The sequence below is a fragment of the Pecten maximus genome, chromosome 10 (genome assembly GCF_902652985.1).
Source record: "Pecten maximus chromosome 10, xPecMax1.1, whole genome shotgun sequence".
Taxonomy (NCBI): domain Eukaryota; kingdom Metazoa; phylum Mollusca; class Bivalvia; order Pectinida; family Pectinidae; genus Pecten; species Pecten maximus.
Genome location: NC_047024.1, coordinates 27326831 through 27451870, shown reverse-complemented (window position 1 = coordinate 27451870; position 125040 = coordinate 27326831). Strand labels below are relative to the sequence as shown.

At 36.7% G+C, this 125040-nt stretch overlaps 4 protein-coding genes and 2 long non-coding RNA genes across 7 annotated transcripts in view; 2 read left to right on the top strand and 4 right to left on the bottom strand.

Annotated features, from left to right (window-relative positions):
* Positions 1-10268: 10268 nt before the first annotated feature.
* On the bottom strand, positions 10269-16369 carry LOC117336765. The gene is made up of 4 exons (XR_004534648.1): positions 16172-16369; positions 15724-15770; positions 12406-12516; positions 10269-10467 (listed from the first exon to the last, which is right to left on the bottom strand). It is a non-coding gene; the product is annotated as an uncharacterized LOC117336765 (long non-coding RNA).
* Positions 16370-31592: 15223 nt separating this feature from the next.
* LOC117335786 lies at positions 31593-70557 on the top strand. Its single transcript, XM_033895974.1, has 6 exons — positions 31593-31765; positions 59080-59995; positions 65358-65440; positions 66122-66256; positions 66736-66961; positions 67473-70557. The coding sequence occupies exons 1-6, from the start codon at positions 31715-31717 to the stop codon at positions 67820-67822; spliced, it is 1761 nt and encodes a 586-aa protein (XP_033751865.1). The 5' UTR covers positions 31593-31714; the 3' UTR covers positions 67823-70557.
* A 10568-nt stretch (positions 70558-81125) lies between these two features.
* On the bottom strand, positions 81126-89804 carry LOC117336264 (peroxisomal membrane protein PEX16-like). The gene is made up of 10 exons (XM_033896743.1): positions 89678-89804; positions 88610-88722; positions 87800-87933; positions 87376-87496; positions 86734-86839; positions 85948-86106; positions 85348-85420; positions 84544-84663; positions 84108-84172; positions 81126-83874 (listed from the first exon to the last, which is right to left on the bottom strand). The coding sequence occupies exons 1-10, from the start codon at positions 89790-89792 to the stop codon at positions 83813-83815; spliced, it is 1068 nt and encodes a 355-aa protein (XP_033752634.1). The 5' UTR covers positions 89793-89804; the 3' UTR covers positions 81126-83812.
* A 294-nt stretch (positions 89805-90098) lies between these two features.
* On the top strand, positions 90099-103730 carry LOC117336261 (BET1-like protein). Its single transcript, XM_033896742.1, has 4 exons — positions 90099-90176; positions 102547-102632; positions 103110-103166; positions 103538-103730. Exons 1-4 carry the CDS (start codon positions 90149-90151, stop codon positions 103706-103708), a joined length of 342 nt encoding a protein of 113 aa, XP_033752633.1. The 5' UTR covers positions 90099-90148; the 3' UTR covers positions 103709-103730.
* LOC117336263 lies at positions 95554-98891 on the bottom strand. The gene is made up of 2 exons (XR_004534566.1): positions 97946-98891; positions 95554-97394 (listed from the first exon to the last, which is right to left on the bottom strand). It is a non-coding gene; the product is annotated as an uncharacterized LOC117336263 (long non-coding RNA).
* Positions 103731-115927: 12197 nt separating the features above from the next.
* The window catches only part of LOC117336260 (zinc transporter 1-like), a 20849-nt gene continuing 11736 nt past the window's right edge, over positions 115928-125040 (bottom strand). For both annotated transcript variants that reach the window (XM_033896741.1, XM_033896740.1), the window contains exons 5-9: positions 120579-120726; positions 120093-120136; positions 119547-119626; positions 118971-119159; positions 115928-116831 (exon numbers count right to left, since the gene is read on the bottom strand). In XM_033896741.1, coding sequence (XP_033752632.1) covers positions 116640-116831; positions 118971-119159; positions 119547-119626; positions 120093-120136; positions 120579-120726 — 653 coding nt within the window. In that variant the 3' untranslated portion in view covers positions 115928-116639. The remainder of the gene's footprint in view (positions 116832-118970; positions 119160-119546; positions 119627-120092; positions 120137-120578; positions 120727-125040) is intronic.

The following is a 125040-nucleotide window of genomic DNA, read 5'->3' as shown; positions in this document are numbered from 1 at the left end:
ATTTTAGTGGGCTGCACTCCATCCTTAATCTTGCATGGTGAATCTGACCCAGTCTATTACCGCTAAGGAAGTAATGTGGAACTTTGTGGCGTGGTTTATTCAAATGACTTTTCAATTTAGTTATGGACGGATCACTTTTGATTGCATCTGGCAAGGAATTCCACAAAGGGATGACAGATGGCAGGAAGGATTTCATGTAAAGACTTGTGCGACAAGGAGGAGGGCGAAAGTTATTTCCAACACGAGTATTGTGATTATGGATGCTATTATTACGTCGAGGAAGAATTTCTTGTAGATATTGAGGAAGGAGGCCGTGAACCATTTTATGGAAATGAATTATTTTGTGGTGTTTACGTCTTTGCTCTAAGGGAAGCCAGCCTGTTTCAAGATAAAGTTTTACTCTACTTGTGAGTTTAGTTCCGCTTAAAAGTGTGCTTCGCCGGCTTCGTTACGTTAAAAGTACCGTAAGTAGGACAATGATATCTGACAGGTTGGTCAAGAAAACTTTCTCCAACTATGCATTTATTAATAACATTGATATCACTGGCACAAACTATATCTAACAGTGAAGACGAAGCTTCAGTATAAAATGTTGCGGATTCTACTAGTTGTGACAAGTTAAACAAAATAAGCATATCACGTAAGTGAGAAGACTGGTTTTCAACTAGTAAGTTAGCATTAAAATCGCCCGTAATTACAATATTAGATAAACCAGTGTTAAAAGCATATTCAATAGACTGAGAGATATAGGTCCAAGTGATAACAGGAGAATTTGGAGGTCTGTAGAAAGTGCCATATAAAAATTTCTCTGAACCAAGAACTATTTCTATCCATATACATTCTATAGTTCGCAGCTCTAGGTCATGCCTTCTTTTCGCAGATATATAATCTTTTTTTTCTTTTTTTTTTGCTCAGACTGTTGGGCTCATCATTTCAATTTTGCTGGATTTTTTCCCTTACATTCTCATTTCTAACTATTGCACACTCCATACTCCAATATATACTATGCGCATCATCCTGCACCTTATGCCAAATTATACACGCACTCACATACGCCCACATAGGATTACGCACACACACACGGTATCATGCACACGCACAACACATTCACCTATACAGTCCACACCTGCTCAATCAACAATCTCAGTCACACACAGAGAACGTGCACGCATACAAAATATATTCACACAATATGCATTTTACATACTAACCCGAACCAACAATCTCAGCCACACACAGAGGACGCGCACGCATATAAAACATATTCACACAATATGCACTTTACATATTAACCCGCTTCCAAAAATAACCACACGTACAATACACATACAAACAAATACACAAAAGCACATGCTACATACTCAATTGCATTCACATATATTGTTCACATGCATTTTGTAATTTACCATAATGTTATTTATTATAGGTGCGTAGCACCAAGAGCCTCCAGGGTTATCATCATAGCACTTTTTTCTTTATCTTATTTTTTTAATTACTTTAATTTTTTAATGATAATTTATACATTTATTTTTGTATTACTTGCATTCATTCATTCATTCATTCATTCATTCTATAGTTCAATTGTTGTTTCTATAATAAAGCATTTAAAACATTCTGAACATAGTTTATCGTCACTATTTTCTTTTTCTTCGATTTAATGTACATTTCTAAATTACTTACTAATAATGCTTTTACCTTTTCAAAGATGGAAGCGTCAGTCAATATATTTCTATTGTATTTTATATCGTTTCGACATTTCCAAATAGTCCATTTGTATGCAATTAAAGCAGTATTAAGGAGTATAGACAGATTATTATTCTCTTCGTATCCCAAAATTACAATTTCTACCGTTAACATTTCTTCTCTAAATTCTGGGATATGTTTTAATATTTGTGATGAACACATGTTCAAAATATTTTTTACAGTGTTACATTCATAAAAAAGGTGTACAATATCTTCGATATGTGTTTTACAGAAATGGCATTTGCCATTTGAAGGACTAAACATGCTAATTTTTGATTCAGTGTAAAGTACATTGTGGACACATTTCCATTGAAACTCTTTCATTTGCATCGTAATAATAGTATTTGTGATATTTTGTCATAATAACTCCCAATTAAATTGTTTTTCAAATTCAAATTCCCATTTATCTTTACATCTTGGAATTTCGTCGGCTTTTATTTTACTTGTAATCATTTTTGGTTTAAGGTTTTTACATGCTATTGGCTTCCCATCTTTTCCAATTATATCTAGATTAGTGTCTATTATAGGATATACACATTCTATCACTCTAGTATCATTTCTTTTCAATATATATAATCTTTAACATATACAGATATATCACCACCAATACGATCGGGCCTACAATAACAGAATGGGTCAGAATAACCAGGCATGCTAAGTTCCGGGGAAATATCATTTTCATTTAACCAAGTCTCGGTGAAGGATAATATAGTAAATTTGCTTAGTTCAGTATACAGTACATCAAGCTTTTGTTTGAGACTTTGAACATTAAGATGGACAAATGAATAGTTACTGTCAGAAACAGACAGATCACTAATATTTGAAATCAAGGATGAATCTGATGAACTAATGGAAGAAGGACCAGGATTTGATTCAATGTCACCAGATAATGAAAAGAGCCAGTGAATCAGAACAAAATATATAGAAATAACACTCAGAACGTCTACTGAAAAATAGAAAATGTGATAAGATGATTTATAATTGCAACATTTATAAAGTGAAGATGTGCAAAGACTGACATAAGATAATAACAGGTAAATAAATAGTAGCAATAGCCTTACACATAGTATGTCAAGGACGGTCACAAAAATCGCATAGTTTGCAGACTGTACACAGTTGTTAAAGACACCAGTTCGAGCACGATATATCGCTAAACTAATAGGCATTATGTTATGCCAAAACAAACAATGAATAAATAAGGACACATGTGCAGGAACTGGTACATCAGCACGAGGTAAAGTCAATGGCATAGTAAACAACAGAGTAGAGAGCTGGGAAAAGAAAAAGAACAGAAAATAAAACAGAAACAATGATTGAAAGAAGAACATCAGAGTGATATGCAATCAGAGTAGACCATAATATGTTATAGCATTGAAGAAAATTAGATTGATGCACAATTATTATATTAGTTAGATTCGTACAAAAATATATCTCGATACAAGTGTAGCACATGCACGCACGCAAACACATACACACACACATAAATATATAGTGACATATAGTTAACATATTTAGTATTAACTTATTTGCGGAAGCCTTACTAAAATTGGTTAATATCCAAGCAAACGATGAAAATGTCAAGTAAGATAAATCAGTCAAAAAATATGCTCAGGGGACCATGACTTCTCCAAAAGAACATTTGAACAAAGACGAGTATGGGGTTCATAGAGGGGATGAAGACACGGAAGAACTAAACACGGAGATATGACTTTACGAGAATATTAATATCAACCATGATTACAAACCATATGTACAACCAACACACATCAATCAGTAAAGGATGGAATATGTCATGAATTAATTGATCAGGGTACATGTAAGAGAGGTCATATCGTTTTGTCCAGTCAGGTAGATCATACATTGTTATTTCAGCATTTTCAGCATTTGTTAACGCGAAGAAGAAAAAATAATAATCTAAAAATGAGAGAGGAAAAATAGAAAAGAAATGTTAGATAAGATGATTAGTTCATTGATGGATTTAATAGGTCCTACTAGATTTTAGATCAGATAAATATTTAGATTACTGAATTTACTACTATTTACAGATCAATCTTTGATGGATCAAAATGCTATATGTTATTAGAGCATCAATAGATAAGTTGTATTACACATTGATGAATCACATGTAACATACATTATTGAACCGTATGCTTCAGTTCATTTCACATGAAAAATTGTACATAGTCAGAACGGATGGTTCAAACATACTTACATGTAGGTCAGATAAATATTCAAAAAGCTCGTACATTTCGATAAGATAATATATTTCTAATAAAATTAAATCAACTATATCAGATACTTATTGATCAATTGGACCAACATAACTTATGTTATGATAAATAAATATATCATACTATATAGGATCAAAATGGATCATTCAATAATAGATCATTGTCAGTATCGTTAGCCGGATATATATAGGTGAATCATACATTCATTGAGAGATCAAATGTACCACACATTGGTGGATTAAGATAATAAAACATTATGAATCACTGGTAAGTAGTTGAGCATTATTAAACCAAGATAGCTACTACAAAAAAAAGTTGAATAAAATAGTTCATCCATTGTTTGATAAATAAAGCACATTACATACAATACATTTTAAGATCATATCATATCTCACATTGTTTGTATACATTATTCAATCAAGTGTTTAACACGTTTTGAATCAGATATATAAGCCAATGTTGGCGTCAACATGAACTATTACATGTAATATCAACTTGATCATACATTGGTGAATATAAATAGACATACATTGTTTGATCAAAGAGATCAAGTATATCATACATTTTTTATCAAAATATCTCTCACTTTGATTGGTCAGATAAAACATGAAATAGATCATGTTATCTTAGAGTGAAATATAAATTTAAATAGTTATTAAAAGAAGTCATACCTAATGAAACATTGATATCATCATATTAATCAATCAAAAAGTTGTTCTATCGAACAGAGTGCTTAATGTTAGATCAAAATTTGGAATAGATTTCTTTTATCGGGACATGTCATACATTTTGAAACAATAGTAAGACATTATTGGATGTTATATAATGAATCCTACATTGTAAGATCAAGTATAACATACAGTGTTATATCAATCAATTCGTACGCTATAAATCAAAAAGATCATACATTGATGTACCAAATAGAGCACACATTGTGGATTGGACGTATTTATAAGTGGGATAACTGAAAAATGTAAAAGAAACAAAAGGCGGTGACAAATGAGGGGGTAACAGTCCGTAAATACCCCGTTGTCATTCATACCACCGGTGTCATTACACAAATGACGACATGGATAATTATGGATGGAGGTCATTGGGTACGTCCATTACATGACCAAATGGAACTAGATCGCCTTCTGCCCTTATTTGATATATTTTGGACGATTTGTCCTTGACCATAACTTTACCGTTGGTTGTCCATGTTTGCAAAATAAGTTTGTTTTTCGCTAGTTTCCTCGCGAAGAACGCCAATTCGTTGCGATATTTAGTGAGATCTTCGTTCACAGATATGTTCGGTACGTAGGGTTGTTCCGAAATTCGCGGCTGGATTTTAAAAGTTTAAATTTAGTATCAACAGATTTCAGCCTCATGATTATTTGGCGCGGTTTACCTTTACCAGGTTTACCAACTCGGTGTGAACGTTCAAAATCATCAGAGGTCAGATCTATGCCACATGCTGTAACAGCATCAAGGACTAGGTTGGTTGTGTTTTCATTTTCATTTTCAGGGAGACCGGAAAATCTTACCAAAGATCTCCGACCATACTGTTCAATGTCGTCAAGTTTAAGTCGTAACTCAGTATTTTCGGCCTCCAGTGTAGTAAGACGATTCACAATGGGGTTAATATGTTTATCTACAATAGTATTTATATCGTCCAACAGAAGATTTCTAACAGCACTAGCTATGCGTTGCACATCATGATCTGAGATACCAGTACTAGTGTGGCCATACCCTGGAGTAGGCTGCAGGGGATTAAAGTTCTGAAACATTGGAACCATCTGAGGATTGCCTTGGGAAAGAATCTGGGAATAGGACTGTTGAGGGACCCCCGAGGGTGGGGCAGTCAGGGCGTTGTGAGATGGTACGTTGGACTCGGTAGAACTTACATCAGCCATAGGTGTGGATGTTGATATATCGGGAATGGAATCACTTTGTAGTCTGCCTTTTTTAGCAGATCTCAATATTGGAGAAGGCCGTTTCACTGTGTACACTATTAACAATTAAAACCTGCCCCGAACACACATTAACCCAGGTTTTATTCCCAACGAAGCCTCTCATTATCCAAATGTAACAGAACAGCAAGTAGTCTACCTCTACCGGGATGGAACCTGCGACCCCCTGTTTAACTAGTCAGCCGGTTCAGACAGAACTAAAGGGCTAGAAGGCAACCGTATCCCTATATAAACTACATGTATTTACAATTAAAACTTGCGACGTGTATGTGTATTATCTTTTGTTTTATGCATGTTTTTCGGCATAGCCGTCTAATTTTGTTTTGGCCCCGGATATGACGCGACAGGTGGCGTTACTGGTCAAGATGAAGTATGTGATCGGTCAATGTAGCGGTCAATGCAAAATGCAGATATGCAGTTAAAAACGAAACAAAGTTAAGATTGAATGCAAGCTAAATAAGTGGATGTATCTTTTCAAAAGACACATTAATAAAATCATATTCCTGATTCAAATGCAATCTTATTATTACCAAAAATGATTCAAACTGATCTAATTTTGTTATCCGTGCTGAAACGCATTGGTTCGTTGATTTATTTCACCAGCAGTATTACATTATAACCACCAGCATTAAAACTATGCCGTTTATCTTTTTTAAAGATATTTCTTGTTGGTTTCAATCTAATTAAAATCTAGATGGTCATTCTCACTACGTTACATGAACATCTAACAACATCCAATATGGGAAATATTGAAAACAAAGAAATCCGGCAGTATTTTGTGTCATCAGGAAAACTTTCAAACGTGCCTGGCATTGAAGCCTTCTTATCAAATTTTTTAAAATGGCATATGTGGAAAGTTATTATCCTGCCACAGATTTAATATTCTTGCCAGAACACAGAGAGTAAATAAACAATTGTGGTTCTAATTGAGCATTTATCAACGCCGGAGTACCCCAAGGCTCTATCATTCGGCCTTTGCAATTCTTGGTGTCCATTTGAAATATGCAGACTACTTCCGTTCCACAGTCAGCCGCAACGGCGGTTATCAAGATAACTTTTGATCCAGTTTTTCATCTTTAAATCATTGAATAACATGCTTGATATTTAAGGATTCTAAACTAAGGCATTTCACTGAATTAATATTTTTTTCTATAAATACTGACCAGAAGCAGACGCTTGGGACTTAATCATAGTATGACAATTCCAGTTATAATGTTAACGTAACAACAGCCTTTTCAAATCAATCAAATTCCTGAAAATGGCATGATCAGCATTGGTAAGATATCACGGAATACAACATTTCTTTAAAAAAAAAAAAAAACTTAACTTTGTTCTTGTTTCCTGCCATTTTATGTTTATTTCGATCTCTCATGCACAACACACATGCGTAACAATTTGCTTCAATCTGATTTGCAGTATTGGTATTTGTGACTACAACTTAGACTTATTTATTTGACAGGCACCAAAAAAAATTTGCGAATAATTCTTATTCACATTCAGGTTTTAATTTAGCATGGGTTCCTCAAGGTTTCATTCTTTGTCCACTTTTGTTTTTAATTTACATTAATGGCGTTGCTGATGTCCTTGACTCATCTGTTCGTCATTTTGTTGATGATACGTCTCTAACAATGTCATCATCATGGCCTTGAAATTCAAACATGAATAAGGATCTTCAATCTACAAACGTGTGGTTTAAAATGTGATTGGTGACTTTTAACTGGGACAAAACTGAGGCAATTTTTATTTCAAATTCTCTTGATATAGATGAAGAATTAGAGCTGATATTCAATGGTTTATGGGTTAATATAAATGCCATATACAGGTCTGTTATGAATTAAGAAGATTGAAATTTTTGCTAAATCGAAAGTCTTTAAAAAAATCACAAATCATTTATCTCCAGTTTTAGAGTATGCGTTTGAAGTATGGGATGGGTTTTTGAAGCTGAAGTGTTAGAGAAAGCTCAAAGGGAAGCAACCCGTATCATAAGAGGCCTTCTTTCGTATGCGCGTATAGAAAGTTTTTTTCTACTTTATATTTATGTCTACCTTAATGTTTTCATGCAATGTAGTATGATGGGAGAGAGCGTCAATAAGCTCGCTATGAATGTTTAAAGTAAGACTGATAAACAGACACTTACATACTTTCATTCGGCAACTTCTAAAAAATGTATATCTGATAATATTTTAATCATAAAGACATATTAACAAGAACGAGAGAGAGAGAGGGTCGGTGGAGAGTGTTAAAAGGTTATTTTACGTTCATGTTTGCGATAAAGATAAATTCTTAATCGTTTTTTTGTTGTTATTTTTTGGAAAACTTAATATGGACATGTAGATGATAACAGATATCATATATTCAAAGCAAGAACTTACAATTTTGAATTCATTAGAAACAGGAGATAAAAATGTGACGGATTTTACCTTAATCGAAATTTTCTGAAGGTCAAAAATACAACTTCCTATTAGAGTTTTGTGCAAGTAATTAAATTGATTGAACATATTGCTATATGATTTAAAAAAGTGAACGGAAAGAAAATATTTATGCTTGGTTTCATCAGTGCACAGGGACTGACATCTACACTTATATATTGGGGGGGTGGGGGGGCCTCTGGGATATGCAATCCAGGCACCATATAGTCCAAAGGGGGGTATTCCAAAATATGGAACCCCCAGGGCTGATCCACTCACGGGTACAGGAGGGATCCACTTCATTAGCGATACCGCTAGTGGGTGTTGTCCACCTTGGGGACCCAGGGGACAGGTAGAAATTTGGAAAATTGGGGGCAGGGGCTTGGATTGCACCCACTATGTATACACGGAGGGGATATATGCCATCTCTGATACCAGGGAGGCACTGGCGGGCCATTAAGTGTTTATCACAGGCGGTCAGGAGATATTGGAAAGAAATTGAGAACCCTCTCAAGATCTAGTCATAATTGGGTTGAAGCTGTGGCCATATTGTTCCATCATAGGGGAACTATTGTGTACAAGGGAGATTAAAGTTTATATGAATAAAATGGTATGTGAAATTTGAATCCGTCTCTTTGTACTGCTTTAATAATCCTTGATGGGATTAATGGTGTCGGAACTGTCATGCTGGATCGAAACAATGTACTTTACACCCCTCTTATGCCTGGAATGGATCTGACACCGTAGCATCAAAACAGCCATTGTTTGAATCGTCCGTGATATGACTCCACTTCTCATCTCGATTTAGTTATAGATCTATCAAGGTTAGCTTGCAGATCGTCATGTTCATTCTGCCCATCTTTTAGATAAGATTGCATCTTTGTTGTCAAACTACGTGATTCTAGATCAATGTGAAAGAATTTCTTGAAATTGTGTTCTAGTCCAACCTGTCAAGGTTTTACAATCTACATCATGCAGAGTAAAGGGAGACTTTGATAGCAAATGTGATAACTCTAAACGATCATTGGTGAGTTCCTTTGATCACGAAGGTAGCTGGTGAGGCGTCAACATTTCTCTTTATTCAGTGTGAATTTCAACGTCAGTGTTAAGATCGTTCCCAAGGAGATGATGTGAACGAATACATGAGGACCAAGGACACAGCAACTTGTTATGAAAGATGAGTTGTTGTTTTGCGAGCTTGGGCAAAATGGCCGTGTTTTGGTTGAAACTTCATGCATAGTGTGTATTTGGCGTACAATAGAACCTCTAATAATGGGACGTTTGCGTTAATTTGGTAAGAGCATTATCGATAAATTCGGTAATTATATAGCCAAGGGGACCAACTTTGATGACACAAACCAATGCATCGGTGAGTGGTTTCTTAGTATGAAAAATTATTTTGGCCGACCCTTATGGAAATTAACACTGCTGGAAACCCCACCTTTCACATTTAGTTCCCCTTGTCCCTAGTTGTGCCCTGCTATGTTAGTCATATTTACGAATGTTGTGTACAAGTGTATTACGTCACTTCTTTTGGGGCACGCAGTAAACAGCACATGGCACGCAGTGATGAGTTGTGTTTCTGTATCCAGACCTAGAACTCCTAACATACAACGTAACATTTAATTTTAAGTCTGATCGGAAACGCAATGGTAAAGTTGGATTTTGTCAATTTGTGTTTGTTTTCTCCGTTTCTCTTAATCTTAATTAATGATTGAGAGGATATGAGGAAAGAAGAGGAACGTAGAAAATGGTCTTTAATAGGATCAATAAAGATCAATCAATTGTGGGCGCCAAGATCCCTCTGGGATCTCCTATTGTCAGAATCAAGGTTAATAAGTGTCCAGCTATCATATATAACAAGCACCTGTACCAATAGTAGATCTTGGATGAAGATGGTACTTCATCAAGAAAGTAATGATTAAAAAAAGTTATTTATTGAAGTACAATATTTATTATTTCAGAAGAGATTACAAACGAAGATATCTTCTCAATATGTTAATAAGATGCATGTAGATTCGAGTTCCATTGTCCGGCGATAGGGTTTTGTTTTTCTTACACGTCTTACTGAATTGGATCTCCCTTCTCTACTTCCTCCACAATCCACTTAGTTTGACCTCCCTCGGAAAATCTCTGTGTTAATAAGAAATGAAATGCATTTATTGATAGTAAGTCACCATCAAACAAGAAAATGATGAGGATACAAGATAGCTGCTAGTCTGAACACAGTTCAGATAGGCTTTTTATTCCCCAGGATATGCAAAATGATGATATATATATATATATACATATATATATATATACATTAATATAATATAAGGTACTGGTAATCGACCGATGTTCTATTGCACGAGGCAGAAAGGACTATTGCACAGACACCCATGATATACTTGTTTTATTACATGATCACAAAACCACTCTTAGAATCAATGACATCTCGACTTTCCTGTAGACCTAGGAGTCACCATGACTGCCGTCTGGAAGTGTTGACATTTGAGTGACTTAAGACGTTTGAAAGGGTAGGACTAAATTCCGAAACGTTAGAGGTGTTCAATAATTAACAGGTGACCGTTCAATAGTCATTTTAGCTGGACAATAGTTCGAAATATAGCTTATGCGTATAGTTAAGGAAGATCAAACGCATTATGCAATAAATATACATATACCATCTTCGCTTATAATATGGTAATGTTGTTTTGTGTGCTTTAATTGTCCGTTTGAACCACTTATAAGAAAGTATTTAATTTATCAGCTTATCATTTCGTTGCTGACTGAAATTATACGAAACTATTATTGTACATATAACATGTATGTTTTTACTGAACCTGATGCTTAAGTAGGGGCAGCATTCAAGTTAACCCTGTGTACAAAGTATGTTTTATAAAAGCTATGACAAATCAAAATTAAACTGCGGTTGTTTTTTTTGTTTTGTTTTGTTTTTGTTTTGTTTTGTTTTTTGTTTTATTATTTTTTCTTTAAATTCTGACGGTATTTCTCTTTACGCTTCTTTGAACAAATCAACAATCGTCATTACAATAGCCGACTCCAGTTTAGTGAGGAAAACTGTCAACTACAGGATGTAAACAAAGTATAATTCAAAGGTTATGTAGGCCATCTTTTGTTCCATTTCCGTAAGAAAGTTAAAAAAAAAAATACATTTCAATTTACATATTTTTTTAATTTTCTTCGTGGTTTTCTTAATCTAAGAGAGAAAAAAAATATCATAAAATGTGACAATTGAGTAAAAAAAATAGATAAAAAAAAATGGTTGAGAGACATAGCCGCATCAGATACCTGAAATGTGCTGGTATCCGTTAATGGTTTCACCATAAGGATTTCAACACATCTCAAGATGAGATGAGGATAGACATTGTCAAAGTCACTTTAAATGGAGTTGTGATTTCACTTCATATAATGCCATTCCATAACTAGTTTAATTATGATTGAATTAAGTAGACCACATATCGGAACAATTTGCGTGTACGTCATCGTGTTATCCGGATGCTTGCGATTGAATCACCCTGATCAAGTCGCCCCTGGTATTATTTGTCTATATTTTGACTGTTTTGTTATGTATAAATACTTTGATCTTGCTTGTAACAAGCATTTACATTGGCATAAAATATGTTGTCAGCCCATAGCATTAAAAAATGACGTCGCCTTTCGTAACATCGTTTCTTATTTGTCCAAAAAATGACGTCGCCTTTCGTAACATCGTTTCTTATTTGTCCAAAAAATGACGTCGCCTTTCGTAACATCGTTTCTGATTTGCCAAAAAATGACGTCGCCTTTCGTAACATCGTTTCTGATTTGTCAAAAAAAATGGAATGTACTCTCATCATATAGCCTGCTTCGCAGCTTAACTAGATCACATTTTATTTCATTATTATTACATAGACCACAAACAAAAATATTGACAATCAATTGTGTGTTGCTGTTTATTTTGCCCTTTCTTTGGAGAGACCTTAATGATTCCCATAAGGCTTCCATAATAAAGGCCAATTAATTATTTGTAATAGGCTTATCTCTTAATACATGCAATTTCTTTTTTAATAAATAAATCAAGCTTACCGCAAGTTTTACGATATTATAGAATCCTTGATTCCATCTGTTGTCCTCCCTATCTGCCTGTGCGACACTGGCAAATATTTGTTTGAAAGTTGCAGATTTGATCCGCTTTGGCTGGGAAAAAAGAAGTGAATTATTTCGTTATTATTTTATTATTACCATGGTGCCAACTTTAAGAGAATGGAGAGGGATGCGATTTTGCTAATCTTCTGCCTTCTTTCTCTTTGTGTCTTTTGCGATTTTTGTGTTTTTTTTCTATGTATGCTAACACTATTTTATTGTAGATCGGTATCCCAAAATAAATACAGTAAAACAGTTCTTATCAACTGCAATAAAACTGGCGAATTCCTTTCGGTTATGAATACTAACAGGGAATATTTCGAAGTTTCAGTATCTTTGACCGATCACAAAAGAGACTTGTCGAACAAAATAGCAGACGGAAAGTTTTGGATGTATGTTCGATAATCACCAGAAGACATTAGTAAAGATATTCCAGGATTTTTTGCATGAAAGGGTAGTGGCATTAAATACTGAAATCCAAATGCCGTTGCTTAACTACCGCGTGAACAGTAGTCATTTGACCACTAACGGAAAATGGAAAACTTCTCTTTTTAATTTAATGCTAATACATATAACTCTGCTTTATTTGAGTTGTTTTTGGTTTATTTGACGTTGTTGGTTTAAAATAAATATCAGATCTTAAAAAAATATAGGAATCGTTTGATATGACAAAGGAATATCACTTTTTTCAGGTAAACAATTCCATATGTTAACCTAACGTGTTACCATGTATACAAACATCTGTTACCATGTATACCAAACATCTGTTACCATGTATACCAAACATGTTACCATGTATACCAAACATCTCTGTTACCTTGTATACCAAACATGTGTTACCATGTATACCAAACATGTTACCATGTATACAAACATCTGTTACCATGTATACCAAACATCTGTTACCATGTATACCAAACATCTGTTACCATGTATACCAAACATCTGTTACCATGTATACCAAACATCTGTTACCATGTATACCAAACATCTGTTACCATGTATACCAAACATCTGTTACCTTGTATACCAAACATCTGTTACCATGTATACCAAACATCTGTTACCATGTATACCAAACATCTGTTACCTTGTATACCAAACATCTGTTACCATGTATACCAAACATCTGTTACCATGTATACCAAACATCTCTGTTACCATGTATACCAAACATCTGTTACCATGTATACCAAACATCTGTTACCATGTATACCAAACATCTGTTACCATGTATACCAAACATCTGTTACCATGTATACCAAACATGTTACCATGTATACCAAACATCTGTTACCATGTATACCAAACATCTGTTACCATGTATACCAAACATCTGTTACCATGTATACCAAACATCTGTTACCATGTATACCAAACATCTGTTACCATGTATACCAAACATCTGTTACCATGTATACCAACATCTGTTACCATGTATACCAAACATCTGTTACCATGTATACCAAACATCTGTTACCATGTATACCAAACATCTGTTACCATGTATACCAAACATCTGTTACCATGTATACCAAACATCTGTTACCTTGTATACAAACATCTGTTACCATGTATACCAAACATCTGTTACCATGTATACCAAACATCTGTTACCATGTATACCAACATCTGTTACCATGTATACCAAACATCTGTTACCATTGTATACCAAACATCTGTTACCATTGTATACCAAACATCTGTTACCATGTATACCAAACATCTGTTACCATGTATACCAAACATCTGTTACCATGTATACCAAACATCTGTTACCATGTATACCAACATCTGTTACCATGTATACAAACATCTGTTACCATGTATACCAAACATCTGTTACCATGTATACAAACATCTGTTACCATGTATACCAAACATCTGTTACCATGTATACCAAACATCTGTTACCATGTATACAAACATCTGTTACCATGTATACCAAACATCTGTTACCATGTATACAAACATGTAACCATGTATACCAAACATCTGTTACCATGTATACCAAACATCTGTTACCATGTATACCAAACATCTGTTACCATGTATACCAAACATCTGTTACCATGTATACCAAACATATGTTACCATGTATACCAAACATCTGTTACCATGTATACCAAACATCTGTTACCATGTATACCAAACATCTGTTACCATGTATACCAAACATCTGTTACCATGTATACCAAACATATGTTACCATGTATACAAACATCTGTTACCTTGTATACCAAACATCTGTTACCATGTATACCAAACATCTGTTACCATGTATACCAAACATCTGTTACCATGTATACCAAACATCTGTTACCATGTATACCAAACATCTGTTACCATGTATACCAAACATCTGTTACCATGTATACCAAACATCTGTTACCATGTATACCAAACATCTGTTACCATGTATACCAAACATACCATGTAATATCATGTATACCAAACATCTGTTACCTTGTATACCAAACATCTGTTACCATGTATACCATACATCTGTTACCATGTATACCAAACATCTGTTACCTTGTATACCAAACATCTGTTACCATGTATACCAAACATGTTACCATGTATACCAAACATCTGTTACCATGTATACCATACATCTGTTACCATGTATACCAAACATCTGTTACCTTGTATACCAAACATCTGTTACCATGTATACAAACATCTGTTACCATGTATACCAAACATCTGTTACCATGTATACCATACATCTGTTACCATGTATACAAACATCTGTTACCATGTATACCATACATCTGTTACCATTGTATACCAAACATCTGTTACCATGTATACCAAACATATGTTACCATGTATACCATACATCTGTTATAGTTCGATCAAAATGACATGTCGTGTTGAACTTTGATTAGCATATTTGTTACAGACGAGTCTATTGTCATTTAGGGGAAAATATGTGCTTTGTATATACAAAATATGCAAAAATGTATCTGTTAGTTGTTTTTAATGTATCAAACCTTATACTGGTCTAGATTTAGCGACAAAACTGTTAACACGTGAATAATTTATCATAGTGACTTGAATATGTGTGAACTATGCAACAAAAATATTTTTATACATTTCCTGTGTTGTCAATATAAAATTGTAACAAAAATAGTCCAAAACAGCACCCTGCTGGAAACAGTAGTCACACCTGTGAACAAATGGAACTACCCACTTTGAATATTTCACTAAAAGGTCAACACGACATGTCATTCTGTTTGACTATCCCATACTTACGACCCCTGTTCGAGCCGGGACCGTTTGGCCACGTACATACACCGGTACTGGAAGTAAACAATTTCATTATATTAGTATGTTGGCATGGATCTGCCATCACATAACGAGATAATTTTGTCAACATAGCGAGATAAATATACCATATAGCGAGATAATAAAACGACATAGCGAGATAATTTAATGAGATAATTATCTCGTTATGTGATGGCAGATCCATGCCATCATATATTAGTGTTATCTCTCCAGTCATTACAAGTCTTTAACTATCACCGAACCGGCTACACTCATCATCTATTACTGGATTATACCAGGCTACTGGATTATAGTACTAATACTGAATACTGCACCAGGACTAGTATTAGAAAGTGTATGCACATCTCGGTTACCAGAATGGAAAAAGTATAAGAAAATTATCAAAAATATGATTAAGGAATAGAGAACTACTTACATATTCGACTCACTCATGGTGATAGATTTCTGTCCGCTGTTACGAGCTATTCAGTAAATGTAGTTAAAAGCTGTTTGAGAAAGTCGAGAAAACGCCATGTTATATAGTAAGAACGACGGAAGCTGCCGGAACTGTCCGGAATGGTAAGGATGTTCGAATCCGGAGTTTACAATGACCGGAATATCGTGTAGTTTCCTCATCCTTCTCCTGTTTGTTGATCTGACAAGCCAAGTTGTCATTTATTTACAGAGCAATGTTGATCCAGTTCTAAACCAAATTATGAAAAATAGTTACCTTATTTATTATATAATAAAATGCCAAGCCAAGTTATCATTTATTCATTGAGCAATGTTGATCAAGTAATCAACCAACTTATATGAGAGTTCTTTTCTGACATATCTAATATACTGTATGATATATTTTATAAATGTTATAATACATGTATATCATATAAAATATATAAGGATATCATATATCATATGTAAAAGTACTCTTTCATACAAACCTGTGTCTATGTAAAATAATATATATATATCTACTTCATGTTTCTGCCAATGATGCTATCTCAATGATTTTATGTAATATATTTGTAGGTTGGGAGAGGGCGTTCATAAGTTGAACAAAACTTGTACCTAATACTTTGTCACAATTAAATTGGCAATAAAATATGCTTAAAGTCAAGTCAATAAACGAGATACCTTATATACTTATCTTATAAACTTGTCTTGGTATGATGTCCTATATTTTACATTTTATATAATACTTAAGATAATGCATAAAGAAAATTAATTGAAATAGTCTCTAATGTTTATATATTACATATGTAATATATCTTATTTGATTAAAAAAACATAAAGAAAAAAAAAAGCGAGACATCTTACGTATTTTATAAGATATCTCATAAACTTTACATAAAATATTTTATAAACAAATCTTACAAGCATTTATATATTAGTAAACTCTGACTGTGTTAAATAAGCGTAAATCAGGGGGAAAGGGCTCGGTGGATTAATAAGCACGGGAATCGGTAAGATAATCTTGACGTCGTCTCTTTGTGACGTTACCGGAACGGACCTAGATTTAGCGTTTTCTCTTGTTACCCGATGACTTCTGTAAAAAAAGCTAATGTCAAGTTAGTGTTTTATCAAAAGCTAAACTGAAAATTGTGGAAATGAGTGAATATTTAACTTTTCCATGAGGTAAGCTAACAACAAATGGCTGAAGTGTACAGTTCCTATAGAACAACCGACCACGTCACTACTATATATCTGTGTCAATACCCGCTGTGCTTGACAACCATAGTTAATGCGAGACGGAAATTATGGATTGTGAATATATATATATATATAAATGAATTAAAAACGTAAAATGTATTAAACACAATGTTGTGTTGTTTCTTTTAATTTTGCAGATAATACTGGTGTTTTTGCGTAGATTCACTGGAACCATATTATCTTAGCAACCACGACTGCCGTAGTTACCAACGTCGCAACACATGACGACTTTTCTTTTCTTCGTACGGTATTTCAACGAATTGTTTGATGTAAACATACGCATTGAACGGTGTTTTTATTGCGTTTACGGTGGTATGAACGCGATGGGATACAGACATATTCTAAATAGCGCTATTTAGAATATGTCTGTATCCTATCGCGTTTATACCACCGTAAACCCAATAAAACACCGTTCAATCCCTATTAACATCCCTCCCTTCTTCAGCTTAGTAAACTCTGACTGCGTTAAAATTAGCGTAAAGCAAAGTGAGAAAAGGCCCAGCGGGTTGATAAGCGCAGGAATCGGTAACATAATCATGACGTCGTCTCTTTTATTTTGACGTTACCGGAACGTCAACTAGACGGCGTAATTTTCAAAGGACTGATCTAGGCAATTTTAGCTAACGGGCTATATAGAACATGTCTGTATCCCATTGCGTTCATACCACCGCAAACAAAATGAAAACACCGTTCAATCTCTAGATATACTTCTGACATTGTATTTCAGGGTTCCAAGGTCAAGGCACAAGTCACTGATGTTAGATGCATAGGAAGGGGGCCTTATAATAATGGTTTAACTCATATCATTACAGTTATTTCAACTGACTGCTATCTCAATAACAGTTGTTTTTGCATGTATATCTAGATACATAAGAATCACCTATATACGTTAAATGGTGACCCCTCCATACATGATACTGTATCTATATGTTATAGAGATGGTGACTCCTCCATACATGATACTGTCTCTATATGTTATAGAGATGGTGACCCCTCCATACACGATACTGTCTCTATATGTTATAGAGATGGTGACTCCTCCATACATGATACTGTCTCTATACGTTATAGAGATGGTGACCCCTCCAGACATGATACTGTCTCTATATGTTATAGAGATGGTGACTCCTCCATACATGATACTGTCTCTATATGTTATAGAGATGGTGACTCTTCCATACACGATACTGTCTCTATATGTTATAGAGATGGTGACTTCTCCATACATGATACTGTCTCTATATGTTATAGAGATGGTGACTCCTCCAGACATGATACTGTCTCTACATGTTATAGAGATGGTGACTCCTCCATACATGATACTGTCTCTATATGTTATAGAGATGGTGACTCCTCCATACATGATACTGTCTCTATATGTTATAGAGATGGTGACTCCTCCATACACGATACTGTCTCTATATGTTATAGAGATGGTGACCCCTCCATACATGATACTGTCTCTATACGTTATAGAGATGGTGACACCCCCCCCCCCCCCCCCCCCATACATGATACTGTCTCTATATGTTATGGAGATGGTGACTCCTCCATACATGATACTGTCTCTATATGTTATAGAGATGGTGACTCCTCCATACACGATACTGTCTCTATATGTTATGGAGATAGTGACTCCTCCATACATGATACTGTCTCTATATGTTATAGAGATGGTGACTCCTCCATACACGATACTGTCTCTATATGTTATGGAGATAGTGACTCCTCCATACATGATACTGTCTCTATATGTTATAGAGATGGTGACCCCTCCATACACGATACTGTCTCTATATGTTATATAGATGGTGACCCCTCCATACATGATACTGTATCTATATGTTATAGAGATGGTGATCCCTCCATACATGATACTGTATCTATATGTTATAGAGATGGTGATCCCTCCATACATGATACTGTCTCTATATGTTATAGAGATGGTGACCCCTCCATACACGATACTGTCTCTATATGTTATAGAGATGGTGACTCCTCCAGACATGATACTGTCTCTATATGTTATAGAGATGGTGACTCCTCCATACATGATACTGTATCTATATGTTATAGAGATGGTGATTCCTCCATACATGATACTGTCTCTATATGTTATAGAGATGGTGACCCCCCCCCCCCCCCCCCCCCCCCCCCCCCCCCCCCCCCCCCCCATACACGATACTGTCTCTATATGTTATAGAGATGGTGACCCCTCCATACATGATACTGTCTCTATACGTTATAGAGATGGTGACCCCCCCCCCCCCCCCCCCCCCCCCCCCCCCCATACATGATACTGTCTCTATATGTTATGGAGATGGTGACTCCTCCATACATGATACTGTCTCTATATGTTATAGAGATGGTGACCCCTCCATACACGATACTGTCTCTATATGTTATGGAGATAGTGACTCCTCCATACATGATACTGTCTCTATATGTTATAGAGATGGTGACCCCTCCATACACGATACTGTCTCTATATGTTATATAGATGGTGACCCCTCCATACATGATACTGTATCTATATGTTATAGAGATGGTGATCCCTCCATACATGATACTGTATCTATATGTTATAGAGATGGTGATCCCTCCATACATGATACTGTCTCTATATGTTATAGAGATGGTGACCCCTCCATACACGATACTGTCTCTATATGTTATAGAGATGGTGACTCCTCCAGACATGATACTGTCTCTATATGTTATAGAGATGGTGACTCCTCCATACATGATACTGTCTCTATATGTTATAGAGATGGTGACTCCTCCAGACATGATACTGTCTCTATATGTTATAGAGATGGTGACTCCTCCATACACGATACTGTCTCTATATGTTATAGAGATGGTGACTCCTCCAGACATGATACTGTCTCAATATGTTATAGAGATGGTGATCCCTCCATACACGATACTGCTTCAATATTCGTAACGATTTGCTTTGGATCAGAAATAAGACCCTCTTTTTTTTGTCTACGATTTTTTTTTTCTACCTGGGTTTTCTTTTATTCCAGAGTTTCAAATGCTTCACTATTTGGTTCATTATTACATTACGTTTCATTAATACATGTTTCTACCTGATCAATATACTCCCGATCATCCGATAATTTTTAATTGTGTTCCTAATACCTCTACCTCTATGAGGGTCGTTGAAATTTATTTTACCAGTAACACAAGTGTGATCCGATTTATACCCAGGTATCACAGGGGTTTTTCCAAATGACGATTAATACATATATGTATTATAGTGTCAAACACTATACTACATACATTGAAAATCGTGCCATGCCCCTGTGTTTGGTACGATAGTTGTAGCCTTTATTCTAACCTTTATATCCTCAGACACTGGAAAGTAATCCAGTCGACTCCGTCTTTTAGGTACAGTTAAGTTGATTAATCATCATGATATAATTCAAGTTGGCTTTCTGTATCTTGGCATTTAAGTTTTACGATCGAATTACTAAAAGTTGTTGAATGACAATAAGTTAACAATTAGTCGTCGTCAAATCGACAAAAGTTATGTCGAAAAAAGTGATATTCATTTAAGTATATTCACGTATCCGTATTTAACCAAAGCATGTCCGATTGAATCTGATTTGGTTGTTAATTAAATACCGGGTGGTGAGCAGAAAACGAAGGGACATCACACAGGTGAAAAAAATAACACATGACCTAGTCACGCGTTTAAGAATCAGTTAACACACAAATTAGACTGATTTGATTTTGTCTTAAATATCACAATTCTTTGTTCTCAAAAAAGTGGGGAACTGAGCGAAACACGATGGTTGAATGACCTTATGATAGCATCTATTCATGTGTTGGAACCAATATACATGTATAATAAAGTATTGAATTCACCAACAACAGGAAGTCCTTAACATATTCTTCTACGAATACGGAAACAAGTAGGCAGCACATGTCCGCGGCCACTCACGATCTTTTTCCTGTTTCCCCCGTTATTTTTTCCTGTGTAATTAAAATCACATATTAGTCATTTGAGATTTTATATGGTACTTTTTGGACTTAAGCCATACTATTAACGCTGTCGTATTCTCTTCCACAGTACATTGTTTAGAGAAACGTAATAACAATATAATCCAGTATTATAGTGTTCGTAGTCGGTAACACATGGTACCGTTTCATAGTACACGCACATTTGTATCAATTAGCACGATAAAAGTACAAAGCTCTTTTTTATCATTAGATAAATATGAATATATGAATAGGAGTAGTCATTAATTTATAAACCCAATTACGTCTGGCTTCAATCTAGTTCAGAGTCGATGTAGAATTTAACTCCGTTCGTATGAATATCCTAGACCAGAACGCATGGTATCTGAATCGGAGTGGTTAATTTCATGTGATTTTATTGTTTAGACACAATTAGATTTGGCACAATATTTTAACAACTTATAAAAACCCTCTCCACAAATATATATTATAAAGAATGTGATAGCGACACAGTATACTTATAATGGTTATAATGAAGAGCAGCAAAGAAGAATGACGAGGAGAAAGACAGATCTAGAGATCTAAGAGTAAGATGAACGTTGCTACAATAGGATAAAGTACCAGTTAGGGTTCATAAACTATGTACACAATGTATCTTTAAATACACTTGATTAAAACTAATTACAAACTAACGAATTACACATTCTAGCTACACATCCAATACACGTCACTCATCCATTGTCCACAAAAACACACTCATTAAATCCTTCATCGGGTCACTCCCGAACTTTATAGGTTTCTTATTTATATGCCTTGCATTAGAGGTTTATCATAAATTTTAGATGATATACGTAATATATGAACCAATCACAACATTAATATCAACAAATTGTAGACTTTAAGAGTGGCATAGGTAGGATAGGAAAAATATATAGATGTACTTGTTTTGCTTAGAAACGGTCACTTAGTCGAATAAAAGTTTGAACTGTTTTAAAAATAAACTCATTGTCAACTTTAGATAATTCATCATTTCACGTGGTAACCACATGTTGTCCACAATCATGTCGAAGTTTTGTTAATAAAATGTTAAGGTGACGAGGACCGTAACTAAAGACATTCGGAGGATTACTATGACATGGGGTTACAATCGCAACATCTCGGGGAAATTTCCGGCAACACTCGGAAATCTACTAGATTTCCGAGTGTTGCCGGAAATTTCCCCGAGATGTTGCGATTGATGGGGTTGTTATTGCACGTTTGAAACTTTGAACTGTGGTCTGATTTCGGATAGTTTCAGGAAGTTTATTCCAGATTACTATGGTAACTGATCTAAACGATAATCTAGTATTAGTAACATTATAGCTACGTATGGTATAGTTATTATTATATCTTAGAGGATGTGGAGTTCTGCCACCTACTAAACCTGGAAGTAATGGTTTTGGTTTGTTTTTGTTTAACGTCCTATTAACAGCCAGGAAGTTATGTAAACAGATATGAGTAAGTTAGTTTATTATGCATTTTATAAAATAATGTTATTTTTCTTCGCTGTCGTCTTGTACTTAGAGTTTCCCATCCAGATTCAGAATACAGTGATTGCTTAATTGCATATACTGGCAAGCCCGTTACTACTCTGGCGGCTTCCAATTGAAGTTTTTTTTCTAATGATTCAATGTGACTTTTTGATAAACCACTCCAAAGTTCACATGCGTGTTACATTATAGGTAGGATAAAATATGTATAAATTTTACTTAAAATCTCCCTGTTTACAAAAATGTTATTTGTCTTAAGGCGTTTATTATTATGTAGCATTTTTGTAAATATTTTAGACACGTTCACCCCATTTAGCATCAGCACTGAATGTGATTCCTGTGTGTTTATGATTGTTTGAAAAAATAGAGTGCTATCACCAAATATTAATTGCAAATTATGATTATTTTTTTTAAATATTTGAAATAAATAATACGTCTGTTTTGTTTGAATTAAAAGTAACTAACGATTTCTTGGACCATGCAAATATACATTCAAGATCATGGTTAATTACTCGTTTAATTTCATGACATGAGCAAGAGCCAAAAATTAAAGAAGTATCATCGGCAAAAGCCTTGATACACTGATCAAATTTTCAGATATCTCATTTATGTAATTAAAAAAATAAAAATGGACCTAACACCGAACCTTGTGGTACACCTGCTCTTATAAAATGACTATTAGAAAATGATTCACCGATAAAAACTTTTTGTTGTCAGGCCTGGGGATAGTTATCCATTTCAAAAATTGTCCTGTTACACCATAAAATTTCAATTTTTCGATCATACCTTTATGCCAAACTCTATCAAATCCCTCAGAAATATCACAAAAAATAACGCAAGTGTGTTTCTTTCCCTCTAGATTTAAACAAATATTATGATAAATTTCAATAAGTTGGTGCACAGTTGAATGGTCAGACATAAATCCTGATTGTCTTGAACAGAACAATGTTATCCAAAAAATAATTGTGGATATACTTAACAATGACTCGTTCAAAAAAAATTCCTACGGTTGAGAGTAAGCAGATAGGTCTGTAGTTCACAGGCTAATGCGTGTCTTCTTTTTTATACTAAGGCATAACTATAGCTTGTTTTCATAGGGACGGGTATATACATTTTGACAAGGACATATTAAATAATAATTCAAGGGGTTCACATTATTTTTTTTTGCAGTGTATCTTAACATATGGTGGCTAATACCATCAGTACCAGGAGCTTTACCTAACTTTAACACTTCCAAAACATCTTTTATTTCCGAATGGTTAACTTGGGTAAATGACAAAGAAAACTTTGTTCTAGAATCTAAGGATGGAACTATAGTGTAACTGTAATCTAGGTCGGTGATAGATGAAACATATTTATTCACGACCTCAGCTTTTTCAAAGTAATCGTATACAATATTATCATTTAAAGGATAAACTAGTGGTTTAAAGATCCTGTTTTAACCATATTGGTTTGGTAAAGACCACATATATTTATCTATATAACTAGAGGAGGATGCGCACGCCAACAAGTAATGGACTTCTTCACCAATTTGCTGACTATTAAAGTGTGGACATTTTTTTTCATTATAATGTATCCGAGTTTCTTCTGGCCCTGACACCATATCTGCCAGACATGTTGTCAGGGTCAGAGGAAACTCGGGCTCCATTATATGGCATCGGGCACTTATTGTTAAATTACAAGTATATGGTTTTACTGGCAAATTTCTGAAGTGGCTTGAAAATTATCTTTATAATCGTAAGCAGAAAGTCTTTATAAAAAACTCATTCTCAGCTCTAGGTACGATTGAAGCAGGGGGCCTCAAGGCTCGATTCTTGGACCTCTTCTATGTCTTATCTATATAAACGACATATTCTTGAATCAGTTTCTCGCCTGTTTGCTGATGATACTTCTCTTTTAGTTTCTTCCTTTTCCTGTCAAGAGATAGAACAAGTAGTTAACAGAGATCTCGAAGCATTAAACTCCTGGGCTAAAACATGGTTAGTTACTTTTAATCCAAACAAGACTGAAATGATCTTTATATCCAGTTGAGTTGAAACCGAAGCAGACCTTGATATCATTTTTGATAGAAATTTTCTAGATTTTACGGATAGTCACAGACATCTGGGGGTAATTTTTAGTTCAACTGCTAAATGGGGGGATCATATTAATTCTATATATCAGTCAGTTATGAAAAAGATCACTATGCTAAGGAAATTAAAATTCATATTAAAACGAGATGCTCAACTTAGAATTTATAAAACTTTCATTTTACCTATCTTAGAATATGCATGTGGACTTTGGGTTGGGTGTTCAATATCTGACTCTATGAAATTAGAATTAGCCCAACGTGAGGCAGCTCGCATCATAACTGGTTTACCATCTTATGTAAATATTTCAGCTCTATATTCAGAAACGAGCCTTGAGACACTTTCTGAGAGACGAAAACGTAGAAAATTATGTCTTTTTTATAAAATGGATAGGAACTTAACACCAAATTATCTCCATTGTCTTCTTCCTCTAAAAGTAGGCGATACTAACAACTACACCCTACGAACTAACAATAATTATAGAATTCCGCACTACAGACTCTCTCTTAATTCCTCCTCCTTTATACCTTCCTCTCGTCAGATGTGGAATGACCTGGACCGTAACTACTAGATCATATCCTTCATTGGCAACTTTTAAGAAAACTATATCCAGATCTTCTGAAGATAAATATCCAGCTTTTTTAATTTTGGTGACAGAAAGACTAATATTATATATACTTAATCACGACAGAGATGTAGTCAATTGAATTATGATTTGTTCCGTGCAAATCTCATAAACAGTCTCGATAGTAGCTGTGGAAATCATTGTGAGAGTGTCTATCATTTTTTATTTGAATGTGATAATTTTGTAAATTGCCGGGATGTTTTATTTGATAATTTAAGAAACTTGAATATTAATATAACTTGGAATGTTTTACTGTTTGGCAATAAACTGTATGCCGAAAATATAAACTTAAGTATGTTTAGGCATGTGCTTCATTATATCAAGTCCAGCAGAAGATTTTAAGATATACATATTTACATATTTATAAATATATATAAAATGTGTTATGTAAATGTATTAGTATTATCTAGGCCATTGAATGTTGTATTGTTTACTTGTATATTGGGAGAGGGCTTTTATAAGTTGTAAAAACTTGTGCCTATCCTTTTGTTCAAATGACAATAAAATAAGTTTAAATTAACATAATTTATGGTAATTTGGCTTTTTCTAGCTCACGATCAAATACTTTTTGATTGCATCCGGAAAAGATTCTGCAGTGTTCCGTGGTCTTTCGCCCGTTGTAAACAGTCCTTGTCGCTATTTATTGAGAAGTACTGGACGGCTACATCTCAAACTTCACAAGTAGGTTTCCCTTGGTCTTTATAGCTGAGTCCATTTAATATTGAGTCTGACCTGGAAAACAAAATGGCCGATAGGCGGCTATCTTGGACCTTGACGTTTTAAGTTTGTTGTCGCTATTTCTCAGAAAGTTCTTTTTGTATCTTTCTTAGATTTCCTATGTAGTTTCCTTGTTATCAAGTCATTAAACTAGTGAAAAACACTTACAATGGCCCTAATAATTCCTTACATTGGTGTCTTCTAAATAGGGTGTTGGTGTTGCTATTTTTTTATTTTTTTTTTGATTTGTTGTGTTAATTAGATACATTTCTATACAGTGTTGCCATTTTAAGCAGTCACACAGTACAATATGTACAAAGGGGGATAACTCATATAAAAATAAAAGTCAGTGGGTTACAATATATCACTTGCTACATACTCTGGACATTTCCCTTAAACAGTCATACCTAACCTTATCGTGTTAACAGGACACGCAACACAGCCACAAGTCTTTCTCTAAATACGTAAGCACCTGTCGACTGGAATAAATATTGAAATCCGATGTGAAACACTTGTTTCAGTTCCATATTCTATAATATTACATTGATACAACTAAATATAAAGCCCAAATAGATTATTGAAATTCGTCTAGGAAAGCTTCAAAATTGTGCCTTTATCATTTTAAACTATCAATTCAAGATTATTTGAATTGTTTAATGTGATTTTAAAATATACAGGATCACTGATGCGACGATTAAAACGATTTCACTTGAACAAATCGTCGTACTTAAACGTGAATTGACTTCTGCACCACATGAATGCACAAAAAAAGGCGGCTAGTAGGGGATCTTCAGGTGAATTGGTAACTTTCTGACTGGTAGGATAATCCTCAGGTGAAAAGGTAGCTTTCTGGTAGGTAGGATAATCCTCAGGTGAGTTGGTAACTTTCTGACTGGTAGGATAATCCTCAGGTGAGTTGTAACTTTCTGACTGGTAGGATAATCCTCAGGTGAAATGGTAACTTTCTGGTAGGTAGGATAATCCTCAGGTGAAATGGTAACTTTCTGGTAGGTAGGATAATCCTCAGGTGAAATGGTAACTTTCTGGTAGGTAGGATAATCCTCAGGTGAGTTGGTAACTTTCTGGTAGGTCCTCAGGTGAGTTGTAACTTTCTGATTGGTAGGATAATCCTCAGGTGAGTTGGTAACTTTCTGACTGGTAGGATAATCCTCAGGTGAGTTGTAACTTTCTGACTGGTAGGCGATCCTGAACTGTTGTTTCAATATTACTATATTTTCATTTTTATTCATATATATATAATCATGTATCGTATTGTTGAAGAAGGGGAAGTAACTCCAACTGCATTGTCACTATACATGTATCTGAGATTAATTTCAGACTGAATCCACCGAAATATCCAGATAGAATTGTATTTGGACCGACATATTTATTGACCGCGGACCTCTGTATCTAAGCCCGAGTTTCCTCTGGTCCTGACATCATGTCTAGTGTATGGCCAGGGTGCACTACTATATGAAAAAAAGAGAGAATTCTCCCTGTTTGGTGTGGCTAAGATTTTGGTGTATCTATGTATGGACTTTAGTCTATATGGACCGCTGTATCTATGGACCGCTGTATCTATGGACTGCCATATATATGGGCCACTGTATCTATGGACTGCCATATTTATGAACCGCTGTATCTATGGACTGTCATATATATGAACCGCTGTATCTATGGACTGCCATATATATGGACCGCTGTATCTATGGACTGCCATATATATGGCCCGCTGTATTTATGGACTGTCATGTATATGGACCGCTGTATCTATGGACTGCCATATATATGGACCGTTGTTTCTATGGACTGCCATATATATGGACCACTGTATCTATGGACTGCCATATATATGGACAGCTGTATCTATGGACTGTCATATATATGGACCGTTGTTTCTATGGACTACCATATATATGGACAGCTGTATCTATGGACTACCATATATATGGACAGCTGTATCTATGGACTGTCATGTATATGGACCGCTGTATCTATGGACTGTCATATATATGGATCACTGTATCTATGGACTGCCATATATATGGACCGCTGTATCTATGGACTGCCATATATATGGACCACTGTATCTATGGACTGCCATATATATGGACCGTTGTTTCTATGGACTGCCATATATATGGACCACTGTATCTATGGACTGCCATATATATGGACCGCTGTATCTATGGACTGTCATATATATGGACCGCTGTATCTATGGACTGCCATATATATGGACCGCTGTATCTATGGACTGCCATATATATGGACCGTTGTTTCTATGGACTGCCATATATATGGACCACTGTATCTATGGACTGCCATATATATGGACCGTTGTTTCTATGGACTGCCATATATATGGACCACTGTATCTATGGACTGCCATATATATGGACCGCTGTATCTATGGACTGTCATATATATGGACCACTGTATTTATTGGCTGCCATATCTATGAACCGCTGTATCTATGGACTGTCATATATATGGACCACTGTATTTATGGACTGCCATATCTATGAACCGCTGTATCTATGGACTGCCATATATATGAACCGCTGTATTTATGGACTGCCATATCTATGAACCGCTGTATCTATGGACTGCCATATATATAAACCGCTGTATTTATGGACTGCCATATATATGGACCGCTGTATTTATGGACTGTCATATATATGGACCACTGTATTTATGGACTGCCATATCTATGAAACGCTGTATCTATGGACTGCCATATATATGGACCGTTGTTTCTATGGACTGCCATATATATGGACCACTGTATTTATGGACTGCCATATATATGGACCGTTGTTTCTATGGACTGCCATGAATATGAACCGCGGTATTTATGGACTGCCATATATATGGACCACTGTATTTATGGACTGCCATATATATGGACCGTTGTTTCTATGGACTGCCATGTATATGAACCGCGGTATTTATGGACTGTCATATATATGGACCACTGTATTTATGGACTGCCATATATATGGACCGTTGTTTCTATGGACTGCCATATATATGGACCGTTGTATATATGGACTGCCATATATATGGACCGCTGTATCTATGGACTGCCATATATATGGACCGCTGTATCTATGGACTGCAATATATATGGACCACTGTATTTATGGACTGCCATGTATATGGACCGCTGTATCTATGGACTATCATATATATGGACCACTGTATATGTGGACTGCCATATATGGACAGCTGTATCTATGGACTGCCATATATATGGACCGCTGTATCTATGGACTACCATATATATGGACCGCTGTATCTATGGACTATCATATATATGGACCACTGTATATGTGGACTGCCATATATGGACAGCTGTATCTATGGACTGCCATATATATGGACCGCTGTATCTATGGACTACCATATATATGGACCGCTGTATCTATGGACTGCCATATATATGGACCGCTGTATTTATGGACTGTCATATATATGAACCGCTGTTTATATGGACTGCCATATATATGGACCGCTGTATCTATGGACTGCCATATATATGGACCGTTGTATATATTGACTGCCATATATATGGACCGCTGTATCTATGGACTGCCATATATATGGACCGCTGTATCTATGGACTGTCATATATATGGACCGTTGTTTCTATGGACTGCCGTATATATGGACAGCTGTATTTATGGACTGCCATATTCATGGACTGCCATATCTATGAAACGCTGTATATATGGACCGCTGTATCTATGGACTGCCATATATATGGACCGCTGTATCTATGGACTGCCATATATATGGACCACTGTATCTATGGACTGCCATATATATGGACCACTGTATCTATGGACTGCTGTATCTATGGACTACCATATCTATAGACCGTTGTTTCTATGGTCCCCTTATCTAGGGACTGCTATCACATTCCTTACCCCCAATTACCCGTGTCTTCCATATGTGGACTGTCATATCTAGGAGCCGTCATTTCTCCCATCGTTCACAGATTTGTCTCCCATTTTGCTTGTTCAAGATTTCTCCGTCAATCCCTAATGTATGACAGATCGCACGTTCTTGCAACAATACAATGCCATAGCGACAATATAATGACGTCACTGCAACAATTTCAGTGACGTCACGGTGATAATCATAAAGTTTATCTCCCCCGGCACTGTTTCAATGGCCTTCATGGGAATCTATTTTTATCGATATTGAGTTGAGAATTACTGTTTCGTTATTATGTCGATATTCGCTGTTTCTTTTTTTTCTATTATATAATCCTGTTCTGAAATAAGCATATATCAATATATAATTTGATTTTGAAAGTATAAAAATGTTTCTAACTTCATAACACTCTTTAATCATCATATCTTAAAACAACAATAACATTGATCTTAAAAAAAAGCAGGAATTCAAACCGAATACCTTTTTTATAATAAGATAGTACATTTAAGTATATATTGCAGTAGTTTCAGTTTCTTTGTAAAGAATAACTACGAGTTTTCACTGTGTGTTATTGTTATAATTACCGATAGCATAGCCAGGGGCTTGCCACGAAAGTCAACACGCGATCCATGTATAATTATTTGTATACATACATACAATGACAGTGGGTTGGAAAAATCGACTCCAGTCCCTGTGACCTGCTCTTCTTCAATTTCAAATGATACCAATGTATAATTGTTTACGTAAAATGACGGAGTTAAATTGTAATGTTTCAAATAAAATATGATTAAATTATGAAGAGTTAAAACATATACAAACTAATTTCTGAACGTCTAAAACAGTAGGTCGGGTCGTCTAGCGGCGTGACCTAGTCTTAATATTCTTTACAAGTGTAGCGTGGCAAAGTGCAATCAACCGTGGGTATCAGACGATATATTCTTTAGTACTCTTACTTAGATTATTTCTATCAATGATCAGATAAAATTCTAAGTTAGATAAGTATCCTTTATTTAAATAGATAAAACAAGTTAAATGCCGGTGAATGAATTAAATATCTCATTTTAATCTTAGCAGTCTTTCAATGATGTCTTACATTTTTTGGCGGATCTAGTAGACCCATCCATCCGTATCCGCCCCCTCCTACTCTCTCATTCCTGTGTACACCCGCTCCTTTCTGGATACAAAAGGGTATTTAAATTTTAAAATCGGACGACATTTGGGTTTTTGTGACGTTTACCGGAAGTGAACTTTGAGTTGAACTTTTATGTGTATATTGTAGTCTGAGCCTTTATCAGCACAGTCTGTGATCGGCCGTTAATAGTAGTACAACAGTTCGGCAGAGACGTCGTCTGCACCTCACGGTTTGAACTTACCTGTGTGTGTGTTTTTTTCCGTGTGGAAGTCTTTATTTTATTCTAATGGAATACATCAGAACAATATTCTTCTTTCTCTGCCTGTCTTTGGTAACGGTAAGTCTGTACAACAAACTAATATCAAAATGAGCCAAGTTACACAAGACATATCAATATTTTCCTCGATCAAATTCGAGTGTAAAACAAGATATTTCAAGTTTGAATTACTCATTTATTACCCAATATTTTACTGATAATATTTATTTCTAACAGCTTCCTCGAAATTACGAAATATGATTCACTCAGAAAAAAATATTATCAAGAAATCTTTTTATGTACCTAATATTCAGAATTTTAATATTCGATATTCATTTTTATCATTGTTCAAAATTGTTTTTGTACGACACTCTTCTTAACTACGAACATTGTGTATGACATAATTAATTATGTATGACATTGTTCATAACTACGAACATTGTGTATGACATAATTAATTATGTATGACATTGTTCCTAACTACAAACATTGTGTATGACGTAAATGTATCTATTCCACGTGTGACATATAATTAAGATTTATGTAAGATGTATTGTCCCGGAAGAACAACAACAATACTTTGACAATTACCGTAGACAGACAAATATATTTTATAAAAGTTCCGAAATTAATTTCATTGGTTAAACAAACAATGACAGAATTATTTTGAACCTGAAACTGAAAAAAAAACTAAAACGGGAATTTCTGGGAAATCAGCACGTGTTTTTATTGGACAATTGGTTTTGAAATGATACTTCATTCATGGGGTTTACACGGATGTAAATAAATTCGGTTGATATGAGGTGGATGGAAAACCTGTTCAAATCAGAATGTTTTATTTGATCCCAATAACATCCCTAAATCTGGAGTTAGATTCTGCTCATAAGATTCCATAGTATGAATATCATGGAAATTTCCTTGTCGGAAGGTTTAAAAAAAATCAAAAACTTCCTACATCATCCGGAAGTTTGTTTATGCAGTTCTTAAAATGGTCCAACCATAGCCATTATAAAGGTCATACATCCATCCCCGTTACGGGTATTATGTCGTAAATGAAGCTCTAATGCTCAAGTTATCCGGCCCCTGTGCACGCCCACCCTAGAAGGATATATGACGTCAGTAGTCGGTGACACACCACCCCAGATGGTCTGCCATTATTTAACCATGAATGGTGTCGATCGTAGCTGACAAGCCGATTCTGTATTATTCGGATTTTATCAATGGACATGTTTGATTGTACGCACAGTTTAAATTTATTGCCACTGGTACTTGTACACACACCGGAAGTATTGGTAGTTAATTTATTAATTATCCAAGTTAGTATAAAGATAAGTGTAAATATGCTAAACGGAAAGAAAGAAAGAAAGACAGAAAGAAAGAAAGAAAGAAAGAAAGAAAGAAAGAAAGAAATTTTATAAAACGTGTATGGATATATTTTGTTCATAAAGTGTAACATATTTCGGTTATCTCTGCTTGGACAGTCTGATAACGTCATGCAGTGTTCATGTGTAGTTTAGCAGGTAACACATATCTTTGTCTGTCCCATATAGGGGTGACCTGAGTACATGTACACGGGTACATTGTTAAAACACTATGTTGGTTATCGGTGCATTCTGTTAACAAAAGTACGCAATATGTGACTTAAATTTCAGTTAGTAACAAAAGAAGGGAGGGGGGGGGGGGGGGGGGGGGGGGGGGGGTATACAACCCAACAATGGATAATTGTCATAGACTAGTGTAGGCTTTATTTTGTATGGAAGTTTGTAAGAAGGGATGGATTTTACTAGGGACGGCTGTATGAAGGGACGGCCGTATGAAGGGACGGCTGTATGAAGGCCTGTTTGTATGAAGGGACGGCTGTATGAAAGCCTGGTTGTAGCAAGGATGGTTGTGACAATACAAAGTTACAAGTCCCTCCGAAATCCAATGATAACTAAATTAGTTACCTCCGCTTCATAGATCGTAGGTGGACTTACTATCCGGTATTTTGAGGATGAGCTTACGGGTGGGGAAACCCAACGTAATGGATAAAACTCCTGGATTGTGTGACAGAGTCAGGGATAAAATTCCTGGAATGAGACAGAAATCTTATTTAAATAATAATAAAAAGAAATTTATGCAAATTAGATTGTTAAGCTATCAATACAATTTGAAATGTTATAAACGGTGAGCTCGTAGATTAGATGTTTAAATAACGAAATGACAAAGACTAACGGGGGGATCTAAATATAGCAACACTGTTTTTGGATGTCGTCAGAAAAGAATTCTTTTGTCATTATTTCGACACTAATTGTTCACAAGGAATGTTAAATTAGTTTTTAGAAATAATGTGATAGTTTATAAAAAAAACGTGTAAAAATAAACTGAAAGGAACAATAGTGATATACATGGTGTAGTTGACAATGCTTCAAATAGCAGACATCGTAAGGTTTAAAATTATGAATCGACATGTCTGTAGTCGTCAATATTGCATGTGATATTCTTATTTTACTAGCGTCCGTGATCTAATTTACGACCTCAAACACCGACAAACCGATTTACTGGTTGTATTTTATTAACTTGGCAAACAACGCTCTTAAAAGGACCTATGTTATTGTGAGGAGACCCGCCGAACACGTGCCGTTGTTTTAAATAATCTTTAACCGAAAAAATCTGCCTGTTTCCAATTTAACAATCGGCAAGGTCGTGTGTGTGTTTTCACTACCCCTACTACTTAGGATACTATATATACAATATGCTGAATTTAACGTCTATTCACTTCGTAAAACTCTAATTTGACCGGCACGTGTTCAGTTAGCATCGCCTACGTGTTTGATCTAATCGCCTGGCCAGTCCAACTCACAATTGACCTAATGTTGATTCAATTTAAATTTTCAAAATGCTTTATTTATCTAAATTCTCGACAGTAGAAGGGATGTGGTTGAGACGACTTGCGTGTTTAGAGATCTCCAACCTTATAGAATGGACATATTTATTGGGTGGTCTGTACAATGGTAAAAGTGTCACCCCCGGGCCAGTCACTCGGGTTCTAATGAGACTATTACCGTGGTCAAACGTGTCAAGTCCAAACAACTCGGTCTACCCGTATAACTAGAGCCTCTGACAGGTGCTACTTATTAGCTTCCGTTCGACATCACTTGTCCGGCCTGTAATAAGCTTTACCTCAGGATTTTTGTAATCTTCGTAAATACCGGATATTTTTATTATTGAGTCCAAAGGTCGTTTATGACATACGTTAAACACAACTTAAGCTATTCAATTCTTGCTTATTGGATTCATAAATTTGTCATACATGTTTTATACCTGACCTGAGCCTTTATACAAGACCTGAGCGGTGGCTTGCCACAATTACTATATGATATGATTTTGACACATTTGCTTTCAGTAAGTTCAGTGCTATTTTTGTTTATTAGAGTCAAAGTGAATTACAAATGTCCTGAGCCTTCGACTAATTCCGTGACTTTATCGAAGGATACCGGGATTAGCCGAGGTTGTATATTAGTCGATCGTAATTTAAATATACGAATGTTGATTAAAACTGCTCTCTTCGAACCTTTGTTTAATTTTTGAGATGGATGCGGTGATTCTAATCTTTGTCGTCATTAAAACTGCTACACGCTGCTTGCAGTACAACAAAATTATCGATTTTTGACCGGAAGTACTTCTTACCAACAATATAATTTTCGAATACGATTACCAAAAACGGGAAATAACGTGACTGGTGTGAGTAACATTAAGGAATCGTTGGTTTCGAAACTGCAAGTAATTCAGACCAGAGTTAAATGCGTCCTGGTTCGATATTTATCACGCTTCGTAACCTTGTTTGATCCCCCCCCCCCCCCCCCCCCCCCCGGTATTTTCATAAATGTTTTTTATGTATCTTAGTTGAGGGATAATGTTTGGTTTTTTTCCAAACCATTCATATTTTTCAATCTCGAAAATGATGAAGCTTGAAATAGACGAGGCCTAACTTTTATCAGAGACCTATTTAGTATATAGGTCTCTGCTATTATACCTCAATCTCTAAATGGAATGACAGCCAAAGACATATGTCAACGATCACGTGACGCGAGGTACTAAATACATACAGTACAGGAAGTCGTCCCCGTACCGGCAACATGGCATCATGGACATTGTCCTTCATTTATTATCTTGACGTCCCAAAGATTGAGAAAGCATAAAATCTTCCTCGAATCGTCTTCATGATGGCGACATCTTATGCTGTCGTTGTTTCTGTACGTCCTTATAGATTGGACCACGTGAGGGCGACAAAGTCCACTTAGGTGTTTAATTCACATGTTCACCTTGTGTATAAAACAGCTATCATTTTAACAAAGTAAGAAAGCTGTCAGTAACCATGTCGTCTGCCAGATGTAGATTTCCGTGTGTCAATCATCGCGTCTATTGTATGTAGGTGCTATATATATATACATGTATACTTAAAAGGAAAACTCAGCGGTAATCCAATGTAACTACATAATGTATACCTAGTCAGGGGTTTATATAGGTGCATACAATTTCATCGTACATAATAAAAATGTCAGCATTCATTTAATTAATTTAGTACAACAAAAGATCGCTGTTATACGTTCTTGTTGTGAATGGGGACATGCAGTATACATATTCTTAAATCTTCGTGTCACAATAAAATTACATACATCCTTATGTCACTATTTCAAAGTTCAGAAATATAACTCCTTAAGTCATTGCCCTGCAGATAGGTGTAAGAATTGTACCCCTGCCCCCATTGCATGATCGTAAGAGGCGACTAAATTTGGGATCTTTTTTTTCTCTTCTTTCTGAACAACTTTCTTCTTCCTAATGTCTCCCTTGACAATGCCTCACTTTTGGCCTTTAGTTGAGCGTTCGCCGCTGTGAGGAAGGCTTTGGGTTCTGTCCCCTAGCCGAGACATACCAGAGCCTTTATAAATGGCAGTTGCTGCTCCTGCTTAGCACTCAGCATATTAGGAGTGGGACGACTGGTTCGCCCGTTGCAGTATAATGTGACCGGGTGGGGTGTGCTGCTGGGTGTCTTCGACAGTATGCTTCAGTGAGGTAGCACTATAAATTGGCAAAAGTTCCGGCCTATCACAAGGAGACTTAACAAGAACATAACGCAGCCTCCCAAAACACACATACGTACTCGCCACACGCATGCATGTCGCACGCACGGGAGGCCGTCCTTAAATGACCTTAGCTGTTAATAGGACGTTAAACAAAATAAACCAAATCAAATCTTTAAGTCACTATCTGACAATTAAGTGACATGCCTCCTTAAGTCTCCATATCACAATAAAGTTGCAAATATCATTATGTCACTATTTCAAAGTTAATTGACACATCCCCTTAAGTTTCCATTTCACGGTAAAGTGACACACCCCCTTACGTATCTATATCATAGTAAAGTGACATTTTCTCTTTAAGTCCCCATGTCATAGTAAAGTGAAATTCCTCCTTAAGTCACCATGTCACAGTAAAGTGACATTTAACCTTTAAGTCACCATGTCACAGTAACGTGACGTTCTTCCTTAAGTCACCATGTCACAGTAACGTGACGTTCTTCCTTAAGTCACCATGTCACAGTAAAGTGACATTTCCTCCTTAAGACACCATGTCACAGTAAAGTGACATTTCCTCCTTAAGACACCATGTCACAGTAAAGTGAAATTTCCTCTTTAAGTCACCATGTCACAGTTACGTGACGTTCTTGTCACAGTAAAGTGACGTTCTTCCTTAAGTCATCGTGTGATAGTAAAGTGACATATCTTCTTCAATCAAACCACAGTTAGATCGGATAATGTCCTTTAATTTTCATACCACATTAAGTATTTTTAATAATGAGCATGGCATGTCTACAGAAAAGTGACATATGCCCTTAATTAAGTGTCATTGATATCACGTACACAGGTATAGTATATTATCCCCCGTGAGTCTGTGAACATGTAAGGGTTGTAAGGGCAGATTTTATAACCGAGTTCGTGCAGAGTTTTCTTACATATACGAAAACAAAATGATTTTAACAACACGTCTTTCTGAAAGCTACAAACGACAATTATACACGGTCGCTGCACATAAATAGGAAACAGCTAGTCTCCTACATAATATGATATGTCTATTTCAACTGCATATTGTCCGTGTAGTCAGGTACGGGGGTCTTAATAAAACCGTCCAATAAGTGCTGCAGGCCACAGGGTCTTGGTACAAATGTAGTTTATAATACATATACATTGTATAAGGTTTGGGAGAAGTATGTGCAAAGTCCCTATGTTGCAAGCGTTAACGTAGTTGTTCCATGCGTGGAGTTCTAACAATTACGTAAATGACCCGTATGGAATATGTCGAGGTCTGTCTGACATCCGTATAATGTCTGTCTGACATCCGCATAATTTCTGTCTGACACCCGTTTAATGTCTGTCTGACATCCGTATATTTTCTGTCTGACACGCGTATATTTTCTGTCTGACATGCGTATAGTTTCTGTCTGACATGCGTATAATGTCTGTCTGACATCCGTATAACGTCTGTCTGACATCCGTATAATGTCTGTCTGACACCCGTATAATGTCTGTCTGACACCCGAATATTTTCTGTCTGACATCCGTATAATGTCTGTCTGACATCCGTATAATTTCTGTCTGACACCCGTATAATGTCTGTCTGACATGTGTATAATGTCTGTCTGACATCCGTATAATGTCTGTCTGACACCCGTATCATATCTGTCTGACACCCGTATAATTTCTGTCTGACATGTGTATAATGTCTGTCTGACATCCGTATAATGTCTGTCTGACATGTGTATAATGTCTGTCTGACACGCGTATAATATCTGTCTGACACGCGTATAATATCTGTCTGACATGTGTATAATGTCTGTCTGACATGTGTATTATGTCTGTCTGACACCCGTATAATGTCTGTCTGACACGCGTATAATGTCTGTCTGACATGTGTATAATGTCTGTCTGACATCCGTATAATGTCTGTCTGACATGTGTATAATGTCTGTCTGACATGTGTATAATGTCTGTCTGACACCAGTATAATGTCTGTCTGACATCCGTATATTGTCTGTCTGACACCCGTATAATTTCTGTCTGACACCCGTATAATGTCTGTCTGACATCCGTATAATGTCTGTCTGACACCCGTATAATATCTGTCTGACACCCGTATAATTTCTGTCTGACACGCGTATAATTTCTGTCTGACATTCTGATGATATCTGTCTGATATCCTTATAATATCTGCCTGACATCCTTATTCTGTCCGACTCCGTATAATGTCGGTATAACATTTTGATAAGATCTGTCTGGAATGTCTTTAAGGTCTGTCTGACATCCTTATAACGTCAATATGATAGCAGTGTGATGTCTGCCAAAAATCAGTGTACTGTCTGTCTGACATCAGTGCGTTTTCCGTCTGACATAAGTGTAATGTCTGTCTGACATCGGTATATAATGTCTGTTTGACATCGGTATATAATGGCTGTTTGATATAAGTGTAAAGTCTGTTTGACATCAGTGCGTTTTCCGTCTGACATTAGTGTAATGTCTGACATCAGTGTTATGTCCCTCTGACATCAGTGTAATATCTGTCTGACATCAGTGTAAGGACTGTCTGGCATCCATGTAAGGTTTCTCAATCACCTTATGTGGTTTGATTTGCCATTGATACATTTCCTGTTTGACATCCACGAGAAGTTTGTCCAATTTTAATTTTGATCAGTTTCGATTTTTGTAGTATTCTGTGAATGCAGCTTGTAATCATAGGGGCTCGACACGTTCCTATGACTTGGATAACAAAATAAACGCAAACTCCTGTGTTTGTAACGTCTGTGTGTTGACCAACCGCAAAATCATTTTATTTTTCAAATGTACACAATTACATAATAGACAATACATACATACATGTACACTTTACAAATAGTATACGACCTTACTGTTACCAGTGTTTAAGACTTTGTCAGAATAGATACAGCATATTCTATTGACATCATAATATGTTTTACCGACTTACAATTGACGGGATGAATACATAAAGAACAGACATTTCGTCCAGATAGTTTTATTATCGACGGAGTGTCCTTAACACCGGTCCCTGTCCATGTAAGGGGGTCAGTGGGCCAAATGTTTGACAGCCAATATGAGTCAGTTAGCCAACATTAACGCTTATTAGCATGTCTAATACATTAACTACACTATACTTCCTATATATCTGTATATCAGTGGCGTTGATAAATCTGTTAACTTATACGACACGTCCGTCAAATAAGGGAATCCGTCACACTACAGTACCCGCGAGGAAGTCATTGTTGTTGGAACCCAAATGTCACCCCCGTGCTTCGTGTATATGTCAAACTAAACAAATTGGTGAGCCTTGTTTGCTTTAAAGAGTAATTAATATAAAAAAAATGCATTTTCATTTTAATGTAGAGAATCTGTTTCAATGAATACAATTTTAAGTTGATATGTTTCATAAAAGGTTTCCCGTATAGAAAATATCATTTACATTTTATTTCTTAATAATTCTTTCTTCCACATCAGTCTATGGGAGTGAAGTGTATCGATACTGTCTCTTTGTACAGGAGACCCCACAGGGACATGATATAATATATTTTAATTCTTTAATCATGGATGTTAACGAACTCCTTACAAGGGACGAGAATGTATACTAAATGAAAAGATAACGTCAATAATAATTTTGGAAAAAATGATTAAAAAAATGATTTGTTTTTATATATATTATTTTGTTGATTGTTTTTAGCCCACCATCATCAGATGGTGGGCTATTCAAATCGCCCTGCGTCCGTGGTCCGTCGTCCGTCCGTCCGTCCGTCCGTCCCTCCGTCCGTCCGTCCCTCCGTCCGTCCGTAAACAATTCTTGTTATCGCTAATCCTCAGAAAGTACTGAAGGGATCTTTCTCAAATTTCATATGTGGGCTCCCCTTGGTGCCTAGTTATGCATATTGCATTTTGAGACCAATCGGAAAACAACATGGCCGACAGGCAGACATCTTGGATTTTGACAATTGAAGTTTGTTATCGCTATTTCTGAGAAAGTACTGAAGGGATCTTTCTCAAATTTCATATGTAGGCTCCCCTTGGTGCCTAGTTATGCATATTGCATTTTGAGACCAATCGGAAAACAACATGGCCGACAGGCAGCCATCTTGGATTTTGACAATTGAAGTTTGTTATCGCTATTTCTGAGAAAGTACTGAAGGGATCTTTCTCAAATTTCATATGTAGATTTCCCTTGGTGCCTAGTTATGCATATTGCATTTTGAGACCAATCGGAAAACAACATGGCCGATAGGCAGCCATCTTGGATTTTGATAATTGAAGTTTGTTATCGCTATTTCTGAGAAAGTACTGAAGGGATCTTTCTCAAATTTCATATGTAGGCTCCCCTTGGTGCCTAGCTATGCATATTGCATTTTGAGACCAATTGGAAAACAACATGGCCGACAGGCAGCCATCTTGGATTTTGATAATTGAAATTTGTTATCGCTATTTCTGAGAAAGGTTCTGAAGGGATCTTTCTCAAATTTCATATATAGGTTCCTCTTGGTGCTTAGTTATGCATATTGCATTTTGAGACCTATCGGAAAACAACATGGCCGACAGGCAGCCATCTTGGATTTTGACAATTGAAGTTTGTTATCGCTATTTCTGAGAAAGTACTGAAGGGATCTTTCTCAAATTTCATATGTATGTTTCCCTTGGTGCCTAGTTATGCATATTGCATTTTGAGACCTATCGGAAAACAACATGGCCGACAGGCAGCCATCTTGGATTTTGACAATTGAAGTTTGTTATCGCTATTTCTGAGAAAGTACTTAAGGGATCTTTCTCAAATTTCATATGTATGTTTCCCTTGGTGCCTAGTTATGCATATTGCATTTTGAGACCAATCGGAAAACAACATGGCCGACAGGCAGCCATCTTGGATTTTGACAATTGAAGTTTGTTATCGCTATTTCTGAGAAAGTACTGAAGGGATCTTTCTCAAATTTCATATGTAGATTTCCCTTGGTGCCTAGTTATGCATATTGCATTTTGAGACCTATCGGAAAACAACATGGCCGACAGGCAGCCATCTTGGATTTTGACAATTGAAGTTTGTTATCGCTATTTCTGAGAAAGTACTGAAGGGATCTTTCTCAAATTTCATATGTAGGTTTCCCTTGGTGCCTAGTTATGCATATTGCATTTTGAGACCAATCGGAAAACAACATGGCCGACAGGCAGCCATCTTGGATTTTGACAATTGAAGTTTGTTATCGCTATTTCTGAGAAAGTACTGAAGGGATCTTTCTCAAATTTCATATGTAGGTTCCCCTTGGTGCCTAGTTATGCATATTGCATTTTGAGACCAATCGGAAAACAACATGGCCGACAGGCAGCCATCTTGGATTTTGATAATTGAAATTTGTTATCGCTATTTCTGAGAAAGTGTTGAAGGGATCTTTCTCAAATTTCATATATAGGTTCCCCTTGGTGCCTAGTTATGCATATTGCATTTTGAGACCAATCGGAAAACAACATGGCCGACAGGCAGCCATCTTGGATTTTGACAATTGAAGTTTGTTATCGCTATTTCTGAGAAAGTACTGAAGGGATCTTTCTCAAATTTCATATGTAGATTCCCCTTGGTGCCTAGTTATGTATATTGCATTTTGAGACCAATCGGAAAACAACATGGCCGACAGGCAGCCATCTTGGATTTTGACAATTGAAGTTTGTTTTCGCTATTTCTGAGAAAGTACTGAAGGGATCTTTCTCAAATTTCATATGTATGTTTCCCTTGGTGCCTAGTTATGCATATTGCATTTTGAGACCTATCGGAAAACAACATGGCCGACAGGCAGCCATCTTGGATTTTGACAATTGAAGTTTGTTATCGCTATTTCTGAGAAAGTACTGAAGGGATCTTTCTCAAATTTCATATGTATGTTTCCCTTGGTGCCTAGTTATGCATATTGCATTTTGAGACCGATCGGAAAACAACATGGCCGACAGGCAGCCATCTTGGATTTTGACAATTGAAGTTTGTTATCGCTATTTCTGAGAAAGTACTGAAGGGATCTTTCTCAAATTTCATATGTGTGTTTCCCTTGGTGCCTAGTTATGCATATTGCATTTTGAGACCTATCGGAAAACAACATGGCCGACAGGCAGCCATCTTGGATTTTGACAATTGAAGTTTGTTTTCGCTATTTCTGAGAAAGTACTTAAGGGATCTTTCTCAAATTTCATATGTATGTTTCCCTTGGTGCCTTGTTATGCATATTGCATTTTGAGACCTATCGGAAAACAACATGGCCGACAGGCAGCCATCTTGGATTTTGACAATTGAAGTTTGTTATCGCTATTTCTGAGAAAGTACTGAAGGGATCTTTCTCAAATTTCATATGTAGATTTCCCTTGGTGCCTAGTTATGCATATTGCATTTTGAGACCTATCGGAAAACAACATGGCCGACAGGCAGCCATCTTGGATTTTGACAATTGAAGTTTGTTATCGCTATTTCTGAGAAAGTACTGAAGGGATCTTTCTCAAATTTCATATGTAGGTTTCCCTTGGTGCTTAGTTATGCATATTGCATTTTGAGACCAATCGGAAAACAACATGGCCGATAGGCAGCCATCTTGGATTTTGACAATTGAAGTTTGTTTTCGCTATTTCTGAGAAAGTACTGAAGGGATCTTTCTCAAATTTCATATGTATGTTTCCCTTGGTGCCTAGTTATGCATATTGCATTTTGAGACCTATCGGAAAACAACATGGCCGACAGGCAGCCATCTTGGATTTTGACAATTGAAGTTTGTTATCGCTATTTCTGAGAAAGTACTGAAGGGATCTTTCTCAAATTTCATATGTATGTTTCCCTTGGTGCCTAGTTATGCATATTGCATTTTGAGACCGATCGGAAAACAAACATGGCCGACAGGCAGCCATCTTGGATTTTGACAATTGAAGTTTGTTATCGCTATTTCTGAGAAAGTACTGAAGGGATCTTTCTCAAATTTCATATGTAGGTTTCCCTTGGTGCCTAGTTATGCATATTACATTTTGAGACCTATCGGAAAACAACATGGCCGACAGGCAGCCATCTTGGATTTTGACAATTGAAGTTTGTTATCGCTATTTCTGAGAAAGTACTGAAGGGATCTTTCTCAAATTTTATATATAGGTTCCCCTTGGTGCCTAGTTATGCATATTTCATTTTGAGACCTATCAGAAAACAACATGGCCGACAGGCAGCCATCTTAGATTTTGACAATTGAAGTTTGTTATCGCTATTTCTCAGAAAGTACTGAAGGGATCTTTCTCAAATTTTCGTATTTAGGTCCAATTGAAGTTTGTTATCGCTATTTTACAGAAGGTACTGAAGGGATCTTTCTCAAATTTCATATGTAGGTTCCCCTTGGTCCCTGGTGTTGCATTTTGGGACCAATCCGAAAACAACAGACAGCCATTATCGCTAAATCTTAAATTTTATATATAGGTTCCCCTTGTTTGAAAAGTACTAGAGGGCTGTTTCTGAATTTACACAGATTAGTAAGACTTAGAGGAAGGGAAAAGTAGAGAAAAGATCAATCTGACATGGAACCTATAAAGATCATTCAATGGTGGGCGCTAAGATCCCTCTGGGATCTCTTGTTTGATATTCTGATCGCTGATGGGGAAAATCAACATATTGTTTGTTTTAGTTTTTGTGGTTTGCGGAAATATTTGCAAGCCGACTTATCGTGATTCAGATAGAGAAGATGTTTGACCGTATAAATCGCGTTAAGTTGATACTAGAATAGATAACTTTTCATATCGACTACAGATAATCAACTTCCTCCTCGTGACTTGTAAATTGGAGATAATGTAGTGTAGCTGGCAGTACGTAGTGTAGCTGGCAATACGTAGTGTAGCTGACAATATGCAGTGTAGCTGGCAGTATGTAGTGTAGCTGGCAGTACGTAGTGTAGCTGGCAGTACATAGTGTAGCTGGCAGTACACAGTGTAGCTGGCAGTATGTAGTGTAGCTGGCAGTACGTAGTGTAGCTGGCAGTACATAGTGTAGCTGGCAGTACACAGTGTAGCTGGCAGTATGTAGTGTAGCTGGCAGTACGTAGTGTAGCTGGCAGTACATAGTGTAGCTGGCAGTACACAGTGTAGCTGGCAGTACGTAGTGTAGCTGGCAGTATACAGTGTAGCTGGCAGTACATAGCGTAGCTGGCAGTACGTAGTGTAGCTGGCAGTACATAGTGTAGCTGGCAGTACGTAGTGTAGCTGGCAATACGCAGTGTAGCTGGCAGTATGTAGTGTAGCTGGCAGTACGTAGTGTAGCTGGCAGTACGTAGTGTAGCTGGCAGTACGTAGTGTAGCTGGCAGTACATAGTGTAGCTGGCAGTACGCAGTGTAGCTGGAAGTACGTAGCGTAGCTGGCAGTACATAGTGTAGCTGGCAGTACACAGCGTAGCTGGCAGTACGTAGTGTAGCTGGTTATACGCAGTGTAGCTGGCAGTACGTAGTGTAGCTGGCAGTACGTAGTGTAGCTGGCAATACGCAGTGTAGCTGGCAGTACGTAGTGTAGCTGGCAGTACGTAGTGTAGCTGGCAGTACATAGCGTAGCTGGCAGTATGCAGTGTAACTGGCAGTACATAGTGTAGCTGGCAGTACATAGTGTAGCTGGCAGTAGATAGTGTAGTTGGCAGTACATAGTGTAGCTGGCAGTACGTAGTGTAGCTGGCAGTACATAGCGTAGCTGGTAGTACGTAGTGTAACTGGCAGTACATAGCGTAGCTGTCAGTATGCAGTGTAGCTGGCAGTACGTAGTGTAGCTGGAGAGTATGCAGTGTAGCTGGCCGTATATAGTGTAGCTGGCAGTACATAGTGTAACTGGCTGTATGCAGTGTAGCTGGCAGTACGCAGTGTAGCTGGCAGTATGCAGTGTAGCTGGCAGTACATAGCGTAGCTGGCAGTATGCAGTGTAGCTGGCAGTATGCAGTGTAGGTGGCAGTATGCAGTGTAACTGGCAGTATGCAGTGTAACTGGCAGTACATAGTGTAGCTGGAAGTATGCAGTGTAGCTGGCAGTACGTAGTGTAGCTGGAGAGTATGCAGTGTAGCTGGCAGTACGTAGTGTAGCTGACAGTATGCAGTGTAGCTGGCAGTATGCAGTATGCAGTATGCAGTGAGCACTGTGACTATATGTAGTTAAAATAAAGCAAGCAGTGTATGCCATTGTAAGCAGTGAAAATATATGTACATGTAGGTAAAATATAACTAACTGTATGTAATAAGCAGGACGCCGTAATTAACGCATATTTAACCAGAATCCAACAAACATTTTTTTGAAAGTTTAGATTTCCGGGATTTTTATTATCATTGTTATTATTATAACCACGACTTCATCTTTTAGTTTGGTATCTGAATTTTCGATTTGTAATTTGTTTTGCTTTTTTTTTTTTTTAATTTTAAAATATCTGTTGACATGTGATTTGTGTATTTACTCTTTCTGAGAGATGTTTTACTTGAACTAGTATGTTTTTTGACCTACCATCCCAGGACAACACTGCTATACTTACGCTTGATATCCGTACTTTCGAAACATTAATCTAGTTCCATTTTAAAGTTTAAATTTCGTCGTTTATCACTGTACCGACCACTGAATAACACATGTACACGGGTTGGGTCACTAGGTCCGTCGGGTAACCTCATTTATCTGTCTCGAATTCGACTCGAGAACAAACGTTGCTAGGGACGTCGAAACACATCAATTATGTAACGACACAGCTTAGAATAAAAGAAGCGATATTCTTAAGAGAATACGTTTTTTTCTTCTTGAAAGTAAGTTTTATATTTTCGTACCTACGCATTTTAAACTCCGTGTATTCTTTCAACATACAACTCATGCTAGCGAGAATTTCCACTGTAGCCTAGTGATAGAATGCACGCCCAGAGCGCGATAGCTCAGTCGGTTAGAGTGCAAGCCACGTGATCTCAGGTGTGTGGTTCGACACTCCCTACCCGTGTCGGTGTGACGTGGTTCGACACTCCCTACCCGTGTCTGTTTGTGTTTCTTGGGAAGATTAGACACGGGCCGGTCTGTGTTGTCGTGGTTGTGTCCTTGGGCTATACATCTACCCTAATTGCTCTTGTTCCGTGAGGTAGTTACCAACTACTACAGGGATGGCCCACCTCACAATGACCCGTATATAGCCATATGATTGTCACAGTCCAACAGTTGTCGTTATCATCACAGGGTAAACATGTCAGCATTAGAAGTCCTTCAAGTTTCCCGGGGTTCAGAATTGTACCTGACCAAAGGTCAAACTTAGTGGTTTAATTAAATTTGTAGAATCTTAAATTATCCCAAGGAAGAGGTAAGAATTAAGAGAAATTTTGCACTTGCCAATTGGGCAAAATATAAACTTATCCACAGACTTAATCTACTGGCCCTGGGACATCGGACGTTTTTCTCGCCCTTTATTATTGTGATGTCATTACTGTCCTAACAGGGTGGTATACCCTCACGTGATAGAAATCAACAATATATATTGATTACCAATGTAACAATAAGATTAAAATACATTCATAAATGTTTGACTAAGTATTCATTCACAGACATGTAACCCCCCCCCCCCCCCCCCCCCCCCCCATTCCTCTCCCCTTACTTTTTTATGTGTCGAGTAACATAAATCTATCCTTGATCATAGATCATATCTGTCAGAGTGATACGATTAATATTCATATTTTTATTTGTAATCTATGCATGATGACAAGTTACAATAGTTTTAAAATGATATTCATATTACACAAGTTTATATACCAAATTATCATCTTACCACATATCCCTGTCTATGGCGTACCACAGGGACCTGAAATTTAGTTACAGTCTATATAACACATTTTCTGACGTTTTGAAGACTAAACGTTTTAGAGGGCAAGATTAAAATTTTGTAAAAATGAATCCCCTTACCATCCTTCGTTATATAATGAACACCAGGGTGTCATTTTTATCAAACTTTAATCTAGCCCCATAAAACGTTTGAAAATGTGCTATACATGTATATACAAGGGAAGGTCCTAATACACGTAGACTGTAACCAATTCTCAGGTCCCTGTGTAGCATACTATTGAACTATTTTGTTCTCGAGTTTCAAACACAAATTACCGGGATATTAAAGTGCCGGATGTTCCCCTGTAAATCACGCATCGTGTAACTTCACATATGGGAACAATTTTGTGTGAAATCTAGATAATATGATTGCACATGCTTTGACTGTCAGGAGCACGACGGGTTAAAAAGTTACTGTAAAAGATTTTACGAGCAAACATCCGTTGATCTGCTCAAGTGTACTCCTTGATCATAAATTGTGTGTTAATATCACGGCGAATTGGTACACACACTCCCAGTCCACGGTCCATATCATAACTAGCTTGTTCCTGTATCGATACATTTACACCAAGTACCTGTTGTATAAAATTATGATGAATTTCAAAGATGTAGAATAATGGATGAATAAGAATGTCTGTGACAACACCTCACTTAAACAGTGGCGATCGAGTTACCATCTATGTGTTTATTTTTGTTCTGTTGAAACAAGCGGAAATTGATAGTTGTTTGTTTGTTTGTTTGTTGGGTTAATCATCACTTGAACCGTAAGTCAGGGCCATTGTGAGGTGGGGGGTCTCCTTGTAGTAGTTGGTGACTACCTCACTGAACAACATACGGGAGGCCCATCGCATGCCAGCTAGATCAATGAAGGTGTCTTTCCCAATGATACAACCACCACAGCACAGACGCCCGTTTTTGAACTACCGAGAAACGCAAACCGACACCTGTAGCGGGCGTCGAACCACGCACCTCGAAACTTGGATCAAACCGACTGAGGTATCGCGGCCAGACTTGGGTAATGCAACATGAAAAAGGGCTGGTCCAGATAATCAACAAAGTAAGGGGGGCAACTCTATAATGTAAATGCTTATTTGAATTGTAGATATATTGTTTAAGATACAATATCGGGGTTGTCTTCCTCTCCGTTGTAATTCTCGAGTTACTGTCATTTTGTTTATCCAAAGATACATCCACATTTCCGCTTCTGTCGTGTCTGTCTTTTACCACTGACCTTCAGCCCCCGGGGGATACCCCCCCTACCGAACTCTTCCCGTCTTGTCCACCCCTCATCGCCTGGATTTCACTGTCAATCTTTTTTTTTTTTGACAACTGCAAACACATGTCAGAAATCTTCAAACCTTACTTCCGACAGACAAATAAACAGTGTCTCGTGCTGTATTTTATATTACCAGTCTAATGTCACTTAAAACTCCGGAAGTTATTTATAAATATGTTAAATTCATTTTAACGCCGTGTGAACTGCCATGTCAGATGCTCCGTTTATAAGGAGATGTTACACAGACGTCGTCCCGTCTAGTAGAAACAGCAGGCGGTTAACTAAACGCTTTATTTATTTTACAACAGTTGCGAAAGAAGTTATGTCAACGTGTATTAATCACTTTTGCTGGCCCTGATGAAAGCACGTGAGGGGTCTTACTTTGGGAGAAAACGTACCTTAACTTTTCGAACCCCGGCCTTCTAGGTGAAAGGCGACTGCGTTACCACTGCGCCAACCGACCACCAATGAAGTTATATAATATATCAATATACTTTGTTAACTCCGTAAATGAGCCAAACCATGCCATTTAACTTGGTGAGGTAATGAATGTGTTCAGACTTCAACTTTACATTCATATCAGGTTTGAAGCACACATGTGTAACAGGTGTGAAACATATATGTGTACATGTATAAAACATACAAGTGTACAGGTATGAGTGTAACAGGTGTGAAACATATATGTGAACATGTATAAAACATACAAGTGTACAGGTATGAGTGTAACAGGTGTGAAACATATATGTGTACATGTATAAAACATACAAGTGTACAGGTATGAAAAATACACGTGTACAGGTATGAAAAATACACGTGTACAGGTATGAAACATATATGTGCACAGGTGTGAAACATACATGTGTACAGATGTGAAACATACATGTGTACAGGTGTGAACCATATATGTGTACAGGTGTGAAACATACATGTGTACAGGTGTGAACCATATATGTGTACAGGTGTGAACCATACATGTGTACAGGTGTGAAACATACACGTGTACAGGTGTGAAACATACATATGTACATGTTTGAAACATACATGTATACAGGTGTGAAACATATATGTGTACAGGTGTGAAACAGGTGTGAAACATATACGTGTACAGGTATGAAACATACACGTGTACAGGTATGAAACATATATGTGCACAGGTGTGAAACATACATGTGTACAGATGTGAAACATACATGTGTACAGGTGTGAACCATATATGTGTACAGGTGTGAAACATACATGTGTACAGGTGTGAACCATATATGTGTACAGGTGTGAACCATACATGTGTACAGGTGTGAAACATACACGTGTACAGGTGTGAAACATACATATGTACATGTTTGAAACATACATGTATACAGGTGTGAAACATATATGTGTACAGGTGTGAAACAGGTGTGAAACAGGTGTGAAACATATACGTGTACAGGTATGAAACATACACGTGTACAGGGGTGAAGGGAGAAAGAGTGACTCAATAAACTGTTCGAGACAGAGTAGGCAGATCAAAATTCCTCTGACTCCTATCTAGTTTTACTCAATGGTGACGAATGCATACAGGAGAGGGATGGGTAGATATGTTTCCCGTCAACGGGCGAATGATAGTCGGAGACAGAGAGAGAAGGCAAAGTTGTCTTTTGGTGCATGGTGATGAACCCTCCATACACTCGCAAAACATCGCCATATTTATTCTAATAAGATAATAGCGGACAATGACATATCTGTAAAAAGTTCCTTTTAAATGTCATCTGTCTCTCAACCACCAGCGGTAATACAAATATAAATCTGTTATTTTCCAACACTTTGATTAATCGTCCTGTATGTCCGGAGAGCTTACGAAACGCCAAACAGTATTCAGGGTAAATGCCTTTTTGTTTCTATATAAGTAATGTTATTGCAACCGCATGTCTCAATACAGAGCATCCTTTGTGTCGTGTCTCTAATTCATCCACAGGGATTCGACAACCAGCAAGAACAGAAAGATTAAAAAAAGATATTTTTGCTTAGTTTTTTCCCCATCAGCTATGTTTACCCAAAACATACACGTGTCAAAATCAATGCCTATGGTACGGAATCTGTTCGTGAAAATTTTCCTAATAAGATTCTGAAGAATCTGATTCTGAATCTTCTAATAAGAACTGCAAACCTTCCAAGTTAATGCAGAGGTTCTGCGATATTCCCCCAAGAAATCATCGGCTGTTTTAATTGATATAACCAAAAAAACATGAAACTTTCTTTTATCTTGAATATTAAATGCGAATTTTGTATTATGAAAATCGGCAGGTAATTATCATCAATACGAGCTTAATATGTTGGTGATAAACAATCGTCAATAGCTCTTTAATTACTATTTTGATTGAGAAAGCAAGACAATAGGAAGTATTTTCCAAATTAATTCATATATTTCACATGAATATCGTTGATCCAATGACTTATAAACCTTCCTCGAATGTATTCATGCATTGTTAAATTTAAGTATAATTGCATTGTATAAGGGCTTTATATAAGCTGTATAACTTGTGCCACATCCATTTGTATAGCGATTGGGTGCCGTAGATCGTGAGTTCGAGGCCCGGTCAGGGCACGAGTCAAAAAGTTGTCTGCCTTCGTCATTTGTGTTGCTAAGTTATATATCTATTTATTAGCACAATGTATCATAAGCTGGGGGTATTTCTGGCTAGGCGATTGGGTGCCGTAGATCGTGAGTTCGAGGCCCGGTCAGGGCAAGAGTCAAAAAGTTGTCTTCCTTCGTCATTTGTGTTGCTATATATTTAAGTTAAAACAACAACATTTTGATAAGTCTTGTTGTGAGGTACATGTATAAGCGAAAAAGAAGTGGATTCGCTGAAACAAGTATTTAATTAAATTATCTTGTTCAGGTGTGTATTGGTTGACATTTTATTTACCTGATTTTCATCACGAGATTTTTTTTTATCTCGCTTGAGTCTATTCTAGATGAAAAATAGAAGGATTGTATCTTAACAGACATCGACCAATCGTATCCCTCGTATTAGACATACATCGACCAATCGTATCCCTCGTATTAGACATACATCGACAAATCATATCCTCGTATTATAAACTACTCTAGTCTATACATTGTTGTAATTGGCGTTATCGTATGTATTTCCTATCCTTAAGGGTCTGTCAGATATCAAAGTTGTCGTGGTCAGTACTGGTCAGTATCCTCTCACGAGCAATACCTATATATCACGCACATATTGTCTGTGATATTCACGATCTTATCTTTTCGATGGTTTTCCTGTTGGTGGTAAATTACGAATCAACGTGCCGACGAGAGGTCCCGAACTTATCCTCACCCCGAACCGCTGATTCTGACACGGTTATAAACGAGCATGTTTTTGAAGATATGTTGGATTTCGGACTAAACTAAAAATTGGTCAAGACCCCACTTTAGGAAATCCAGTATCAGATTCCACACTCTAGCTCCACACGGGATTAATGTCTTTTCGGAAGTAAAATCTACGTGATGTTTTGTAAGATTTCGGACTTTAAGGAAAATATCAAGATGATAATTTATCTTGTCGGGTCAAAACCTTACTTTATCAGCCCCTATAACATTCCACTTATCCTTTGATACTGTGAGTATCAGGGATTCCATGAGCGAGCATGTTTTGAAGTTAATTTGCAAGATATGTATGATGCATATGGATATCTTACTCGACCAATACCATATGTATCGAAAGGTCAAAGCCCGCTTTTGGAGATCTTATCGGACTTACCCGTTCAGGTCAGTTAAAACTGTCCAACCTAAACAGTCATCGAACCATTAACTTTGCGCGTGTGGCCTTCTGTTTAGAGCATATATACTATATACATATATATGTGCACGTGAAATGTGGCCTATATCACACAAGCAGCTTCCATCAGTAACAATACAAAACACATTGTAACAATGACTAATATTGATGTCTTATTCAGAAGATATATTGATATAATTGGTTTGTTTGGTTTCGTTATTTATTTATTTATTTACATGTATTTATTTCTTATTTATTTTTTAATTTAAATTTTATATATTTATTTAAATCTTGAAGGGCGATTATCAAGCCTTCCAAAATACGTTTTGGTATACTGGAATTATTCAGTAATACCAGGTAATACCATGCAGCTAAGTTGTTGGGGTTGGGAGGAGCGGGTACAGCAATCTTCTCCTTCTAGTATAAGGGACAGACTCATATTTTTGAGTACATTGGACATGGGAGGGGCCATGTCAGTCTTTACCCTAGTTACCTCAATGCCATCCAAATCGTTTTTGTACACAGTAGTCGTATACATCTCTTTCTGACTTCGCTTGTCTAAGAGGATGACATTTTACATTAGAAAATTTAACACGTTTTTTAACATTAAATTCCCATAAAAGGTATACATTATATCACTCTGAGTACATATTAATGGAGAACGAAAATGGGTATTACGAGTATTGGATTTCTAACGACAAATCACTATGAATGGATTACATATTGAGGTCATTTTTAGGGAGATAACATTTATTGTTCTGTGTTAACGTGAAATACAGTATTGGAATTCAATAACGTTATTTCGATTTACGAAACTAATCAATATCAATCCATCCCAGTGTGCATTGGGGTCCTCTTGCGCAAGGAACGTGGGCGATAGCAAATCAAAATAATTATGTGAGTGAACATTGGATCATGTTTACGTGAGTGAGCATTGGATCATGGTTATGTGAGTGAGCATTGGATCATGTTTACGTGAGCGAGCATTGGAACATGGTTATGTGAGCGAACATTGGATCATGTTTACGTGAGTGAGCATTGGATCATGGTTATGTGAGTGAGCATTGGATCATGTTTACGTGAGCGAGCATTGGAACATGGTTATGTGAGCGAGCATTGGAACATGGTTATGTGAGTGAGCATTGGAACATGGTTATGTGAGCGAGCATTGGATCATGATTATGTGAGTGAGCATTGGATCATGATTATGTGAGCGAGCATTGGAACATGGTTATGTGAGCGAGCATTGTAACATGATTATGTGAGTGAGCATTGGAACGTGATTATGTGAGTGAGCATGAGGACACAAATCCCCAACCCCTGATTCATATATACAGTGTACGTACATGCGCCAAGTTCACAGGAAATTACGATTGTTCAGCATTTTTCAACCCGAGTTATCCATTTAATTTTACAATGAAAATAGCAAAATAATAATATGTTAATTACAATATCTATCTACCCTATATGAAAAAGTACTTCCGCCTCTATGTCAGCCCTGTGCATGTTCATTAACCAATCAAAAGTGTTGTAACAAAGCCAACATGTTCATTAACCAATCAAAAGTGTTGTAACATAGCCGACATGGTTGAATGTATTTTGATATATTAAACATTAATAATGTGTTGTTTTAATCATTGAGATGATAAATAGCATTACAGGTGTGTATATGACATATATACTGGAAAAATTATCTGGCATGATAGCGTACTAGTTAGCGAATTTATTCCGCGAAAGTTATCTCGCGCCCAAAGTTATTTAGACGGTTAATTAATTTAGTATTAACGGTTTGTTATATTTACCGCGCATATCGCATTATTCGATTTCGATCTTTGCACATGGTCTCTGATGAACTGGTCTATGCGTAGAGTGGGTCACTATGAATTATTCTGCAACTGTCAGACCATGTTACGAGAAAATAACCCTGACCTTTCCCTTCTGTTGGTTCGACAATTATTATAATACATGAATGTAGAAGTTCAAATTTGGAAATCTATTTTTTGTTTATTTTGGAGATGAAACAGTATTTTCTTGTCCACGTAATACTCTATTGAATGACGTTGGGATGTGTATGAGCTTGTAGGTTTTATTTTTCTCTAGAATCGCTTAAAATGTGGAGACTACAAAGAGATCATTAAAATAACATGATAATTAACATTAAACTGGCCCAGAACAAAAGAAAGAAAAAAGATAATTCAAGATCTTAACAGCTTCGTGATATCAACGATTTTGAGATATCGTATTAAACCACTCCAAACAAACACACGTGCACAACCTCCATCGTCCCTGCCCTCTCCTAACAAACACACGTGCATTGCCCCCAACGCCCCGCCCCTCCTAAAACACACGTGCATTACCGCCCCGCCCCGCCCGCCCCGCCCGCCCCGCCCCGCCCCGTCCAACAAACACACGTGGCCACATCCACCGCCTCTGCCCTTCCAAATAAACACACGTGCACCACCTCAACCGTCCCGCATTTCCCAACAAACACATATGTATTACCTCCTGGTGCTGTTAGATGGCCTAAGCTTAAAAGAAAATGTCTTATTTATAAATATTTGAGGATTGAGAGCTCTGTTTCCAACACAGGGTTCTACACGTATTAATGTATATGTAATACATACATATGTGCTGTTGGTTGGAAATTCATACTAAGTCCCTGTGTGTATAAGATATGAGTAACAATTATGTTAACAATTATGCGATGCACGGAGAAAGTTAATATACATACATGTATATGTAAACGTAAAACTCATATTTCGAAATTACTTTCATGTATTCGATACCATTCTACATATGTTAGAAGGAAGATTTATTAATTATGGATTGGTAGGCGCTACACAAACGCTTGTTAAGTACATGTATATCATATATACACTGGAAATTTGATTATAATTACCTATTGTATGCAATATTATGCTAATCATCTCGATTTAAAATGAGTGCTGAATACATTACTGAGTTTACTGACGACTATGTCTGTTCTTTCTCTAATTCGTAAAGCGTCTAGTAACGTCACAGTCTTATTTCAATGAAGGTCAATTTCAATGTCAATTATGTGCCTGTGAATGTCATACATTTTATGTCAACAACATCAAGCAAGAACACTGTGTAACTATGTTAACCAAGTTTATATTGAATATAACTTCTGGCCGTGCCTTTGCAGTCCCTCCCCAGAATAATTGTTCCTTACATTAACGATGTAGGACTCTGATGGTGATGATTAATCAATAAACTTATCGACGAATTGTGTAACTGTGAATTAGGGATCCTTCTTTTGGAGAGATGTCAAGAATAACCGTAAAGTATTGATGTTAACCTCGATTACAAGGTCAAGTGTCTATGACAAAGGCCAAGGTTATAAAGGTAAATTTAGTTACAAAGTTCCTGTGACTGTGACAGAGATACCTATATCAATGTCATTGATTCCAGGTAAGAGGTGATAAAATTGATTGTGGTCAGCTTGGAGCTAGATTTGGTAACATGTTTCTGTGTTTGTGACAAATAAAGCTAGATTTGGTAACATGTCCCTGTGTTTGTGACAGGTAAACACGTAAATTACCTGATATCTTGTCTGTCAGACAGTTGAAAGTACATATGTAATGGACACTAGACTAAACGAACCGACATATAAGTTATGTTCTACAACAATCCGGCCTTGTTGAGGGAAGCACATCACTCAATGTGAGTCATCGCGATATTACGAAGACCAGTCACATGACATCTGTATATCCTAACGTCCTCGTCATGTAATTGATGAATATTCTGTATTTTACTAAAATAAATAGATAAATAGAAAAACAATAAAAGAAATAAATAAAGAAATAATGAATAAAACATGGTTATGACTGAAGGCTTGCAGTTCCGTAAAATATATTTCAACGACTTAAATACACTGAAAATGTTAAAAAAAGAAGATAATATAACAAAATAAACTGTGAATGAAACACCTGACATCGGGATTGTGAGTTTTTAATGGAAACTTATGCTAATCGACTGGTAACAAATTGATTCATTAGATTATATTGATCTCCCAACTTGTCTCCGGGTAGGGCTAATAGTTAATATCTTGCATATTATAAGTCAACGTCATAAAATACAAGTAAGACAATGTAAATCAATGAACAGGCATTCGAACTCCGGAAGATGGACCTTCATCCAGTTTGGAATTTTATCTATGTAGTCTGTCTCAATAAGACGCTTGGTTGATTCGTCAAAGTTGAAACACTTGGAATCGTGGTACCTAACATCCGGATAAAAAAGGGACCGTGGTGTTGGCTGTGAAATCCCTGTGAGTTTAAAACACATTTCCGATTGCTGGTAGCAAAGGAAATACTGGTTTATATAACACTGAATAGGTGTATAATGCAATGCTTGACAAATACTGATAAAATAAGTTTGTCTGCATTATGCATGTAATGCATGTTTTGCACAAAAATTGCTCCTGTCATTAGTTATTTTATAACAATTGATAAACATTTACTAGCTGAAAAAATGTCATTTTCAACGAGATTTTAAATCAATAGGGCATGCTACTCATAATTAATGTATTATTACAGAGACTGGCGACGACTGACATCTCCTTTAACGAATACTGCGTTTGAACTTCGTCTTTTTAGATGTAATTGAGAATTGCTTTCTAATGAATATTTTGGAGCCACATTAAGTTTTTCTCAGTAAATTCCAACTCTCTCTCTTTCACTGTTTCTCCAAAGGTGTGATTTACACTTAATGTAGTGGTCGAGTAGAGAGATTTTATCTATTGACCACATTAGTGTGTCCAGTTAGTACCAGGTAGTTACAAATTACTCCAATATAGCACACCCTTATTTTCTGCCCAGAGCAAGGCTAAAGAAAACCGATAAGACGGTCCCAATCAAACTATCGTGACGTCACATCAAACTATGTGTCACGTCACTTCCGCATTGAAGAAAGTTCAAACCCCCTCAAGATATTAGGGAATCTGATCATCGGATGACTTGAAACGCCAAAACAATGTGCCTTTAACACAGAACAGATGTGTTTGTATATCAGATCTAGACTGTTAAACACTGTGAATTCACTGACGATTCATCATCGACATTGGTTCAATTTGTGACACGTGTTACGGTCACCTTTCATTAATTCAATGGCAAATAAAAACTTCGATGTTTATTTTTGAGTTTTTATTTGCTGTATTGTGCCAAGCAATAGACTTATACCGCTGCTAGTTGACATTAAATTATCATTTGTACAATCGGAACATCTCGTCCAATTCCGTCAAGGTTTGATTATGATGCTTGACGACATTGACCAGATGTTGCGAATGATACTCTGGGTTTATCGAAAGAGGATGGGCATATGCATTGTAATGACAAAGACTTAGCCATACATCACTTAAAGAAACGAAATCCCTCACGAGACTAAATAAAAACAGGCATGTTCTCGCCTCCCGACTTACCAGTTGCATGTTTTCTTCTGTAAGGAAGTCGAGCGAGATAATTGGAACTGGTAAGGAGAATGAAAAAATATTAATCTTAATAAAAAAAATCAACATGATTTTTATGATCTTGTTGGCACAAGGTAAAGATAGATCATTGACACGCATTATGATACACAAGATAACGTGTAAAGTGTAGTGTCGCACTAAAGCGATATGGAAATGAACACGGCTTGTTGATATCAATCATTTATTCTTGTTCAAACACACACCAACTGCCGAGAGTTTCCGTATAGTATGATGGCTCGTGCTGTCGGTGGTGTACAGACATATATTAGGGCCTCTGCATGACAGCCACATGCCTATCGTTAAATGCCAAGCTGATATATATCGTACATATATTTCAATGCTCCGTGATATTAAACCATACATATCTACTTGACGGTATAACGTTAATTGGCGAGATTTGTTTGTTTTGTTTGAACGTCCTCGCGCCAGTCGGGGTCATGTGAGGACGGAAATAGCGAGGGTCGATGATATTCAATGACAATTTCGGGACATTGTAATCAATCAATTTCGATGTGTATATGTCTATTTAACGATCTACTCATTGATAGAAATTTGAATAACAAACGTAGTTAGGAATGAATATAGATACAGGCTATAAAACAAATTACTATCAGGAAGTATGCTTAATTAAACTCGTCGTGATGGAAGTTGTCAGTTGCGGAGGGAAATTAAATTTAAATTTCAAACTCATCTTTTAGAAAAGAATATATTTACGCTGTAGATATTAAAACCATAGATAAAATATCATGAACAATTGTATAGTATATTGTAGAATATATTAGTAGTATTTATTATTATTGACAAATGTTTATGTTGTTATAATTGTACGCTTATTAGCCGCAAGGCTTCAAGTGAAATAAACATTGAACATATAGAAATCAAACTAATGTATGCCATAACACATGGAAAATTGAATTATTTAATGTCATCTTAGTCCATTTATTTATACATTTGCGCTCTTTCTGTTTCAGGTAGTAGTATTGTGCGATGATGAACCGGAAGCGGAAGCAGACAAACAACAAAACTGCCGGAGGTGTAAATCCGGATATTATGCTATCCTAAAATGTAACGATAATCATGACACTATATGTGCCGCTTGTCCGGAAGGTAGTTATACCTCCGATCTTAATCTACATGAAAAATGCACCACCTGTTCTACGTGTGGTGACGGTTACTTTGTGATGACGTCATGTAGCAGGTACGCTGATACCGTGTGCGAATCGTGTTTGTCGGTGAAGGACCCGGCTCTGCCTTCCTACCGGAAGCAATGTCTCGAAGCCGCCGCGGCCGACCAGAGTTTCATTCTGCCGGAACCGGACCACGGGGATACTCTTGTGTTACCGGATATGGAGGGGTCAGCGGATGGGGGCGATGGAATTGATCTAGGTGCGGAGTTTCAAGCAGTGTTAGATAGTACCGATGATATGTTGAATGTCACACATATCATAAAAATCGACGAAAACGAAGGAAGCGGTGAAGAGGTAGAATTAAATATCGGTGAAGAGGAAGAACCAAACGTAGAAATGGATTCCACGACTGTTATTACCACAAAGAAAGATGAAAAAAGTGAGGAAATAGATCGAAATATCACTCATCAGTTTCAAACTACGACCACGAAAAATGACAAACTACCAGACGATGGTGGATCCGATGACTTCAGTCCGGTGACAACAACGACTTCCACGACAACAGCTGAATCGACAAAACCATATTTTGTTCGAATTACAGGGACACCGGATATCACCACAGTAGGATCTATACGTATTGGTGAAGGTATCGTTGTACAACCGGAAACGGAAGTCGAGTTAACGTCAACTAATGGAATCGATCCGAACGACAAGAACTATGTACTATATACGGCTGCCCCACGGAACAAACACAACAGAGGTAAAGTCCATATGACGTCATCGATATGACGTCATTACTCACGCAACACTTTTTACACTATGTACAGGGTTATTTATATCTTTATACTCTACCGCACCAATTCTTATCGAGGGCATTCCCAGATAGGCTGATATTTTCTCTGGTCCAATTACCTTGATATATTTACCGAATTGGACCGGGCTGTTTGAAATATGTGGTCCATAAACGAACTCTTCCCTCAAAAGCGCCCGCTTCATACTTTTTATCGAATATACCAGATTTTCTCAGAAACGCTAGCTTCACAAGTTAACAATTGTACTATTTTATTTCCAACACTCGCTGAACTATACATTTGTTAGTCCATTACAAACTTAACGACATCAAAATACAGATGTACTTGTACCTGGCAATAACCTATATTTAGGTACCCACCAACACTCCCTTTTTAAATAAAGTACTCGCTACCAGGTCGCGGTCTCACCCAACAATAATGAATAAAGGGGCTTGTCTGCAAGATATTGCACTAAAGAAACGTCGAGAAAACTTAAGATAACCTTTACACCCGTAATCCAGTCAGTGACTTGGGATGTTCTTTACACGATTACCAAATAATGAATGGACTTGGAAATAAATCGTTTAGAGTGTTCTGTAAATAAAGGCATATTGATTACTGGCGAGAAGGGACTATCGAGGGAAATTGATACGGCCAATATGGCGGAAAGAGGGAGTGTGTAAGAAACGGGTAATGCTTTATGTAAACTGGATAGTAAAGGACGTAAGGGGTGTGAGTGTTATATAAGAAGGGTGGATACGTAAGGGATGTGAGGGTTTAGTAAGAAGGGTGGATATGTAAGGGGTAGTGAGGGTTATGTAAGAAGGGTGGATACGTAAGAGTGTGAGTGTTATGTAAGAAGGGTGGGTATGTAAGGGTGTGAGGGTTTAGTAAGAAGGGTGGATACGTAAGGGTAGTGAGGGTTATGTAAGAAGGGTGGATACGTAAGGGGTAGTGAGGGTTATGTAAGAAGGGTGGATACGTAAGGGGTAGTGAGGGTTATGTAAGAAGGGTGGATACGTAAGAGTGTGAGTGTTATGTAAGAAGGGTGGGTATGTAAGGGTGTGAGGGTTTAGTAAGAAGGGTGGATACGTAAGGGTAGTGAGGGTTATGTAAGAAGGGTGGATACGTAAGGGTGTGAGTGTTATATAAGAAGGGTGGATATGTAAGGGATGTGAGGGTTATGTAAGAAGGGTGGATACGTAAGGGTGTGAGGGTTATGTAAGAAGGGTGGATACGTAAGGGGTGTGAGGGTTATGTAAGAAGGGTGGATACGTAAGGGGTGTGAGGGTTATGTAAGAAGGGTGGATACGTAAGGGATGTGAGGGTTATGTAAGAAGGGTGGATACGTAAGGGTGTGAGTGTTATATAAGAAGGGTGGATACGTAAGGGTGTGAGTGTTATATAAGAAGGGTGGATATGTAAGGGATGTGAGGGTTATGTAAGAAGGGTGGATACGTAAGGGATGTGAGGGTTATGTAAGAAGGGTGGATACGTAAGGGGGTGTGAGGGTTATGTAAGAAGGGTGGATACGTAAGGGGTGTGAGGGTTATGTAAGAAGGGCGGATACGTAAGGGATGTGAGGGTTATGTAAGAAGGGTGGATAGGAAGGGTTGTGAGGGTTATATAAGAAGGGTGGATTACGTAAGGGATGTTGAGGTTATGTAAGAAGGGTGGATACGTAAGGGTGTGAGGGTTATGTAAGAAGGGTGGATATGTAAGGGTGTGAGTGTTATATAAGAAGGGTGGATACGTAAGGGATGTGAGGGTTATGTAAGAAGGGTGGATACGTAAGGGGTGTGAGGGTTATGTAAGAAGGATGGATACGTAAGGGATGTGAGGGTTATGTAAGAAGGGTGGATATGTAAGGGTGTGAGGGTTATATAAGAAGGGTGGATACGTAAGGGATGTGAGGGTTATGTAAGAAGGGTGGATACGTAAGGGGTGTGAGGGTTATGTAAGAAGGGTGGATATGTAAGGGTGTGAGGGTTATATAAGAAGGGTGGATACGTAAGGGGTGTGAGGGTTATATAAGAAGGGTGGATACGTAAGGGATGTGAGGGTTATGTAAGAAGGGTGGATACGTAAGGGTGTGAGGGTTATGTAAGAAGGGTGGATATGTAAGGGATGTGAGGGTTATGTAAGAAGGGTGGATATGTAAGGGTGTGAGTGTTATATAAGAAGGGTGGATACGTAAGGGTGTGAGGGTTATGTAAGAAGGGTGGATATGTAAGGGTGTGAGGGTTATATAAGAAGGGTGGATACGTAAGGGATGTGAGGGTTATATAAGAAGGGTGGATACGTAAGGGATGTGAGGGTTATGTAAGAAGGGTGGATATGTAAGGGTGTGAGGGTTATATAAGAAGGGTGGATACGTAAGGGATGTGAGGGTTATATAAGAAGGGTGGATATGTAAGGAATGTGAGGGTTATGTAAGAAGGGTGGATACGTAAGGGTAGTGAGGGTTATGTAAGAAGGGTGGATACGTAAGGGATGTGAGGGTTATGTAAGAAGGGTGGATATGTAAGGGTGTGAGTGTTATATAAGAAGGGTGGATACGTAAGGGTGTGAGGGTTTTGTAAGAAGGGTGGATACGTAAGGGTGTGAGTGTTATATAAGAAGGGTGGATGCGTAAGAGTGTGAGGGTTTTGTAAGAAGGGTGGATATGTAAGGGTGTGAGGGTTATGTAAGAAGGGTGGATACGTAAGGGTGTGAGGGTTTTGTAAGAAGGGTGGATACGTAAGGGGTAGTGAGTGTTATGTAAGAAGGGTGGATACGTAAGGGGTAGTGAGGGTTATGTAAGAAGGGCGGATACGTAAGAGTGTAAGGGTTTTGTAAGAAGGGTGGATATGTAAGGGTGTGAGGGTTATGTAAGAAGGGTGGATATTTAAGAGTGTGAGGGTTATGTAAGAAGGGTGGATACGTAAGGGGTAGTGAGGGTTTTGTAAGAAGGGTGGATATTTAAGAGTGTGAGGGTTATGTAAGAAGGGTAGATACGTAAGGGTGTGAGGTTTATGTAAGAAGGGTGGATACATAAGGAATGTGAGGGTTTTGTAAGAAGGGTGGATACGTAAGGGGTGTGAGGGTTATGTAAGAAGGGTGGATACGTAAGGGTGTGAGGGTTTTGTAAGAAGGGTGGATACGTAAGGGGTGTGAGGGTTATGTAAGAAGGGTGGATACGTAAGGGGTGTGAGGGTTATGTAAGAAGGGTGGATACGTAAGGGGTAGTGAGGGTTATGTAAGAAGGGTAGATATGTAAGGGTGTGAGGGTTATGTAAGAAGGGTGGATACGTAAGGGGTAGTGAGGGTTTTGTAAGAAGGGTGGATACGTAAGGGGTAATGTGAGGGTTATGTAAGAAGGGTGGATATGTAAGGGTGTGAGGGTTATGTAAGAAGGGTGGATACATAAGGAATGTGAGGGTTATGTAAGAAGGGTGGATATGTAAGGGTGTGAGGGTTATGTAAGAAGGGTGGATATGTAAGGGATGTGAGGGTTATGCAAGAAGGATGGATACGTAAGGGATGTGAGGGTTATGAAAGAAGGATGGATACATACATTTGTAAGGGGTGTGTGAGGGTTATGTAAGAAGGGTGGATACGAAATGAGTTTCTCCTATACTGATGGGGGTGGGGATTGCTCTTTTCGAAGTAGTGGTTGGGAATCGGATTCACTTTCGGCTTATATTAATGTTGAATAAACTCTATTTTAGTAAGTTGAGGGATATGTAACCATTCTAGTTTTAAACCTTATAATGAAATGCGAGTCCCGAGTTTGAAACACTCGACTTCGTTAGATCCAAGTCTGGTTGTAGTAATGAAGACACAAACAAGCGACCACACCCTATATTTCAGCATGCTGGCTAGTGTTACCTTTGAAGGAAAGAGTTCTTTCTGAAACAGCTGTAAATCGAGTGCTCCCAATGTAGCAATATCTCCATATGTTGTAGACAGGCTCAAGTACCGGAGTACATCGGCCTAATTTTACCATGTCATGTCTAGGTACTCCTGTTTCTGGTATACACAGATTCGCCACTGAATCGGAACCAATTTTGGTTAATGAAGCAGATACGATTACAGTCATTGAACCGAAAACAAAGCGAGATGCACGTGCATTGTGATAATTCACACGTGAATGTTTCATGGTATCACCGCACAGTCTCCGTTTCCACGGTACAAGTGCATCCAGTGCACAGGCGCAGACAGTTAATTAGCGACACCTAGTTTTGACTAGAACACTCTGTACAAAGGTCAAGGTCGCACCAGAAATACTTTCCCACAATTACGTTGACAGTTGACGGCGAGGAGACCCGGCCTAATCGCTTGATAAATTACCTTTGCCTTACTATTAAATATCAAATTATGTAGGAGGCTTTTATAAGAGTTGTTTCACATTAAACTAACCACCTTTTTCGATGTGTAGTTTTTTGTGGTACTCGTATGTCAAGGGTTTCACCGCTAGATGGCGTGCCGTTTTATACCAAAAGTAGAAAGCGACCTAACAGACAATTAGCTAGCTTACATTCATCATTTTGCATATAATATTAGATTCATTATGATTTGCTTTTTATATGAATATTCGTCAGGATATAAATGTAACTATACATCATTTACGTTCGTTTGACTGATATATTTGTATGGTTAACATATTTTTATGTGTAACGACGAAAATTCCGATATTATGATATTTCAAAACGTTCAGCACATGTAGCGAAACAATTTACAACAATATTTTCTATTTCATTCTCATCAGTGTATCTATACCCATACACTGACATTGACCTGTGTACATTGACCTTGACATGTGTACATTGACCTTGACCTTGTTCAAGGACATAATCAGGTATTCCTTGTTATTTCACACAGACAGCCTTGGCTGTTACTTCCGGTACTTACAAGTGATATTTCATTGTCACACTCGATTCAGTTGTTAGAGAGGATGTCAATATTTATTGAATATTCAGTGATGAAGTCACAGTCGAATTAGATATTAAGAAATAACGTCAAAACCTATTAAATATCCAGAAATGACGTCACAATCGGTTCAATATTCAGAAGTGATGTCAAAGTTGATTCCGTGTTTGTGCTGTGATAATGTCAGAGCCGATTCAATATTTAGATATTTTTGAAATTTAAACCAAAACTTTTGGAAATTATAAGGACACATTGAATGCAAAATCTAGCGACACATTTTATAAAAATAAAATCTTATAAATTCAAATAACATGTCGGGAGTACGCCTAATTATTGTATTGGGATTCAACTGTCTATTGATGATATCTATATATTATATATAACCTTATTGAGTTTAATTAACTGATATCTGTGTTATAGTCCACCACCACCATGTTGATGATTTCCTGGACAAACCTGTCCCCACGGCGGAACAAAAGGTCGGAGCCCAAAGTTCACCCAATGTAAGTAACTTTCATACTTTATTTAGTCTATAGCACTGTAACTATAGTAACCGCTCTATCCATCCATTAGTGTATCCAAACACAAAAACGCAAGAAACTGACTGAGTTTCTGTTGTTCCTTCTGGTCTTTGTGTTAATGTGTTTCCTCCCTTACCCTGTCTTTCCTTTACTCCTCCCCTGATCTCCTGGTTTCTCTTTGACTCGTTCCCTGACATCCTTGTTTCTATGACTTGTCCCCTGACCTCTATATTTCTGTGACTCATCCCCTGACCTCTATATTTCTGTGACTCGTCCCCTGACCTCCGTATTTTTGTGACTCGTCCCCTGACCTATGGTTCCTTCCTGACCTTTATGCTTTTTGTGACTCCCTTACCTTTCTGTTTCTGTGATTCGTTCCCCTAACCCTTTGTTTCTGTGACTATGACTCGTTTCCTGACCCTATGTTTTTTACCCGTTCCTGACCCTGTATTTCTGTATGTGAATCGTTACCTGTCCCTGTGTTTCTGTGATTATGACTCATTTCCTGACCCTGTGTTTTTTATCCGTTCCTGACTCTTGTTCCCTGTTTTTACTCGTTCCTGGCGCTTTGTTTCTGTGACTATGACTCGTTCCCTGACCCCGTGTTTCTTTAACACGTCCCTGACCCCAGTTTCTGTTAAGAGTTTTGTTTCTGTGTTACAGACAGAAGATGACAGTAAGGTGACTGTTGGAGTGGTAGTAGCTATAGCTATAACAGCCGCCTTTGTTTTCTTCATCCTCGGATTCATCGTCAGCGTTCGTTGCCGCCGGTCGCGAGAGACGTTCAAGGTGATGAAGGTACGTCTGATGTTACTCAACTTAAAGCTTCCCTTTCTTATTAGTCACCTTGACTCAGTAACCTTTACGTTTACATCAGAGTTAATCGACAACCTTGACAGATTGGTACAATATTTATCATTAAAACGTAATCATGATGTCTGCAATATCACTTTGCTGGAACAAGATTGAGATAAGGAAAAGTATGTGAGTTTAAAAAATATATAATAGTTTCGAAGTTAAGGTGTAAATCCCCAGAACTGTGTAACACTGCGTCATAATCGGAAACTAGTTTCATCAATATTCCTGAACTTAAGGAAATCCGCTAGCTGAAATGTTTCCTTAGCAATGCATATATCTAGCTTGCTCCACACTTACATTCAATAACTCTTTCAATACACATTTAGTTAAGAATTGTTCAAAATTAATTAACGAAGATGAAACAGAGTCTTGATGTTAATTTTGAATAAAACTTTAATTCAAGTTGATCTTGTTTACAGAAGGTGGACAAGAACGGGTCTTGGAATAGTAACTCTGCCGTCCCTATCGCTATCGAGTACCGGGACGAGGAACGCGATGGTATTTATGATGATATAGACAAGGACACAACACACAACCCTGGGGAAAGGTCGGTAAAACAAGAGCGCATAACTCCAAAACAAGTGGAGGACTTATATGCCGTTCCAGACAAGAAACGGAAAAGCAAAGACCCAGAGCCTCAAAACGGTAAGTTTCTAGATTAGCCAATGGGCTATTACTTCAAATATATTTGAATTTCCGAAAATAACACATAAAATCAGTATTTAGAAAATTAATTCTAGAATTTCCTTATTTTTGATATGATAAACGTGTTTTACGACGAATAAGTGTCATCAATAAGCTAAATCGAACTTTCCAACACGAAGACTGTGATTCTGTGATTCTGATTTACAGTAGCATATATGTGTCCACGCAGACAAAATAATATTCGTATCAAATGTACAAGAATTGCAAATCAAGTTATACCATCTCATATTAATCACTCTTGTTGGCTCGGAGTGAAACGGGAGGTGTCTTACTGTGGGAGGAAACCGGAGTACCAGGAGAAAACCCACGTGGTCGGTCAGGTGACCCCATACATTTTCACATAGTTACCACTGTGTCACCCAACCACACCTATTAAACGAACCCTTTTACCAGAGACCTAAACCAATGGATGTGTGAATGTATAAAAATGGCTTTATATTTACTGTTTCAGACAATATCGACAGAATAAGGTTCATTGATGAGACAACGGATGATGAATTTGGAACTAAAGATGAGGAGATCCTCGGTTTGCTCCGGAAGAGCCGTGAAGGGTTGATCCATGAACACAATGAATCCATACCTCGTTTAGACGACTCCGACAGCGGCGCCGACGTCGGTCCATCAGACACGCCACCTGTCGAAGTTAATCATCACCAAGGGGAGACAATGATGCAAGACCCAAATGTAATCATTGAAGAGGACGAAGATGAGGAGGATTCCGAATCGTCGCCGATGCTTACAAATAATTCCCAAGAGAACAACATGCCAGAAAAAGATGAATGTGATTCGAATGAGGATTGATGAAGGTGTGTTGGTGTGCATAATTTTGATGACTTATGAATTTTGTGTTAACGCGTCATCATGTTATGTGTTTCGCGGAGAAGCTGACAGATTACCATAGAAAGCATTAAACTTCATAGTGATGTCATCGATTTATGTATAAATTTTCGATGTCCCTATCAAGTCAGATAATACGTCAATACAAAATATGACTTTCATTACAAAGTACCACTGAGACAGTGATTTGACTGTTGGGACATTTTTTTAATAAACTAAAAACAGAAACGAACAACGGACAACGAAAATGATAAATGTATGTGTAATCGATAAGTGATCTATAACACAGGGGTAAGACACTGAATGCAGCAAACACAAAGATTGTAGTTATATCGTCTTTTTTCTGTGTAAATTTTGTCTAGCCCCTGTGTTCCAGTGTTAATACAATTGGATTATTGTTTGATATACAAACTTTCGCATTATAAAGTGCTATTAGGAAATGTGCCCATTGAAGTGCTCAAATCGGACGAAATAATGTATATATAACAGGCGGTATTAGTCACTGGTTGTGAAAAGGTATAGAACACAGGGATTTGGCCAAACTTCCTTATCACACAAGCTGTATGTGCATTTCAAGCTACTTACACATACATGGGCTGTGAAATTTGTGTCAAGTCCCTGTGTATGAGGATCAGCAAAGTCCACAATTAAGTGTCTTATTTAGCATTTTAATTTATTATTCTATCGTTTTTATTGCATAATATGAAACCTAGTGTTGATAGACTGTCTGCAGTGGTGTATTATGCCTGTCAAGTTGTCAACAGGTTTGAATACAACACGACGTATATATCGTGTCAAAGAGACAGAGAAAAAATGTCACTTCGTTTGTGGTCATTGTTATTTTAGAGACTATCTTTAGATTAGAGTTTTTTAAATTACAAGTTTATCATAGCTTAACTCATTTTCCAAGTTCATGAAGCGTTAAGTTCCTATTGTCATCAGAAATCATGTGTTCGATACAAACGTTTCATTGACCATGAACGACGCATAAATAGATCTGATTTGGACTTCCATTATAGGGAAGACTAGGTTGCAGATGTTGTTAAAAATTTCATTAAACAATCCTAATTTGTGAACAAGCAGATCAACAGAGGTCAACCTGAAATTCTACACTCGGTACAAAGGTCTGACCACGAAGAAAAATAAATAAAGATAAATTCCGTTGCCACAGATTTCAATTAGATATTGATTAGTCATTTCGCTCTACAACCGTTTAGGACAGTAAGTATTCTGCTTCATAAGTATTTTTTGGTCGCTCTTGAATGTATTGTCACCGCTCAAATCGTAAACACTGAAATGTGTAAATAATGTATATATGTATATATACTAGAACGTTAGTGCAATAATGACACTTGCTACAATATAATAAATAAAATATAATGAAAAGTGGCGTTTTATTAAAATTGAAGTGGAAATGAATGTGTTTGATAGATGTAGTATGGGAGTTTAAACGAAACATGGACTCTAAAAGAGTGAGAGACAACCGGAAAAAATAACCGGAAGTAACGATAATATGAAATATATAAACATTTCACTCTACCCGCGGATTGTGTGACGTCACAGTGCGTGAGGCCGCAGTGATTTGTGGATTAAACTAACTAGTCAGTTGTTTGTGCGACTCTTTAACTTATGTTTGAAGGAATTGCTTGCTTAATTTATTGGTTTTGTATAGAGTTGTGTATACAGAGCTTTTGTCTATTAATGAGGATTCATTATCTCGCTTTGTTGTTTTTGTTGAACTGCCAGATTTGTTTGAATCACGTCAGTTATTGCACGTGTAGTAGACATTGGAACGATGTTTGTGACGTCATCAAACAGAACGCTCTGAAAAGCCAAAGAATACATTTATCTAGACTTTGATTGAACTACAAATGTTTAATTTGAAGTAAACTCTTCTTGCAACCATGTTACAATTGTATGTAAAAAATGTTATTGTGACGTCATTTCCTGCACGGGATAAGCCCATGCCTGCTCTCATTAATTGCATTTTTTCGGGCAGTTTGATTATGACGTTGCAATTAAAAGTTGTTTTAAATTATGACGCCATCATCCGAAAATTCCGTTGAAATGCCATTGACATGTAAAATTAAAGTTAACCTCGAATTCGAGAATCGAAATTTCGTGTTCAAATCCTTTTTTCCGTGATCGCTTTAACTTTTCGCTCCGGATACTATCAAACACAGCTGTGAACTATAAGAGTTGTCAGCAATTTTATCAGCATGTTTTTATTATCATTATCATTATTATTCGTATTCCGAATCCCCGGGGTCAGACTGAAAATTAAAACATGGCGCTATTATTGAATGTGTTTCAGTCCACAGGATAAATGTGATCGTTTTGAGGTTTCCTTCCTTGAAAACTTTTAATTAGTAATTAGTTTATTATGTTTGATATGGATATTTCTAAAGTAAATGATTCAATTGTGTCATAAACTAGGTAACAAAATGCAAATCATTATTTAAAAAATGTTTTTGATGGTTTTTTTTTATTCCTCCGTTATTGTGGAACTCTTTTGTAAAGAAACGCATATGTAGCATATAACCTTAAATGGTTGTATTATTTTGTATCCTTCAATTAACATGTGTCCGCGATACAATCGCCGATCAATACAATTGGTGCATACATGAACATTCTAATTCGTACAAGGTTTTGAACATGTTTATGAAATGTGGAAAAAATAAAAAGATCGAAATTCACAAGATTTTATATTGTTTTCCTTGACCTAGTTTTCAACTTTATCGGAGAGTAAACTGACTACAACCCTATTCGTGAAGAAGTTTGGTTACCTTAACGTCTAAAGATAAAATGTTCTCAATAAACACCATATACCTTAACAGTGCTTTGTATGTTTATTCAGACAGATCATTTACGTTTTTTAAATATCACTTTTATAATGTTAAACAAAACAAAAGAAAAAAAGTTTTGTTAACTCTGTAAAAGAGCCATGTCTACGTATATGGGTTTTATGTAACCGCGGTGCACCCGGTTACGTGGCGGTAGGAAACTGGCGCACTGTGTCAGCTGGATGTCAAGGTGCAGGTCGACGCATGCATTCAACCTGTTATCAGTATTGTGAAATTTATGTTATTGGTGAATCACATCTTGATGACGTCACAATGACATATAAATATTTGACAACCCGAGGTCATCGTAGATTATAGGTTTTGATATCTTATCCATTTGAATTATAACAGCTCTTTGCGTTAGCTAGTAAACTAGACGAAAATAGGGACCTACACGATACATCACTTATAAATCTTTTTTAAGGAGATTGATAATTGCAATGGCGGTATTGGCATGTGTTCCGTCGTCGTGGGTATCTAGGCTGTACGAAAATCATTATAGGCAAAATATTGATTATTTCCTGTCGAGTTTTCAACGATAGAAGTTTTTTTTCCCATTACAAATCACAATGTCGAAACACAGGTAATCGCTACGATGTGCATGTATGGAAAGATCTTGTTTGGTCTAGGTCCTGGGCAATATCGTTACGGGTACCCGTGGACGAGGTCAGAGTGTACAGGGGTTGGTAACGACAAATAAATGGGAACTCCATCACTTAGATAACGGAAGTTACACAATATTCATCACATTTAAAAGCAGGGGTGTCATTCATTTAACACTAGCCCTCCACTTCTGGGTTGCGAGTTCGATACCTACGTGGGGCAGTTGCCAGGTGCTGACCGTAGGCCGGTGGTTTTTCTCCGGGTACTCCGGCTTTCCTCCACCTCCAAAACCTGGCACGTCCTTAAATGACCCTGGCTGTTAATAGGACGTTAAACAAAAACAAACCAAAGTCATTCATGTACATTCAGATTATATATAGTTCCGTTTTCAACAGGTACACTGTGTATATAGTTCGTTGTATAGAGGTTTCGGTAGAGACAGACTATACTTTATGTATAGTTCGTTATATAATAGAGGTTCCGGAAGAGACAGACTACACTTTATGTATATTTCGTTATATAGAGGTTTCGGTAGAGACAGACTACACTTTATATTTAGTTCGTTATGTAGACGTTCCGGTAGAGACATACTACACTTTTTTTAAGTTCGTTATATAGAAATTCCGGTAGAGACAGACTACAATCTTTGTATAGTTCGTTATATAGAGGTTCTGGTAGAGACATACTACACTTAATGTATTGTTCGTTATATAGAGGTTCCGGTAAAGACAGACTACAATCTATATATAGTTCGTTATGTAGAGGTTCTGGTAGAGACATATTACACTTTTTTTAAGTTCGTAATATAGAGGTTCCGGTAGAGACAGATTACACTCTATGTAAATTTCGTTATGTAGAGGTTCCGGTAGAGACAGACTACACTTTATATTTAGTTCGTTATATAGAAATTCCGGTAGAGACCGACTACAATCTGTGTATAGTTCATTATATAGAGGTTCCGGTAGAGACAGACTACACTTTATGTAAAGTTCGTTATACAAAGGTTCCGGTAGAGACAGACTACACTTAATGTATTGTTCGTTATATGGAGGTTCCGGTAGAGACAGACTACAATCTTTGTAAATTTCGTTATGTAGAGGTTCCGGTAGAGACAGACTACACTTAATGTATTGTTCGTTATATGGAGGTTCCGGTAAAGACAGACTACAATCTTTGTAAATTTCGTTATATAGAGATTCCGGTAGAGACAGACTACACTCTATGTAAAGTTCGTTATACAAAGGTTACAGTAGAGACTAGTATTAAATGTAGGTGATAACGAGTTTTTACAGTGCATGCTAGAGAGGATTATCGAGCTACGAAAGTCAAACAGATGTTTTGTAACTTTAATCAAACAGATGTTTTCACGGCAAATCAGTCAGAGGTATTGAGTGTATGGAGAGAGAAATAAATATTAAAATGCAGTAGAGAAATCGAATTTACATGTAAATCAATGGTGTTTGTTGACTTAAACACAAGAGGCCCAGAGGGCCTGTATCTTTTACATGGATATCAGTGACTACTGCAAAACATTCAACCGAGAACGCTTTCAAAGAATTTGCTATTTTCCCATATTGAGCTCAGCACCTTAGACCCAAAGAGGTTCAAACCAACCTTTTATACAAAGCATATTCCTTTACCCAAAAAGACACGTTACATCAATTTGGACAAAGTTCCAGTTTTTCCCTGCAGGAGAAGAAAGAATTTGAGCTGCCTTTATTTCCCCCTATTTGGCCCCATCCGTCAGGCCACTGTCTTGGTCGTGCGATGTCTAGGATTTACCTTAAGACTGAATTACCTGCCTTATTACCATTTCTCTCCGCTAGGCTGCGCTCATGAATACGTATTTTCGAAGCAAAGCCTAGCGGAGAGAAGAAAAACTACGGCAGGTAGTCCAGTCTAGGATTTAGCTTAAAAATGATAAATGCAATGTTATATTATATTATATTTCACTCCGACCATAAATAATAAACCTATCTAATTGAAATGTGATCCCTCTCGCAGTGTGTTCTCTCAACTTGTTTACTCAAATAAAAAAATGTAAATGTTATGATATACAAGCACCGGGCACACAGTGTCATCTAAAACAACGTCACCAACGGAAAATAACAACGTCCATGCCATGGCCACGTGTGCGCGAGACGTCATAGCTAGGTAGCCACCTGGCGGAGTCAATGTGTACCATGCAGTCGGATTAAACTTGTTTAATTTCAAAACACCACTGTAAGGTTCAGCAGAATATATACTGCAATATTTAGATTGTAAAATGTTATGCTAACATTTACGTGTATAGAGGTTTCCCAACTGACAACATTTGGGTTTTTCTTTTATCGAATATCCACAAAAATACCTTTTATCTCATAATTTGACGGAACGAAGAATGTAGGATTTTGATTCTCAAAAGGTGTAACTTCTGTTCGCTGTTCAATAATATGTCCTTGCATGAAATACTGCTAAAAACTATTCCAAACGTTTTTTGTTTGTTTTTTTTATTATTCAAGAACACCGTGCTTAATAAATGGAATAAATTGTCGGGGGGAATTGTAATTTCTCGATTGTCGACGGCTAGGGAACGATTTAATTTCCGGAATCACACGATTGTGTCGCAATTACAATTGTAATTTTCGTTGTTCTACTCTCAGAGACTTGGCACAAATTCTGAACCCACGGTTTATATACCTATAACTGTAATATATATGGATAATGGATCGGGAATTTTGTCAAGTCTCAAACTTTAGCTTACTATTATTACCGTAATTCAACGACACGTATAACTTATGAATTCTATAAACTCATTAAAAGATTATGTAAAATAAACACAATAGAATTATAGAATCTTTTATTACAAAATTACCAAGGTAAAGTTTTCTGAAATCCCCGATCGATTCTTGTGACTTTTTTTTAGATCATGTTTATTTGTACACAAAGTCACGATGTATACAGATCAGGACTCACACAACTAAATAATTTACTATATGTTATTATTAGTGACCCCATCCTTTCATTCACTCGTTTGAAGTTCAAATGATGTGAAATATATCAAATTAAAGTTTGAAGTTTTTTCTATCGGAATGGCATATAAGAGCACACTGGTACTCGAAAGACAGTAACCCCGACATTTACAGTACACTGGGGATGGGGAACCCCCACCTGGAGAATTCCCGCCTTTTACACCTCGAATCCTACGTCATTCTATTTTCAGTAGGAGTGTATATTTTTGATTTTCCAAATCTCAAGACCCTAGTCGTTGTGTTATTTACTCAGGAAAACAGCTACAAACCTAAGAAACACATTTTCCTCGGGGACTTGGTTCAGTAAAACACCGCGGGAAAATTTCCGACAATCCGGATTTCAGTATATTTCCACCAGATGTTGCGATTGTCAAGTAATGACCAGAAATACTCAACAGACCATAATTTGTTCTAACACGATATATAAAGTCAAGAGTTCGTTATACAAAGTAAAATCAAAGTTAATATTATGTTTCAAGTCGTCAAAAACCGACATGGTAGGTAGCTACATATATATAGGTAAATTATTCCATGGCTTTCTTTGTTCCGGTAAAACACTATACAGTTTCGTCAACAAAAGTGCTTAGACAAAAATAAAAACAAAACAAACAAGTGAATTATTTACAGTTGTATGTAGGTAACCTAGAAATACACGTCCTGTTGTGCCCATGCATGTTATACTGAAAATATTGAATGGAGCACGGACTTAAAGTGTGTGAATAAAAAACAGCTGTCAATATTTAGGCTATCTTCCATCAGCGTTTTTTTTGTTTACCCAGATCTGGGGTGATTATGATAACATTGACACACAGTCTTTGTCGACAGCTATGGGAAGGGGATATCAAAGACGTGTACCTGGCGGGCAATGAATGAAGTTTACAAATTTTACACAATATTTCGTATACGGGTCAGACTGCCATACATTGGACACCAATACTCTTCCCATAAATCAGGCGTCTGTCAAAAAGGGGTCACAGGATTTCCGTTGGCCCTTCTTCACGTATCGCGAAATTAACGTACTTTAACCAAGAGGACAACACAAGACATAGGACTGGTTCTACACATCTCACTTAGCTTTATATGCAAATGTCTATTAACAGATGCATTTTGTACATATACGAGCACGTGACAGTGAAAATAGGGACTATATCAGTATTCATATTGAGTGATGTCTATTGATGTTTACAAACGCTAGTCTGTAAATAAACCATAACTAGTTAATTGAAATAATATTATAATAAAATTAAAATAATGTTATGCAATAAAAAACATGTTATCAAGCAATTAAAAATGCTATCAATCAAGTAAGAAAGTTGATATGACTGTCATTGTATTACTAGTAAGAGGAAGCGAAATGCGAAATGCGCCAATTGTTCGGTTTTAATTGATTAGCGTTAATTGTTCGGTTTTAATTGATAAGCGTTAATTGTTTGGTTTTAATTGATTAGCGTTAATTGTTCGGTATAATTGATTAGCGTTAATTGTTCGGTTTTAATTGATTAGCGCTAATTGTTTGGTTTTAATTGATTAGCGCTTATTGTTTGGTTTTAATTGATTACCGCTAATTGTTTGGTTTTAAGTTTACTAGCGCTAATTGCTTTTGACGTTATCTTTCATTGTTTGTGTTTTGTCATACGCGAATATAATATACATTTTAGAAAATAAAAATATATAATTATATGAATTTTATTTTAATTGCTTTATAACATTATTTCATTTGCTTAATGACATTATTTTGATTGTTTGATAACATTATTTTAAATGTTTGATAATATTAATTCAATTACTAGTACTTGATAACATTTTTTTCCCCACTTCAAAACATTGTTAAATGCATCATTTGATCAAATATTACTCGCAGAAATTGGCACAAATCCCCAACCCACAGTCCATATTATATATGATTATCACCTCATGATATAAAACACGCATGGACAGAGGGTTATAAATATCTGTAATATTATGTGTTGGCAATCGTCCTTTCAAGGTGAGGATGTCATTCGATGTATTGTCTAGAATCAACGTATGTTTAAGTTAGAGAGAAAGATTTCTTGACTTAGAATTCATATATTTCCTCTGATCTTCTCATCACTCTCAAAATTGTCATCCTTGATGTCCAAGGCCGGGGTTACAGTCTCGATGGCTGCCCTTGGAAACGCATTTCCTTATAGGGCTCAATTTGACTAATAGCACCGTTATTTACGAAATCAGGATATGCAGTTGACCAATGGTTAATGAAACTATGTTCCAATTCGATATATTATATTGATGATTGATAGCAACACAGACTTATCAAATATATAATAAGTTGTGTAACAAATGTAATGGGTCGTGTCACGCATGTAATAGGTTGTGTCACACATGTAATGGGTCGTGTCACACATGTAATGGGTCGTGTCACACATGTAATGGGTCGTGTCACACATGTAATGGGTCGTGTCATACATGTAATGGATCGTGTCACACATGTAATGGGTCGTGTCACACATGTAACGGGTCGTGTCACACATGTAATGGGTCGTGTTACACATGTAATGGGTCGTGTCACACATGTAACGGTTCGTGTCTCACATGTAATGGGTTGTGTCTCACATGTAATGGGTCGTGTCACACATGTAATGGGTCGTGTCACAAATGAAATGGGTCGTGTCACACATGTAATGGGTCATGTCACACATGTAATGGGTATTGTCACACATGTAATGGGTCGTGTCACACATGAAATGGGTCATGTCACACATGTAATGGATCGTGTCACACATGTAATGGGTCGTGTCACACATGTAATGGGTCGTGTCACACATGTAATGGGTCGTGTCACCTGAAATGGGTCATGTCACACATGTAATGGGTCGTGTCACACATGTAATGGGTCATGTCACACATGTAATGGGTCGTGTCACACATGTAACGGTTCGTGTCACACATGTAATGGGTCATGTCACACATGTAATGGGTCGTGTTACACAAGTAATGGGTCGTGTTACACATGTAACGGGTGGTGTCACACATGTAACGGTTCGTGTCACACATGAAATGGGTCATGTCACACATGTAATGGATCGTGTCACACATGTAATGGGTCGTGTCATACATGTGATGGGTCGTGTCACACATGTAATGGGTGGTGTCACACATGTAATGGGTGGTGTCACACATGTAATGGGTCGTGTTACACATGTAATGGGTCGTGTCACACATGTAATGGGTCATGTCACACATGTAATGGGTCATGTCACACATGTAATGGGTCGTGTCACATATGCAATGGGTCATGTCACACATGTAATGGGTCGTGTCACACATGTAATGGGTCGTGTCACACATGTAATGGGTCATGTCACACATGTAATGGGTCATGTCACACATGCAATGGGTCATGTCACACATGTAATGGGTCGTGTCACATATGCAATGGGTCATGTCACACATGCAATGGGTCGTGTCACACATGCAATGGGTCATGTCACACATGTAATGGGTGGTGTCACACATATAACGGTTCGTGTCACACATGTAATGGGTGGTGTCACACATGTAATGGGTCGTGTTACACATGTAATGGGTGGTGTCACACATGTAAAGGGTCATGTCACACATGTAATGGGTCGTGTTACACATGTAATGGGTCGTGTTACACATGTAATGGGTCGTGTCACCTGAAATGGGTCATGTCACACATGTAATGGGTCATGTCACACATGTAAAGGGTCATGTCACACATGTAATGGGTCGTGTCACACATGTAAAGGGTCATGTTACACATGTAATGGGTCGTGTCACCTGAAATGGGTCATGTCACACATGTAATGGGTCGTGTCACACATGTAATGGGTCATGTCACACATGTAATGGGTCGTGTCACACATGTAATGGGTCGTGTTACACATGTAATGGGTCGTGTCACACATGTAATGGGTCATGTCACACATGTAATGGGTCGTGTCACACATGTAATGGATCATGTCACACATGTTATGGGTATTGTTACACATGTAATGGGTTGTGTCACAAATGAAATGGGTCATGTCACACATGAAATGGGTCATGTCACACATGTAATGGGTTGTGTCACATGAAATTCGGTCGTGTCACACATGTAATGGGTATTGTCACACATGTAACGGTTCGTGTCACACATGTAATGGGTCGTGTCACACATGTAATGGATCATGTCACACATGTTATGGGTATTGTTACACATGTAATGGGTCGGGTCACAAATGAAATGGGTCATGTCACACATGTAATGGGTCGTGTCACACGTGTAATGGGTCGTGTTACACAAGTAATGGGTCGTGTTACACATGTAACGGGTGGTGTCACACATGTAACGGTTCGTGTCACACATGAAATGGGTCATGTCACACATGTAATGGATCGTGTCACACATGTAATGGGTCGTGTCATACATGTGATGGGTCGTGTCACACATGTAATGGGTGGTGTCACACATGTAATGGGTGGTGTCACACATGTAATGGGTCGTGTCACACATGTAATGGGTCATGTCACACATGTAATGGGTCATGTCACACATGTAATGGGTCGTGTCACATATGCAATGGGTCATGTCACACATGTAATGGGTCGTGTCACACATGTAATGGGTCGTGTCACACATGTAATGGGTCATGTCACACATGTAATGGGTCATGTCACACATGCAATGGGTCATGTCACACATGTAATGGGTCGTGTCACATATGCAATGGGTCATGTCACACATGCAATGGGTCGTGTCACACATGCAATGGGTCATGTCACATATGTAATGGGTGGTGTCACACATATAACGGTTCGTGTCACACATGTAATGGGTGGTGTCACACATGTAATGGGTCGTGTTACACATGTAATGGGTGGTGTCACACATGTAAAGGGTCATGTCACACATGTAATGGGTCGTGTCACACATGTAATGGGTCGTGTTACACATGTAATGGGTCGTGTCACCTGAAATGGGTCATGTCACACATGTAATGGGTCGTGTCACACATGTAATGGGTCATGTCACACATGTAATGGGTCGTGTCACACATGTAATGGGTCATGTCACACATGTAAAGGGTCATGTCACACATGTAATCGGTCGTGTCACACATGTAAAGGGTCATGTTACACATGTAATGGGTCGTGTCACCTGAAATGGGTCATGTCACACATGTAATGGGTCGTGTCACACATGTAATGGGTCATGTCACACATGTAATGGGTCGTGTCACACATGTAATGGGTCGTGTTACACATGTAATGGGTCGTGTCACACATGTAATGGGTCATGTCACACATGTAATGGGTCGTGTCACACATGTAATGGATCATGTCACACATGTTATGGGTATTGTTACACATGTAATGGGTTGTGTCACAAATGAAATGGGTCATGTCACACATGAAATGGGTCATGTCACACATGTAATGGGTTGTGTCACATGAAATTCGGTCGTGCCACACATGTAATGGGTATTGTCACACATGTAACGGTTCGTGTCACACATGTAATGGGTCGTGTCACACATGTAATGGATCATGTCACACATGTTATGGGTATTGTTACACATGTAATGGGTCGGGTCACAAATGAAATGGGTCATGTCACACATGTAATGGGTCGTGTCACACGTGTAATGGGTCGTGTCACACATGTAATGGATCGTGTCACACATGATTGGTCGTGTCACCCATGTAATAATTTGTGTTACACTTGTTATGAATTGTGTCACACAAGTAAATGCTACAAACTCTACAGAAACCATAAATCATTGCATGAATCTAAAAATTGATTTTTGACATCGTCTTTTTATTTTTAAATCTTTCTATTTTCATATTTCTGATTGCTATGAATTGATTGGACATATAAAACAAAATGTAAAAATACACACAAAAGTTAATTTAAAATTAATACAATTAAACATGTTGATTCAAATCACTGTCGAGGACATTTAAATTAACTTAGCTGAAATCTCAAAATTTTACACCATTATTGAAACACAAATTAGGTACAGGTACATGTATAAACATTTAAAAAAATCAAATTGGATACATCTTCAATTAACAAAAATAACAATAATTCGTTTCTCACTCAAATGTTCCAGTTCACCAACATTCTCTCACTACCATCTTCGCAGTTGTACTGCAAAATTTATGATCTAGAAATATTAAAGACAGCCATACACTACTCCTATAACATAAAAGGTCGCTGGTCGGCCCTTTTTCTATCGGATATGATGGCGCCTGTCTCTTGCATCTCGTCATGTAAAACTTCTAACATTGTTGAAGTAAGCCATACACATGAGAGCTGATACAGTGACTGCAGAATCAAGTTACAATAAACTCTATAATTTTATAAGTTTATTGGTTCTTATTCCAAAATACAATTTACGCGGATTCATACAGTTTGCAAACAAAATTTGTTTCATACCCCGATGAAACTAAAAAATAATTGACATCAACGCTTATAATTAATTTTTGAAAATGATTTTCTAATTTAAAACATGTTTTATGTACAATTTTACTGGTTTTAAATGGGATTCTTTTTCTCAAATCAATACGCAACGTCAATTGTCGTATTGTGACGTCACATTTTTCGTGCCATTCTCGGAATTTCTTTCATAGAAGAATGAAAATAATTTTTCGACCAATCACATTTGAGTATTTACCATGAAAACAAAAAAAAATCAATTTTTGTAATATAAATTTAAAAATGAAAAAAAAAAATGAAAAAAAAAAAATTGAATGAAATAAAATTAAAAAAAAATACAAATGAAAAAAAACAACAACAAAAAACAAAAAAAACAACAATGCTCATGTGTTTGTGTATGTTTCCTGAAAATGATAATTTTTTTTATTTTTATAATATTTATATTTCTATTTCTGTTCTGTAAAATCTTTCATATCATCAGGAGGAATGGGCCTCACAAGCATGAATCATCATTTGTACTGTATAGACATAGAAAGTGAGAAACCATGAAAATACACAATTATATAAGTATATTTCTGAAACATCCTCTTAATTACTGAAACATTCAATCCTTACAATTCCATATCGAAGTCCAGCATCCATTTTAATTCATTTATACAAGCAGTCATTCCTCACTTCATTACAGTTAACATTTACACATAACCATATGTAGTAAGATTATTTGTTATTTCTGTTGATAAACAACCAACTGTACAGGCACGGTGGGGAATCACGTGATCTGAAGATGGTGAATATCACAAACTTAAAACTGCAGCTAACAGTTAAGAAAGCATAAAATGAGACACTGAAAATACTCATTACATAGGCTTTTCATAGTTACGAGCATATGTCATACTATAATCTAGACAAATCCATACCTCATGTGTGCTAGAACAGTCCGTAGTCTTTCGTAACATTCTGACGAATGTAAAGTTTTAAATGGAATTTGTCAGTTTACAGATTGTGGAGAATCGCCCCGATTTGAAACTTTGGTCAGAATGTTACTGAAATCTTCGGACTGTTCCAGCACACATGAGGTATGGATTTGTCTAAATTATAGTGAAGCATATGCTCGCTACAATGAAAAGCCTATGTAATGAGTATTTTGCTTTCTGCACTGGTGGCCGCCATTTTGAGTTTGTATCTTAAGGCCATGTGATTCCCCACTGTGTCAGATGTTTTATCCAACCTTATTACATTTTTACTTGGTAAAAACAAAATTCATGTGATGGGAGGGCCAGTCAGTAAAGTTACAAATGCATTTAAACTATAAAGCCCAATTCAACACTAAAAATGGTAAATTAGCTATACGGCATATAGACCAGGACATGGCCAGTGAAAATAATGTGATTATAATAACAGACACAGGTTTAAAAGATAAACAATGGAAAGATAATTCAATGTATCCATATATTTTTATCTCCCAATTTAGCAAATAAATAAATAAAAAACATCAACAGAGTATACATAGTGAACAAAGCCATGAATAGAATATTTGACATCATTTGTCATTATGAAATCAAACTTTTATAAAACTGATCAAAAGTAAAAAAAAAATCCACTTGTTTGTAAATACTAAGTAGGTATAAAAGTATACCAACAATTTATACTGTTTATATAATTGGTCCCCATAGATACTATACATGTATAAAACTTTTATATTGTGATACTTAGAAAAGTCAAAATGATAGAATTTCCTTAAAACCTTGGGACTAACAATAACAGGCATGAGCAATGAGAATATCCCCAATATTGGTTAACTTGTGAATGATCATTGGTTAACTTGTGAATGATCATTGGTTAACCTGTGAATGATCATTGGTTAACTTGTGAATGATCATTGGTTAACCTGTGAATGATCATTGGTTAACTTGTGAATGATCATTGGTTAACCTGTGAATGATAATTGGTTAACTTGTAAATGATCATTGGTTAACTTGTGAATGATCATTGGTTAACTTGTGAATGATCATTGGTTAACCTGTGAATGATCATTGGTTAACCTGTGAATGACCATTGGTTAACTTGTGAATGATCATTGGTTAACTTGTGAATGATCATTGGTTAACTTGTGAATGATCATTGGTTAACTTCTGAATTATCATTGGTTAACTTGTGAATGATCATTGGTTAACTTCTGAATGATCATTGGTTAACTTGTGAATTATCATTGGTTAACTTGTGAATTATCATTGGTTAACTTCTGAATTTTCATTGGTTAACTTCTGAATTATCATTGGTTAACTTCTGAATTATCGGTATAACCCATTATTATCATCATTCAACCTATTTCCTCCACTTTTACATGTGAATAGGATTGGACATTAGACTAGGCCTGTGTAAGTCTATAAATCAACAATATATGCAAACAAATACAGCTTTCCTTTATTTAACAATTCTAAATGAATAACACATAATAAATGAATTCAGTCTGAGACTGCAAATTGTTAAAGCGAAGACCCAGTTTTTATCAACATCAATTGAGCTCCTATTTCTCCAATACAATTTAAGAAGTAAATTTCAAATACCATGTAGTTCATTTGTTTTTCTTTATAATAATCAAGTAAATATCACCAATCTTGAAATATCTGATTAGTTTTGATAATTAATACATTTATAAAAATCAACAGATATATTGGAAATTAAGAATTCATGATCACTTCCCTTTCAAATTGTAGGTTTATCTCATCTTTGTAAAAATTCTTTGATGAATTTTATAAAAAAAAACCAAAAACAACTTTTTCTCTGATGTAATACTTCAACAAAACAACACATTTATTTGAGATGTAAATTCCTATCATCAACCTATCGAGATTGCTGAAATTTTAGAAAATCTTTATGCTTTTAAAAAACTGAATAAAGCATAAGACCAATTTGTGGGCAAGGGCTTATTTGGGGATAAATGCAGTATTTAATCAATTGAGAAAGTGAGAAAGTGATAGAACAAACTTAAAATCCTCAGCTGTTCAGGATCTGAAAAAGATCCTGCATAAGATATTTGCATTATTTTGTAAGAACCAAGGGAAGTAACTCTTCATGTTGACCACATGTAGAAATAAATCCTCTGCCAGGTTGGTAGGTACTGAATGAGTGGCCCTGTGAAAATAAAAATATAAATGTTCTTATGAGTGTAGTTATGGCATTTTTAATGTTAAAAGCATGTTCATTTATGCAAACAAAATCTTTTAGTGTAACATTTCAGGCATAATTTTTCACAGGCCTGCAAATGTTGATAAATGACTTGAGAGTCAAATTAAAACTGCTCAAAGGGAAATAACTCAGATATGGACAAGTAAAATCTGTGTATGGTACGTAATACGGTTACTTACGCAAGATGATCCCAACCAGTGGAACATTTTCTGCCAGCATGTTCAGAGTGAAGAGGATTTTCATTCTGTAACAAAAACCATCATTATAATAGTCATCGATAATGAATGATGATTAGTATACTAAAATTTTGTTTACATATTGAGTATATGTCATGGAACCGTGATCTAATTATAGAGTACAGTAATATGTCTACTTACTTTGAGTACTGATCGTAGAACTGTGATCTTATTATAGAGTACAGTAATATGTCTACTTACTTTGAGTACTGATCGTAGAACGGTGATCTTATTATAGAGTACAGTAATATGTCTACTTACTTTGAGTACTGATCGTAGAACGTGACCTAATTATAGAGTACAGTAATATGTCTACTTACTTTGAGTACTGGTCGTAGAACGTGACCTAATTATAGAATACAGTAATATGTCTACTTACTTTGAGTACTGATCGTAGAACGGTGATCTGAGAAGGTAGAACATCAACATAATTGTGCGTTTCTTCACCTCCGACTTCTCGTGTGGGTTCAGATTCTCTGTATCGCCCATCATACACAGACTACAACGAAAAAATAAAACTGTTCACAAACTGTGCCTTTCTTTTCCTCCTCTTCTTCCCATTCTGTCAAACTATGTTTGGATAATGGGAAGCAAGTCCCTAACAAAGGGAAAGGGAGGTAGACCCTAACGAAGGGAGGTAACTCTAATTTATAAAATGGGTCTAGGTACATCCACTGTGAAGCTCCCATTCGAAACAGACTTATAAAGACATCAAACGAGAAAAGTTCTTTATTAAATCAGCGATTTATGTATATCCCAAATCAAGTTTGATATGTAAATGCAGGAAACAACAGGCCCAAAGGGCCTGTATCGCTCTTCTGTTTTTCAATGCTGAAATGAATAAGGTCTTCCGGTCAATCAGAGAGGGTCATTGTGACCTTGGGCTCTATCAATGGAACCTTCCGGCCTCTAATATCTTTATTATGTGCCTTTGGTTTAATCAAAGGAAGTTGTTCAAAGGTAAAATTTGACACCTGAGGACAACCAGTGGACGCTGCACCCCTGCATATGTTCATTTGCCCTTCAAAGGCGAGCTAGAAATAATTAATTAACAACTCATAGTTCAAACTGAAAATTAATAAAAATAGGGCTAAATCAGGACAAAACATATATAATGGTCCCATAACATGTAACTTCAGCTTCTCTATATACCAACCTTCCATATTAACCTGGAGTTACCTACCTTGAGATATCTATGCCCCCCGAAATGAGCCAAGGTTTCCAAGACTTCACTCCAAACAAGTACATTGTCAATACTAGTGCAGTTAAGGATCCCAGAATGAACAGATATTAACTGGATCAACACTGGCGAACTCATAAGTGAAATAATTCCTTTTAACTGCCCAAAGAAATAAAAGCTGCATTCCCTTGTAGTGTCTAAAGCAATATGTCCCCATAGTTCCCTTGTTATGTCCAGAGCAAGGCATCTAAAGCAATATATATTTCCTCATCTTCCCATTTTAGTGTCTAAAGCAATATATCACCATGAATGCCTTGAAGTGTCCCAAAGCAAAGTGTCCTCATAAATCCCTTGTTGTGTCTGAAGCAAAGTGTTCAAAGCATTATATCTTTTTTACCCACTGTAGTTTCTAAAGCAATGTGTTTAAACTTAAAGCAATATTTCCTCATCTTCTCATTGTATGCCTAAAGCAATGTGTCCCCATAAACTTTGTTGTGCCAAGAGCCATATGTCCTCATTTTCCCATTGTAGTGTCTAAAGTAGTATGTCCCCATAGCAGCCATCATATGTCATTCTCCCTTTAAGGGTCCAGTGGAAGGATACAGTGTGCGAGAGGGCGTGTGATGTAGAGAGTCTCCGCCCACATCCGCTGAGATGACAACATGGTGGGAGTGTACATTGCAAGTCTGTTGTTATGGTTGTCATCCTGCAGGCCTCCGTGTTCTTTTGGAACCTTCCATGATCGGAAATTCATAGGTGGCGCTGCAAATCATAAACACAGATCAGAAATTCTACAGTTTAAATTGAATAATAATTTGCAATTTTGTACATATATGGTTCTGCAAGTTAAAACAATACCCATAGAAGTGTATTACTTGGAAATACCAATCCTGTTACCTTTTCATTAAGTTGATGGAAAATGATTATTGGAATTAGATACACTCTTAAATAAGTTTAAGCCTAAAACTAGAATGTCCTTTTCATTACACAGAAAGTGATTTCTTATTCTTATTAACACTTCATAACCCTGACCAATGATTTTCATAATGGAATCTCAAGTAAATGCCAGGGAAAGTGTACATGAAATATTAGTTTGATTGTCGAAAGGAAGCTAAAATGACGGAGCAGAAATTATTCCAGGCAGATGAGGAGATGATAAACAATGGAGAAGGCTATGTAAATACCCCGAAAATCATTAATTGATTCGAAAAAAAAAAATTGTCAGTCTGAACTAATCAATTTTTAAATTGCAAATGTCAAACAGTTGAAAATATATCTATGAAACTCATTTCTCTAATTCAATGCTAACAGAATGCTTTGCATTTTTTGTATCTGTCTCATGGTCAAAATACCTGTAAAGAAGGCAAGTTCAAACGGTACTTTATTTACCCGCGGACAATTTTCTCATCAGCCGTCCAGATCGCTTCAAGCTATATGTTGATCCATTGATGGTCTCTGACTCTGTTTCTAGGTTCTCCTCAAATTCATTCAGTTCCTGTTACAAAAAACATCAAATTACATCCACATAACATGAGGACATATTACAGTGTTCGAAAGTATATATGAAAATTCCTTAGACAATTGGTCTACAGAAAATTGAAATCCCATGGCCGAAGTCAAATACATATTGTTGAAATAGCATAACTGTGTCACGCAAACGCTTGCATCATCAAGTTCATACTCACTCAAATGTTTGAAGCCAATAACATGCTGTTCTCAGTGAAAACACCTCAATTGTAAGTTCTGATTTCATAAGATCCTTTGTCAGAAAATATTGGAATGTTGTTTACATGAATTGTAATGTATGTCAGGACTCGAAACTTTACATAGCCAATCGGGCCAACATTTACAAATTTTACATAGACCGACCAGGTTCTCTATAGCCACGGGCCATCGGACCACCTTTACTTTCGAACACTGATATTATTGAAAGCAGTTTCTGACATACAATTATTGTCTTGTCCAGATTCTTAAATTTGATTCTAGAGTGAAGATATGAGAATGCAATTACCAGGGTTTTAGGCCCCTTACCTTTGCTGTGCTGGTTTTGAACTGGGTCTGTATGAGGGCGTCACGGTCCAGCGCTTGTAGAGGAGGAGAAGGCTGGATACCAGCTTTGTTTACCCATAACATCATCAGTCTCAGAACAGCCCTAGAAATGAAAGTGAATAATATCTTCATTAAGGCAGGGACAGACAATTATGCATCAAGACATAAAATGAAAATAAAAGCAATAAACAATATATATTGTACAAATTATAGCCGCGTGACATTAATAAAGATATTCGAGACGTATCTACTGTAGATATGTACAGTGTATGCCAGCTGCAGGATCAGGAACTCAAAGTAGAAAGCTGCAGTTTCTATAAAAGCCCTTATTTATATATTTAGATTATTTTCTTTGTTCGTCGTTAAACTATTTGTTAACTCATAATTTAAGACAATGGTTTGTTACTTTGTTATCTGAAGAGCAACAATGAGGACCCAGCGCCCAGATTCATCCCAGTATTTGGCAGCAGACATCTCCAGGAAAACCTCAGCATATTGAAGAACTGTCAAAAACTTCTGGATTCTTTCTTGCGACAATGACTGAAAACAGATGCATCATTGGTATATATACTAGACACATTTTTACGTATTATGTTTTTGGTGTTTTTTTTATGTAAAACATAATACTTTGTTTTTACTTGTTGTTGTGTTCAAGCTGTGGGTATGAAAGAAAATCTCTTGAGGCATTTCTGCAGGGAGTTCCAACACAGGGGCTTGGCACAAATTCCCACTAACAGAATCTATATATATAATACCTGTATTATGGCTTTAGGGTAGTGAGTTTGTGTCTAGTCCCTGTGGTTCTAACATAGGTTTTATAGTCATGGAGTGATAGATGCAATCTTTTCCTAATATCAGACATCTATTTTACAACAATACACATATCATGTATCAGATTTTCATGTGTTAACGCCAACAGAACATTGACTAGTCTATATAGCTGGTGCAAGCAATAGGCAGAGGTGGTAAACCAGTTCTACCTAAATAGTTACCATAAAGTTACTAATATGTGCTTCCAACAATATGTGTTACAAAATGGGTCTATGGAAATATGGCTCAGGCAATGGGATTTCAATTTTCTGTAGACGAATTGCCTATGGAAATTTCATATTTACTTTCATACACTGATAGTACATAACTATTATTAAGTTTTGTTGGGTTTTTTTTAATGAAAGAAATACTTTGAAAACACATGTACAACATCTTTGACATTTACCACTTTTGGAATAAGCTTGGCAGAGTTCTTCAAGATCTGGTCATTGATGAAAACCAGGAGATTGGACGAAAGGTAAACCAACTCTGACAAGACTTGTGAATCATCAATCCGACCTGTGGTATAAAATGGAGGACATCAGATAAATAAATGCTTTGTTTGTTCATGTTCATAACACAAGTTAAGCATTATGATATACATGTAGATGATTATTCCCAGCATCCTGAAAGGCACTTACAGTGTAACAGTTCTGTACTAGCTTTGATATTATACTGTATTTATCCAATAATTACCTTCAATATAGCCATGATGATAAAGTATGGAGCAATCTGCTCTATAATTATAAGGTCATAATTAATGTAAACAGATTGTAAAATTATCAATGATTAATATGTTTGTAATATTGATATTTCAGTCTGCATCATCAATCTCATAGTATTGTTTGTGTTGATTACACAGTCTGAATATTTCTATACTTTTCACTCTTGCTTTGCACTTGTGAAAGATCAATATTCTGTCATACTAGTGAAAAACTGTTATACCATTCAAACCATTAAATCTCCTCTAAATACTACATTTGTATTACTAATAGAAATGCAGGAACTTTTTCCTTAAAAGTGCAATCATTAATGTGAAAAAAATCTTGCATCGTCCTAACGAATTTTAATTGATCTCTTTTCGTATTATCAATATATAAAATATCCGATGGTAAAAAAAAAAACAAAAAAAAACAACATTTTGGGCATCATGGATCTCCGAACACTCAACGACCAACTTCGATGTTTACACGACCCTTGATCTCAGTGATCTTAAAATAAAACGAACCTGTTATTGAAAGCGTCTATGAATAACATATAAAGTATAAGTAAACGTGTATATGCGAAAACTCGAAAGGAAAATGTCATGACATACATATATAACATAATCATGTACACATACAAAAATTGTACTTCACTGAAAACGTAATACAAAACGAAAGTTGAAATGGCTGCATGGCAAGAGAAACCAGGTGACAATGGATAACGCATACGGTGAGCTCGTAGAAAACTACATAATCATGGCATCACTCACCTGCAATAATGTAAGATAAAACGCGGGACGTTGTTTCAATCTGACTGACAGTCTCAGGATTGTCGCCTATAATCTGTTGATATCTTTTCCAACCTCTTTCCACGACGTGCGCCATTTTGTCCACTTATCGGAAGTTCTCTAATTTTGTCTTATGAATGTCACCGAAAAGAACAGAAAATACCCGAAAGAAAGAGGAACGTAGTAGTTTCAGGATAATATGTATTTGAAGGTGATTTTTGTTTTCATATAGTTATTAGAATAAGGGACATCAGAAGCTGTATTCATCATAGAGAAATCATATGAAGTAGAAACATATGTGATTGACGCAAAATACAATAATAACGGATGAGCAACGTTTGTAAAAATAGCAAGACAAATTGATCCTAACGGTAGTATAACCTAAGTAATTATAAGCTTTTTAAAGATAAAGATTTGTTGTCATCGTGGAGGAGCCCACGTCAATATTTTGGTATGGCAGACTACAGGAACAACCGAAATGGTAAGACATCCATTCCCAGTGAATTGAGTTTTATATTTCCAGACTTCAGTAGTCGAACTGACAGATTATCATAGTAATTCATAATTATAGTAACCTTAGTAATTTAAACAACAATGCTAAAACCCGACAAGTCTGGTTATAGCCCCCCCCCCCCCCCTTCCACTGGATTCAACACAGATGCATGTCTATAAATATATATATATATATATAATGTATGATATATAGCTAGTCTGATATAGATAAAATAGCCTGAAATACGAACATGAAAAAATTATATAGGCATATCTGTCTATTTGTAATATAAGACTAGACATGCCCCTGTGCCTTCAGTGAATTATAGAGTTATTTACCGGTTCGAACTTTACACCGTATATTTCATTTTGGGACCATTTTAGGTAGCATATTATAATAATAGAGTACCAATGATGCAATACAGTTAATTACTGTTACTAGCTTCTTTCATTAAACATGTGTGAAAACAGGGGAAAACATTATTCCTAATGAGTGACTAAGATCGAATCGAACCAGAGTCCTCAATGAAATGCATATGAATTCATATGGTTGTCTTGTAGATTCGTTAAAGGGAAATGTCCTTTATTAAGCGTGGCAGGCAAGCTAGGTGACACGGGCTCAATCCCCAATGCAGGCACACTAGACTGCTTGATTTCTGTTTACATTTGGTGCCACGACCAGAATTCAAACTTGGATTGAGTGGCCCATAAGACCCTATACTACCTTACCTGGGTTTATCTTTTTGAGTGCTATGTGTGATGGGAGTAGGGGGCCGTGGTGGCCAAGTGGTTAAGGTGTCCCGACACTTTAACACTAGCCCTCCACCTCTGGGTTGCGTGTTCGGAACCTACGTGGGGCAGTTGCCAGGTACTGACTGTAGGCCAGTGGTTTTTCTCGGGGTACTCCGGCTTTCCTCGACGCCAAAACCTGTCACGTCCTTAAATGACCCTGGCTGTTCATAGGACGTTAAACAAACCGAGTAATGGGAGAGGGAAGACACAGTAACTAGAAAGACCAGAACCTCCAAACTCTAGACAGGTGGCACTGGGGAATACAAAAATGGCATTTTCCTCGCCCGAATGGCATTTATTAACATTTTCTTGAAAAATTATCTTCGGGGCGAGGAATTTGCCATCAAGTTCTGAAGAATCCCTTTTTATTCAGGAAAATGACATTGTCCTTAAAAAATGCCTCTTGTCCGATTAAATTGCCATTTTTGTCCGAGGAAATTGCCATTTTCCCGTCACGCATGAGTGCTGCCAGGGTTTACCTGTGCAGCGGCGAGACGGCTAGCTGGCAGCACACGGCCGCCAGCTCGTTATCGACACACGTGTACGATTGACAACGCGGCCGACCACCACTGCATGTCGCGTAATCGGGCTTTACATGGAATGAAATCCTAAAATAAAAAAAGCTGTAACAACCATGCTATTAATAAACGTATCCGATATTTGCCTTACCTTTCTTATTTTAAATGGCACGGTTCGGTTCACGGTATCTTTTATCTCGCATCACGGTACGCTCATGATTCGGGCCGTCTCCGATTTTCTGCGCGGTAATTTGTATCGCCCATTTAAGTTTGATTTATATAGAAACTTTTCTGGATCCGTGTTCAAAACAGGCGGTTTAAATTCATTTTAAATCGTTTCAGAATCAAAATTGTCGAGGCGAAGTGTTCCCGATCTACTGTCAGGAATCCTGTATTTTGATTGGCTGATGGCGACTCACAGATCTAGGTTATTTCCTAACCTGAATAATGTTTCTCGCTGCTGCATTAAAGGCGTATTTTTGCTACAGATCGTACGGCGTACACCAATCATGCTTATCCTGCGTAAATCCCGGAGCCCTCCACACTTGACCCCGACAGGATAAACTAATGGGGCACGCTGTACCGTCATGTCGTATCGCGAGACAAGTATCTACCTATCGTATCGTGAGGGAAGCGTGTCGTTGCAGCACTAGTTACAACCACATGATATTAATAAACATATCTAATATTTGCCTTTTCATGCCCGATTTGTAAATGGCTAGGACCTACTCATTATAGTTTTCCGTAGTTTATTGTGTATGCACTGTTGAGACCGAATCAAAGTCGAACGAAAACAAAAAGTCGTTTTTTTAAGATGTTCGTTCTTTTCTCTACTGTATGTATTGCGCCGTTTCCCGTAGTTATTATTTTTTTTTTACTACAGAACATGGGTGAAAATACGTACGCCTTGTACGGTTCGTATATGCAGACATATACATAGATATATGTCTCTGGTATTTGTTGGGACTAAATAAAATTCCGAATTTCCGAACAACAAAGATATATAAATGCAGACGTGAAGATTTGTCCTTAATGTGCATGCCAATGTCCCTATATGTAATAGTGCGTTCACATCGGAATAACATATATCATGCTTGTTTATTCCAAGGAGGCCTCCACATTGTTTTCCCACAGCTATTTATCGGAAATGTATACATGTATGTTTTTCTCTGTATATATAATCTTGTGAAAGGGAGAATTGAAATAAAGATTTAATGTCAGCCAGTGATTCCCGTGTTCGTTTTTAAGAGGTTTGTCGCCCGGCCATAAGATGAATGCGATTTTGTTTGTTGCGTTAATGAAAAAGCCCCTCAGCGTAAGCTGGATACAGGACATCATTTTGAACGTTATTTCCTGTAATTTATTGTACTTAAAACGTATACATATGTATAAATGTTTGAAACTCAAAATAAAAAATATGGTGCATGTATTGTATTTTACACGAAAATGTTCGTCTACGAGACGGGTTGTGTTTTAAATGTGTACTCAAGTAGACAATCGTTAACTCTTTGAAATGATAGGGACAAGGTCTATTAATGTGACAAACATAACCGTGACGTAAAATGGCACAGAATATTGCATTTTCAAGGCGTCTTTTCCATCGATTGACGTTATGGGTCATGGTATGCTTTAATTCACATAAAGACAAGTTTCATATCGCGTAAAAATCAATACTGGTGGTTTTTTTTCAATATCCACGCCATTTCACGTCACGGTAATATTATGTTAGTCATGATAATAGGCATGGACCCTATTTACGTTATTTCATGTAATTTTCTGATTATAACTGTTACTGGAATTACATTGTATTGTTTTTGCTTATTGTTTTGGATTCCAATACTCGTAATATTGAAAATATCCGGTTCGTTAGTTTATGCGTTCTATTTCTTACTCAGAATAACTTGCACTTGAAATGTCTCCTTGTCTTGCTGTAGCGTAACTTAACATTTTTGGGCACGGATGAAGGGCACAACATGTTGTACAATGATTAATCATTATATCTCTGTATTGAATTTCAGTGAAATTATACCTGTGCCTTACAAGAGAAGTTCTGCCATGGGCAGTGATCTCTCCACAAGCCATGACACTGCAACCACCAAGAGAACGTCATCCTTCGACGCAGATATCTCAGAATCTCTCTCATACACGACGATACGTCCTGCTACGGCCGTAAATGCTATCTAAGTGGATTCTTGACTCATCTTTGAACATAAATAATACCCGTCGATTGGCGTTGTGTGTGTCGGATATTCCTACAACACAACACTTATCGTGCTTGTCTGTTGATTACTTTAATGCTCAGATAGAAAATTTCCACTTACATAAAAAAAAGTCAAAATCATAACTTAACCGATTTACCCCGTATCATTCACGGTAAAATATAAATGAACTGCAGCGACGACAACAGGCATATATGGATGGGTAGTGTAAAATTCATATTTAATGTATCAATTTTACTTTATTTCATATGGTATTGATTGTTTAGTCCAGACTATCGGTGGCCTAGGTCAGGATAAGCGGGAAATGACCAACCCTCTTTATATATTTTTCTTATCTTAAGATATATATATCATCGTTTACACACAATTGGATATGGCAAAAGATTTTTACCAACTTATAAAATCCCTTTCCCTAAAATTCCTATTACAAAGATAGTGAAAGCGACACATTATATTTATGATTACAAAGAAAGCAAAGAAAGAGGTAGGAAGAAAGACATATCTAGAAATATAAGATTAAGATGAAGATACTACATAAGGTTATATCATAAAACAATGTTCTAAACGATCTACACAATATTTATCTTTAAATACAATTAAAAACTTATACATGTCGTATTCTTACACATCCAATACATTATAAACGTCAATAATCCATTGTCCACTAAAACACATACCATAATTCTTTCATCGGATCAAATGCATGAGCCAATAATTACAGTACAATAGACCGAAGATAATCCGGACACTGTTGGTCCCAGCACAAACCGTCTGGATTACGAGTTTTCCGGACTGCTGAATTTCGTGGACTTTGTGAATAAATTTGTCGAGGACGCGATATTTCCCTTGATTACATACACTTGGAAACGTTTAATTGACAACTCATCAATGATTTGGTATGATTTGTGAATATCAATTTGACATGTTTCTTTTTTTTATTATTGTTTTGGTTTACGTTTCATTCCTTCTACAATTTAGGACTAGTCGTGGTGACCTTCAAACAGTACACATGAGCGACGTCCCGCTACTGTACATTTACGTAATCATTACCCTACAGAATGTAAAAGTGGCACAAAGGTGTTTTGTGATGTTTACTCCAGATCAATAATAATCTATCTTGGTTGCGTATGTTTTTATGGACTCGTTCTAACTACGGAATAGCATTTGTTGATACCCTAGTTATCAGTTGCTTAAGGTTTGAAACAAAAACAGGGCCAGTCTATAATCCGTTCTTTAAAATCGAAGTAGTGAAAAACAAAGTACGGTTACAAAAACTTAGAGCTGCACAGGTAAATGCCTGGGGCCAGGACCTCGCAGCGGTTGCTTTGACAACGTGTAAGCGGGCAAGCTGATCGGTTGTCGACACGGATGACTGACCCCAACTTCTCTCCACGTTGTTGAAAATCTTCCGGATTAAAATTGGAAGTAAGAAATGTGTGATTTCATAGTGATCAATAAAATCTGAAATCTGTAAATGTTTAAAATAAATGCTTAAAACGTCAATAAATTAAATGAGCTTGGACCTAGACAGTCGTGAATAGTATATACTAGCTGTCCAATCGGAGAGTAATATACTGTACAATGCATGCAGCATTTGTTAATTGACATCTGCATTTTCTGAAAACGGAATCTTATCTTTTTTATTATGAATCAAAGTAACATGTTCACGTTATGGGATCTTTTAAACTAATAACTTTCCTTTAAATCAATGAACATTATTATTGATTAAAACTCGATTGATAAAATGACTGATAAAATAAAATAAAATAAAGACCATGTTTGATAGACAAAAAAAAAAGACTATTGGTATTGGCAACAAACTAAGGCAGACTAGAGCTACAAGTTGGATTAGAGACTCCACTTTATTATATTTGTGCACCGAGTCGTGAAGATCGGCCTACCACCACTTCTTCTATACCCGGAGGCATACGTGAAAATTGGTCATCAGGTGTGTCAATCGGAACACCTGGTGAGGTCCCTCTGCATTTCAATTAAATAGGTTCTCCACAGGGGTCTATTTACAGCATTGATTTCATAAGTTTTTAATTATGTTTTTCTTAGCAAAAATTTGAAAAAAAAAGATATTTCAAAGTGAAGTTAGCAATGCAGATATAACCATTTATGCAGATTTCATTATAGGGAAGTTATTTCAATGTTTAATTAAATCGTTATTCAAATTATTACAGCCTATAACTAAAGGTTTAAATTAAAGTTTAAATATCTTTTTATATGGATTTGCGTTAATAATTTTGTTATAATAAAGCAACGATACTGGCCTTGCATGAAATTACCCTGATTGTCAACACAAAAAGTATCAATCAGTATTATCAGTGTTATGAACAGTAAGTGTGTATCATTTTTCCTGTGAAGTTGCGTGTACAATAAATCCCAATACCCAGTTAAGAGGCGGAGCTTAGTTGTCCAATAACTTCACATACTAGGAAGTTGTTGTACATCAAAGTGTACACTAACTCCCCAAATTTGGATGTTATTGGCTACCGAAGGTATACAGCAACGTATACAGTCAAAAACTCACAGAACCATTAGTTTATTTCCGTAATTTTCAACTTTAATGAAACAAAAACTTCAAGGCATACAATCATTTCCAATTTGTCTATGCAAAAAGTCAATGTTAGTTCTATTTAATGTAATTATTAAACTTCAGTGTCCTCATGTCAATCCGATCACAGAAAATTAAAGCTGAAGGCCGTGTCCTCTATATATTATACAGTGAAACCTCACCTTACGACCACCCCGCTATTACGGGCACTTTTTTTTCAGTCCCGATTTTTTCTCTCTATATCATTGTATTGGTCGCTTCACTATTACGACCACCTTGTCCAGTCTCAACGACCACTAATTCACGTTAATTACCCCCACAATTATGACCAGTTGGTCGTGTCTAAAAATTTACCTGGTGCACCGAGCCGTGAACAGCTTACGGTAATTCGTGTCAAACTGGCCATTTGCGTGTGTATACGTAATTATCGATCTTTTGTTTACTGACCAGTGTATCCACAGGTGAGAAGAATGGCTATTAATCTCTTAGAAAACTTTGCACTGACCGGAAGGTAAAATAAACATCCAGTCCTTCATTGTTCGTGCCGGATTTTGGTTTTACCGTTACGTGTGATCGCCCTTCCTAGGTGGCGCTGTGACGGATTAATACACAAGTGATCAGATTATCTAGGCCTATCTGGGCTTGAACATTGTAATAACCGTACAGTTTTGTTTTATTAATCATTGTATTAAAATAATTATGTGGCTGTTGGTCGTTTTAAGACCCAATTACATACAGGTGAGTAAAATAAACATTGTAACGTTTGATTTTTTTCTGGTCAAGCGCAAGTGTTTACAGCGATCTGGATGTTTTTGTATCAATGCCGAATAGGGTCTGTAGTACATAGGTGTTATTAAAACTTGAAAAAAACATGTTTGGTTACAAATATTATGTATACGATTCCCTGTTTACAAATTTAACATAACGTGTAACAGTTGTCCAGTTCGCCGCATTTGTACAATAGTGTAAATTGTGTGTAATTTCCTTTCACTTTCACATGTTGTTTTGGTTTGTTTACACCGACGACCTGTCTTCCATAACAAATGGGGGTTCCTCCGAGAAGTCTCCTGTATAAACATCATTGTACATATCGAAGTACTCCGGAATACATCGGTCACCTGCAAGTCAGTGGGGGAAAACAAGTTATTACTAGATGTTATCCTATGATAAAGACATGGTAGGATGGGCTAACAAGTTGTCGTATTAGACATGGTTTAGAAAGGTTTTAAAAAAAGATTCTCGAAATATCAGACATAACTTGCATCTCGAAAAAAGAACAATCTTATATATTCTCATAGAATTCAAGTTTTTTAATGACAAAACATTATAGAAAAATGAATTTACTTGAAATCAAGTAACTTGAAATCATTAAATCATAATCGATCTAGGTCAAATTGATTTAAATAAACTACATGTTCATGCTGAATCAATAGGGCCACAGCACAGGGACTCGTTTTGGGGTTTTCGAGCAATATATTTTTTATTCATTGATTACTCCTTTTTTTAACGTGATTTCAGAATGTGTATGATTATTTGCTAAATATTTAGTGTCGTGCGAAATCCCGACGTCCCTATGTACCATGCAAATAGGTAATTTTTAAAATCGGGTTTGAAGAATTATTTGATTTTCATCTTTACCGTTATCTCATTTATTTAAGAAATAACTTACCTTCTTGGTTGTAATAATGTCTGTTCTTGCTGGTAATGTGGTGTATTCCTAAATATGTTTTGCATCCCCTTCCCGTTAGGTGTCAGCGACATGTCGGAAATCCCATCAAAAACTTTCACTTCGTTTTCTATATCCTTGAATGCTTAAGATAACACAATGTCGTCAAAATCATCCCCTTGTAATGAAAGGAAATCCCTGTACTTTAAACTGACCATTAAGCTAGCTGAAGGGGTTGACATCCTGCTGCTTACCGCTTACAAAGTCGGGTGCGCATTGAACTACATGTAACTGATAACGTTTTTGGCGGGAAATGTACTCCTAATTGATCGTTGATTGTTTTTGGCGGGAATTCAATCAGAAACCCGAGACAATTCTGATTGGTTTTTAGAAGTTTAATGACAGCCGATGGACGGGCAATGATACAAGCCATTTTATTGAATGTCCTAGACTCGTGTACACTCGATATTTCGGTGGGCGTTACTCGTTCCCGCCCACCGAAATATCTCGCAATACACTCGTCTAGTCATTCAATTACTATAACTTAAGCAACCGTTCTATAGTGACGATTTGTCTGCCTCCCCCTTGGGCGGTTTTTATAGAGATTTAAGGCGGTCGCCGATAACAGTACACACGATAGTCAACAATTCATCTACCCGCTCGCTCAAGCGGAACTTATCTACGTTTAGAAATGAAACAGTCGCCGGTCAGTGCTGTCTATTAAATCGGATAAAACGTCAATTCTACCATGTTTGCTAAGCACTGAAGGATAAATATACTTCATGGTCAGTGTCTTAAAATATACCCACTTTTGTCTTTCTGTCCGGATAACTCGGATAACTCGAAGATTTCTCGTGGTTCCACTGCATTCGAAAATTCAAATTAAAGTACATGTTGGGCATATTACAGGTAAAATACTGCATACTGGTCTTCTATACATGCATACATATACATGTATATATATATATATATATATAACAAAACAACACAGCATCAATGTTTTATATATTTTATTAAAAACTACATTAAATCACTCTACTACATTTAGTTTATGGGACTTACTTTGGTATGCCATTGTTTTCAATCTCTTCATCTGTCCATCATGTACGATCACTTGTCCAGATATCTGCTTCAATGGTTTTCGTTTCAAATTTTGTAATGAGAATGACAAATTGAAAAATAGAATTATAGTTATGTAACTTTATAAACAATATGGTTATTACGGACTAAAGCTACCAACACTTGGACATCATTACGTCGAATGTGACTTTCCCGCATACAGCTCTGTATTCATTCAGGCCGGATTATTTCCGCGTCACGATCGACACTACAACAAGAAAGCGTCTCTACTAAAAAAAATACTAACCAAAGTTTACAGTAGAAGATTTGGAGACATGACACTACCAATGTCATTCGACGCAAGAACGGCACACATCAGACAGTAACGATGGAGTTCGCCTTCACAAAAAGTATAGAAAATGCAATCCAGACGATGAGGCAGATAGGTATTATCATAAAAAGGCCACCCACCCATCACAGCCCTTTTAAGGGCCACGCAATCTCCTTAAAAAGCACTAGTGTTTACTCGAAAAAAAAAATCCCGCAAAATTCATTGCAATAAATACATCGGCATTCTATATTGCGCAGAATACGGACGTTTGTAGTACCACTACTAATAATAGATTACGTAATTATGACTTTCAGCAATGCATTTGGGCACTTTCTAATATAATGCTAATTATAAGGAATCAATCTCAATAGCCTTTGAGGTCATTTTACCTACTATCTTCAATGTTACACAAACATCAAAAACGTCACATAATCTATTCGTAATAGATCTTTTTTTTTTATTTTAACCAACCTTAAGTCATAGTGATCTGAATAAACAATGCGAATCTTTTAAAAAATGTCTTCATTTTAAATCTGTATTTGTACTCAAATAAAATCAATTAAGTGTGTTTTTTGCCAGAAATGAGCATGGCTGTCGATGGGTAGTACACTAAAACAAACAAATTTCAGATACAAGTGTTTAATCGGTAAAATTTTGAAATTCTTTAATAAGTTCTTTGTAATTATCACAATTTTTTATTGCATAGAACATAGTAAGATTGTATAGCTTTACGCCATGTATCATTGTTATTATGTATATATATGTGATATCTGGTTACACACGTTAGTGTGTCAAGTGATATCAATAAAACCTTGAAACCTTGTAAACCAGCCTACAAATATCAATCTATACGAGATGAACCCTTGGCTGTAAAATACATCTTAGTGGTAATTCGTTGTAGTTTACAAATCAGACTTGAAAAGGCAAATATTAGATATGTTTATCAATATCATGTGGCTGTAACGATACGCTTCCTCCACGATGGCTACGATACGTAGATACTTGTCTCACGGTACGATACGTATCATTTACAGCGTGCCCCATTAGTTTATTCTGTCGGGGTCAAGTGTGGAGGGCTCCGGGATTTACGCAGGATAAGCATGATTGGTGTACGCCGTACGATCTGTAGCAAAAATACGCCTTTAATGCAGCAGCGAGAAACATTATTCAGGTTAGGAAATAACCTAGATCTGTGAGTCGCCATCAGCCAATCAAAATACAGGATTCCTGACAGTAGATCGGGAACACTTCGCCTCGACAATTTTGATTCTGAAACGATTTAAAATGAATTTAAACCGCCTGTTTTGAACACGGATCCAGAAAAGTTTCTATATAAATCAAACTTAAATGGGCGATACAAATTACCGCGCAGAAAATCGGAGACGGCCCGAATCATGAGCGTACCGTGATGCGAGATAAAAGATACCGTGAACCGAACCGTGCCATTTAAAATAAGAAAGGTAAGGCAAATATCGGATACGTTTATTAATAGCATGGTTGTTACAGCTTTTTTTATTTTAGGATTTCATTCCATGTAAAGCCCGATTACGCGACATGCAGTGGTGGTCGGCCGCGTTGTCAATCGTACACGTGTGTCGATAACGAGCTGGCGGCCGTGTGCTGCCAGCTAGCCGTCTCGCCGCTGCACAGGTAAACCCTGGCAGCACTCATGCGTGACGGGAAAATGGCAATTTCCTCGGACAAAAATGGCAATTTAATCGGACAAGAGGCATTTTTTAAGGACAATGTCATTTTCCTGAATAAAAAGGGATTCTTCAGAACTTGATGGCAAATTCCTCGCCCCGAAGATAATTTTTCAAGAAAATGTTAATAAATGCCATTCGGGCGAGGAAAATGCCATTTTTGTATTCCCCAGTGTGGTCTACCATTTGATCGAGCTACCTGGCCCCAGGTATTTAGCTAAGCCCTGTTTTGCTACATGTACTGCTTCATCACCTAGGAGATCAGCTGACTGGTAAGTAGGGGTAGCAGGTTTTATCCCCAGTGGAGGCATACTATTGTTAAAGATTTGGGTTTTGAACACTTACATGTTATTTATAATTCCGTATTTACATCCTGTAAACCAGAGTGCGTGTTGTTTCAGCTGTACCCATATCACATCCTGTAAACCAGAGTGCGTGTTGTTTCAGCTGTACCCATATCACATCCTGTAAACCAGAGTGCGTGTTGTTTCAGCTGTACCCATATCACATCCTGTAAACCAGAGTGCATGTTGTTTCAGCTGTGATCATATCAGTCCATATTGTTTATTGGGGGTATTCCTGTTGGAGAATTCCTTCTGGTTGTATTTGTCGACATTTCTGATTGGATAATGTTCAGGGTATGTGTTTATTTATAATCACCTTACCTGTACATTACTCTACGCTCAGGTATCGGTCTATCTATAGTCTTAAGACAAACTGCACTTGTATTTCAAGGCATACAATGAAATTTAGCTATATAGCTAGGAATTTTAGTAGTATACGACAGTCTGGCAGAGGCTTACATGTAGCTGGCCGGCTTGTCTTTCTCTTTCACTTTCTCTGTCGCCAGGTATGTAGTATATTTCGGACTTAAACCTCTAAATTATCTAGGGTTGGGTGGTATTAAACCTCTAAATTATCTAGGGTTGGGTGGTATTTTTCTCTCAATTATAGGCATGATATAGTCAGTACTTCCGTTGTTATTTCGGGTGGTCTTTTCCCAGTGTAGGCATGTTATAGTCATTGTATTTTTGGGTACATTTATCCCCAGCGAGGGACAGGGGTGGATATTTTTCATAAGGATATAGGCTGGAAGCACAGTTAGGTTACGTGAGCATTGTGTATACATGTATATTCAGTCCTCATGTTTCACCTTCTCATCACTTCTACATTCTAAATATGATAAAATGTTTAACTCTATAAACTATGTTGTCATTTCATTGATCTGTAGCCAGCCATAAAAGTCGAGACAGAACCCCAGAGTTGACGAACTCAAAATCACTAAAGGAGAATACACTGGTCACAGGAGCCAGAACTTTTACATTAATTTTGTAACTGGAGAGGAGAAAATGTAGTGGCCAGACCTGGGTTTGATCCAGGGACCTCCAAACACTAGACGGATGCTCTACCAATTGAGCTACCTGGTCACAGATGATCGAGAAGAATGATACCAAGAAACCTAGCTAACACTGGTTGACAACCTACATGTATACTGTTTATGTTTGAAACAGGTTTGGCCCGAACTGAGGAGATGCTGGATGCTGAAAATCAGCAACGAGTGGAGATGTTGTCATCCAAAGTATCCAGACTGAACAATGTAAGCTGTACATGTAAAGATTTTTTTTTTTTCAAAAATTATTTGTTTCCTTTTCTGTACAAAGTAGTAATTAAGTACCAGTTGGTTATTTCGCTATCCCTGCAAAATGTATCCAGACTTTTCATTGACTATTTAGTCTTCTGTCTTAGAAATCAGAATTAGTGATTTGGCCCAGAAAAGTTTACAAACAAATCATGATATTACTTATCCTGTTTCTTCATAAAAGATATCAAATATCTGTATTAATCTATTAAGACTTCCAGACATTAATTTAGTTTTAATAAGATATTTTGTCTGAAATTTTTGTTTTACCCCAAATATTTTACTAACAATGATGTTAAGGCAATTGCATAATTTATTATAAAAAATGAAAATACAATTGACAAATGTAAGAGCGTCTTTAATACATGTAGTTTAGGAAATATTATAATATCAAACTAATCAAACAAGTCATTAATGAAGCTTGAAAATTTACAGATTGCTCTGGATCTACAAAATGAAACAAAAGGCTCCAATCTTTACCTTGATGATATGGTAAGTTTCTAGAAAATGCAAAATCTGATTAAAATGTATAGTATCAACTAACATATAATGATGATTGTATTTCAATCAGATTAAAAATAATTGGATATTAAAATCAATTATTTGGAAGAATGAAACCAGAATATAGTCAGGATTTTTTTTAGTAATTATATACATGGATGTTCTCCTGTTAGGATGAAGTCACATAATTCTATAAAGCCTATAATAATTTTGCAATATGAAAAAGAAAAAAAAATGAAATGCAAACACCAAACCCTAAATAAATTACTTTCAAACTACTTATAATTAAAAGAACATATTCTGTATCAATAACCTGTAAAGGGTAACAGCAACGATTTATAGCAACATTTTCCCAATTTCAGACTGGCGACTTTGAGTCCACGCAAGGACTTTTGGGAGGAACTGTTAACAGATTGTCCCACATGGTATCCTCCTACAAAGGCAACCGCAAACTCATGTGTTACATCATCCTGGTGCTAGTACTGCTCTTCTTCTTCTTCTACTACCTCATAGGCAGGGTGACTGGAGGATGATTCCGATGTATTGGGGGGGGGGGGGGGGGGGGGATTTAATGGGTCAGATTTAGGGGTGGCAATGTGATATACATGAGATATAGAGTTCGGGGTGAGAGTTGGATGAGAGAGATGAAGGGATGAGAGAGGCGATGAAGGGATGAGAGAGGTGATGAAGGGATGAGAGAGGAGATGAAGGGATGAGAGGAGATGAAGGGATGAGAGAGGAGATGAAGAGATGAGAGAGGAGATGAAGGGGTAGAGTCAGTATCTGTGATGTGTGACATAGAGGTAAGAGATAGAAGAAAGTTGGGTGTTTGGGGGTTCAGTGAGGGTTATAATATCCAAGGGATATGCAATATATCAAGTGGTAAAAAATTTGACATAGAAAGATATTGATGTTTATCGAATTGATTGTTTTAAAATAAATCGTGTTTAGACTGTGTCTTATCGTGAACATGTTTTGGGTTATTTCTTAAGATAAAAAATACATGTGCTTTTAAAAGTTTCAGTGATTCACATCCACTATGTATTATAATTAGTTCATCACATATGCTGGTTTGAATGTATTTAGTTTCTGCACCTTTCAAAGCAAAATTGAGATCTTTTTTCTCAAAAATATGTCCTGTTATATTATGCCTGGTAGCTGTGTATAAAGTGAGAAAGGAGAATTTGTTTCAAGTGGTTCTATTGATCAGATAAACACATTGATAGTTTAAATGTATGACGCACAAAGAATCATACAGTATTATGTGTAACATACATGGACATTTTATTAATACCATACATCAGTGTATCTGGGTGTTTTACTGACAGGATATCATATTATAATCTATTGTATGATCATTAGGTATATATCAAGGTAGGTCAGATACACTTTCTTTCTCGAATTAAGATTTATAGTAAAGGGTCATTCCTTTGTTTGAATAAAGTTTAGGTTGTCAATATGGAACTTAATTGAAAATATATATTTTTTCCCCAAGTAGTAAAAGTTATAATGGTTACGTTAATATGGCAAGATTAAGTCCTGAATATTCTTTATTCAAACTGAAATATCACAAACAGTAAACACTCATATAATCCTTATAATCGGATATAGATTTCAGCAATAGAATTTGTGCATGTTTTCTGCTGTTCAAACGAAGGAATGTCCGTTTAGGAGTCGAGCAATTAAAAACACTCTGGACCAGTGTATAAACTTGTATGTATGTCACAGATTTTTATCACTAGCTATATAGGTTTGTGGTGAAGTTTTTTCCACATTACTGGTAATGTCATGTCATGGATGTTGAAAATTTTCAACTACATATAAGATAATAATTTTTCCTCTTATCTAAAAAAGATGATTATTTCATTTAATATCAATTTTATGTTACATGGACATAACATGTCATAAGTGTTAGAATTAATTTATTTCATAACTAGAGAAACACACTTACGAGTGAATCCCTTTTCTGTGTATAGAGGATTGGTGATTTTTTTTTCAATCAGGGCTGTATCATGATGTCATGTACGATATCATGTTATTTATTTAAGACATTATAATTATGTGTCATCACAGTGTCAAGCCTTATTGGCATGTTTAGTAAATGTGCCATTTCATTTACAACTTTGGTAGCCAAGGGTTACGATGGTGGGCAAAGCATATAACCCATCGTAAGTTTGCCAAGATGTTTCATTTACTGAACATCAATGAACTTATAGTAGAATGTGATAGCTGATGTTCATGGGCAATGATTGTTATAGATGTATGATGATTGTTATAAGAACATTTATGTTCTGTGGTTTTTCTGTCATTTGTCAAATAGTACCTTATTTAAAATGAAATAAACACATCTTTAAAGATTTGATGAAATTCTTACTTGGAATTATTTTTTCTAATATGTGTACAATGTACATGTATTTTATGAATTCAGGCTAATTCACCTACTCACTTTTATTAAGTCCGGCTAGTTTCTTGACTCAGTTTCATAAATTCTGGCTGATTCCTTGACAAACTATCAGTTTCATAAATTCAGGCTAAATCATTGACTCATATTCAAGGTCACAGGGGTCAAATTCTATAAAACAACAAGCCAAAAGGCTGAGAATCACGATATCTGGCAGTGATGTTATTATCATAGAGCTCCACAAACTTTGCAAAAAGAAATGACCTTGAACCATATATTCAAGGTCACATATATCAACTTTTCAAACATATGAAGGACTTCTTCTGATCACCTAAAAAGCCTAGAAGTGAATACCAGGTGAGCAATGCAGGCCCATTGGGCCTCTTGTATAAATTCAGGCTAATTAACTGTAACATCCCATGTTGTATTTTGAAATATAGAAATATCTTTGTGAAAAATGTGCAACATCATTCTTACTTTGATTCAAATAGAGCTATAAATGCTTAATTTTGCAAAAATTTAAAACATATCGGAATCTTGAAACAAAATACAGCAATGAAATGTAGCATTGATGAAAAGAACTTTCACACAAAATTTCATTATATCAGCTTTTTATCTCTATGCATGTGCATGGCAAACTTGTGCAATGGATGGAAGAAGGAAAACACTTTGAATACGATGACTGTATGGTATGGCATAAAAACAAACATTACGAGCTGAACTCATAGTTAATTTCATAGGTGATGTTTGATTACCATGGGCTCTCCTTGAGAAATCAAAGTACTGGAAGTACTGGAATGCAAAGAGCTTGCAGAAAAAAAAGTTAAACATTAATAGCCTTTTAATTATAAACAACTACTTTTTAAGAAAGAAAATTTAAGTGTGAAGCATTTTAACAGATTGTCAAGTTTAACTGTGGTTTATGCTTCTTAACCCTAAACAAGAAATATCTTAAAAAAAGATAAACGGCATAGTTTTAATGCTGGTGGTTATAATGTAAAACTACTGGTGAAGTAAATTAACGAACTACGATGTAATTAATAAATGCGCAGTTTGAGCACGGATAACAAAATTATATCAGTTTGAATCATTTTTGGTGATAATAAGACTACAAATGTGTCATTTGAATAGATGCATCCACTTATTCAGCTTGCATTCAATTTAAAAGGGACATCACGGTAAAAACGTTGCAATTTTCACTGAATGTACGCGTTTTGTTCCTTTCCAGTTATGTTTCTGTGCTGTTCCAATGTTCACAGTCAATCCCTATGTCCAGCTTGACCACTTGATTTAGTTAGGAATCCCCCTCTAAATTTAGCGCGGAAATTATTTTTAGATCATTACGTGACTGTTTTGAAATCGTGGCAACACAAACACACGATAGTTTACAAGGCGATATCTATATTCCATCTGGGTTAGTTGGATAACGATATTATACACTGGTTTAAATGTTAAGTAACACGTTCTGTAAATATTACGGCACACATATTTATGTGTAAATAAGTGTAAACACTGTTCATATAGTATAGTGACAGTAGCGATGTACTGGTACAGACTGTATTTGTGTAAATATTACCGAGATTATCATGACCTACTATCAAACAATCAAGCAGATTACGAGCGGCGTCCGTATTACTGCTGTTTTCATGTTTGAACTGTTACAATCTATTGTACTGCTTCCCAAGTTTAATTCTAGGATTGTGTTTGACCCATTTTCCTATTATTCTCTTCATTGCGGAAGCTGTTATAGTTTTCAACCACAGTCGATTCACATTGAAAGCCATTTTTGTTTCCGTATATGTCACAAAATTTGCATATTCAGCATTTTGCATTGACCACTACATTGACCAATCACATACTTCACCTTGACCAGAACGCCACCTGTCGCGTCATATCCGGGGCCAAAACCAAATTAGACGGCTATGCCGAAAAAAAACAAAAAAAACAACACACTGTTATTAAGTAAGTTTCGACTTCTGACTAAACATTCCAGGTTTTTTTCTCCCATGTTTGGGATGGGGCTTTTTTGACTCATTTTGGGAAGAAAATTGGTGAATTGGGAAAGAGTTTTCATGAGTAAACTGCTAATTTGGCGAATTGTTGATCAAATGCTGCTTAAACAACTACATTTCATGGTCCTTTTAAAACGGCATATACATTCTGTATATATGCGTATGAAATCAAACAAGGAAATAAAAAAAAACATTCTGAAGGTCATGGTCATTTAATAGAACAAACTTTGTAGGCCTTTACCCAAGCATGCTACAGGCCAAATATCAAGTCCCTTGGCCTCTTGGTTATTGAGAAGAAGCCGGACAGCCAGGTGAGCTAAAAATTATTGTTTAGTCCAACAGAATCATGACAATCTACAATGTTTGAAATGGGTTTTTTTTAATAGAAATATTCACGCCTCAACCAGATCAATTCATTGTTGCCATAAAAGATGTGCATCTGTAATATCAGAATCATATTTATTACTTTGTGTGACACTATTTTCATGTAAATTTGATATTTTTCTAGGTAAAAATATTGAAGAATAACTAGTTATTTTCATCATCCATTCCAGTACATCACAGAAAGTCCCTGGAAAAGTCAAATTTCGATTTTGTTTCATCTGACAGGTGGTTGCAAGGGTAAAATTCTGTCACATATGGTAGCCACTTAAATTAAGGTGATTACTAAGGCAGGTTTGATTGTAACACTGGAACTTGTACCAGTTGCGAAAATATTGTTGTTTTTTCTTCAAAACAATAGACATGATAGTAATTTCAATGCTATTTCTTTGATAATATTGATAATAGTAGAGTATGGAATGTAGTGTACAAACGGGGAATTATTTAAAACATACTGCATTTATGTAAGACTTTTAAAGACGACAGAATACACTCCAATATACAATCGAGTACACTGGCATTTCTATGAAAAGTTCCTTTATACGTAATAGAAAAGTACTGAATTTTTTAACATTTATTCTACTATGAAGACAATTAAATTGCAAAAGAACAGAGGAATGTAAACATTCGAATGGAAGTATAACAACAATCTTTTCTAAAAGATAGAAAGTCAAACACCCCTTGAAAACATTCATAAAAGAAACAAAGATCTAAATGTTGGCGTGTGCTCCTGTAGATAAAGAATATGTATAATTTTGTATGTGTAAATATGAACATAAAACACTTCAATGAGAAAAAGAATTTTTGAAGCATATTTTATTTCCCGTATATCAGTTTACATCACCATAAAGAAGTTTATTATATGTAACAGATATCAATACTAGTAGTTTACCACTTGCATATATATCACAAGAACACATAACAGCCATAAACATCTCGATAATGAACACACAATAATTGTCACAAGCCTTGGTACACAAGTCAGTTTACTAATATAAATTACAATGCCAAATGAACAATGCAAATGAGCAAATTATTCAGGTTTCCTGTATTTCCTTATATGGGATCAGTACAATAGAACCTTCCACCCTGGGGTAATGTATACACAATAGGTTAATTGGTTTAATTGAAACTAAGGTAAAAATATTGAAGAATAACTAGTTATTTTCATCATCCATTCAAGTACAACTCAGAATGTCCCCGAAAAAGTCAAATTTCGGTGTTTTGTTTCATCTGGTGGTTGCAAGGATAACATACTGTCACATATGATAGCTGCTTTTAAATTAAGGTGATTATTAAGGCAGGTTTGATTGTCACACTGGAACTTTTACCAGTTGGGAATTTTTTTTTTTTTTTTTAATGAACAGAGGCTGATGGGTTTATGTGATACATTTCACAATTCGTTTAACTTTGAGATATATCCTTAATTTGTGAGAGTGTTTTTATTTTACAAAAATATGAGAAAAAAAAACCTTATTTTGTCATGAATGAAATCATACAACCTTCTTGCAGTGATAAATTATGATAATTATTAGATTATAGAAGAATACAATCATTACTATGAAAAAAATAATTAATTATACATAATTATAATTGTCATTTTTCCTTTTCATCACAGAAAGAGGAATTATCTCCCTTTTATATTTCATTATTTGATGACTTTTCTGGTTTCACAGACAAACATGGCTCCTGACTTCTTTAGCATATGTATCAGTGCTAATAGAAGTTAGAACTCTCAGGAACCGTACTCAAATGTAGATCCCACATTCGATTGGAAATCTTTTTTCTTTTGAGGTAGTATTTTATGAGTGTTTCAATGTCCACTAATATATAGCTATATATATAGATTAAACATCATCTATATAAATGCCAATCTATCAGACAGTCCCTGAGGTGACAAGGTAATCTCGGTTGAGAACCCTGATTTCTAAAGGAATTTTATACCTGGTTAGTTTAAACATACACACATACATATTAGTTCTTATAATGAAAGCCTATTTGTATTGCCTTTAGTTAAGTCTACAAACCAGATTTACAACATGTTAAAAGTAATATTTATCCTATAAAAATATACTGTATTTCCTATATTTATATACATTACTATAATCACATACAATAATTATAATGATTACTGCAGGTAAATACTTTTCTACCACATGTTTGGCTATCTAAACACACACCTTTTGTGAACATGGCAGTTTCAGAGACAGGCAGTCTTTGACTTGATGATGAAAACTAATTTGAAGAATTGAAAAGAAATTCAAAATATACATACCGCATACAAATATATAATATAGGGATTGAATGACATTTATATTGCATTTGAACACAATGGGATACAGACATATTCTTTGTAGTGTGTTAATGCTTTATATTGAATATGTCTGTATCCTATTGCGTTCATACCACCATAAACTCAATGAAGACACAATTCAATGCATATATCTACATAAAACAGCCATTTTTTATCAGTCTACATCTTCTGCAATATTCATGTTAATTTTTGGCAAAATACTCATTTGACATTAGCTTTTTGTATGGAGATCATCGGGTAACAGGAGAAAGCGCTTAAATTGCATTAATCAGTCCTTTCTAAATGGCGCCATGTTGTTGACATTTTGTAACGTCACAAAGAGTTAATGTCATGATTTCGTTTGATTCTCGCACTTATTCATCCACCGAGCCATTTTTCACTGTGTTTGCAGTGATAGTGTCAGACCCCTGTGACAACTTTACTGTGGTGGCTGTACCAGGTCCCTGTGCTAAGTTTACAGTACAAGCAGTAGGTCCCTGAGGTGACTATAGTAAGGTGATGTTGTAAGGCCCCTGTGGTAGCTGTATAGCGAGTGACAAGAAACTTCATAGTGAGGGCGATGTTGTCAGACCCCTGTGATTATGATAGTGATAGCGACAGGAAATTTTATAGTGAGGGCATGATTACAGGCCCCTGTGGTAACTATAGTGATAGTGATGGGTAACTTAATTGTGACAGTGAGGTTTTCGGGCCTCTTTGACCCTAGTGTCAAACATGATGTGACATTTTTACTTGAAAATAATTCTATATCAGTACTCAAAACTGTAAATAGAAGTTTGATAACTGTTTACTAGAAGGACCAACAGGAAATGTATACAACAATGAACACCAAAATGTCAGTACTTATAAAAATATGTATGAATACTGAAAAAATTTGACATTTGTTCTGTTGACAAAATCTATCTTGTGATAGGATATCGATGTTCGCATCAATGTATTTACAATAACATTAATTACACATCGAAGTCTACACAGTTTTATACTTGATAATGCATATAAATTTATATTTACAGAATAGAGTCACAGACATAACAAATAAACAAATGATTTGTTTGGAATAAGGCATATTATTTAATGGAAAATGTGAAGGAATGTGAATTTATAAGTACTGATACATTCTTAACTTCCTAATTCAAAAACATCTTAGAAAGCAGCTGAATTGTAAAAATCAGGGCGCCATTACCAAGTTGATGAAATATTTTGGCTAATCTTAAAAGTGTCAGGAATAAGTAGACTAAGAATAATTTCTTATGTTGTTTTCTCGACTAAAAATTAAACCAATTATCGAAAAAAAATATCAAATTAATTTGAAAATTTCATGAAAGTATACTTGTGTTACAAGAGCTAGAAATCAAACCTAGGATTTATATAAAGAAAACAAAAAGAAAAAGAAAAAACTTGATCATTTCGCATATGAATGTTTCAAATGATATAAATTCACAAAAAATGAAAGTAGATTTTGGAAATAGACAATGACAAAAACATTAATCTCCATTCCCATAATAGATACATCACAAGAAGACAGCACATTCCCACAACTGTTAAACTCCTCACTTATGACCTGTCACAAGGAACAACAAAGAACATGTATATTAATATATTCACTGCAACATCAGTTTATCCTTAACCAATATTTTGGTCAAAGGATAACACAACCCGTAAAGTATACATTTTTAGGGCGTATCAGTATATAAAAAGAAGTCCCTTACTTTTTCAAAAGGCCAGCCGTTTAAATGGTACCATAATCAGGTGCTTCATATGTACTTTTTAATTGTGCCTCATCAACTGGCCACCAAATATGTATAAACAAGCACTACATACATAACATATACATAACTGGTACAAATATTAACTAAATTTTTTCAAAATCCTTTATCAATCAAAACACAGACCTATATGTAATTAAACTCGCTGTCACAAACCTTTCCCAAATTATGCTTTGAAGAATGACTTATCCTTTCAGAATTCGTTTAACAAATAAATCGCTGGTACAAAATTTTACAACAAGTATCATCACTCTTGTTAGCAGGGATCAATGGAAGTACTTTGGGATTTCACAGCTGGAGAACAAGAGCTCCACAAGTTGGAGCATGATACACCCATCACTGGAAAAGCTACTACAAGAAAATGTAGCTGAGTTAATGGGCGTATAAAAACCCCTAATATATGTTGAACATAACTGCTTCTTGTTGTAGTAAAAGTAGTAGAGGAATTGAATAAGAAATAGAAAACTTCCTGCATTTTCTACAAAATGACCATATTTGGCAGTAAATAGGGCACAACTCTGGTAAAAATAATCACAAAACTCTGTAACATGAACTCTCGAGTCATTGTGAAATAAAAAATTTGGATCAAGTTTCGTAAAAAGACGCTGATAAAGAAAGACTACAGAGTGTTAATAAGGAAAAGTTAATGAAAGGACAGACCGACAAACATACAGACAGCGCAGTGTATACCATAATATATATTTTTGGCGGGCATAACAAAAACGAATGCCTAAAGAAAGTCAAGTGACACATCACATGTTCTGGTCATATCCATCTATCAGCTTCTGTCTCGTAAGGAAAAAGGCACATGAAATATTCTCGGTGAGAGGGGTTTCCCATTTCTCGAATTACAACAGGATTTTTGTTTTGTACCTTTTCCTATATATTCTACCTGAATACAGCAAAGAAAGACCCCCCCCCCCCCCCCCCCCCTTCCGCCACCAAACAATAGCAGCAGTATTTCAGTAAACCAATGACAGGAAGGGGGTTGGGGATAATGATATTCCAGGCCTGAGAATAGTAAAGCTTAGGGCTACTGACCAATATATTGCTTTTGATATTATAAGGTACATTTAAATCTCATAACTTATTAAAATATTCAACATATTGGTAAACAGCATGCAATGAGAGGTAAAGCACTTAATAATTATGGAATTAAACATTATTCTGAAAAAAAAAAAACAAATAGAATGTATACCAGCAACACCATTAAGAACACTAAATCACCTTAAACTTTGTATATAATTCATATATTTACAAAGAGTTGACACTCCATGTAATCTCTTGATACAATAATTACTGTATTTATCCTGTAATAATCCCTAGCAAGTCGGGGCTGGGGGTAACACATATATGATACACAGTGACTCAATGTAGAGGACAGGCTTATTGTAAGATTATGGTATAATACATGCTTGCATTTTCTAAAGTACTACTAACAATAGAAATGATTGGGTTTATAATTATCAGGAAAACCCTGTTTCTGGATTTACAATGATCATTTTCACTGTATACAATCTTCTCCAGGTGAGAAAAAAAGGCTTGGTCTCACTTTTTGGAAAGCTGACCTGCTTCGAACATAAAGAAGCAGACAGTATTTTGCCTTGACTTGGGAATTTACTGCGTTTAGATATCATTCCATTATTTTAAGTTCTAAGCTATTGCCGAGATAGATATCAACATAGCAAGACATTGAAACTACAGTGGACACAATGAGACAAAATACCTCTATGTAACTATCCGTCAGGCTGTTTATGAGTCCGTTTTCAAAATTCCAGACCAAACATTTCCTCCTGGAGTAGACTGTATAAAGTGACCACTTCGGAGAGTAAAGCACAATTTTTGTTTGATTGGTTTATTCATCTTTCTATCTTAAAGGGGCATTCCGTAGTTGAAATGAGTTTATGCTATAAAAACAGAGTCAACAGGAATCTTATATTTTTCTCAACTTGTAAAAGTTAAAAACCAAAAAACCGTAATACAACACTCAAAGCCCGAAGATAACCAAAAATTCTTAATAAAATTAAATTTTTTTGAAAATGTGACTTTGACCCGAAGTGTGAAAAATAATCGCCACCAACGACTATTAATACGAGCATGGGCAGACAAGTTTACGAACAAAAACAAAAATGGAGTACACGGCTCCCTGAGTTAGTGATTAGTTAATGGGTCAATCGGCAAGAAAATAAAGAAACAACAAGATAGCGAACCCCATAAAAAATCTTAGAAATATTGGCAAATGTTTTTTGATATTCGATTCTTAACTCATTAACCAGCTATGCATATTACCTTATCATAAGTAATTGGTGTATAACAGGCTATAATTGGGGTTTATAATCACCTGCAATCACTCGCTTCACTATGCTGTGAAATTTTTACCGAACTGGTGTGATTTTTACATAACTAGTGTGATTTTTAGCAAACTGATGGTGTCACGTGATATCTTAATGAAGCGTAGGAGGCTTGGCTGAATATTCTAGTTCGGAAGCTTAGTGGCAGAGTTTTGCAGATTTTCTGTATAAGTATGATATTCATTCCGTCACAGTTATTCATAAATATAACTGTAAAACTACTTTTGTTCATAAATCTTATAAACTGATGTACAACACATGTCTGGCCTTTGAACAAAGGAATGCCCCTTTAACCATTTAATTAATGGCTTAAAAAAGTTGTTTACGAATGTCAACTACACATGTACATGTACTTCAATAGAATTTTACAAAATAGAATTTTACAAAATGATTCTATTTGGAATATAGCTCATTATAATTTAAGTAAGATTTTTTCTTGTTAAAAAAACAAGAGGCCCATGGGGCCTGTATCGCTCACCTGGTTGGATTAGACAAAATGTCAAAATAATATTCAGGTTCAATTTGTTTTATTTGTCAATCTCAAACAATGCTATATATAGTTATAGTGTGGGGATCTCAACTGCTTTAAAGAAATAACGAAGTCCAGATTTTGAAAGACCTCAAGAATTGTTTTTAGAACATGCATTCATCACTTTATGACTAGTAGCGATTTAAATGAATTACGTTTATTTCCCTATGGGGCCCTGCCCATTTGGCCCCTTGCGGGTCAAAGTCATCATTAATGCAAAATCTGTTTCGCTTCCCCGAAGATGTTTCTGACCAAATTGGGTTAAAATCCATGCATAACTTTATGACAAGCAGCGATTTAAATGCATTATCTCTATTTCCTCTATTGGGCCCCACCCCTTTGGCCCCTTTGGGGTCCGAGTCACCATTTATGCAATATCTGTTCCCCTTCCCCCAAGGATATTCCTGACCAAATTGGGTTCAAATCCATTCATAACTTTATGACTAGTAGCAATTTAAAGGAATTGCCTCAATTTCCCCTATTGGGCCCCGCCTCTCCAGCCTTTTAGGGGCCAGAGTCACCATTTATGCAAAATCTGATCCCCTTCTGCCAAGGATGTTTCAGACCAAATTAAGTTCAATTCCATTCATAACTTTATGACAGGCAGCGATTTAAATGCATTATCTCTATTTCCTCTATTTGGCCCCACCCCTTTGGCCCCTTTGGGGTCGGAGTCACCATTTATGCAATATCTGTTCCCCTTCCCCCAAGGATATTCCTGACCAAATTGGGTTCAAATCCATTCATAACTTCATGACTAGTAGCAATTTAAAGGAATTACCTCTATTTCCCCTATTGGGGCCCCGCCCCTTTGGCTCCTCTGGGGTCAGAGTCACCATTTATGCAATATCTGTTCCCCTTCTCCCAAGGACATTCCAGACTAAATTGGGTTCAAATCCATTCATAACTTTATGACTAGTAGCGATTTAAAGAAGTTACCTCTATTTCCTCTATTCGGCCCCAACCCCTTTGGCCCCTTGGAGGTCAGTCACCATTTATGTAAAATCAGCTCCCTTTCCCCAGGGATGTTTCTGACTAAATTAGGTTGAAATCCATCAATAACTTTATGACAAGTAGCGATTTAAAGAAATTACCTGTATTTCTCCTATTTGAACCTGCAACTTTGGCCTCTTTGGGGTCAGAACGTCATTAATACAAAACCTGTAACCTATTCCCCAACGATGTTTCTGAACAAATTTGGTTAAAATCCACTCAGTATTTTATGACTAGTAGTGATTTAAAGCAAATGTTGGTGGACGACGGATGACGGATGCCACGCCATGGCATAAGCTCACCAGACCTTCGGTCCAGGTTAGCTAAAAACAGATGATAATTACTTTGACCATATTATTTAGGTTCCATAATAACCGGTAAACTGTGAATATTAATACACTATATATATTTTATACCTTACACTAAATAGCAGACTATGCCCCAAACAAAGTGGTGTTTTGGGCTAAGTTGATACTGTAATAATCATTTTGATAATTTCTCCAATTAGTTTATATATAACTCATGCTGTACTTAATAATACTTAATAACTTTTCACATTCATGTTAAAAACATTAACTTTTACAAACTCTGTAGATTTCAAACAGTTTGAGAAGAGATCCGTTCAAATGGCTGATATTGTAGAGACAATATAACAAAACAAGTTTTTTCTCTCATATCTTTGGTACATTATTGAACGAAGCATAGTAATATATTGCTTCATACTTCTCCACGCGACGTTTTTTCTGTCTCTGCCTTTTCTGTAAGAGAGGACATCTGTACAACTGTGGTAGACTTAGGATTTCTATCTTGTTTTATGTTGGTTTTCTCCTGGGGGCAGCAGGTATCCGGATGACAGGCCTTGTCAGGTCCGCACTGTAATCGACAGGGACAGTTGCTACCCTCTTCAGCCTTTAATATATAATACAATAAAAACATCTTAAGCAAAGTACTGTAAGTACTGTAAAGGAACATCATTGTTTTATGCAAAAACAGTAACTTTTTTAGTTTAAAGTTCATAAATTGACTGATAAAGATTTAGGAATTCATTGCAAATAATACAAAAAGTTCAGCGCTGTTTTGATAGGATTCTGTAAGGTCCCTAATGAAATTGAAGTAAGCTGATATATATTGGATGGATACAAATACAAGAGATCCCAGAGGGGTCTTGGTTCCCACCATCAATTGATCTAAGTTTGTTCTTTGAAAGATGGTTCTTTTCTCTTCTTTTCTCTCCTTTTCACTTTAAACTTTGCTTTTAACATTATTTACTTACTAAACACTCATAAGGAACTTGAATGTATGTCAAATTAAAGATGACGGCCTGTCGGCCATATTGGATTTCAGATGCGGCTCAAAATTCTTACAGCACAACCGGGTCCCATATATATATGGAGAACCAATGTGTCTGAGTTTGATAAATTTTTGTATGCAGCCTCATTATCAGTAAGATGTAGGACAAAGTTCGACAATGGGAATTATTTCGGCAATGACTTACAGAGTTATTGGCCTTTGTAATATTATTACACTGTATTAGTGAACATGAGAAAAATGTTAACTGCAGTATTTCATTAAAAAATTTGAAAAATACAAATAAAATACTTTAAATGTTGGAATTTTCATAAATTTTCTAGTAATAACAAACTACAACTATCAAAATCCAAGATGGCTGCCTGTCGGCCATATTATTAACACATCTGTCCCAAAATGCAATTTACATAACTAGGACTCAATTGCTCGGTTTCAGAATAGAAGTCGTTTGTATCAATATAGACCAATTGACCCCTTTTGGCCCCGCCCCTCAGGCCCCAGGGGGGCCAGCCCCATCATTTGTACAATTTTGAATCCTCATCCCATAGTGATGCTACCAGGCAAATATGAGCGATATCCATTGCTCGGTTTCAGAGAAGAAGTCGTTTATATCAATATAGCCCAATTGACCCCTTTTGGCCCCGCCCCACAGGCCCCTGGCGGGCCAGCCCCATCATTTGTACAATTTTGAATCCTCATCCCTTGGTGATGCTACCAGGCAAATATGAGCGACATCCATTGCTCGGTTTCAGAGAAGAAATCATTTATATCAATATAGCCCAATTGACCCCTTTTGGCCCCGCCCCTCAGGCCCCTGGGGGGCCAGCCCCATCATTTGTACAATTTTGAATCCTCATCCTATAGTGATGCTACAGGGCAAATATGAGCGATATTCCTTCGGACCAGGTGAGCTAAAAATTAATTCAAACACTTCCAAGATCATTTAAAACCCTAGTCTCACCTATTAGAAATTTCTAAAATGTATATCACAGAATAATATTCAGGGTCCATTCTCTTCAAAAACAGACAATTGAATTGAAAATTTGGTCATGAATTCGGTATTTTGCTAATTATTTCAAAATACTTCCAGGAAAATGAATGAAAAATATTTTTCATATGACCTCTATACACACCAAAGATTACTATATTGGGTTCACTCTCTCGTAAAAACATCAATTTCTGGTCCACTATTGGCCATTTCGGTAATTCAACCCTGACGACAATCGGGCCACGAATCGCGAATGATTAATAAATTTAATTTAAAATACAGTGTACTTTTCGGTCAAATAATCCCCTTATATTTTACATATGATACAGTTGGGCATAGAAGAGCACATATTTGGTCCAATTCTCTGAAAATAATGTCAATTTAAGCCCCATTTTTCTTCATTTCTGTATTTCCAAGTCTGTTTCAGTAAATACTCTAATCGCTTTTCTGTTCGTATATTCTCGTCTTAGCCGAAATAAAAACAAGCATTTTTAACATAACAACTGCCAACCACAGGAATCCATAAATGTTGATATCATCGGAATATAGCCGTAGTTATCTGTCACTTCGATTGTAAACCCCATGCCAAAGTCATGGAAGAATCAGCCAATCAAATTTGTAAAACTTTTGATTTCCTTAATCTAGCAGTTACCTTCCTTACAACAGTAATATGGTCTAAGTATCGGCTACAACAAGCAACCCCATGCACATAACAGTTCACAGTACACAGATTATCAGTGAAGAAATCTTACCTCCCCAAACTCAGGCTGTATTGTGCAGGAGTGGATCCCGACTCTGTGGAACACATTTTTGACTTTCATGGCTATGGCATCACATTCCTCAACATCCTCGGTTTGCATTGGTATGTGTATAGATGCAATCAGTTTGTTACCACTTAGCTGCCATACATGGAATTCGTGTATTTCTGTTACACCCTCAATCTACAAAAGTTTTAATCAACTTTAGTTTTAATCAACTTTAAAAGAGTAAAATATACATGGAAATATCTCTTGGACCAATTAATGGTCGAAAAACAGAATAGAGAAGACAAAAAAAAATTTAGGCAGCTAGAGATGGTGAAATAGAATTTTCATTCTATCCAGATGTTGTCAAAAGTTAAAAGCATTATGAGAAGAACATTTTGGACCCCCATCCGCTGTCAAGCTGTATATTGCCATACAATACTGAGTGAAACCAAGGGCAGTAACTCAGTTTTACTCTGGTAAATCAGAATCTAGAAAGAATGTTCATATATACATATTTCCTACAGTAATAGACACTGGTGGTTAGCTGTTAAAGATGATATTGTGGAACCTTGCCCAGACTACCTTTTTGATTTTCTTTTCTATTTCCTTCATTTGTATGTGATCTGGCACAGCTTGTAGAAGTATATAACCAGATTCTTTCACTGAAACAAAAATAAAAACAAATCAATATATGCACATCAGGTCTCGCATATTTCTGAATTCATAATTTGCTTGAAAATATGACAAATTTGTAATTTTTTTTATTTATTATTTATTCACTGACTAAAATGAGCTGTGAGCAATAAAATGGATTTCTCTGTAATAATACAAGATGCCCAAATGAAATGGTCTATTGCATGGACAAAAGTCAAAATTGTACTTGAAAATAACATGCAATTGTGAGAGAAAATGGGCTGACATATCAACTTAATGATCTTTGAAATTAGTGATATTTATACATAAGAAACTTTAGTGGCACATTATGTTTCTTGCTTAAAATTTCAAATTCATAATTATTTATTGCACTTATTTTAGTTATGTAAAACTTCAACTGAATGCCATAAAACATGACAGACAGTCAGGTAGTCTGAACTTCTCATACTTTGTGAAAATTAGCAGACTACTTACATAATGGTATTGTTGTAACAAGGATGATTATAACCATGGCAATGCTGAAAAAATTAACAAAAATATTACAAACAGAAAATAAATAATTCAAATAAAGCGCAAATTTTGTATTGGTAGTCTGCCTCCTTTTTCTAAAACTTCCTCCAAGAACTGTTTTTCATTACAAATTGATTAAAGAAGGTGGAATTAATTATTTTGTTTGTACAAACATCATAGAACAGACTATTCCAATTTGTAAGCTGATATGAGTAGGCTTATGGCGGTTTAATCTAACGTGACAAATAAGACCAGTGATTTCGATTAAAAGTTGTTATGAAGCTTTGATAAGTTAAGATTTCTATTGTCGTATGCTGAATATTCTTCTACCTCTTTTTTCTAAAATGAACCTCAAATACATACCTGCTCACTATACACAAGTGTCCACTTTATGTACAAATTTACATAATACATAGATATATTTTTAGATATCATTCAAACTAGATTTACCTCATAGCGGGATCCACATAATACTTCCAGTCATCTTCTACAAACCAGATGACCAATCCGGACACCACAACCACCACTGACCCCAGAGCATCTCCCAGTACATGTAGAAATACTCCCCTCATGTTCAGCTGAGCACTGGATGGACCAGCTATATAAAAAATAAATTATAAAAAGCGGTGATGAAAGAGCATCCTTTTTAATATCAGGATTTCCTGTGGGCACTACTAATACAAGAGGCCCAGAGGGCCTGTATCGCTCACCTGGTTTTCATGAGATATGAAACAAGAATGATGCTTAAGTATATTTGTGTCGCTGATAATGCTATGTCAATATATCATAGGCATTTTATATGGGTACGTGACCCAAAAGCATGCTACCAGGCAAATATGAGCTATATCCATTGCTAAGCTTTAGAGAAGTTGTTCATATCAATTTAGCCAAATTGACCCCTTTTGGCCCCGCCCCTCAGACCCCCGGAGGGTCAGCCCCATCATTTGTACAATTTTAAATCCCCACCCCATAGGTATGCTACCAGGCAAATATGAGTGATATCCATTGCTCAGTTTCAGACAAGAAGTGGTTTATATCAGTATAGCCAAATCGACTCCTTTTGGCCCCACCCCAGAGGCCCCCAGGGGGTCAGACCCATCATTTGTACAATTTTGAGTCCCCTACCCATAGGGATGCTTCTGACTAAATTAGTTTCAATGCCGATCAGCGGTTATGAAGAAGAAGTCAAATAAGTCAATTGTTGACGGACGGACAATGGACGGACGACGGACACCATGGTATGGCATAAGCTCACCTTGGTCCTTTGGACCAGGTGAGCTAATAATACTGTATATTATATAAGACACATTTGAAATTCTTTTTATGTTTAGCTTTGTTATAAGATGGCTTTGTTTGTTAGATTTACTACCCCATGGATGGACAGGTAATTCTGAGATGGAGTCTCCAAGTAGCAGCTGGTGGCTACCATACTGAACAACATATAGGAGGCCTGTCACATGCCAACCAGAGCAATGGAGGTAAAGTTTCCTGCCCTAAGAATACCACCATGACAGCACAGACCGACCTGTTTCTCAATCTTCCCCGGAGAGACTAGTCATCAGGGATCTTCACTGGAGGCTATAATAAAGACTGACACTGATTTAAGTGAGGGATGTATCGCGGCCCTGATTTAAGTGAGGGATGTATCATGGCCCTGATTTAAGTGAGGGATGTATCATGGCCCTGATTTAAGTGAGGGATGTATCGCGGCTCTGATTTAACTGAGGGATGTGTCATGGCCCTGATTTAAGTGAGGGATGTATCATGGCCCTGATTTAACTGAGGGATGTATCATGGCCCTGATTTAAGTGAGGGATGTATCATGGCCCTGATTTAAGTGAGGGATGTATCATGGCCCTGATTTAAGTGAGGGATGTGTCATGGCCCTGATTTAAGTGAGGGATGTATCGCGGCCCTGATTTAAGTGAGGGATGTATCATGGCCCTGATTTAAGTGAGGGATGTATCATGGCCCTGATTTAAGTGAGGGATGTATCATGGCCCTGATTTAACTGAGGGATGTATCATGGCCCTGATTTAAGTGAGGGATGTATCGCGGCCCTGATTTAACTGAGGGATGTATCATGGCCCTGATTTAAGTGAGGGATGTATCATGGCCCTGATTTAAGTGAGGGATGTATCATGGCCCTGATTTAAGTGAGGGATGTGTCATGGCCCTGAGTTAAGTAAGGGATGTATCGCGGCCCTGATTTAACTGAGGGATGTATCATGGCCCTGATTTAAGTGAGGGATGTGTCATGGCCCTGATTTAACTGAGGGATGTATCATGGCCCTGATTTAAGTGAGGGATGTATCATGGCCCTGATTTAACTGAGGGATGTATCATGGCCCTGATTTAAGTGAGGGATGTATCATGGCCCTGATTTAAGTGAGGGATGTATCATGGCCCTGATTTAACTGAGGGATGTATCATGGCCCTGATTTAACTGAGAGATGTATCATGGCCCTGATTTAAGTGAGGGATGTATCGCAACCCTGATTTAACTGAGGGATGTATCATGGCCCTGATTTAAGTGAGGGATGTATCATGGCCCTGATTTAAGTGAGAGATGTATCATGGCCCTGATTTAACTGAGGGATGTATCATGGCCCTGATTTAAGTGAGGGATGTGTCATGGCCCTGATTTAACTAGGATGTGTCATGCCTGATTTAAGTGAGGTGTTCATGGCCCTGATTTAAGCTGAGGGATTGTCATAGCGCCTGATTTAACTGACGGATGGTATCGGGCCCTGATTTAACTGAGGGATGTATCGCGGCCCTGATTTAACTGAGGGATGTATCATGGCCCTGATTTAAGTGAGGGATGTATCATGGCCCTGATTTAACTGTGGGATGTATCATCGCCCTGATTTAAGTGAGGGATGTGTCATAGCCCTGATTTAACTGACGGATGTATCGCGGCCCTGATTTAACTGAGAGACGTATCACGGCCCTGATTTAAGTGAGGGATGTATCATGGCCCTGATTTAAGTGAGGGATGTATCATGGCCCTGATTTAAGTGAGAGATGTATCATGGCCCTGATTTAACTGAGGGATGTATCATGGCCCTGATTTAAGTGAGGGATGTGTCATGGCCCTGATTTAACTGAGGGTTGTATCATGGCCCTGATTTAAGTGAGGGATGTGTCATAGCCCTGATTTAACTGACGGATGTATCGCGGCCCTGATTTAACTGAGAGATGTATCGCGGCCCTGATTTAACTGAGGGATGTGTCATGGCCCTGATTTAACTGTGGGATGTATCATGGCCCTGATTTAAGTGAGGGATGTGTCATAGCCCTGATTTAACTGACGGATGTATCGCGGCCCTGATTTAACTGAGAGACGTATCACGGCCCTGATTTAAGTGAGGGATGTATTATGGCCCTGATTTAACTGAGGGATGTATCATGGCCCTGATTTAAGTGAGGGATGTATCGCGGCCCTGATTTAAGTGAGGGATGTGTCATAGCCCTGATTTAACTGACGGATGTATCGCGGCCCTGATTTAACTGAGAGATGTATCGCGGCCCTGATTTAACTGAGGGATGGGTCCATGGCCCTGAATTTAACTGAGGGATGTATCATGACCCTGATTTGAAGTGAGGGATGTATCGCGGGGAATGGCCCTGATTTAAGTGAAGGATGTATCATGGCCTGATTTAACTGAGGAATGCTATCATGGCCCTGATTTAACTGAGGGAAATGTATCATGGCCCTGATTTAACTGAGGGATGTTATCGCGCCCTGATTTAACTGAGGGATGTATCATGGCCCTGATTTAATGAGGGATGTATCGCGGCCCTGATTTAACTAGGATGTATCTGGCCCTGATTTAACTGAGGGATGTATCATGGCCCTGATTTAAGTGAGGGATGTATCATGGCCCTGATTTGAGTGAGGGATGTATCATGGCCCTGATTTAAGTGAGGGATGTATCATGGCCCTGATTTAACTGAGGGATGTGTCATGGCCCTGATTTAAGTGAGGGATGTATCGCGGCCCTGATTTAACTGAGGGATGTGTCATGGCCCTGATTTAACTGAGGGATGTATCGCGGCCCTGATTTAACTGAGGGATGTATCGCGGCCCTGATTTAAGTGAGGATGTATCATGGCCCTGATTTAACTGAGGGATGTATCATGGCCCTGATTTAACTGAGGGATGTGTCATGGCCCTGATTTAAGTGAGGGATGTGTCATGGCCCTGAGTTAAGTGAGGGATGTATCATGGCCCTGATTTAACTGAGGGATGTGTCATGGCCCTGATTTAAGTGAGGGATGAGGGATTGGTACAGCAGTGTATTAAAGTTTATATTCAAAATTCCTTACACAATTGATCAACAGAAAATTGAAATCGCATGGCCCAAGTCATTTTTCCATAGACCCATTTTGTAAACACATATTTTTGAAAGTAGCAGAACTGTGTCACGCAAATGCTTGCATCATACAATTCATACTCACTCAAATGTTTGAAGCCAATAGCGCACTGTACTCAGCAAAACACCTTGATTGTAAGCTCTGGTTTCATATGATCGTTGGTCAGAAAATATAATATGGGAATGTTGTTTACATGACTGCCCTGCAGGTAGGGCGTAAGAATTGTACCTGCTGCCCCCATTGCATGATCGTAAGAGGCGACTAAACTTGGGATCTTATCTTTTCTCTTCTTTCTTAACAACTTTTCTTCTTCCTAATGTCTCCCTTGACAATGCCTCACTTTTGGCCTTTTGTTGAGCGTTCGCTCCTGTGAGGAAGGCTTTGGGTTCTGTTCCCTGGCCGAGACATACCAGAGTCTTTAAAAATGGTAGTTGCTGCTCCTGCTTAGCGCTCAGCAAATTAGGAGTGGGACGACTGGTTCGCCCGTTGTCAGTATAATGTGACCGGGTGGGTTGTGCTGTTGGGTGTCTTT

Excerpts from the sequence above, each read along its gene's own strand:
- LOC117335786 (XM_033895974.1), top strand. The coding sequence starts at position 31,715 with ATGGAATACATCAGAACAATATTCTTCTTTCTCTGCCTGTCTTTGGTA. Across the intron at positions 31,766-59,079 it reads TCTGCCTGTCTTTGGTAACG|GTAGTAGTATTGTGCGATGA; the intron begins GTAAGTCTGTAC and ends TTTCTGTTTCAG. Across the intron at positions 65,441-66,121 it reads GAGCCCAAAGTTCACCCAAT|ACAGAAGATGACAGTAAGGT; the intron begins GTAAGTAACTTT and ends TCTGTGTTACAG.
- LOC117336264 (XM_033896743.1), bottom strand. The coding sequence starts at position 89,792 with ATGGCGCACGTCGTGGAAAGAGGTTGGAAAAGATATCAACAGATTATA. Across the intron at positions 87,497-87,799 it reads GTTGCTCTTCAGATAACAAA|GGCTGTTCTGAGACTGATGA; the intron begins GTAACAAACCAT and ends TTTCATTTCTAG. Across the intron at positions 84,664-85,347 it reads GGGGGCATAGATATCTCAAG|TCTGTGTATGATGGGCGATA; the intron begins GTAGGTAACTCC and ends TTTTCGTTGTAG.
- LOC117336261 (XM_033896742.1), top strand. The coding sequence starts at position 90,149 with ATGGCAGACTACAGGAACAACCGAAATG. Across the intron at positions 90,177-102,546 it reads CTACAGGAACAACCGAAATG|GTTTGGCCCGAACTGAGGAG; the intron begins GTAAGACATCCA and ends TGTTTGAAACAG. Across the intron at positions 102,633-103,109 it reads AAGTATCCAGACTGAACAAT|ATTGCTCTGGATCTACAAAA; the intron begins GTAAGCTGTACA and ends GAAAATTTACAG.